The following is a 144,179-nucleotide window of genomic DNA, read 5'->3' as shown; positions in this document are numbered from 1 at the left end:
AGGCATTCATGTGTCTTCTTGGCCACTACTGTGTGCATCTTTTGACTTCCCTTTATTGCTCGGCCAAGGAGTCGAGGGTTGAATCTCATTCCTTTTGTAGAGTGCCTATGGCTTTATCTTTCTTTGTAAGAATTGATTGTTATGAGAAGAGAGTCTGTCTAAGTCAACCACATGCTAGAGGTTTACTTTTGATTAGGCTATTTCCATCTCCCTAAATGTTGCAAATAATCTTGCGAGCGCCTCCAGCTCCTTGACTTTCTCTTGCATTATTGGTACTTGTTGGTAGGAATTCTCTGTAGCCATTTGGAATTATATGACTTGTATTTGAGATAAGTATGTCGCATAATGTTGGATCAACTCAATACATGTTGCTTGGATCTGGGCATTCTATCGATGGATCTCATAAGTTTCCTTGCTGGCACATGCATTTTTTGCTATGTCCATTCAGCTATTTGGCATGTGGTAAGAATGGTCTCAACATATGGGTAATGAGAGGCGTAGGGTGAACTAGGCCAGACCTTGTAAGGAGGACTATGCCTTTAGGCATTTCTTTCTTAGCATCAACTACCTCTTGCTGATGCTGGTTGTTTTCTACCTTTCTCTATTTGTGTTTTCTCCTTGCCCTTTCCCTTCAGTGTGGCGAATCTTGAGAGAAGGTTCTCTTCGAGTTAGTATCTGATTCTTAGACCCCATGACAATGTGTACATCCCTCAACACCAACTTTTTCCTTGGATATTGGCTCCAACAAACCTTTTTATGGGGGTTTGGGGTCTCTTCCACTCTTGGTTTCTTTGAGGGTGGTTGGGCAATTAGAGTGTAGCCCTCAATTGCATGTATGCATTCACTACTACAAGTCAATGCAATTGGCAACACAAATCTAAAATTGTAAGCCTAATGCGAGCCTTCTAGATAAATTTTGACAGAGTTCCTTCTATGGGGCTGACCCCGTGTCAAATTAGTGTGCTACTTTCAAGCATACATGTCCTAAAACCAAATAGGCATTCAAGGAACACTCTTCCACCACGATATCCGTGAGAGTTATGCTAAATTTTATGTTGCAATTGGAGGGGGAAGAGCATTTTGTCAGCAAAATGGTCGAGCATCTTCTCACGCGAGCAATGGTGAAATTATCCATTATTAAGAATTGTCTTCCTTATTTATTTAGTTCTCAAAGAAATATACGCAATGCATGTTCAAATACAAAATAAAGACTCAAAAATACAAGTTTCCTAAAAACATTCTCAAAAGCTCTTTACCTCTTTTCAAAACCTTTTTTTGGTGAAAAAATTAGGTTTTGTGAATTCTCTAGAACTATTCGTCTCATTTTTTGCTTTACTAAAAACATGTACATATATGCATGTTTTTAATACAAAAAACTATCCCAAAATTATAACTTTCCCCCAAAAAATTTGAGAGGCCCTTAACTTCTTCTTAAACCTTATTTTATTCCAAATCATTGAGCTGTAGATCGTGTGTTGCTCAAAGTAGAGTGCACTTAAATAAGCTAGGAACGACCTGAATATTATGTGGGAATTTTGGCAGCATCTTTACACACCTTTGATTTTAATCATCGACAAATCAAAGACATGCACGTCAACTTTGATTCTAATCATCAATAAATGAACCACAATGTCTGGTTTATTTGGTTTTTTATAAAAATCCCAGTCGGATCGTGTCATGGTAAATGGATCGGATCGGCGATCCGACTGTGCAATGATCCACACCTGAACGATCTAAAATCTAACGATCTAGACTTGATTACTTTGGAATCAATGATTCAGACATAGATGATCTAGAATTTAGGATCGCCGACATAGTGGACGATCTGAACCTTGAACGATCTAAAAAGGAGATCGGTCATCCAAAAATGGTGGACTTAATAATCACGATCTTAAAATTCTAGAAATGTTGAGATCGACAATCTAGAAATTTGAAATATTGAGATCAACGATCCAGAAATGTTGATGATTAAAAAATGGGATCGTTCAAATGGATTTTGATCTTGGCTGGTGTTGATTTTCTTTTTTTGGGGTTTTTTTTTTGTTGCTTTGACCAGGGTGTATATGCATGGACTCCAACAATTTTAAGGTGCCTAATGTATGTGTTTGTGTAGCAGCATAGGCACATTAGAATACATGAATTATGCTGCGAAAGTACACTGGGGAGGGGGGGTCAATGGGCTATCGGTGATGAGGTTTTTACCCTGGGTGTAGTGTAAATATGTGATATGATGTTATGCAAGTGCACGGATAAAAATAGTTCAAGTGTGCCTAATGCAAGTTCCATGCATCATGCTAGGATGCTTTATTAATTCCATGGAGATAATTATATGGTGCACGAAAGAATCATGTCCTAAGATGCCTTGGCCTATGAACAGGAATAGTAGATCCATCATATTTTCCCATGAGCTTGGAAATTTCTATGATCATGATTCTCGATGAGTCACTCGGGCCATGTGTAGCTCCTCTTGAGTTTGCATTGTTCATTCCTTGTGTAAACCCCTTCCTAGACTGTCCAATATTGTTAAAGTTTGGGCATCTAGGGGCTACAAAGGGTTATTGAGTGTTGAGTCCTAGAATCTTGAGGAGATTGTGACTTGTTCTGATTGTTGGCAAAGAATTAGTGGTGGCTCGAGGAAATGGGAGTTACACCAAGGGTGTGAGCCTTGGCACACTCAAAGATATATGACGAAACGATCTAAAAGTATTTCTTGAGGCATGGACCTCAAGCGTTGGTAGATTTTAGCAGTTGGATTCAACTCCATCATCAAGGGCACATTTAGTGGATTGGCCATGGCTTCCATTATGTTGAATGTTCCTTAATGAGCCAGTTCACAACTCTCAAGTAGACACTATTTTGGGTTTAATGTTTTTTAATATAAATTTTATAATTTGTTTGGATGTTTTTTTGGGTTTTGTAATATGTTTGGATTTTTGGGGGTTATAAGTGTTTTTGGTGTTTTTTTATGTTGGCTTGACAAGATAAGATAGACTAATATGTGTGTAAATAACCTTTAAATGAAGTGCAAACATTTAGCCAATCAATTTAGGTCTCCAAGATGCCCAAAGTAAGCCTCTTAAATGAAGTGTAAATGATATATGCATGTAAACAGAGATCATAGGTGTACCTACATGCATTATGAGTCCCTAAGTTAGGCCTAAGTGTGGCCAATTAGCATTCTAACCAAGAGGAAGAAGAAAGATGCAAGATTCATGTCATCGTTGAGCATCATGGTCTGAATCAACAATTCTTAGTAATTTAGAGCCTAGCCAATTACCAAGGTAAATTTGACTCAAGACGCACTCATTCATTTTGCTTGGATTAGTAATCGATGGTATGTAAGTCGAATTCGCTACTAGGAAGATTCTTTTCACACACCATGAGACACGAACATGATTTAATTCAAGGAGTCAAGGGCTAAATCTCATTCCTTTTATAGAGTGCTTATGGATTTATCTTTCTTTGTGATTGATTGTTGGCAAGGAGCTAGGAAGAGAGTTTGTCTAAGTCAGCCACATGCTAGAGGTTTACTTTTGATTGGGCTATTTCCATCTCCCTGATTGTTATAGACAAAGCATGCTGCGAGACCATAAGCTTGTATTTTAAAGCCTCCAGCTACCTGACTTTCTCGTGCACTATTGGCACTTTGGGCTTTCTCTATAGCCGTTTGGGCCTATATGTTAAGATAACTATGTCACATAATGTTGGATCAACTAAATGCATCCTGCCTAAGTGTGGGCATTCTATCGATGGCATAAGCTGCCTTGCTAGCACATGCATTTTTTGTAGTCCATTCAGCCGTTTGCTTGGCATTTGGTGAGAATGGTCTCAACATTTGGGTAATGAGAGGCATAGGGTGAACTAGGCTAGACCTTGTAGGGATAGGCATTATGCCTTTAGGCATCTCTTTCTTTGCATCAACTACCTCTTTCTCATGCTAGGTGGTTGTTGTTGCCTTTCTCCATTTGTGTTTTCTCCTTGTCCTTTCCCTTTGGTGGTGGATCTTGAGAGAGGGTTCTCTTCGATTTAGTATCTAATTTTGAGACCATGACAATGTCTACACCCCTTAACACCAGCTTTTTATTTTGGATCTGGGTTTGAGCGGGCCTTTTTGTGGTGGTTTTGGGGTCACTTCCACTCTTTGTTTCTTTAGGGGGTGGTGGAGTGGGTCCACCACAGTTTCCATATTTCTTATTTGGTTTCTTAGGAATTTATGTGGATGTTTGATCGGTTGGCCTCTCCATGGGCTCTCGTGCAGCTCTAGCATAGCTTCAAGTCTGGCATAAATAATCCTTGTGAGAAGTAATCTTGCACCGAGATATTGCCCTCCCAATGTCATCATAAGAGCTTTTCAATTTCTCGGTAGACATGTTCTACAAAGTTTTGGATTGTTGCCTTTGTTTTTGGCTCTCTGTATGCTTTGTAGAAGAGATTTTGCAGTACTCCCAAGTCCACTTCTGTGAATTTATTGGACTTATAAAAGGAGAAGTATGTGCATATGGCCTTTCCTACCTTGATCAAGTACTACTACTGTGAATTTATTAGGCTTATAAAAGGAGAAGCATGTGCATATGACCCTTTCCTAACTTAATCAAGTACTACTTTTGTTGGGGCCGTATAGACGGACTAGTCAGAACGCCAGAGTCATGGCCAGTCGGGCACTTGTAAACGGATTAGTCAGTTGGATAGCTACTAGGTCTTAGCCATCATGCATGTAACATAGCCATTGCTTAGAGCACGGGAACTTCTCTTTTTGTAACTGCACCTTGAGCAGCATAAACATGTAATGGAAATTAGAATAATGGTTGTTGGCTATTTTGATCAGTCAAGTGTCATCTTCGTATATCATTCTTTTTGGTAATATATCAATGTTGATTCATCTCTTGTAATCGTACTTGTCTCTTGTGATTGTATGTATGTTTTGTCTTCTACACTTGTCTGTGTATTTGTTCAGTGCTACACTGGTGTATGCTACATGCATAACCAAAGAAAACTCAGTATAGGTTATTGGTGGGCAGTGGTCACACCTGATAACACTTTGACGACCACGATGCGTCTTGCTTTTTCTATATGTTTTGCTTTCTATATGATTTTCTTTGATTTTGAGTCTGTCATTCTTAGCATGGCTAAGAGAGCCTATGTTAGCACGTGAGTAGCACTATTTAACGTGTCTACATGCTCGAGCACTTTTGTTTACCGAATCCAGCTCGGAATCATCACACGATGATGATTATGAGGATGCATCAATGGTCTAGGAGGCGGGTTGGAATTGTCAGGAGCCCTCCCACTTCGTCCAGTAGAGTAGAACTCCACTTAGCACTCAAGGAGGCAGAGAGAGTGTTGGTGACATCTATTAAAGGAAAAAGCAAAAGCAAATTGAAAAAATACACTTCCAACTCTTTGGATGAGGAGGAGGAGGAAGATTTTGATGTCTCAGATTCAAGTGAAGAATCAAAGGATGAGGAGGAAAACCGCAAGGCACAATCAAAGAGTAAGAAGGTAGGGAAAGCGACCAAGGAATTGGCTACAACCATGGCTTAGTTGTCTAGTGAGAAGGAGCGAAGTCCCCTCAAAAAGTCTGATCGGGCACTTGGTGCACGAGATGTCAGAATCACAATCATGTGGCCAAGGAATGCAGCTTGAATGCACTCTAATGTGCCATTTGCAAGACTGCCACACACAACACTGATGCTTGCAGATACAATGGAAGGCGATCACCTCAGCAACAACTGCGGTACAACCGGGCCCCAGTTGTGTGGCAGTTCAACCTGCCCCACAGATGGCTCCGCACACAAACCATACAAGAGGCCTCCATTCCACCCAAAAGTAAATTTTCTCCCAGAGATGTCCCAGGTGTACATCACCCCGCTCTAAATTTCACTTGTTTCTATTGCCATGCACCGGGTCATCGAATGTCTAATTGTGAAATCTAGAAGAAACATAGAGCCGAGGTGAAAGGCTCTCAAGCGTTAACTTTCGGCCCGCCTGCGTGAATGCCGTGGAAATTATAGCTTTGGAGGAGCAAGAAGTAGACATGCTGACCATAGAAGAGGTAGAAACGTCAGCCATGGTGGTGACAAGGTCGATGCAGCCTGAGACTCCGGGCGGAGGCGGAGAAAGAACCGACCTCGGATAAGAAAGGGAAGCACAAGGTGGTCAAATGGCAGGATCAGCACAAGGTTTGGACACAAGTGTCCGATTGGATACAGAAGAACCAAGCTCGAGAAGCGCTTCAGAAGAAGAAGGAGCCGAAAAGGCCACAGCTGATAATTCAAAAGAAGCTGAGTTCACAATACAATCTGGTGATCCGATCCAACAAGTCACGGATAAGGGAAGAGAAGCGTCAAAGACACGGGACAAAGTAAACGCTCAAGAAAGTGCGGAGGCACCAAAGAAGGAAGAAGGAATGATCAGGGTAGTGGAGGGAGAAACTATGCAATATGATCTATGGGAAGATCTAAAGAAATAGCAGATCCACATGTCAGTGGAGCAACTGCTAACCCTAGTGCCAAACTTTAGAGTGTAATTGGTCTGCCAACTGATGCCCTAGGAGGAGAGGACAGGTCCATCCTAGGTTCTGGAAACCATGCACATTAACAAAATGGAGTTTGAAAATCTGACTCCTCTAAAGGAAGTTCCAATCTATGATGAGGCCATCCCAATGATTCAGGTCAAGCTGTCTCTCACATGGACATAGTAGAGGTACTGTTAGATGGCAGATCATGAGTCAATATTGTGTCGAATAAGACATGCTAGAAATTGGGATTGAATAACTCAGATCCAGTCCCATTCGCTATGAAAATGGTAGATCAGCGCGCAGAGTACAGCCGCTCGGATTGATCCGTGGGCTGATAATGAAAGTCTTTGGATTAACCTTCCAAATGGTAGTGGTGGTACTCCAAATGGAGGACATCAAGGTGCCTTCTCGATGTTATTGGGCAGACCATGGCTCCGACAGGCATGAATAAAGCAAGATTGGATGCAGATAAGATCACCATCAGGAGAGGTAGAAGAAGGTAGACTGCTAGTGGGGCCAGCCACACCAAGAAAGTGGAAAACCCATCTCGATCGAAAGTAGTCGAGGGAGTTAACATGCTAGAAAGAGGATGAAGAAGAAGAATACCTCTAGCAGAATGCCAATTTGATCGGCTTGTTTGAGGTTGGTGTAGTCAGCATCATGGAGAATAGCACCTAACCTGGAATCAGCAGAATCCACTAGAGCAGGTGGAGTCTCCAGATGAGGCCCATGATTTTTTCGAAGGATAGGCTGAAGATGACAGTGTACCAGAACTCTAACAAATCATTGCGGCATGAAGAAGACTTTTAAAAAGGACCTGAAGAAGTCTAAACGGGTCAAAGAAGATGATCTGATGGAAATGAATTTGGGTACAAAGGCAAACCTAAAGATAGTCCGAGTTAGTGCAAAATTGGACGATGCATTCCGAGAGGAGATTCAAGGATTATTCACTTCCTTTAAGGATGTCTTTGCATAGAGTTACATTGACATGAAAGGGATTGACCCCCGATTTTACCAACATCGGATCAATCTTAAGGAGGACGTAGTTCCAATATGACAACAAAGATATCAGATGAACCCGAACTACGCAAACAGCGTGAAGGAGGACCTAGATAATCTAGTGCATGTCGGATTCATATATATGATCGATCAAGCAAATTGGCTGTCTCTGATCGTGATTGTCCCCAAGAAAAACCAAAAGCTTAGGGTCTGTGTGGACTATAAGAAGCTCAATGCCGCAAACCATTACCAAACCCTTCCCTCTGTCCTTCTCACAGATTCCCTATTGGATGCAATAGGCAACCACAAAATGTATTCCTTCTTGGATGGATTCAGTGGCTACAATTAGGCCCATATGGCACTAGAGGATCAAGAGAAGACAAAATTTGTTCACCGAATGGGGTGCGCCTTCGCATCCAACATGATGACTTTCGGGCTGAAGAATGCTCTGGCCACGTTTCACGATGGTTCTCGGGAAATTTTCGAAGAGCATTTGACAAGCTTCATGTGGGTGTTTATCGCGATGAATTTAGTGTCTTCAGGAAGTCATGTCAACAGCTGACGCATCTGATGTTATGCTTGTCAAAATGCAGAGGTTCCAGACTGAGGCTGAACCCAATAAAATGTGGATTTGTAGTCTAGAGTGGTATGCTCCTTGGCCACATAGTGTCTTAGGAAGGCATTGTAGTAGACCTGGCCAAGGTAGAGATGATTTGGAAAGCTCCGGCTTCCACAAATGTGAAGGAGCTGAGAAGATTTTTGGGGCAAGTCTGATGGCACAGCCGGATGCTCTGATACCTAGCACATGTAGCAATGCCACTGAAGCAGCCAGCTAAAGCATGCCAACCTGGAGTGGTCGGAGGAATGCGATATTGCATTCAGACGCCTCAAGCTGATGCTGACCAAAGCCCCCCATTATGCAGGCATCCAATTGGAAATTGCCATTCCATGTGTTTGTGGATGCATCTGATATGGCAATTGGGAGTGTCTTGATGCAGGAAATTGACAAAAAGTGGTTCTACCTAGTCTACTATATCAGTCACAGATTATCAGATGCAGAGCAGAACTCCACCACTCATAGGGAGGCGCTCGAGATGATTTACTCAGTCAGCAAGTTCCACCACTATCTGCTAGCAACGAATTTACATTTCATGTGGATTACTCTGCATTGCTCTATCTAGTAGATAAGAAGAGTTTGGCAAGGAAAATGGTTCGATGGATGCTAATCCTATAGGAGTTTTAGTTCAGCATTGTGCACACCTCGTGAACTAGCCATACAGTGAGCTACCTGTCTTGACTAGAGACTAGTGCAGCTTTGATCGGCGTGGTTGAGACCTATCAGATGCGAAGGTATCTGCTTTGATTGGCATGGTTGAGACCTATCAGATGCGAAGGTATCTGCTTTGATTGGCGTGGTTGAGACCTGCACAGAGGCAGTAGCTTTATCGGTAACCAGTACATTTTAAAGGCCACGGACTAATGTACCAAGTGGGTGGAATCAAGAGCTCTTAAGGAAAATACAACCAAGTCCATTGCCAAGTTCCTATATGAAATGATCATCAGCAAGTTTGGATGTCCGATTGAGCTAGTCAGTGATTAGGGCAAACATTTTATGAATGATGTCATCTACCAATTGGTCACCCAGCACTTGATCATTCATAAGAAGTCCACCGTCTATTAACTGTAGGCCAATGGTCAAGCAGAGTCTATAAACAAAACCCGGTCCTCTTGTTCCAATCAACGAATGGATCTACATACGAGGAAATTGAAGCTTAGGTGGAGTGGACCATTATGGATAGTAGAAAAGTTCTGTGATGGAACCTTCCTACTCGGAACACTCATAGGGGAGCGGTTCCAGAAGCCGATGAGAGTGGCTATCGCCTCTTCGACCGTACAATGGGCCGATGCCACCAAATTTCTTTCATTAATGAGGTGGCGCCAACTATCCACTACCTGAAGGTCGAGAAAATTAATGAGGGCACACTTCAAGAGATCATCATGGCACATTTATCTGAAAATTTTATTTTTTTAATACTCCTTAATCATGCTAACTTTAGAGCAGCGTGGCAATCATGCACAACACACGACACCGGTGAATCCACCTAACAAGCGGATCCTCAAGAAGCTGGTGAATGAAAATCACACGGATTGGGATGAAAAGCTGTATTCGACATTATGGGCATTCTGAATGGCCTATATGGTCTCTATAGGGATGACTCCATTCAAACTAGTATATGGCACTGAAGCAGTGGTGCCAATGGAGTTCTTGGTGCCCAGTCTTCGGATTGCCACAATAGAAAAATAGAGTTTGGCGGAATCCCCAACAACGCCTGGATCACCTCATGCAGTTGGATGAGGATAGATTTACCAATTTTTTCGTTACCACAGTGATCCAAAAGAGGAGGAGGAAGTGGGTGGACCGACATTCTAGGTTTTGGCTGTTTGAAGAGGAAGACCCGGTCCTCTTGTTCCAATCAACGAATGGATCTGCATACGAGGAAATTGAAGCTTAGGTGGAGTGGACCATTATGGATAGTAGAAAAGTTCTGTGATGGAACCTTCCTACTCGGAACACTCATAGGGGAGCGGTTCCAGAAGCCGATGAGAGTGGCTATCGCCTCTTCGACCGTACAATGGGCCGATGCCACCAAATTTCTTTCATTAATGAGGTGGCGCCAACTATCCACTACCTGAAGGTCGAGAAAATTAATGAGGGCACGCTTCAAGAGATCATCATGGCACATTTATCTAAAAATTTTATTTTTTTAATACTCAATCATGCTAACTTTAGAGCAGCGTGGCAATCATGCACAACACACAAGACACCGGTGAATCCACCTAACAAAGCAGAGGTGCAACCTGCCCACAAGAGCAAGACCAATAAACAACACCAAACCCTGCACAGGTAGTCAGCGGACGGTCAGCCAGGCCTCTGACAAGGGGAAAACCGGCTCCACGGCCACATAACCTCACAATTCAAGCGAAAGTTTGTATTAGCCTCCCTCTCCTCTAAGGAAAAGAAGCAGTGGGTGCTAACGGAGCTTCCGGCCACCACGAAAAAGGCTACAATCGGGTCAAATAGCTCCAACCCAATCAGTGGTGGTCCGGCGGGTCCCTCCAAGCCACCCCAACCAATTGACCTCCCAACAGCCAAACGTTATGCGTAGTACCTGGTGTAACCATGCATTAGAATGCATGAATCATGTTGTACAAGTCCATGGGCTATCCGTGATGAGGTTATTACCTTGGGCGTAGTGTACATGTGTGATATGATGTTATGCAGTTCCATGCATCACCCTAGGATACTTTGTTAATTCCATGGAGATAATTATGTGGTGCAAGAAAGAATAAAACATGGAGTTCTCAAGCGAAGGGTCATACACTAGGCCAAGTAGAGAAATGTTTCCCTTTCATCCTTGCTAGGGCCCCCTTCTCCAGTGATGTACCTAAAAGGTGCTCAGAGTCAAGAGTTTGCTAAAAAGCTTTACTATGAACAGTGCATAAGTGGGGCACATCTCCGTCACTCCATCGACTCAGACCTACCGCATCTCACATAAGCGACTTGAGTTGACAATTATGCTTGTCGCTCAACACAAGCGACTTGAATTTGAAAATCTTGTGAAGGACACGATGTTGTGTGCTTAGGATTTACACCCGACTCTATACTCTTATGCACTTGGCATGTTTCGGCCCTCTGATGACTTGACACTGTGGTGGGGGTAGCACAGATGCCTTTCCCCTCTTATTTGTATTGCTCTTGAGTGAGCACAACAACTTCTTTTGTCCCTCGATTCAACGTGTAGTTAATGGCCTCTTTATGAATAAGGCTTCAGCCCATGAAAGAATTGAAGACCTAAGGGCCTTGAAGCTTCACAAGGATTTAGGTTAGCTTGCCAATAGGCTCTTTTGTGGAAGTAGGGATTTTTGGGGTATGTTTCAAAGGCATATCCCTTAAGCTAGAGGTCAAGGGAATTTTCTTCTAGATTTGTTTCCTTTATCCCTCATCCTCTACCTTGGACTTTTGTTGACCTTTTTAAGCACCCATACCTACTTTGGTATGGCCTCCTTGGTGTATCTTCTTTGAGCACGATGATGATTTTTGATACCGTTTTATTATTGTGCTCTATTGATTGTACCCTTAGGATGGCTTCATCTTTGCTACCCAAATTTATCTATGACCTATAGTATTCTTGGGCTTTTGGTGGTCACACCCATCCTTGTATGGATAGATCACTCATCAATTTGGGGGCTTTCTTTGGGATCCATATCAGTTTGTCACTTACCGTCATATCGTAGGCATGGAATTTTTACTTTTCAAATCCATACCTAGTTTGGCCTTTTGACCATGGTTATTGGAGAAGGAGAGGGTACAAGTGTTAGGGTCAGTGAAGCTTTTGGTATCCACACTTATCATATGTTACACTTGGGGATTCTTTGTAAAGTGAAGGTAGCAGGGATTGGGCTATCCTTGGGAGATTTTTTGTTTTCTTTTGTAGTTCCTCCTTGCTTTTTGAGCTTGGGTTCCATATCCTAAGATTTCGTTTTTGGTTTGTGGGCCTCGGCTCCTGTTAAAATTAGGAAGGGTTGTTCAATGATAAGGGTTGTTCAATGATACTTGGAGCTTGTGGACAATTATGCTCACCACCTTGATTGAACTTGTTTGTAATAAAGTGAACAATTTTTGGATCTCAGAGGAGATCTATCCTGGTTCCAATTCAGCAACGAAGAAGAACATTTATGGTCCTTTGCTCAAATTTTATGGTCAAGGTCCTTGTCCTTTAGTGTGGGATCTGTCGGTGGCTTGCCCCCCTCAAGGGCTTTGTCATTGGGGTGTCAGTGGTGTTGTAGTTATGGGGTGGTCGATGGCTTTGATTTGTCGATGGATGGCGCCAGTGATGGAGGCTTTGGTTTGGATGTTGGTTGTTTGGTTTGAAGTGCTAGGTTATTGTTAGAGAAGCCATGGCATTGGCTTAGGTTAGTGTGTTGGCAGTGTGACTTGAGAGGCCATTCTTGCTCTCTTAACACCTCCTTCTCCCATTGTCAACCACCCCACACTCTTTTACCTCTCCACGATTTTCTCTAAGGGAGCACCTTCTTCTCCCACTCTCAACAACTCCACACTCTCTTACCTCTCCATGCTTTTATCTAAGAGAGGCCGTTCTTGCTCTCTCAACACCTTCTTCTCCCACTTCCACTCCACACTCTCTTACCTCTCCATGCTTTTCTCTCAAAGAGGTAGTCCTTGCTCTCTCAACGCCTTCTTCTCCCACTCTTAACAATTCTACACTCTCAAGCTCTCTAGCCCTAAAGCTCTCCTTCTCTCCCTTTCAAGCTCTCTTACCCTCAACCTCTCACCTGTTGTTTTGCTGAAAGTTCTTGCTCCTCTGTCTGCCTCCCGGTGAAAATGGGTGAGCTACCATTCTTCTCTACCATGGACGCGTTTTCATTCTCTCTCCCCCTTCCTTTTATCCCACCTACAAAACACAACACTTTCCACAAATCCTATGTTTTCTCTAATATGGGATAGCCTTTGGTTGATGTATTTATTGGGGAGACTTATGTATGTGGGGTATGACTCCATAGCGTGCCTTTAATCAGGATGTCCAGCTCCTCATCAACTCAGATAGCAAGTTGAAGCTGACGAGCTTTACTTTCTTAAGTCTTTGCTTGCATTTTCAACCAATTTCAACACCGCTGTGGTTAGGTACTCTAGAATAGCAGGCAGCCATCTACACTCACTGCAGCAGAGTTGCTAGAAGGTGCGTGAGGGGGGCAGCACAACATGGCGGAAGGTGGTGTGGGGGGGTTATGCAGCTGGCAGAAGGCGAGAGTTGAGGGGCGACACAGCTAGCAGAAGTTGGTGTGGGGGGGTTATGCAGCTGGCAGAAGGCGAGAGTTGAGGGGCGACACAGCTAGCAGAAGTTGGTGTGGGGGGGTTATACAGCCGGAGAGTTGAGGGGCGATAGAGCTGACAGAAGGCAGGAGTTGAGGGGAGATGCAGCGAGTGGAAGGCAATCTGGGGGGTTTACTAGCCACGTTGGCTGCATAGATGGAGGAGGGCAGGCCTACACGACTAGTCACGCACCTGGCAAACATTGATTTTTGCACCACCACTTCTACCAACTTCCTCATGTTGAAGGGTCCACACCACTTCCACAATGACCCAATGACTCAGGAGGCCTATCACTTTTCATGCCACCTCAATGTGCTTCCATCATGGCTACCCAAAGCTTCCCACCATTTTGCCTTGTATCTCGCAAATCGGTCATAAATCACACCACTTAACTCTGGCTAAATTTATGAGTGTATCCTAGACCATCCATGCCTTTCCACCCCCACAACAATTTCACCATCAACTTGGGTCACTGACTTTGGTGTGACGTGAGGACATAGTCAAGATTAGGAAGGGGGTAAGTTAAAACCACTATGCAGGTTAACATGGTTTCACCTATCGACCTACCATAAGGTGCTTTGCCATCTTCCTCATGGCACTTATCTTTTGTGAAACAATGCTAGAATATATAAAGCAGCACTTATCTTTTGTAAAACAATGCTGGAATATATAAAACAACACTTATTTTTTATAAAACAATGCTGGAATATATAAAGCACCCTTACCTTCTACTTAATATCAAATAGGAAAAGCCTAAGGACTTCATGATGTAAATACTTGCTTAAGTCTAGAAATAGAGGTCAATTCATTTTTAAGTTTGATTGACCTAGTGTGAAAACTAGTGACTTGTATAGAAGTCATTCTTGATAATAAGTAATAGACAATCATTCCCTTCTTGTAATAGTTTACGTGGCAGCTATCTTCTTCCCTCTCCTTGCTTGCTTATGTGACATTGAATCTTGCTTGCTTTATGGATATAGATAGGTGTGATTGCAACTTGTCTCCTTACATTAGCTTCCCCACCTATTCTGAGAGATAACAATCGCGAAGGACTATCTCTTTTTGCCTCCATCTAGGCGTAGAGAGGTCTCCCTTCACCCCTTCAGCAAAGGAGCATTTCAGTGTAACAATAGAGTGAGGATGCGACGAATGAGCTAGCGCACCCATAAAGGGAAGTTGTAGTTTGTGACTCTAAGACAAGACCGACTGACACATGCTTTGGCAAGGCTAAGGTAAGCTCTTGATTTGGACACTTGTGTTACCTTGACTTTCGACAAGGCTTAGATAAGCTCTTGACTTGAACACTCGTATTACCTTGACTTTCTCTATATTTTTTTAAGTTGTGCCAAGGTGAGTTCTTGTAAATCTCCCTTATTTTCCATTAAGTATCAAAGGCAACATACAATATTAAAAATTGTGTAGTATTATAGGTCAAAAATTCCAAACAATGCTATGTCCTTTCTTTCTCAAAGACATGCCAAAAATCAAGCGGAAGCATAGGCTTACCATATGAGTAACTCATACTAGTTTTAAAAGAGAAAATGTATGTTATATTTGAATGTTTATGTTGAATATTGCATGATAGTTACAAGTACGATGTATATATATATACATGCATGCGAATATATTTCTTTTCTTTAATGAATGAACATTTATATCAAATTTTTTTCATACTATCTCTACTACGAATCATAAATTTTAAATGATAATATTGTGTGTGTGCATGTACATATTTTAACATTATATTATTAATATTATATAATAATAACTAAATATATTTAAGGATAAATACATTAATAATATACAGGTAGTTTCCTCACATAAAAGGAAAGTTTGGGTCCAACGCTGGCTTACATTCTAAACAAAGCTCCTGTTGGATGAGGAGCCATTTGAAGATTTTAGTTTGTGGAATTAGGATGCACTTTCAGAGGAGCTGCTAGGAGACTTGGGACTAGTGAGAACCCTTGTGGGAGAAGGCCCATTTTTTATTCAGTATGTGTACCACGACCGATTGTTTTGGTGCACTTGGAATGTTCAAGAACCAAGCACACCCCCATCTCCACTCTTTGCACCAATCAGTCTTATGGTGAAATTTAGTTTATATTTGTTATTCAAGAATTTTCAACAACAAAGATCAAAGTTCCACAATATCTCCCCGTATGTACCCCCTTGTTATAAAGAGTAAAGGCCCATTTCCAATTCAGGTTTTTGTAGGGTTGCATGCTGAGACCCAAATCCCGAGCTGCTCCTCCCCATCTCCCTTTTTGGCCTTTCCATTATAAGAGACTTTTTATGTTTTCTTGAGGCTCTCCAAAGACTCTTCCAACATTTTGACCCTTTAGAGAATGAGTCAAATTTTGCAAAGAGTGTTAACAAGATAGGTAAGTTATTCCATTTTGGCACTACTAAGGGCTTACATTGTTGGTATCATGATGGATCAAGTTTGGCCATGCCTTGATTGGTTGTGTATGGCTTTAACAATCCATTTAGCTCTCGATTTGTTAGCTAGCTTCCTTATATATAATAGCCCTAATCCTCTTGCTTATTTGGGCAGGCAACATATCTCCCATTTGACTTTGGATAGCTTCCTTTTTCCCTCTTATCTACCCCAAAGAACATCTCTTAGAAGTCTTTTTAGTTTCACTATAGAGTCCCCTGGGGTTCTCCAACGGCTAAGGAAACAGGAGACACTTGAAATTAAAATTTTATTAAGAATTATGACCTTCCATGCCATTCTTAAGAGGAATATTTACCATTTGTGACATTTTTTGAAATTTTTTATAGTACCCAATCCCATTTTTATTCAAGGGACACTTCTATTCCTAGAGATTTGCCCAAAAAATGCCATTATTAATTTCTCCTTCTTTTAAGGTTGAATCCCACCTCCCTACATAAAGTATGTGTTTATAGTCCATATGATGGTCTTGATTTCTTTAACTATAGATCTTGAGATGGCATAAAAATGTGTGATTGACCTCCAAGCCTCCTAAAATTCATGGATGTCTCCCCCCAGGGATAGTGTGGTACCATCAATAAATTGTTATAGGAGTTGTTGCTCTCCAATAAATCCTCTTATGGTGCCATTATTGTCTTTTTAGTGTAGGTTCCATCCCAAAGCATTCATGGCAAAATCAAATAGAAGTGAGGAAAGAGGGTAACCTTGTCTCACACTCCTTTGAAGAGGAATGGGGTGTGACCATTTCCCATTAATATCAATGTGTGATTGAGATCCATTCATCAAGCATTTCACTAATTGGATAAACTTAGTCACTTTACATGCAAGCTAGAGTATGTCAAGGATGAAATCCCAATTCATCCTATCATATGCCTTGCTGAGATCCCCTTTGATGAAGATGCTCATTTGCTTGGATTGCTTAACCCACTCTTACCATTCCCATAATGTGATTATGGAATCTAAGACATACCTTCCTTTGATGGATCCTTTTTGTTCCTTTGTGAATAAAATCCTTCATCTAGTCCTTAATTCTAAAAGCAAGAGCTTTTGCAAATTTTTCATATAATACACATTCAGTGTTGCTTAAGGAGTTTTTATCCCCTCCTTTTTTTCTAATAACTTAATGACTCCTTTGTTACATCCAAGGGGTCCCAGCTACTAATTCTGAATGCTGAATTGGATTAAGGACCGATAATACTTCAATAACATCCTAGGCCCATTTGTACCATTCTATCATTTGGTCTTGGAGTTTTTTCATCTTCTAATGTTTAGAGAAGTCTTAAGCTTAAGCTCTTCCTATGTGTGAGAGGGACCTCTAGCAAATTCAGACATGATCTTAGGCATAATATTCAAATATCTCTCCCATATTCTTATCTTAGCCTCTTCTCCTATGGACATGGCTATGTAGAAAAAAGATCCTTGTAAAAGTCAAAAAACTCATACTAATTTCCTCCTAGCCATGAAGAACTTCTAGATTGAGAATCTCAGCTATGGATTCCTTCTATCTTTTCCCTCTTAGGCATTTAAAAAAAGATTTCCCTTCCATGTTTCCTCCACCAGTACCTAAGCTGGAATTTCTTTTCTTTTGCCTCTTCCTCTTCACATTTTTTGAGGTTTACCATATCTCCTTTTCTATGATGAATTCTATAATGTTTCCTCTTGCTTTTTGACCACCTTTGTTCCCCATTCCAAGAAGAACCTTTCAGTCCTCTCAATTTTTTCGTTCCACTTGTCACATCTAGTCTTTGGCTACATACTTCTTGATTCCTCTTGAAATTATCTTTTAAGGTTAAGCTTCTAAAAAAGTTAGAATTTATCTTAAAATGAAACTCCCTAAGACAACCTATTGTTTGGATATTATTGACCTTAAGTTGAATAGGTAAGTGGTCACATTAAGGCAAGAATCATTTTAATGGTACACAACCCATTCCAACTCCAGATCACAATCAATTAAAATCTATCAAGACTTACTTGGATGGGCATTAATTGTCTTTCTTTTGCGGTTTTGCTAGATTACCCAAGAGAAGGAGGGAATTCCATGAAAGTGCCTCTTCCCCTGCAAGCATAGTTTCCTCCCCTCCTTGTCGATTTGCTGCCTTTGTACACATGGAGGAGGGGATTCGAGAAAGTAGTGCATTGATTGTCTTTATCTTGCGGTTTGCTAGATTACCCAAGAGGAGGGAATTCCATGAAAGTGGTGCCTCTTCCCTTGCAAGCATAGTTCCCCTCCCTCCTTGTCGATTGCCTTTGTGTAAAAATTCTCACACATGACGTTGATGGAGAAATATCTATTTGGTAGTATTTCACAAAAATTATTTTTTGGCCTCTTAAATATTGAGGACGATACAATGATCATTTTCGTTTGGTACTCTGAACCATACCCACCTTTTGTCCACATCTTGTTCCTAGCTATGTACACTTAAGAGCAATCCCTAACTATAGATCCACCTTTTCCTTTCTCTCCTCCAACTTCAACCCACTGAAATTGATATTATCCTAAGCTTTTGAATCCACTTTTCTTCTCCAATTTTGACCACTTGTAAACATATAAAATCTAATGGATCTTGTTGATCCTTTAGCCAATTACGCAACAACCAAGTGGTTAGTTTCATGCAAGGGTAAACAGTTGATACAACTTGTTTATGCCAAGCAAATAGTTTTGTGCATAGATAAAATGATATGAACCTTTTTGGAGATGAAAGATGTAATCAAAGTTTGCCATTGGGAAATGAAAAAGCAAGGTTCTTTTTGAATTGATTGGTGTATAGAATGAAAAAGCAAGATGCTTTTTGAATTGATTTGTGTCTAGGTTTTTGTTGAAAGGGGTATAGGGTGTTATAATTTGCATTTCATTCCGCTACACTTTATAGTTTTGAGCCTTAAAGTTTATGCCAAGGATAGAGGTGGAACTGTGGTTCAAGGGGGAAGTGGTTTAGAGAACCCAATTCGCAATTCAAGGGAGAAGTGGTCCAAGGAAGTAAGGAAGTTCATTTGTTTGGTCAAATGCCCGTATAATTAATTTCATGTTCATTTGGTGAAATTGCTCTTTCCTTATAGTGCTTTGAACAAATCAACATCCTCATGCAAATTTATAGATGTGAGAGCCAATGTCCATGAAAAGTGTCCCTCAACTATTTAGAGAGTCGATTAAAATTTCAAAATTGGTGGCTAATGTAAGCTCAAAAAAAGCCAGCCGATAGTAATAATGGTACAAATAGCGTAAATTTGACTAATTAAGCTAGTTCCTTCTGAGTTTTGCATTTGACTAATTATGCTAGTTCCTTCTAAGTTTTGCATTTGACTAATTTGACTAATTATGCTAGTTCCTTCTAAGTTTTGCATTGAGTAAAACCTCAAGAGGAAATGCGTGGGAATCTCCTATCCTCATAGGTGCACATACATTGTATTATGCAACGAAAACTCTAAAATAATAACACAAAACATTTAAAAAATTAAGTTTAAATATAAACCTATGTAATATATTACTATTTACTATAAGTTCTATGGTTGAAAATATTATTAAATTAATGTTTACACAAAAATGCATGTATATATTTTGAACTAAACTTAATCCAACAAAAAGTCACACACATATGTGTGTGTGTGTGTGTGTGTGTGTGTGTGTGTGTGTGTATTTAGAGATATATATATACATAAATTAAAGTCTGGAGAAGGACTTAATGATTTAGAGAAAAGGAAACACACATGAAAAGCATCCTACTAATGAATTAATAAAGTACAATCACGTAGTATTGGTTTTTTTCTTGGGTACTTGTGCGGGTTATACAATCGACTATCAGTAAGTTTAAATATAAACCTATGTATTATATTACTATTTACCATAAGTTCTATGGTTTAAAATATTATCAAAATAATGTTTACACAAAAATGCATGTATATATTTTGAACTAAATTTAATCCAACAAAAAGTCACACACACACACACACACACACACACACACACACACACATATATATATATATATATATATATATATAGAGAGAGAGAGAGAGAGAGAGAGAGAGAGAGATTTAGAGATATATATATTAAAGTCTGGAGAAGGCCTAAACGATTTATGAGAAAATAAAACATACATGAAAGGTATCCTACTTAATAAATTAATGAAGTACAATCACATGGGCTAAATCATCTAGTTTTGGTTTTTTTATTGGGTACTTGCGCGGGTTATACAATCGACTATAATGACTTTTTGTTTGGTGTGTATATTCAGTTTTTGTCTGGTGTGTATTAACTTTTGTTTGGTGAGGTAGGAATATTTTGGAGCTTGATATGTGAACCCAAGGAAACTCTATTAGAAATATGACTTGGTTTACAGTACTGTCATGGATCAAAATTTATGCGACCATATCTTTTTACAGTGAACCGACATTTGGGAAAAAAATATAGATGATATAGACACGAGAATATACACAAACAATGTTCAGGAAGAAAGGAGGACAGAGAGTGTGCAGAAAACACAGAGATGCTGAAGATTTTTACATCCAAAAGGTGCACGAGAGAATTTGACTTCGTTGCACTATCTACAAGGACTCAACTAGATAAAGCAGGCATTGTCTTTAGGCAAGACTGCATATTTTCTTGTAGTAGGGGAGAGGGGGACATAGTCTTCCCCAGTTATTATTACCTCTTTGATTTTTGCGATTTTTCTCGAACGGACCAGTAATTGTCATTGTAGTCTTCTTCTTTAACACGCTCCTCAGCATCAACGACAATCGGATTTGGACAGCTGCCTTCTTGATCATGTTCTTTGTTTGCGGGATCATTTGCATGATTCTCATCTTCTCCGTTTGTTCCATAGAAATACCTTCTTGCATGTAAAAAAATGTTTCTATGTCGTTGCACTATGTCATGTGGGATTTTCATCACCTTCCAAATCGAAAAAGCTCTTTTTCTATCCATGCCATTTCCTGTTTTCAGTATTATCCATGATGCAGCAGGGTTATACTTCTCGGTTGGTAACATTCAAAGCAGAGTGTTTTCAAGCATTGCACCAAGCTTATTTGGGATGTAATTCTCCATGAAGACATATGCATGCTCAAAGAGATTGACTAGTGATAGGCATACCTTGTTTTCGAGATCTCCTTGACCATAGAGAGCGTATAGCTGACGCCCACGAGTTATTTCTTCACAAGAAATATTGTGGCAAAAAAATCTAAAATGGCTTTTGTTAAGATCCTTTTAACAATATCCAACCATACCTTCAAAAGTATGCATACATATTTCACGTAATCCTGTACACATAACTAATCCTCCTTGAGGTTTGAAGAAATCCCATTGCATGTATCTTTTATCAGTTTGCCAATACTTATTAGAGAGGGTCCATTAGAGAAACCACCATTTGGAAATGAAGATGATTTAGTGTTCCACCTTTCTCCGATGCAAACATTCCTTTGAGGCATTCCATAATATGAACAAATTCCTCAAGAGATTCCCAGCTAGATACATTGATATCTCGATTTCCAATGCCTACTGTATTTGACACCTCAATAAGTTTTGTTTTTTCAAAGAGTAGGGAATTTCGGGCAATTACTGATAGAAGGATCCGACTGCTGCTTCTTGCCTTTTCTATCCATAATTCCGAAAGACCTTGAAAAAAGCGCAAGTATATATATGAGAACAATGTCCATCAATGGTGCAAAGTATGGTTGTGGAATGCTCTACACACGTAACAATAAATGAACCTTGGGATCTTGCTCTCCTTTTCACTGCGAGAACATTGCGAACATAACTGGGACCTTCCGATGGCGTAAGAATCCTTCTTGGTAGGGAATTTGGAGCTGCATTTCTGGGAACAGTGGTTAGACTTGGTCTTGGTTCAGGATAGAAAATCATAGTTGATAAGGGAATAGCCACTGAGTTTATGACATCACATAGAGGGATTCTTTAGGTGACATTCTTACAAGCATACATATAACGATAAGAAGGTGATATTTATAAACAATCTGACGGAATTGCAAGTTGGAATAAGAAACAAGAAAACGTGCAAGTATGGGAGGAGCACCTACCACGTGATATCCATCCCGTGTAATCATGGCGCTCCATGCACAGTAACACGAGGACGCTTGTAGTAGAAGGTGGATGTGTGTACGAAGGCACATAGCGCCACCAAAGAGTACGCAACAAAAAACATACAATCTCTACGAATCATCAATAGGCCATGCCCTCGAAAGTCATTGCAAAGAAATCCAAGACAAGGATAGGATGTACAAAGACTGCGCCATAGGAATCAGAGAGCGAGCAATATCCATGTGGTAGGCCATACCCTGGAAACTAGTTGTAGACAAATCCAAGACAAGAATTCGTTTGCAGACAAGAATTTGATGCTGCACAGAAACTCGTCCTTAGCAATCGGAGAGAAAGGCCGGAACACATGAGATGGAGCTGTGGACTGGAATAAGAAACAAGAAACATACAAATATAGGAGCTGTACCTAGCACATGATATCCATCCCGTGCAATCATGGCGCTCCATGCACGTTAACACGAGAATTCTTGTAGAAGGTTGATGTGTGCGAGAAGGGACGAAGCGCCGCCAAAATGTATGGAACAAGAAAATAGACAATCTCCTATGAATCATCAATAAGCCATGAGCTGGAAACTCGTTGTAGAGAAATCCAAGACAAGGATTGCATGCACAAAGACTCTGCCATAGGAATTGGAGAGCAAGCAGCATCATCTAAGACAACAATTCCATCCACAGACTCCGCCATAGGAATCGGATAGTGATGAGCAGCATGTGGGACATCGTTCGATGTGGAAGAGCACCATCATTCATGCAAGCCACGTGTAGTGTTTCCAAATATGAATGAAGATTTGTGCCTTAATAAAAGTGGACTGAAACTGACCGTTACAATATATTTGTAAGATTAAAATAAGATTTTATCAATAGCAAAGCATTACTAAATAAATGCAAGCAAGAAAAAGATTTTGGTGCCTTATTTATTGGATCAAACCCACCGAGCCTTAGAGGCACAAAAAAAAAATAAAAAAAATTGTCCATTTAAAAGCCAAAAATGCCAAATGCAAAACCAACATCACGGTAAAAGCGTCTGAACATCTTGCTCCCTTTCCCTTGCAAACATGGACGGATCACTGGAAGAAACTAGCATCAAGGATGCAGCCGAGGCCCAGGTAATCTTTCAGTTTTCTATGTCTTTGCCGTACATTGTAGCTTCTCTTCTTTCCATAGCTCGATTCCTGTTTTGTGAGATGCAACGCAGATTAGGATTAAATTAGAGTTTGAGCTGATTAGCTATCCTTTCTGTTTAAGTTTGCTTTTTAGCAGAGAGAGATGCTTTTGTTGAGACAGTGATGTCAGAAATTTAGGGGCTAAAAAAGTTTTCTGGTCTTAAATTAATCCAAGTTGTGAAAGTAAGTGCTGGAGAAGCATAGAAATTGTTGCTATCTCATGGCCAGATGACTCTGTAGAGGTGATTGTCCACATTAACTCCCCTTATGGCTATGATATGGACAGTTTTGTAGTCCTTGCTGCATGATCTAGAGGCTACCCTCATAGTGCACCCCATTACACCATCATACATGTGTTCATCCTTGCATTAACGAAAAGAAGATTCACAATTATTAGTTTAAATCTGCCAGTCCATCGCAGAATGACTTCCATATCCGATCGACAAGAGAATATACAGGTGATGCACCTTACACAGCTCTCTATGCGTTTTCTTGCAGCCCTACTTGAATGAATTTGAGTAATATGTGATCCAAAGCATATACCAATGCTGTGTCCAAGTCTTAGCTTTTGTATGGGATCAAAGACATCCTAAGATATATGTATGGGATCAAATCAACAATGCACCTTACACAGCTCTGATATTTAAGTGGTATGTTGTATGCCAAGGGTCTTTCTTTTAATGCAATTTCCAAATCTTAGGAGAAGCTTTTGTCAGGCCTCACATTCACCGGTTTCACTTAGATATCTACCCTTTTAACTTGTGAAAGGCTCAAGATTTTTTGTAGATGAGGTTCAAGACTTGGGTTTCAAAGGAGATGCTAGACAGGGCAAGGCCACTGGTTGCAAGGCCTCTTAAGGGATTCTTCTTCTCTAGCCATGGCTAACCTCTTTGAAAGCGCAAGCATGTTTTGAGCAAGTGGACATTACTTTATGCAATCTTACTTTTGTTTAAGCTCAAGGAGAGGAAATGATTATGCTGCTTTTTAGTTGTAGCCCCTTTTTGTCTTTAAATTTTAGCACTTACGAAGATTTATCCATTATAGGGAGACATCTGTTTTTTTTTTTCTGAGAAAAAGATCCTTCAATTAGTTAAAGAAAAATAGCCACAAAGGGCTAAGTACAACCATGACGGGCTAAATACAGCCTCACTTCATAAAAGGGCGGGAGACAAATGATCAAAGGGGAAGAGATGCTTCTCCTCCGGCTGGCTGCTCTGTGAGGAGAAGGCTATCTCATTCAGGGGAGTGTTAGAATCGTGCATCTCAGTGTTTTTATTTATCAGGGATTTTACTGGATTTTTCTCCTATTTATTTGTCCAGGGCCAGTTGGCCAGCCCTAGAGGCAGTCAGCCAGTTTCCTCATGCACTATATAAGGAGTTCCCCATTATTCACTCTTTCATCCACTTCCTTGACAGACAATCCACTATCATGTGCAAACTCATGTAAAGCATCCAAATGACGCTGCATACCCTCAGGGGAGTCAGAGATCAACACAATATCAATAGTGGGATCCATGTACTTGCTAGCTGGGCTCCTCTGTCGCCCAATCTCTCAATGTAGTTAGAAGCCTAATCCACATACATACCAAACAATGAAGGAGATAACGGGCAACCTTGCTTCACTCCTATAGTGGAGTGAACCAAAGTAGAGACCCCCTTTGGGGTGCGTACCTGTCCTGCAAAACTGATCTATATAAAGCCATAATCCCCCATATGAGCTCTGTGGGTACCCCATCTCTTGTAATCGCCTCATCAATCTGGCTCTGGGCACTGTATCAAATGCTTTGCGGAAGTCCACAAAGCTACAATAAATCCGTCGCCCATGTGACCTGCCCTCCTCAATAATGGCCCGTAGAGTCAAGATGTGGTCAAGAGTAGAGAAACCTCTCCTGAACCCTGCCTGTCCCTCTGCTCGAATGCCCTCTCTCTCTGCCCATCTACTCAACTGCTGCTCAAGAATGGATGCATACAATCGTGTTAGTGTGTGACCAATCATAATAGTGCGATAATTCCGTGGCTCCATAGGGTCCCATGACTTGAAGATAGGCACGATGGTGGACATACTCCAAGTCTCGGGTAAGCCTTCACACATGCACGATTGAACATCATTGCTAGAAGCTCTGCCAGCATGTCTCTCGCATGAATAAAGTGCTCAGCGACCAATCCATCATGATCATATGCTCTCCCAGTCTTCATCCTATCAATGGCCTTCCTTACCATCTCTGCGGTAAAGAAAGTACATGTCTGTGGGCATGGTGCTGGCGGGTCAGGAAAAGGTGTTTGTCCAGGAACTGTATATAGAGATGCTGCATAACTACCCCAGACCTCTGTAGAAGTGATGGCCAAAGCAAGGGAGGACTCATGAAACAAACGCCAAGCCTCCCTCGAATCCTGGCTCAAGAACAGCTGGTATAATTCCTGCTCTAGCTGAGCAAGGAAGGCCCGCTTCTTCCTTTGCACAAGGCGCCGGAAGGCAATACGTGACCGTCGGTGAGTAGTGACTCCCAAAGCAACCTCCCGCTGCAGTCGGGCTCTTGTCTCTCTGCACTTCTCATCATACCAGCTGTTCTGGGGCATACACCCAGAACGCTGTCTCTGTCCAGGCTGAGTATGTGGATATGCCTCTCTCGCTGCATCCTGTAAAGTCTCTGTCAGTATATGGGTCAGCTCCTCCAAAGGTCTCCCTGGCTCCTCTGTGTACAGACGTCTATAAATCCCATCTCTGTAGACAGCATCAGTCTCTGAAGTAAAAGTATATCGAGTGTGATCTGCCCCTCGTGTCCTCTGAGCTGTGGTTAAGTGAAAAGAGATGGTCAATGTCAACAATGCATGATCCACTACTACCCCAATGGGCCGAGATCCAACTGCGAAGTCCTCAATGCATGAAACAAAGCTCGGCATAGCCATAACATAATCCTCAAGAGAGAGAGAGAGAGCCAAAAGTGTGGTATCCACAAAATGCAAGTCAACCCTTGCATGTGTGCCACATCAATATAATATAGAAGTACAGAATATTATATGTTAAGAGTGTCCTTTCACACTTGATGTCCAAGGGGAAAAACCACATGGGAAAAAGTGCCCTTGGTTAAGCCCTGTTCACACATAGCACTACCATAAGTGAGCATATGCCTACACAACTCTCCTCTAAGGACGCCTCGTCCCTGAAAGCATTGAGGTCCCCCTAAGCCCTGAATGTTCCATGAGACAATCCTCATATCAATCTCTATGAGAGGTGGAAGTGCCCTCCACTCGAAGAGTCTTGGGCGCGGGCTTAGACGGGGAATAGTCACAATCTGGTGCGAAGTTGCGCCAAGTGGGCGTGGATCCTGCCCTCCATGTACTGCCACTCTGCTCGGGCGTGAGAGTATGCTTACTCCGTGCTCCATCGATCATAATGGAGATATCTGTAAGGGGGGGGGGGGAAGGTACTGCGATAGAGGTATGCATGAACACAAAAAGCAGCACCTCCAGGATGGAGGTCACAATCTCCCCTCCCTGGTCTTTGTGGGCTAAGCTCCATCATGGCTAGAGGCCATAGATGAGTAAGAACGTTGGTGATGCGGAGATCCTGCAGATGATGCGATAGCTCAGGTGCCCGTCCTGAATGGTAGCGGCCACCGATCTTGGATCCCACTCTGTCTTGGGGGTTGTGCTCAAGGGGAAAGAGAAGATCATCGCGCCTTTCTCTGGCATAGAGGGTCTGGAGTGGTGGAAGACCACAACACATACCCGAATAGGGGCTACAATCTCCTCAAACCTGTCTGTCCCTTTCATCAGAAGACACCGGAAGAAACTATAATCCACAGGCTGCCCCAAGATCCTGGGGGGGGGGGGGGGGGGGGGGGGGGGCGCACTTAGAGATTGAGGTGGGAGAGCCCTCACTGGTGAGGCTGCAATGGTCATCTCCACCGGCTTTGAGAAACGATGAATCAGACGACGATCGGAACTTGCTGGCTGTCTCCTCTTCGGATCAGGGGCTGCATGGGCCGACAGGGAATGCTTTGGAGAGCCGGAGGGAGGGGGGGGATGGTAGGCACGGAGGAAGAGGAAGGGGCAAATGGAGTGACTGCGGGTAGAGTCGGAGGCGAGGGTGGGGGAGGCGGGGCGGAGTTGGAAGGCGAAGAGGCTGGAGACGGACGCTAATGAGAGGTATCCATCGAAGAGGAAGGCTGCTGGGGAAGGCTTGACGAAGAGAGGGTGGGGTCAACCTGCCCCTTTGGGCATTGAGGGCGAGGAGGAGAAGTGATGAGGAATCGGCCGCCACATCGCGCGGGGGGCGGGGGGGGGGGGGGGGGGGGGGGGGATGTTCTCCATGACTGGAGGGGGCCCGCCGTTTGCGGGCGGGTGCTGTGATAAGTGCTCGAAATGGTTCTTTGACAGAACCGAATCCTCCTGCATGCTGCCATCCTTGGGCGTACAACGGCGACGCTCGGCCAGCGACCCGGGTGGGGGCCAATCGTCTGCCACTCTCCGGTTGATGGGTCATCCATGGTCGGAACCTGGTGCTTTGTGGTCTGGGAACATGCTCCTCCCTCAGCCCCCTGGTGAGGATCCGAGCAGGAAGTGTTGGGTTTTATGCTGTGTATGCACCCAGAGGAGTGCTAGTGATCATCAGTAGATTACTGGGGCACTTTTTACTTCAGTTAGTGGAGGTTTTTTCCCCCAGTTTAGCCTAGTTTCACTTATATTCAGTTTATAGGTGTTTTGGTCCACCCGGCACATTTTATGGCCGGACATGTGAACACATCTCTTTAGGTCACTATTATGTGGCTTCACTTTTTCATTAAGCTGAATACAAAGAAGTCCTGTTCTCTCTCTGTTGCACTCCACGCTTGTTTGCAGCATCTCCAAACCCTAACCCTAACACCCCTTTTGCCTTCATTTGGTATCAGAGCATTGAAGGCTTGCCATTGCCCTGCTTGTACACATTCGTCATCATTTGGTACAGCTGCCCGTACATCTGTCCGTACACAGTGCGCCATCTGCAATAACCGTACAGCTGCAGCTTCCGTACCTGTTCGCCGCCGCCAGCAGGAGTCGTGCATTCCGTACAGCCCGTACAGTCAGCGCCGACTGCATCTTGTCAACGCCGACTGCACAAGTCAGCGCACGAAGCTGCTCCGTACACCTGTACCTGCTCCGTACAGTCAGCGCCGACTGTACCTGTCAGCGCTGGTCGACTGTATTCAGTCGACTGCTGCAGCACCGTACTATACCTGCTAGCCCGTATACTGTACCTGGTCGCCTTGCTCTACACTGTGCAGCTTCCGTACCTGTCAGAGCCGACTTTAGTACGTGCACAGTACCTGCACAGAATCTGCCTGCAGTCGCCATCAGTCTTGTGTAGTACAAGTCGACTGTACCTGCACAGTACAGTCAAGTGTACTTGCTCTTTGGTGGACTGTACCTGCATAAGTACCACAAGCTACTCAGTCAATCTGTGGTAAGCATTAAAAATTCTGTTTTTGGGCAATACTATTTTCTCTGTGAAAATATACAGGCACAACAGGCAGACTTTCTAGCAAGGAAGTCTACAGGTTTTTTGCACAGTTTTGCGTGCAGTAAATTTGGGCATTTTTGGGGCATTTTGGCATTGTGTACGCCATTTGTTGCTCTACTCAGTCATTGGTGCATTGAGCTGCACATTCAGAGGATTGAGAGTGCAGGCATATTTGGGTGAACTGGATTCAGTGGAGTACGGTTGTTTTCAGGGTTCTTGCTATTGGGTTTTTTGATACACAGGTACAACATTGTGCGTAGGCATAATGGCAAATCAACAGCAGAGTGATGTATTCACGTATTTGTCTAAGGAAGACAAATTGGACGGCACAAACTACTCCTTGTGGAGTTTTATGCTGAAAAATGTGCTTGTGGCAAAAGGTCTTTGGGATTTTGTTAGTGGTGATGAACCACGTCCAGGTCCATTGGCTCCAGAGACTCCTCCCCAAGGGGGTGCTCGTGGACGAGGACAACAGGTACAGGCTCCAGGACAGCCATTGCCTGTTCAAAGAACAAATGCTCAAAAGACATGGGATGCCAGGGATGCACAAGCTTTGTCACTCATTGCATTGTCAGTACAGAGGTCTATTATACCTCATATTCGTTCAGCTGGCTCTTCACAGAATGCATGGGTGACTTTGGAGCAGATGTATGCTGCTCGTAATGAGACTAGGATCTCATTTTTGAAAAGAGAGCTGGAAAATCAGAAAATGAATGAAGGAGATGATATGTCTAACCACTTAAACAAGTTGCAGGATTTGAGAGAGCAACTCATCAATGTGGATGAGATTATTCCTGAGACACAGCTTGTGTCCACCATCTTGCACTCTTTGCCAAGATCTTACTTGGCTTTTCATACCTCTTTGAACCTCAGCATGAGGAATGCTGTTGAATCCCTCAAGTATCAGGAACTTGTTGCTCTCTTGCTACAAGAAGAGCAAATGAGGAAGAATATGAATATGAACACGAATGCTGAACAAGCATTTACTACAGGTCAAAAGGGGAAAGGAAAAACTCAGCCAAAGAGTTCAAATCTGAATTCAGGTGATGGTGGTTCTTCACAGGATACCAAGAAAGGTGATGGACAGCCCAAGAAGAAGGGCAAATGTCATTACTGTAAGAAGCCAGGTCACTACATCACTGAATGTAGGAAGAGGATTGCCAAAGAGAAGGCAAAGGAAGCTGGGATGTTTGTTAATGATGCTTCTAAAGCTCCTCCAGAGACTGCTTCTTTTGTTGAGGACAGGGATTACTGTTTTTATACATGCAGCTATGATGCCTCTTGGTCTTCAGAGGCACTCAGTATGACAGAGCATGCATGTACTTGGTATTTTGATAGTGGTGCCTCAAAGCATATCACATCTCGCAGGGATTTGTTTAGTCATGTTGGCCTTGCCCCTGTTGGCAAAACTGTTCAGTGTGCCAACAATGCTTCATATCCAGTTCGTGGCATTGGGGAGATTCAGCTCACAGCCATTGATGGCTCCATTCTCCGCCTTACAGATGCCTTATATGTACCAGGGATAAAGAAGAATTTGTTGTCCATTTCTTCTTTAGTACATTGTGGTATGCAAGTCCACTTTGATGATGATAAATGCATGGTCAGAGACAAAGCTAATGCCTTGACCTTGATGCTTACTGGTACATTATGTCATGGACTTTATCAGTTGGATGCATTTCAGCCAGTGGATCAGTCTGCTTATAATGCATTCACTCTTACTCCAGCTATGGTTGATGCGGAGTTATGGCATGCTCGCATGGGGCATGTAAATTTTGGTAGTCTTATGCTTATGCAGCGACATAACATGTTTACAGATCTACCTCTCATGGAGAAGCCTCCAGATCACATTTGTGAAGGATGTATTTTGGGAAAAATGTATAGGTTTTCCTTCCCACGTGATCAGGCTCTAAGAGCAACTGCAAAGTTGCAGCTTATACACAGTGATCTATGTGGTCCCATGCAGACGAAGTCATTAGGTGGTTGCTTCTATTTTGCAACATTTATTGATGACTTCTCTCGTATATGCTGGGTCTATCCTTTGACACAGAAATCACAGGTATATGATGCATTTTTGGCCTTTGTAGCACTTGCTGAGATAGAGTCAGGATGCAAGGTCAAGACTCTCCGTTCTGACCGAGGGGGGGAATATATGTCACATATGTTGAATTCCTTTCTTGGGAGTAGAGGTATAAAACATCAGTATACTACTCCTTACACTCCACAGCAGAATGGGGTTGCAGAAAGGAAGAATCGGTCACTCATGGAGATGGCCAGATGTATGCTAAAGGCAAAAAGGCTACCACATATCTTTTGGGTGGAAGCTGTCATGTGTGCTTGTCATATTTTGAATCGATGTCCCACAAAGGCATTGGTTTCCATTACTCCTTTTGAGGCTTGGCATGGCCGCAAGCCTTCTGTATCGCATTTTCGTATCTTTGGGTGTCTTGCATATGCACACATACCCAAAGAGTTGAGGAGGAAGCTGGATGATAAAGCCACAAAATGCATTTTTGTTGGGTATAGCCGTGAGAGCAAGGGCTACCGGTTATATGACCCACAATCCAGGAAGATATTCACTAGTCGGGATGTGATTTTTGATGAAAAATCAGAAATATCCATGGCTGGTTATGAGGCAAATCAGGCTGAAAATGATGTGTTTGAAGGTCTACTACCTATGGAGTTTCATTCCACAGTTGGTGATCCAACTCATGAGGGTACAGGACAGCCAGCAAATGATGTAGGTGGTGCAGAAATTCAGCAGGAGTTTCATTCCACAGTTGGTGATCCAACTCATGAGGGTACAGGACAGCCAGCAAATGATGTAGGTGGTGCAGAAATTCAGCAGCAAATTGAGCCAGAAGCTGAACCAAATATGGGGCAGCAGGCACCACAGGTCAGACACATACCTAGATGGTATTTGAGGACATTACAGGATAGCCATTTAGAGGGTCCTCTTGCTGGTCGTACTCGTAGGGAGACACGGACCAATGAGCATGCACACATCATGGATTTGAATCTGGTTATGGCAGCCAGTTTACAGGATGATGATGAGCGTGATTCATTTGTGGATGCACGAGATAATGTGCATTGGAACAAAGCCATGCAGGATGAGCTTGATTCTATTAAAAGGAATCAAACATGGGATTTGGTTGATCTGCCCAAAGGCAAGAAAGCAATTGGTACTAAGTGGGTCTATAAGTTGAAAAGACATGCAGATGGATCCATTGACAGGTACAAAGCCCGTCTAGTTGCAAAGGGCTATGCACAGAAGAAGGGCATTGATTATGAGGAGACATTTGCTCCTACATCCCGTATGTCGACACTTAGGCGTGTCATTGCATTGGCTGCACATCGTGGTTGGGTTGTTCACCAGTTGGACATAAAGACTGCATTCCTACATGGGGACCTCGCGGAGGAAGTTTATGTATTTCAGCCCATGGGTTTTGCAGAACATGGTCATGAGGGGAAAGTATGCAGGCTGAAAAAGGCCTTGTATGGTTTGAAACAAGCTCCACGAGCTTGGTATGCAAAAATAGATGCTTTCCTACTCACTCAGGGATTTGTGAACAGTCCATCAGAAGCCACTCTGTATGTAAAGAAAGAAGAGACAGATTTGCTGGTCATCAGTCTTTATGTGGATGATCTCTTGCTCATGGGATCAAATGATGACAAAATTGCAGCTTTCAAAGAGATACTGCAACAGACATTTGACATGTCTGACTTGGGGCATGTACATTACTATTTGGGCATACAGTTTGTGCAGGATAACAAAGGCATTGGGTTATTGCAATCACGGTATGTTGCTAAACTTCTGGAGAAGTTTAAATTTCAGGATTGCAAGCCTATTAGTACTCCTATGGAGCCTGGGATGAAACTGTCACTACAAGATGACAGTATTTCCTTTGATGCCACTACATATGCTCAGGCTGTTGGGTGCCTTATTTACTTGTGTAATACAAGGCCAGATATTCAGTATGCAGTCTCTCAGTTGAGCAGATTCATGCACAGCCCGCGGTTGTCACATTGGCAAGCTGTGAAGCGTGTATTCCGTTATTTGCAGGATACCTTGTCTCTTGGATTGCTTTATCCTGAGGGGGGTGACATGTAGTTATACGCTTACAGTGATTCAGATTGGGCTGGTGATTTTGATACCAGACATTCCACTAGTGGAAATTGTTTCTTTCTTGGCTCTTCATGCATTTCTTGGCTAAGCAAGAAACAGACCACAGTGGCCACTTCGTCTTGTGAGGCAGAATACAGAGCAGCCTACACTACTACTGTTGAGTGTGTTTGGCTGCGTCGTCTCATGACTGATATGGATATTTCAGTGGAGGAGCCTACACCTATCTATACTGATAGTCAAAGTGCCATTGCTGTGGCCAGGAATCCTGTGTTTCATGCTCGCACGAAACACATTGAGATTCACTATCATTTTGTTCGGGAGAGACTCCAGGCAGGAGATATCAGTCTGATCTACTGTCCTACAGATCAGAATGTGGCAGACATCTTCACCAAGGCATTACCACGTCCGAAATTCGAAGCATTCCGCAGTGCTTTGAATTTGTTTCCTTTTGGTGGATGATGTACAGTGATCACATATCACTCTAGGGGGGTTTGTTGGGTTTTATGCTGTGTATGCACCCAGAGGAGTGCTAGTGATCATCAGTAGATTACTGGGGCACTTTTTACTTCAGTTAGTGGAGGTTTTTTCCCCTAGTTTAGCTTAGTTTCACTTATATTCAGTTTATAGGTGTTTTGGTCCACCCGGCACATTTTATGGTCGGACATGTGAACACATCTCTTTAGGTCACTATTATGTGGCTATTGTACTTCACTTTTTCATTAAGCTGAATACAAAGAAGTCGTGTTCTCTCTCTGTTGCACTCCACGCCTGTTTGCAGCATCTCCAAACCCTAACCCTAACACCCCTTTTGCCTTCAGGAAGTAGGAGGGGGAACCACCGGGGGCGGTCTCCTAGTCTGACGCCGAGGGCAAGCTCTGGCCAGACGACCCATCTGCCTGCAAATGAAACATTGGCCTGGAAGGCCGGAATAGTCCATTATCTGTAATATGGAGTGGCCCCGAAGACTGGGAATCGAAATCGTGTGAGGCACTGAATCCGGCGAGGCAACATAGATGCGGAGAGATGGAATCCCGGTTGCTTGTGCGAGGGCCGAGGCAGCGGTGGGGGGGGGGGGGTTCCATCACTCTCCCGATGGTACCACCTATCACTGGGAGAAGAGGAAGGTATTCCTTCTTGAGGCTTGGAAAACAGACAGTCACGGGAAAGCATGAAACTCTAGTGAGAGGGTCGGATGCCGAGTCGAAGCCGTGCTGCCACTGTGCAAAGAAGACCTGGGCCGTATGCAATGCAACGGGGCTCAGCTGCATGACAAGATCACACGCCGTTGGCGAGTTGAACTCAACCTAGTGGTAGCCACACCCCAAAGGATGAATGTTTGTGATCTTTACAGGCGCGCCTAGGAGGCTAGTCTGAAGAAGATCCCTGAGTTGGCCACGCGCGGGGCGGCTACCGACAATCTTGCAAACCAGAGTGGAGGCCTCTAGTGCTGCAATAGTCGTGGGCGAGGATCTGAAGGTCCGCATCGGAAAAAGATAAGCAAGCAACGGCGGCCTCAGTCGGGGATGACGGAGCAGCTGCCATGGAGGCCTCCTACAGGTAACATACATGTTCATAGTCCTACATCATTATGTATAATGGCATTGTGGCTAACCTCAAAAACATTGAGGAACCATGATGATAATTGAAAATATGTTTGCCTGAATTTTTGACTAAACTTTCCAAAATCGATGGTTATTCTAGCAACACAGAACTGTTTGACCATGATGATTAATTTTTTATTTTTTGGGAAAAAGATACTTCAATTAGTTAAAGAAAAATCAGCCACAAGTGGCTAAGTACAACCACGACAGGCTAGATACAAACTCGCCTCATATAAGGGTGGGAAACAAGTGATCAAAGGGGAAGAGATGCTTCTCCTCCGGCTGGCCGCTCTATGAGGAGAAGGCTATCTCATATAGGGGGAGGGGGGAGGAACAACCACACAGGTGGTCCGTAATGCCAAATGGGGTCACCGCCTCTATCTGTGAGAAAAGGGCTAGGCCTCCAAACTTTAAAGTCTCAAGAAGGCTTCCCGCCGCTTCTGCATGCGATTCTCCTTGAAGCTTCCCCCATTGACCACGGAGGGTGTAAATGATATCGAGCCATATGCTCCTGTTGGTCTCAACCGGCGGAGTATGGGTACCCTCGATGGCCTTGTTGCATCTAGCACGCCAAATGTGCCCGGTGGCTATGCTGCTGCAAATCTCCCATCTCTGGCAAGAGCCTTGTCGCTAGTCACCTGTTGGCAGGGTTGTGATTGGTACTGCTGCAATACGATGGTGGGAGACCTGAAGGGCTAGTCCTCCCCCATCCTCCTCATAAGTCTTGACCACTCTAGCCTCGGTGGCCCAAGCGACAGTACCCCAAGTGATGATCCGGGTCGATGCCCTGTCCATAGCGAAGATGCGGAGAATCCATTGCCAAATCTGCTGAGCCTTCGGGCAATCCCAAAGGCAATGTCGCTGAGACTCCTAGGGGTGGCCGCACCTCGGGCAAGTTGTTGACCGACCTCCAACTGCTAGTCAAGTACCGACTGCCAAACTCTTGTGTGCCATTAGCCAAAGAAAGAGAGTGATCTTCCTCGGCTGGAAGCTGTCCCAAAGCCTCTTCTAGAAATCTGAAAGGAAGCGTTGTGATAGGCCCTGAGACCTGAGACTGCCAGTGTGCTACTACTGCCGGAGTGCCATCTATCTCACGCATTTGGATCCTGCTGCCAAGCCGCACTGTATATGCAAAGAAGGGAGCATCCAGAGTCTCCTCCCGATCTGCGGGATCATGCCAAGTCCACTCTCCCGAGTCCCACTGTAGCCGCGTGAGAGGTCGGCACTCCCAAATCCATAGCCGCCATAGTCTCTCCATGGCCACTTTGGCCGGTGCTGGATCTATGTGCCATTCCCGTGCTCGAAAACCAATCACCCTCACCCTCTGCAAGGTGTAGCCTCTGAGATCCTACAAGGGGTGCTCTGATCTCTCTAGTCTACCATGGGATCCAATAGAGAAAGTGAGCAGACCACTGTCCATCTGCTCCATGGACCGGTACAAGAATATCGTGTCTGGTAAACACGCATAACCACACCGGGGGGGTCGGGTCTGGAATAGGAGTCAACCACTCTTGAGGAATAGCTAAGTCTATGTTGATGCTGAGCATGTCTCTACCCCGGATCCTTGTCAGGCCTCTCTCTTGCTCCTCGAGGCAACTGCTTGTGTGCAATCCAAACTCCGAGAGACCTGGCTGGTCCCATGCTCAAGGCGCCCCAGGATATATGCGGTCGGGCCCCTAGCATGTGGCCACTAGGTAAACGGCTCAGGGGGTTCCAAACCAAGGGTTGCCGAAGCTACTCCTCTAAGGCAATTGGAACACTGTCTGAGGGCTGGCCTGAGATGATCCCAAGCACGAAGTAGACTAGCTGTGAATCTATCCTCAAAGGCTAGGCTAAAATCACGGGCTCGCATCTCTGTGAAGATCCATCTAGTACTCTGCAGCCACAGGCCCCCTAGGCTCGGAGTGCGGGCTGAAATCCGGGCCAAGAGGAAGTCCTTCCAGGGCTCACCACTGGGTAGGAGTCCTATGTTGCCCAGTAGGGCATGGCTCTGTATAGTGGGATCAATGAGGCCAAGCCCCCCCTCTGCTACATGGCTGAATGATCACTCTCCATGCCACCTTTCTTAGCCTTGGCTGGCCGCCCATCACTTCCAGCCCACAAGAAGTTCCAGATCAAACGCTGTGTCAGGCCAATACATGCCCGAGAAATGGCCCAACACGAAGTGATGTACCACATGGTTCGCCACCACCACCTTGCCTGCTAAGGATAGCCTCGTCGAGCTCCAGTATAAAAGCTTCTTCTGGATATTCAGAAGAAGTGGAGCGAGTTGCTACACGGGAGAGATATCAATGCCAACCTGGCAACTGAGGTAGCAAACTGGAGTGCCCCTAGAGATCCACTGGAAAGCCTCAACTGGTCGCCAAGTTGGGGCGGGCGCTAACCCTACCCAAAAACCCCACGACTTTTGCCAGTTCATTTGCGCTCTTGATGCACGGCATAAAATCGTGATCACCTTCGCGAATCTCTGGAGATTCTCAACATCTCCTGCAAGGTAGGTTGCTGTGTTGTCTACAAACTCTGAGTCCAGCAGCTCTTGCATAGGCGCAATCCCTGAAGTCCGGTGTCTTGGGCGGAGAGAGAACTACTCATTGCCTCGGCGACAAATAGAAAGAGGTATGGCGCCCGAGGACAGCCCTGTCGAACCTAGTGGGAAAGGGGAAATCTGTCGCCTCCTCGGGCTCCCTGAACGAGAACCTAGCTGTGTGATGCTGAATAAAGTCGTGAGACTCCACGAATCCACTCTATGGGGAATCCCATCTGGCTCATAGTGCCCTCCAGAAAGCTCCAATCCACCTTGTCATAAGCTTTTTCAAAGTTTAGGAGTAGCACAACGAGGTCCTGCTGTCGCATTGTTGCCAAAGCTATCGCCTCCCAAAAGGTAAAGATGTTGTCCAGAATGCTCCGATCCTGAACAAAACTGTTGGGGTAAAGGCGTTATGCCCACCCTTATAGTGTGTACAAGCCCATAAGTTATAGTACATAGTACACTTAGTACTTTTAATGTACTAAGTGCACTATGTGTACTAGTGCAATATACATGTGTGATAGGGGAGTCACACACTCATGCTATTGATGAGTTGACTTATCCCCACAACTCTCTCTCTCTCTCTCTCCCTTGCTTCTCTGTGTATGTCTCCTACATTAACCTAACCCTAATTCTCTCTCACACACAACTGGTATCAGAGCTTAGTGATCCCTCCCTCTTCCCTCTTCCCTCTTCTCCTTGATAGCAGGCACCGGCTTAGAAGAGGCATCGCAGCAAAGTGTTGGTGGCCACAAGGCGTAACCCCACACTGGCAGTGATGGCGAAGCTGCTTGTGAATAGGCGAAGGGGGCAGCAATACGTGAGCTGTAGCTCTACACGGCAAAGGCAGCAAAGTCGCAGCAGGTAAGCGGGAGACTAGGCAGTCGGTAGAGTCAAGCGTTGAGCAAAGGCCTAGCGCTGGGCGTCGGCTGGCGCTAGGCGAAACATAAGCGGAGGCGTCGAGCGTGAGCAGCGAGCCGAAACGCTGGGCGTGTCAGGCGCCACCCGAGTCGTCGACTGCAAGTGTAGGCGCTAGGCGAATACGTCAACAAGCAGGCGGGCGTGAAGCGAAGGCTACCACATCATCTGAAGTTCAGCACCACTAGGCGAAGGCAGGCGTTGGCGAACAGCGTGGAGCGAACCAGGCGAAGCAGGTCCATCCGACTCGCCGCCCCCTCTCTGCCGCCTTCCTTCTCCCATTCCCAGCAGTCACGCTGGTCTTCTGTCGTTGTGCGTGCTGCCTCCGACAAGCCTGTGAAAGCCGACAGGCAGCTATGGGTCAGGGAGCTTCATAGCAGCCAGCCATCTGAGCATCACCAACAGCTTGTGTCTCCATCAAATCTGCAGCAAGAATTGCCCCCCTCTCCTGCAACAGCCTCTGCTATCAAAATTCAGCCTGCAAATTGAAGAAAAATCAGAAATTACAAGGTATTTTCCTCAATTTTTTTTTTTGGCATTTGCAATTGAGCAAGTACAATGAACAATTGAGCAGATATAGGTGCCGAATTGCTCAATTTTGAGCAAAATTGGCAAAATTGGGTGACATTGGTCACAATCAGGATCAATTTGCAGGACATTGGTTACAATCAGGATCAATTTGCAGGAAATTGGATGTCGAAATTTGGGGCTTTTGATGTAATTGTGCAATTAAGCACTCATACATGCTGTATGATGTGAGAAATCGCACATTTGGGCAAAATTGCAGCAAATTGTAGTGCAAATCAAGGGGCTTTTGTGCCGATTTGGTTGATTTGCATGCAGGCAATCGCATTTGATGCTGTGGATAATGTGTTGATGCCTTACAAGCACTCAATGTGCCTGTAAATCAAGGGGCTTTCATGTATTTGATGTGTATGTGGCCAGGGGGAAGCATCGTGAACACTCTGGATGCCTTCATGTGCGTCAATGTACCATGTATGATCAGAAATTGATCTCAAATCAAGGGGCTTTTCAAGTTTGTATGCTTGTTGAGCTTGGCAAAGCAGCAGGCAAGACATTTATGCCTTGAATCCTCAAAAATCAGCTTGCAGTCAAGGGGCTTTTGCCCAATTTCTGTTCGAGACTGTTGTATGCAGTGTACAGGACTGTAAAAGTCTGATTTTCACTCATTTGGACAGCCAAGAGAGCATTTATTGCTATTGTACCTGCTGGTACAGATTTGGCACAGCTTTGTGCAAGTTTTGGCATGGCTGTACACTGTTTTGAGTGACCAAAAGGTTCAATTTCAGCTGCTGTACTTGCCGGTACAGGTTTGGTACATCACAGGTGAGCACTTGGTACATCACAGGTGAGCACTTGGTACTGCTGTATAGTACTTTGGAAGGGCAACAGAGCACATTTAAGGTGCTGTCCAAAATCTGCAGCAACCAGATTTTGGTGATTTCATCACATAAAGTGGGAGAAAAGTTGCATTTGTGCTTCCGCAGTGGGAGATAAAGCTTGGGAGAAAAACTGTGAGCACTTTGTGTGCTTTTGGTGCAGTGTTTGCACATTTTGCAGGGAGTCAGGCATTGACAGGTTGCATATTGCTATGGCAACCACAGGTGAGAGCTCTTCATTGCTTCACATCAAGAAGCTTGAAGGCTCGCATAACTATGATATTTGGCAAACCCAGTGCTACAATGTGTTGCTCCAGAAAAAGCAGCACAAGCCTATCAAAGAAAGGGGTGTAATGCCCGCTTCTCTTACTGCTGAAGAGTGGGAAGATATGGATGAGCTGGCAAGATCTACTATCATGTTGTCTGTGTCAGACTCATTACTTTTCAGCATTCGTGAAGAGAAGACAGCTTGGGGAATGTGGCAGAGATTGCAGGACTTGTATGCCCAACAAAGTGCCTCAAGCAAAGTGTATTGGTTGAAGAAACTCATAGGTCTTCAGATGAAGGAAGGGGCGTCTATGACAGCCCATCTAAATGAGTTTAATGGTATTGTCAGCCAGGTCATTAATGAAAAGTTGGCAATGGACGATGAGTTCAAAGCCACTTTTTTGTTATGCACTTTGCCAGAGAGTTGGGACACATTCAGGACAGCCACTAGCAATTCGAATGCTATGCTGTCATATGCAGATGTTGAGGGTGCTCTTCTTCAAGAAGAGATGAACAGGAAAAACAACTCTGTTGGAAAGTCCAATGCAATGAATGCACGTGGGAGATCCCAGCAAAGGGAAAAAAGCCAAGAAAGGGGAAGGAGCAAGTCTCGCTCCAAAAAGGATTTGGAATGCCATTATTGTGGCAAGAAGGGACACATTAAAAAGCAATGCTACAAATGGAAAAATAATCAAAAGGAAAAGGGAAAAGGCAAAGACAAAGAGAAAGATGAAGCCAAAGATGTAAAGCCAAAGGGCAAAAGTGGAGTCAAGATTGAAGAAATCAATGTGTCACATGCAGGTGACAGTGAGGATGAGGTCCTATTTACGTCTTCACTTGATGCCCATTCACTTCTTACAGGTGGTCATGGTATGCACTCATGGATCATTGATTCAGGTGCCTCCTTTCGTGTCACAGGTTGCAGAGACTTGTTTGTCAGGTATACTGCTGGCAATGAAGGAGTGGTTTATTTGGGTGATAACCATGCATGCAAGATTCTTGGCAGAGGTGATGTGAGGCTTGTATTTTCAGATGGCTCACAGCTTATGCTCCATGATGTCAGGCATGTGCCTGAGATCAAGAAGAATCTGCTTTCTACTGGACAGCTTGATGATGTTGATTATGTTACCACATTTGGTCGTGGAAAGTGGAAAATTAGTAAGGGCTCACTGGTTGTTGCCAGAGGCTCTAAGGTGGACACTCTTTACTTTATGCATGCAGGTGTTTGTCACCATGCTAATGTAAATGCAACCGAGCTGTCGGAAATTTCTATGTGGCATAGCCGGTTGGGACACATGAGTGTCAAAGGAATGGAGCAATTGTCTCGTTTGGGTTACTTGCCTTCTCTAAAGTTTTCAAGTTTTCAGTTTTGTGAGCATTGTATATATGGCAGGCAACTCCAGTGCCCCCACAAGAAAGCTCTTGGACAGAAAGATGCTCAGTTAGAGCTTGTGCATACAGATGTATGTGAGATGCCTCAGCTTTCTTTGGGAGGGGCAAAATATTTTGTCTCTTTTATTGATGATGCCACACGCAAGGTGTGGGTCTATCCTCTTCGTTTGAAGAGTGATACATTCTCAGTGTTTCAGAAGTTTGTTGCTCATGTTGAGAATCAAACTGGCAAAACACTGAAGGCTTTGCGTTCCGACAATGGTGGAGAGTATACGTCCAAACAGTTTCAGGACTTTTGTGATGCTAAAGGCATCAAGAGGGAGCTCTCTACTCCTTATGATCCTCCACAAAACGGGACAGCAGAGAGGATGAACAGGACCATTCAGGAGAAGGTCCGTTCTATGTTGTCACATGCTGCATTACCTCATGGTTTTTGGGCTGAAGCTGTTATGACAGCCGTTCACCTTATAAACAGGTCACCTAACACGAGGCTTGGTGGGAAAGTGCCAGAAGAAGTATGGACAGGGAAGCCTCCGTCATACAAGCACTTGAGAGTGTTTGGTTGCGTTGCGTACGTGCACATACGCAGGGAAATGCGCACCAAACTTGATCCTAAGTCTCACAAATGCATATTCCTAGGATACGGTGACAGAGGTGAAATGGGGTATAGACTTTGGGATCCCGTGAATAGAAAGATCATACGCAGCAATGATGTCATTTTTGATGAAACATGCATGTATAAGGAGCCTGCAAGGCAACAGGAGCCTGGCAGAGTCATCTTTGATGATGATGGACATCATGGACAACAACAAAGGGCTGTAAATCAGCCATTACAGCAGGAAAACCAGCCCTTAAATGGTGCTGAAAATGGTCCAAATGGACAGCCAGACATGGCAGAAAATATCCCTTTGGATATACCACAGTTAGAGGAGATACCGGGCATGATTTTTCAGCCTTATGGCATGGAACAGGAGCCACCAATGGGTGATATGCAGGCTGGACAGCAACCTGCAAATGATGGTCATTGGGTACGGACGTCCACTAGACCCTCCAGAGCCCCTGACAGGTTTGTTCCAGGGGTTGACTACTTGATGCTCACTGACTGTGGGGAGCCCTCATGTTATAAGGAGGCTTTACAGAGGGCAGACAAGGCTCTATGGGAGCGTGCCATGAAGTCAGAGATGGATTCTCTGCATAAAAATGGAACTTGGAAGTTGGTGCATTTGCTTGCAGGCAAGAAGGTTTTGCCATGCAAGTGGGTTTACAGGCTCAAAGTTGCACCAGATGCAAAGCCAAGATACAAAGCCAGGTTAGTGGCTAAGGGCTTCAAGCAGGAATATGGTGTGGACTTTGATGAGATCTTCTCTCCAGTGGTCAAAATGACCACACTTAGAGCTGTGTTAGCTTTGGTTGCACATGATGATCTGGACTTGATTCAGATGGATGTGAAGACTGCTTTTCTTCACGGTGATCTCCATGAGGAGATATATATGCAGCAGCCAGAGGGTTATGCAGTGAGTGGAAAGGAGAAGCTTGTATGCAAGCTGAAAAAGAGTCTTTATGGGCTCAAACAGGCACCAAGGGAATGGTATCATAAATTTGATACATTCATGAAATCTCAGAAATTCAGGAGAAGTGACATAGATCACTGCTTGTACACCAAGAAAGCTTTGGATGGCAGTCTATTGATCCTCATCTTGTATGTTGATGATATGTTGATTGCCGGGAAATCTCATAAAGAGATGGATGCCTTGAAGAAGAGGCTGCATGAAACCTTTGATATGAAGGATTTGGGTGATGCAAATCACATCTTGGGTATGCGGATACTTCGGGACAGAAATCAGCATGTGTTGTATTTGTCTCAGAAGGAATACATTGGCAAAGTCTTGCAGAGGTTCAATATGGACGGGGGGAAGAAGACTAGTACTCCTTTGCCTCCATATGTGAAACTCAGTGCTATGGACAGCCCACAGTCAGATAGAGGCAGGGCTGATATGGCCAAGATTCCGTATGCTTCAGCTTGTGGCAGTCTCATGTATGCCATGGTTGCTACTAGGCCGGACATTGCATTTGCAGTGGGAGTGGTTTCTAGATACATGGCCAACCCTGGCAAGAAGCATTGGGAAGCAGTGAAAGGTGTCATGAGATACCTGAAGGGCACACAGGATATGTGCATTTGTTTTGGCAAACAGGATGCATTAGTGCATGGTTACACGGATTCGGATTATGCCGGTCATCCAGATAACCGGAAGTCTACTACCGGTTATGTGTTTACATTCACAGGAGGTGCTGTGTCATGGATATCCAGGATGCAGAAGTGCACAGCCTTATCTACTACAGAGGCCGAGTATATTGCAGCCACAGAGGCTTACAAGGAGGCATTATGGCTATCTCGGTTAGTGGTTGATTTGGGCTATACAGGGGATATTCCATTGTTGCATTGTGACAGTCAGAGTGCCATCCAGTTGGCAAAGAACCCTGTCTTTCATGCAAAGACGAAGCATGTGGATGTGAAGTATCACTTCATCAGAGAGGTGATAGAGAACAAGCAAATTCAGCTTGTTAAGATTCATACGGATGACAACCCGGCTGATCTGTTGACAAAGAGTTTGCCTCCGGAGCGGTTTGCTCATTGCAGACACTTGATGGGCATTGGATGAGGCCATTTTCAGCCTTGATATGGCCTTGTATATTATCATGTACATGCTGATTTTTCTTTTCCTTTACTTAAGGGCACTTTGCCTTTAAGTGGGAGGTTGTTGGGGTAAAGGCGTTATGCCCACCCTTATAGTGTGTACAAGCCCATAAGTTATAGTACATAGTACACTTGGTACTTTTAATGTACTAAGTGCACTATGTGTACTAGTGCAATATACATGTGTGATAGGGGAGTCACACACTCATGCTATTGATGAGTTGACTTATCCCTACAACTCTCTCTCTCTCTCTCTCCCTTGCTTCTCTGTGTATGTCTCCTACTTTAACCTAACCCTAATTCTCTCTCACACACAAAAACCAGTCTGAGTGTCGTGGATCAAGTCTGGGAGAGAAAGCTGAAGTCGCCTGCTCATGGCCTTGGTCAAAATCTTATAGGCCGTCCCTAGAAGGGTGATGGGTCTCCACTATCGGATCTCCAATCTATCACCACCCTCCTTGGGAATCAAATGTATCAAGCCCTCTGTGAGCCTCTCTAGCATGGCACCTGTGAGCATAATCTCATTGAAGGCAGCGCGAAGGCCACGTTCCATGAGGTCCCAATGGCCAAGAAAGAAAGAAACAGGAAGTCCATCCGCCCTCGGGCATTTGCCCCTGGGTAATGCCGTCACTGCCTCTGCCAGCTCCTCTGAAGTTAAAGGGGTCAATAAGAAAGACTGAAGGGAGGGAGGAACCACCTCTCTCGTGTGCCTCTAGACTTTCTCTTGCGCGTCCATAACCTGGGGGGATAAAGGGGCACTAGTGAGAAGAGATTGGAAGAAATCCGTGGTAATGGCTCTCACATGTGGGGGGTCAGAAACAGTAGCTCCATCCTGGCCGTGCAACCTACGAATATCATCTCTCCTCCTGTGGGGGCCAGCTATCTCAAAGAAATCTCCAGTAACTCTGTCACCGGCTTGAGTCCAGAATGAAGCCTTGGCATGATATCTGTACTCCACCCTCCTCTCCTCAATGGACCGAATCTCTGTGTGGGCAGCGGCAATTTGACTCTCAATCCACGGGCTGTCTGGGGAACTCTCCTGAAGACGCTGTAAAGAGGCTAGGCCCCTCCTCAGGCTCCTCTCTTGCTCTTGAAATCCCTCCAATCTACTCTGGGTTGCATCCTGTAAGAAAACACAGATCTCCCCCAGGCCATCATCCAAAGTGGACGCTGCAGAGCCGGAGGAAAAGTCCAGTCCTACCCATATCTGCTCGATCTGGCTGCAGATCTCGGGGTCCTGAATGAGGTTGTCTGGAATCTTGCAGCTCGAATGCCTGCCATGCCTCCATGGGTACTCTAGGGACAAAATAAGTGGGACATGATCTGAGAAAGTAGTGCCTTCCAGAATACCAACCATGCCTCCACGGTTGCAAGCCCACTCATCAATGCAAAACCTGTCCAGCCGCGAGAGGTTGGGGCCAGTGCTCTGCCTATCCGATCGAGAGAAACTAAGACTCCTAGGGCTACCCCCAAACTTTGGGAGATGCCAAGGGTCCTGTCCCCTAAGAATCAGTATCATCTCATCCCAGGCAGAGTACTCCGCTCCTGAGACTGTGGCCGTGCCACATCCAAGTCTGTCCTCTGCTGCCTCTTATCATATTGAAGTCACCGCCCATGCTCCAAAAATCAGCCTGGGGCAGGGCCTGTCGGATAGTGTTCCAAAAGATAGCTCTACCTGCAGCAGCATTTGGGGCATAAATGTTGAGGAAGCCAATGCTATCCTCACCAATCAGAATGGTAACCCACTGAGCACGTCCTGGAACTAAGACTCTTGGTCCAGTCACAGATGGTAGAAGCTGCTCACTGATAGAGAGATACACTCCTCTCTGTGTCCTTGAAGGGCTGAAGGATGGGGATCAAAAAGTATGATTCCTGCCTGGTAAAATCTTCCCGCAGTGGCAGGTGCACCCCTTAGTAAGATGATACTCCTTGAAGAAAAGAATGTCGATAGGTCCCCCCACCATAGCTTGCTGAAGCTCTCCTCTAAGGACGCCTCGTCTATGAAATCACTGAGGCCCCCCTAAACCCTGAATGTTCCACGACACAATCCTCATATCAATCTCTGTGTAAGGCGGAACTATCAGAACTGCCCTCCACTTGAAGGGTCTTGGGCGCAGGTTTAGACGGGGAATAGTTACAATGTCCTGGTGCGAAGTCGCGCCAAGCGGGCGTGGATTCTACCCTCCATGTACTACCACTCTGTCCGTGTCATGTGCACAGTGTGTATCTACGGTGTGCTACATGCACGCAAGACTAGCTTCGAGGTTTGGGAAAGCTTGGAGCTAGGCAGGTTGATTGGCGAGCTGAGTTAGGGATAGACTAACGGGCGGGCGCCCAAGTGTGGACGCCCGATGACCGACCAAGAGCCTATAAAAGGGTGGCCAAGGTTAGTCATTAGTCATATAGAGTCTCGCGAGATTTGTGAGAGCTCTATGGTCTGGAGCTTGAATCTAGTGCAGACGTGCACTTGCTTTACGCAGCCGAGGCCGGGAGTAGTCTCGAGGCCCGCGAGGGTAGCTTCGTGGCGGTATGGGACGTCGCAAGGAGGAGATTGGTCGGTTCGTCAACCTAGTTAGCTCAGCTCGTGGATCGGTGGGGACAGCCAAGACTGTGGGCTTGCCCACAATCCACGGCTGTCATGGTTGGGAGGTGAGTCAAGCCTGCACCCCCTTATTGTTGTTTGTTTGTTTGCAGGTTTCGAGTCTCGTACCAGGAGCGTTCCACGAGGAGATCCTATGGGGTTTTGACTGTGGCATTAGAGCATGCCTCGTGAACGAGCAAGTCGGTAGGTAGAGAAGATGAGGTCGAAGAAAGGTATGTGTTCAAGAAGCTTGTTGTTTTGTTTATGCATGCTGCTATTTTTTTAGATAGTATGTGCTTTTTCATCAAAGAAACCCGTGATGAGGGTGTAGGTAGATGGTAGGGTTGTTTGCTTTGCAAGAAGAAGGCTGAAGATGCTTGTGCAGTCGCATGAACGAGTCGTGTGAGAAAACAGAAAAAAAAGCACGTTTGCTTTTGGTTGAACGTGAGAGAGAGAGCGAAGAGAGATGTGAATGATTTGAATCGTGGCAGTGCTGGTCGTGGGCTACCGGGCGTTGCAGGCGGCCAGGCTGGCGTTGGGCAGGCGTTTAGGCAGCCGTGCCTATGCAGGTGGCCAGGCTGGCATCCGGCCAGGCATACATAGGCGGCCCTGCTGGCGGGCGCCTAGGTCTACGTAGGCAGGCGCCTAAGCCTACGCAGCCAGGCGGCCAGGCCTGGCGTAGGCCACCTGTGCGAACACAGGCGCCGGCAGAAACGCATCCGGTAGCAACGCAGGCATACCGGCGGCGGCGGCTCTAATTCGAGGGAAAAAAAAATCCAGAAAAACATTCGGCGCTTTTGTTTTTTTTTAAGATTAAACTTTTTGTTTAAAAAGAGTTACAAGGTTCAAAGGTGTTTTTTTTAAGAAAGCAGAATATATATATCCATATGTATATGTATATATATATATGTATATGTATATATATATATGTATATATATATATATATATAATAAAACACAAAAGCAAAAGCTCAAGTTGCTTTTGGGGAAGGTTATATAAACCCCTTAAGTGGGCTTCTTGCCACACATCTCTCAAGTTTTCAAGCTCTCAAGCTCTCAAGTTCACTTGCACTTTTATTCTGCAAAGATCAAATTTTCTCTCCACTTGCCCTCTTCACGATGTTGACCCAAGAATCGGAGTTGGAGCCTGTCGAACGCGAAGGCTTGCTGGCTACGAAAGATACCGATGCCGATCTTTTTGACGATTATGTGTCAAAATCAGATTTCCAAGAGTTCAAAGTTGCTCTCGAAGCTTCTTCTTCTGAACGTTGTGTGAAGTTTTGTGAGAACCTCAAACTCAACTTGTACATGTGTGCATGAGTGATGTTTCGTGTTGTGGTAAAGTCATGGGAGCACCCATTGACTCAAGGTGGGCGTCGTGGATATGGTGATCAAGCTTTGGGCCTTGATGGAAGTGTATACGTAGGGAAAATGATCAGATCTTGGAAGCACAGATTTGTCCGGAGCGTGGTCTGCTGGAGGTGGTGTCAGCCATTCGGTCGCTCTGTATGTGTACGCGTCAAAATAAAGTGGGCACTCGTGGGTGTATTTGAAGGTGTGGAAGCATAAGGGCAATTTATTATTGAGGAGGCCAATTTAATGTGTGCATAAACTTAATCTGGAAGGTCCTGGAAAAAAAGGTGGCTACGTGTGCTAGTGACAACTGGCAGACGGCTGGCAGGGGGGTAGCTGGCGATGACAGGCTGGGTACGTCAACAAAGGATGGCGCCGACGTACTAAAAAAGGGGGCGCAAAGGAGTGCGAGGAGAGAAAGAGGGAGTAGGGTCCCTGGTTTTGATGGCTAGCGTGGCTAGCAGCATGCAGGCGCAAGGGAGAAGCCTGGCGTTGGGTTTTGAAGTGTTGGCTGCAGCTGCAGGCGGCCTCTCGTGTGCGCAACAGAGGATAGAGGAATGGTTTTGGGCTTGCTTGGGTTGGCGCAATTGCTGACGATAGCTGGGAGGCGTTGACAGCAGGCCGGGGGATACAGAGTGAGCAAGGCGGGCTGCTACGAAGACTAGCGACTGGCGCAGCCGATAGGTGAGAGAGTTGGTTTTTGGTGTTGGCGCAGTAGAGGTGCCGATTTGTGGGCTGGAGACAGGTGGAGGTCGCCTACGACACCTGACTGTGCAGAGCTGGCGAGTGCAGGCGAAGGAGTTGCTTTTCTTTGTTGTCAACGGTGGCTGGTAGCACGCCGGTATGAAGGAGTTGGTGGTGTATGTGATGGTGGTTGCCGCCTCTGAAAAAAGGAGTTTTGGGTAAGTGTGTTGCTCTGATTGTTGCTGTGGTGACTGGTGGTTCTGACTGGTAGGAGAGCCGCTGGGGGATGCAGAGGAAGCCGCCTTGGTGCTGTGGCTTGGGCTGGTTGTTGGGTTTGCTACAAAGTTAGAGGGGTGACTGGGTTTTTGCTTTGAGTGTGCTGGTGGCATAGGAGAGAGTGGCCTTCAGCTGAGATGCAGTGCAGAGAACGAAGGGGTCGGCTGCAGAGAAGCAAAAGAGTGAAGGGATTGGGAGCGACCAGGAGCTAGAGCGGGCTGATTGTGAGTGGGTACTAGAAGAGGACGGTTCTGAGGATATCTTGGATATCCAACTCTGTAGAGATGAGGATCTGTTATGAAATATAAGTCTTGTTTATGCTCTTGGGTCTGGTGTTCGGGTGTGTTTGTATGCGTGTGTGGAAGTGTGGCACTCTATAAAGGCGTAAACAGCTTTACCGCTTCCGTGTCATCACTTTTTGGTGCCTCCACAGAGGAAGATAATTTCCTTCGATTTGTGAAAGAAGAGAGGGGTTTGTGTGAAGAAAGATTGGGGAGATGGCTCAAGATTTTCCAGAGTATTGGGGATTGCCACAGGAAAATGCAATCAGGTTTCTGGAGAAGATGGAGTTTACATCTTTGATGAAAGACAGGGCAACCCCGGAGATCCTTTCTCAGATTTTGACTTATTGCTTACAGGGTGATGCAAAAGCATGGCTACGGATGTTTGTGACTACACACAGGAATGTTCATCAACAGGATCCTGAGTACCGTGTAGCCAGAGCTGCATTTTTGGCACAGTTTGTCCATGTGAAGAGTCCGAATGAAGTGTGGAAGGAGTTGTGTAACATTCAGCAGAAGGATGGTCAGGATGTGGATCAGTATTTGATTAAGTTTGGTAGACTGTGGAGTCTATGGTGTGAGGCTTTGATTCCTAAAGTACCCCCGCGGATGATAAAGAGAGACGGGTTTGTGGCTGGTCTGGAGCCAACCCTCCGTCTGAAGGTGGAGCTGAAGAACCTGGATAGCTTTGAGGAGGCTGTCAGAGTTGCTCGAGAGAAGGAGTGGAAGGTGAAGCGTCTGAGGCAGATGGGAATGCAGGAAGAGCCGAAGAGGTTTGTGAAGATGCCAGAGATTGAAAGTATGCATCCTGGAAGAAAAGCTGCTGTTGTTCCTAAACAGGAGGATTCATTGAAGAAAGAGGTTCATGAAGCAGTGGAGCTCATGAAGTCTTTAAGCTTGAATTGGATAGAGTCTGGAGAAAGAGGAGGTGATATGGGAAGGAAGACTGATGCATCATCTGGTTCTGAAAGAAATTCAGCAGATATTGGAAGAGGGAGACGGTATTTGAGTGATGTGCAATGTCGGAATTGTGGTGAGTGGGGTCATATCAGTCCGCAATGTGAGAAGCCAGCCAAAGCTAGAGGTGGTGTGTATCAATCGTCTATGAGAATGAATGATAGGGTGATGGACCCTAGTATGCAGATGAAGGATGCAATTCAGCCCAATGTTCATGAAGTCTGTAAGGTCACATTTGCAGAGCAAGATATGGGACAGATTAATCTGTTGGAAATGGAGAAGGATAAGGTTTTTGGAATCAGCCCTGAAGAGTTTTCAGAAGATGAGGAGGAGGAGGATGGAAGTATTGATGATGCTGTGGATTATGAAAGTGATGCTAATGCTGAGGAACCTGATGTGTTTGAGTATGGATATGACCTGGATGATCTTTTTGATTCAGAAAAGAGTTATGACTTGCATGTGCCTGTATTTCACCCAGTCAAGGTAGAGTGTGATGATCAAAATGTTACTAATGAAGATACTGTGGATGAAGAACATATGGATGATCCGGGTTATGAGTTGGATATTGCAGCTTGTGAGAATGAGGATGATGAGCTGAACTGTGTTCTTGATAATGCATTGGATGATCTGTTGGAATTGGTTTCCTTGGAGAAGATAACGGATACTTGCATACCAGTTGTGTAGGAAGGGAGTGATGATGTGATTGATGATGAATTGGATGCTATTTTGGATGATGATGTGATAGATTTCGCAGCTGCGGTTGATCATCATAAGGTGTGTATTCCTTGTCATGCCCAAGAGAATGAGTCGTTGGTTGTCAGTAGTGAAAATGCATGTGAGGCTATTGTTGTTGGTCAGGGGGACCAAGATGCTTTGCCTGGGAGTTTAGGGAGCTTCGACTTGGTAGAGATGCCTGTGCAAGATGTGGAGAATCTTGAAGGATCACCAATGGTCTTGAAGCTGGAGAAACTATAGGGAAGTGACAATGATGAGTCTACAGTGCATGAAGTTGCTATGTGTGATGTTAATGGGTTGAAGGGAAATGGGTTTATGAAGGATACGCCTCATGATGATGCTCAACATAAGGATGAGTGGTTTGGCTATAGTCCAGAGGAAGGGTTGGAAACCAATGATGTGGGTTGCAAATTGGATGACCATGAGGTGGGAGTTGAAGACCAGATGTTTGTTATTTCAGTATATGATTATGAGTGGGACTCAGATGTGTCAGAGGGGAGTAGAGGTGAGGAATGGTTGTTTCCATCACAAGACCATGTGAGCTGGTATGGAGAAGGAAATGTAGTAGAATATATTGATGAAGCCATATATAAAGAACCCAAGGGGTTGCTGAAAGTGGAAGATTATGACAGGGTATATCAATGGTTATTTGACAGAGGAAGATGCTTGAAGGATTGGAAGGTATGTGCACCGAGGTTTCTGTTTGATCCAGGGGGATAAATGGTTTCTATTTGTGCAGCTGCTGGACATAAATGTCTCAGCAGAAAAAAGGGGGTTGCTAAATATGTGTGAAGTTTTGTGAGAATCTCAAACTCAACTTGTACATGTGTGCATGAGTGATGTTTCGTGTTGTGGTAAAGTCATGGGAGCACCCATTGACTCAGGGTGGGCATCGTGGATATGGCGATCAAGCTTTGGGCCTTGATGGAAGTGTATACGCAGGAAAATGATCAGATCTTGGAAGCATAGATTTGTCCGGAGCGTGGTCTGCTGGAGGTGGTGTCAGCCATTCGGTCGCTCTGTATGTGTACGCGTCAAAATAAAGTGGGCACTCGTGGGTGTATTTGAAGGTGTGGAAGCATAAGGGCAATTTATTATTGAGGAGGCCAATTTAATGTGTGCATAAACTTAATTTGGAAGGTCCTGGAAAAAAAGGTGGCTACGTGTGCTGGCGACGGCTGGCAGACGGCTGGCAGGGGGGATAGCTGGCGATGAACAGGCTGGGTACGTCAACAAAGGATGGCGCCGACGTACTGAAAAAGGGGGCGCAAAGGAGTGCGAGGAGAGAAAGAGGGAGTAGGGTCCCTGGTTTTGATGGCTAGCGTGGCTAGCAGCACGCAGGCGCAAGGGAGAAGCTTGGCGTTGGGTTTTGAAGTGTTGGCTGCAGCTGCAGGCGGCCTCTCGTGTGCGCAACAGAGGATAGAGGAATGGTTTTGGGCTTGCTTGGGTTGGCGCAGCTACTGACGACAGCTGGGAGACGTTGACAGTAGGCCGGGGGATACAGAGCGAGCAAGGCGGGCTGCTACGAAGGCTAGTGACTGGCGCAGCCGACAGGTGAGAGAGTTGGTTTTTGGTGTTGGCGCAGTAGAGGTGCCGATTTGTGGGCTGGAGACAGGTGGAGGTCGCCTACGACACCTGACTGTGCAGAGCTGGCGAGTGCAGGAGAAGGAGTTGCTTTTCTTTGTTGTCGACGGTGGCTGGTAGCACGCCGGTATGAAGGAGTTGGTGGTGTATGTGATGGTGGTTGCCGCCTCTGAAAAAAAGGAGTTTTGGGTAAGTGTGTTGCTCTGATTGTTGCTGTGGTGACTGGTGGTTCTGACTGGTAGGAGAGCCGCCTGGGGGATGCAGAGGAAGCCGCCTTGGTGCTGTGGCTTGGGCTGGTTGTTGGGTTTGCTACAAAGTTAGAGGGGTGATTGGGTTTTTGCTTTGAGTGTGCTGGTGGCATAGGAGAGAGTGGCCTTCAGTTGAGATGCAGTGCAGAGAACGAAGGGGTCGGCTGCAGAGAAGCAAAAGAGTGAAGGGATTGGGAGCGACCAGGAGCTGGAGCGGGCTGATTGTGAGTGGGTACTAGAAGAGGACGGTTCTGAGGATATCTTGGATATCCAACTCTGTAGAGATGAGGATCTGTTATGAAATATAAGTCTTGTTTATGCTCTTGGGTCTGGTGTTCGGGTGTGTTTGTATGCGTGTGTGGAAGTGTGGCACTCTATAAAGGCGTAAACAGCTTTACCGCTTCCGTGTCATCAACGTCAGGCACAAATTGCAGCCAGATGCAAGCCTTGCAAAACTCCATCTCTCTCTTGACCACTACCCTCTCTACTCTTTCGGGTATGGATACCTTGGCCTCTGCTTTAGGCCCCAACATTACTTCGGAACAGTTCGGGAGCGAGCAAAAGCAGCGTATCAAGGAGATCGTGGACACTTGGCTACATAAGTGGCAGGTCCATTTTCAGTTTCATCCATATGATGATGGAAAAAAGATCGAGTTAGCAGCAGGTTTCCTCTCAGGCAAAGCTTTGCTTTAGTGGAAGGAACTCAACCCTAAGCCAACGACTTGGGCACAATTCGAAGACGTCTTCAAGAAAGAATTCCTCAAGAAAGAGGATGATTATGATGTTGTTGCCCGGTTTATAGCTTTGACCATGACCTCGCAGCACCTCACTTATGAGGTCTACCTCCAGAAGTTTAGGGACTTGCAGATGAAAGCTACAAAGATGGATCCCACTACTCTTTTGGGGTTCTTCGTAGCCGGTTTACCAGACTCATACCGTTTACGGGTTAAACATAACAAATGCAAAACTTTGGACGAGGCCATTTATTGAGCTCGTATCTATGATGATACAATGGTCTCTTCCAAGTCTAAACGCGTTACCGAGCAGGGGAACAAGCACAAAAGAAAGTTCTCCGCACCAATGGCTAACACGACTGAAGGAAAGTCTTCGGACCAACCTTCGAAGAATTCCAGTTCGACACCAGCGAAGAAGAAAGGACTCCTTAAAGCTTTGAAGCTCAAGGAGGAGGGACGTTGTTTCATCTGCGAAGAAAAAGGACACATGCGTAACGAGTGCCCGAAGCAAAAGGGTGCAAAGACCAATGCAGGACCCAAGCCAAAGGCAGCTAACCAGTTGTCTTTGAGAGGTACGTCAGCTACTGTACTCTCGCCCTAGTACATGTTCTGATTGTCTGTTCAACTCTCAAGTATTTGGCTTGCATGATCTTCTCCGAGTTTATGGAGAAGTGAGTGGCCATAGAATTCACATTCTTCTAGACCCTGGCAGCTCACACAATTTTGTTAACTACAAACTTGTGCAGAAATTGAGTCTTGATACGACAACCAGCGATCATACCTATGAGGTACGCTTACCTGCGGGAAGGCAAGTATGGGATCGAAAGGTGGAGATGCTACCAATCCGGATTCAGGACTACAAAGATACTCTGGAATGCTATGTTATACACCTAGAACATGTAGACTTGTTATTAGGGATTGAGTGGTTTAAGACTCTTCAAGTCCAAATAGATTGGTCTAGTCATATTTTTTCTTTTCAGCATAGGAACACCCAGTATAGTATTTTAGGTGATTGTGTACATCCCTCTCAGGGACCTCTTGTAAATACAGTTGATTTTGGAAATATAATGGATTCTTCTTTGTATACTGCTTTCCATTGTGTATTGATTCCACTTTCTTCATTTCTCATACCTTCTATGGATGTTAATGAATTAAGTGTATTTGAAAGCAAAGAATTACAGAAGATACTTGATTCGTTTCAAGATGTATTTCCTAAGGAACTGCCATCGGGTTTACCACCTGAAAGGGCAGTAGATCATCGTATTGACTTGATCCCTGGTGCTCATCCTGTTAGCATTCCACCTTTCAGGATGAGCCAAGCTGAGGAAGATGAGTTGGCTAACCAACTCGAAGATTATTTGAGGATGGGCCAGATCCATCCAAGTAAATCACCTTGGGGTGCACGTGTGTTGCTTAGAAGAAAGAAGGATAACACTTGAAGAATGTGTATAGATTACAAGAGATTGAACAAGCTGACAATTAAGAACCTTTATCCTCTCCCTAGATCAGATGACTTGATTGATCGGTTAGCAAGAGCGAAATATTTCATGAAGATAGATTTACGTACTGGCTATTACCAGATACGTATTCATGAAAGGCATGTCGAAAGAACCGCCTTTCGGACTAGGTATGGCCATTACGAGTTTCTCGTATTACTTTTTGGGTTAACCAATGCTCCAACCACTTCCCAACAAATGATGAACGATCTTTTTCGTGAACATTTGGGGAAATTTGTGGTTGTGTTCCTGGATGATATTTTGATATACAGTCGTACTCTTGAGGATCATGTTAGGCACCTCATGATTGTCTTATCTATTTTAAGACAGACTCAACTATATGCTAAATTAAGTAAATGTGAGTTTTTTATGACAGACATCATTTGCTTGGGACACAAGATCACTAGAGATGGATTGAGCATTGACTATGACCGAGTTCAGAAAGTTCTGGACTGGTCTATACCAAGAACAATGAAACAACTTCGTTCTTTTCTAGGTTTTGTTGTTTTTCTTCGGAAATCTGTGCAGGAGTACTCTTAGCTCACACTACCAATCACCAACTTGTTGAAAGGTCGTGGACGTAAGTCAAATCAGCCTATCACTTGGAATAACGATTTGGATATGGCCTTCAGACTTTTGAAAGATAAAGTCAAGGAAGTACCTATCTTAGCATTACCCGATCCTAGTTGGCCTTATGTTCTTGAAACTGATGCCAGTGACCATCGGGGCTGCTTTATTTCAAGATGGTAGACCTATTGCTTTTGAAAGTAAAAAGCTAGACGACACTCAATCTCGTTGGCCAACCCTTGAGAAGGAGCTTTATGCTGTGATCCACGCTCTCAAGGTTTGGAGACATTATTTATATGGCTCCAAGTTTGTGGTATGGTATTGACTGATGATCAGTCAATCAAGTATGTGTGTGATGCGGATGATTCGAGAGGAAGGAAAGCTCGTTGGGTTGAGTTAATGCAAGATTTTGATTTTGAGATTTTTTTTTTTTTTTTTGGAGAAACGATCCTTCTATTAGTTAATGAGAAAACGCCATATGGCTACAAAGCTCACCTCGCAAGGAGGGATAGAAAACACAATGAACACCTGAGCTCCCCCCCGTGGCTGGCCGCTCTCTGGGGGGGGGCTACCTAGTAGTACATGAGGGAGGTGAGAAAAGCCAAACTGGCGGCCTATAGTGCCAAGTGACATCCTCGTCCCTCGCGGTGAGGAAAGGGCCAGGCTGCCAAGTGCGGAGGAAAGCCTTGCGGCGCCCTCTCATGCGATCCGAGTCGCCCTGGAGTTTCCCCCAGTGTCCTCTCAAGGTGTGAATGATGTCCACCCAGAGGGCCTGTATGACCTCCGCCTGTGGAGTCGCCTGGTGGTCAATGGCCTCCCTGCATCGGGCTCTCCATATGTGCCAAGCCGTCATGCTGCTGATCATCTCCCATCTCTGCCCGACCCCCTCCTGAGAGGCTGCCGAAGAGAAGTCTGGCGTCGGAACCACCGCCATCGCCCTGTCAGAGACCTGGATGGTCACACTGCCAGGGACGTCCTCATATCCAAGTGCAGGGCCGCTGTCCGTGGCCCAAGCCACCGCACCCCACGTCACCAACATCTCACCTGGTGAGCCTGCAAAAACCATCCTGAGAGCGCGCTGCCAGACCTGCTGTGCCTGTGGGCAATCCCATAAGCAGTGCCGCTGTGTCTCCTGTGCATGGCCGCACCGAGGGCAAGACGCTGGGTGTCTGCCAAAAGCTAGCCAAGCCCCCACAGCCAATCCTCTATGCGCTGTGAGCCAGAGAAATAGCGTCACCTTCCGGGGCCGGAAACTGGCCCAAAGGCGCTGCCAGAAGTCCCTAAGAAAGGCGGGGGAGAGCCCCTGTCGCCGCCAATGCTCGGCCGCTGCCGGGGTGCTCGCTATCCTGTGTCTCTGAATCCGCCGCCCCAGCCTCGCTGTGTACTGAAAAAAGGGGATGGCAGGGCTGGTAGGGGCCGAGTAGGGATCTCGCCAAAACCACTCACCTGGGTCCCACTGAAGGCGAATAAGAGGCCTGCTGTCCCAAGCCCATAATCTCCAAGAACAGTCCTCCCCTATCGAGGCCGGTGAGGGGTCTACATGCCACTGCCTCTGATGGAAGCCGACCACCCGTACCCTCTGAAGAATGCAACCCTGGAGCCCATCCAAATCTAGTCGTGTCCTCCGAAGCTGGCCACCCTCTCCCACCTCGAAAGTGAGTGGGGTGACTCTCTCCGCTGTGCCGCAGACCGCTAGAAGGATCTCATGCCGAGTAAAGACACCCATCCACTGTGGAGGTGGAGGGTCCTGTACTGGGGTCCGCCACTCCCGGGGGATGGCCGCCTCAATGTCCTGTCTCATCAACTCTCTGCCCCTCATCCCACTGAGCCTCCTCTCCTGAGCCTCTGGAGGCAGCTCAACGGGCCCCACGACACGTGAGACCGCGAGCCAACCATATGGCCACTGGGAAGTCGAATCAAGGGGTTCCAGATCAATGGCTGCCTCAGGCGCTCCTCATCGGTGCCCGAGGGAGTCTGGAAGAGGGACGGCCTCAGATGCGCCCAGGCCCTCAGAAGGCTTGATTTTGAGATTTCTTATCGTAAAGGGTCCATGAATAGTGTTGCAGATGCGCTTAGTCGAATTAGAGAGGTGAATACTTTGTCGTTCACCGAGATTTCTACTGACTTATTTCAGTCATTGAGAGGGCTTTGTAAGATTGATAGTTATTTTGGTCCATTTTGGCAGAAGATCCAGGGACATTCGGTCCAAGATTCTTAAGGAGTGTCACGACGCCCTTCTGTTGGACACCCTGGGGTACACAGGACACTATCGTTAGTGAAACACACTTTTTATTGGCCAAAAATGAAAGGGTATGTAGAAGATTATGTTCTCAAGTGTCAAATTTGTCAAGTAAATAAAGCTGAACGCTTTAGACAGGCTGGGTTGTTGCATCCTTTGTAGATCCCAGGTAATAAATAGGAAAGTATTTCCATGGATTTTATTACTGGATTGCCAAGAACGCATCAAGGCCACAATTCTATTTGGGTTGTGGTAGATCGTTTGACAAAAATGGCTAGATTTTTACCGACCTGGAAGACTATTACAGCTACGCAATTAGCACGACAGTTTATTGAGCAATTGTTTAGACTGTACGGGTTACCGCAGGACATAGTCAGTGATAAGTTTACGAGTGATTTTTGGAAACTTATTTTTGAGAAGTTGGAAACAACTTTGAATTTGAGTTCCTTAGATCATCCTCAATCTAATGGCCAGACTGAAAGAGTGCATCAGATTTTGGAGGATATGCTTCGAGCATATGTATCCAAAAGACAGAGTTCATGGGAGGATTATCTTTCTATGTTAGAATTTGCATATAACAGTACTAAGCATACGAGTACAGGTTTTAGTCCTTTCATGCTTATGTATGGTTTTCAACCTAGATCACCTGTTACAGTGGGATTCTCAGGACTTCAACATGATGCAGCACGTAATTTTTTGCAAGATATGCAAGAAATGTTACAAGTTGCGAAGGAATCTATTAGAAGTGCTCAAGACCAAGACAGATTTTATTCTAATAGACATCGTTCACCCAGAGAGTTCTCTGAAGGAACGATGGTGTATTTGCGAGTTCCGAAAGATTCCGAGACTTTACGGACAGGTCGATCTCCGAAATTATTCCCTGGATACTGTGGACCATTTCGTATTACACGAAGGATTGGTTCAGTTGCATATGAATTGGATTTGCCTTCTCATGTGAAAGTTCATCCTGTATTTCATGTCAGTAGACTTAAGGAAGTACTGGGTGGAACATACCAGTTAGTTACTTTTCAAGAAATCATAGATGTCGAGGACATGACATTTGTTCCGCACGAACCTGAAAATCTTCTTAGATTTCGTGAAAGAAGATTGCGTAATACGCTTATCACGGAATACAAGATCAAGTGGAAGGATCGTGTTGAGGAGGACGCTACATGGGAGACATTGACTACTCTTCAGAGAGATTACCCTGGCTTTTTAGTGAGCTCAGGAGTGAGCTCTTAGAGGAAGGGGAGTATGTCATGTGCACAATGTGTATCTACCGTGTGCTACATGCACGCAAGACTAGCTTCGAGGTTTGGGGAAGCTTGGAGCTAGGCAGGCTGATTGGCGAGCTGAGATAGGGATAGACTAATGGGCGGGCGCCCAAGTGTGGACGCCGGATGACCAACCAAGAGCCTATAAAAGGGTGGCCAAGGTTAAGTCATTAGTCATATAGAGTCTCGCGAGATTTGTGAGAGCTCTATGGTCTGGAGCCTGGATCTAGTGCAGAGGTGCACCTGCTTTACGCAGCCGAGGCCGGGAATAGTCTCGAGGCCCGCGAGGGTAGCTTCGTGGCGGTATGGGACGTCGCGAGGAGGAGATTGGTCGGTACATCAACCTAGTTAGCTCAGCTTGTGGCTCGGTGGGACAGCCAAGACTGTGGGCTTGCCCACGGCTGTCATGGTTGGGAGGTGAGTCAGGCTTGCACTCCCTTCTTGTTGTTTGTTTGTTTGCAGGTTTCGAGTCTCATACCAGGAGCGTTCCACGAGGAGATCCGGCGGGGTTTTGACAGTCCTAGTGCGAGAGTATGCATACTCCGTGCTCCATCGATCACAATGAAGATACCTGTAAGAAGGGGGGAGAGGTACTGCGATAGAGGTATGCATGAACACAAAGAGCAGCACATCCAAGCTAGAGGTCACCATCTCCCCTTCCTGGTCTCTGTGGGCTGATCCACGAAGCTCCATTCCTGGCCAGAGGCCTAGATGAGTAAGAACGTCGGTGATGCGGAAATCTTGAAGATGATGCAATAGCTCAACTGCTTGGCCCTAAATGGTAGCGGTCACCGAATCTGGATCCCACTTTGCCCGGGGCTGCGCTCAAGGGGAAAGAGAAAATCATCGCTCCATTCTCTGGCGCAGAGGGTCTGGAGTGGTGGAAGACCACGTATATCCGAATAGGGGCGCCTGCCTGGAGACTCAAGTGGGAGAGCCCTCACCGGTAAGGCCGCAATCATCAATGGTCATCTCCACCGGCTTAGAGAAGCAATGAATGAGGCGACGAACAGAGATCGCCGGCTTTCTCCTCTCCAGATCAGGGGCTGCATGGGGCTGACGGGAATGCTTTGGAGAGGCGGGTGGGGGGGGGGGGATGGTGGGCACGGAAGAAGAGGAAGGGGCAGATGGAGCGATTGCGGGTAGAGTCGGAGGCGAGGGTGGGGGAGAGGGAGGGGGAGGCGGAGGGGGAGGGGGAGAGGGGGGAGGGGGGAGGAGGAGGCGGAGAGGCTAGAGAGGGACGCTGCTGAGAGGCATCCATCGGAGAGGAAGGCTGTTGAGGAAGGCTCGACGGAGAGAGGGTGGGGTCAACCGGTCCCACTTGGCACTGAGGGCCGGAAGAGGAGTCGTGACGAGGAATCGGCCGCCAAATCGGGGGAGGGGGGGGGGGTGCCCTCTCCGTGACTTGAGGGGCCCCGCCGTCTGCGGGCGGATGCTGTGATAAGTGCTCGTAACGGTTCTATGACAGAACCGAATCCTCTTGCATGCTGCTAGCCTGGCGCGCATGGCAAACGACGCTCAGCTTTGGTGCTCGGCTGGCGACCCAAGCGGGGGCCAACCGTCCGCCACTCTCTGGCTGATGGGTCATCCATGGTCGGTACCTGGTGCTCCGCGGCCTGGGAACTTGCTCCTCCCTCAGCCCCCTGTCTTGAATTGCTATCCATTTTGCTGCAAGAAAGCAGTGGTATTGTGCATTGGCCTCTGCATATGTGATTTGTAGTAATCTAATATCCGTGTGCATACCAAAGTAGCCTTGGGGCTGTCTGGGTGGGGAAGCATCTTGCAAGATGCAACTTGTGTTGAAAAATCTTGGGAGCTTGTGCTTCTACCTGTGGGGAGAAGTTCTCGTTCTCATTGGTGACAAGAAAGTTCGGTAAACTTATAGAGTGAATAGCATCTAGTCAAATGCTTTTCCATGAAACCCGAATATGTGTACAGAAATTGAGAGGCAGGGTGAAAGTGTGGCTGGAGAAGGGTCAATCAAAGACATGGGGGCTGTAAATAAACATGAACTGGAGAAGGGGGATGTTGTAAGACAGCAGGTAGGATTTGGACAAAGCAGCGAAGCTTGGGCTACAGTGGACTAGGGAGGCAAGCTAAGTGGAGAAGGGAAAGGCTCTTTCCTGGCACAGGTTAGCAGAGTGGGGATGTTGATCAGGAGAGGTTTCCTTCCCCTTCATGCTGATTCAACTCTTTTTGATTGTTTTCAAAGCCTTGTGTTGAATATTGCCTTTAAAACGTGTTGACAGATCCTACAGTGGAGTGATAAAGCCTTGCAGTGTTTAATTTTACGGAATTTGCTCAGAAGTGGTGCTTTAAATTTGTTTAATGCCATATACCATTCCTATTTGTGTGTGATAGATAAAGAGTTTGATAGGATAGATACTGACTAGATAGAGAGGTGCAGGGCTAGATATTTTAAATGATTTCCTGATTCATACATTTACAAATAGGAGCATGTACCAGGTTCTAAGTGATTTTTTTGTTCCGCTTTCCACAGGCCTTGTTAAGGGCAATGGCTGAAAATCTTGGACGAGAAGTAAACGTGTCTGTTAGCAGGGCGGCACTCATAACAAAGGAGGTGAACATATCAGAGTCTGCACAAAAACAAGGTAACTTTACTGTCAATTAATTATTTGTTTTATACTCTTCACCTTTTATATGTGTATTGATACATTTGTTTTTGGTAATGTGCGTACACACATAAGATTATGTCTACTTTTCAATAAGTTTTTATACCAGAGGTATGGTTACTTTTTCGTATCGATACTTAATTGCTTGGAGGCTAAAGCACAGGCATGGGCTGTTGTATAAGACAGTGATATCGGTTACACTTGCTTCTTGTGCTGCAGAAGAGGAGTCTGATGATTTTTATGAGTTCACAGAAGATGATTATGCTCGAATGATGGCTAATAAGAAACCAGGTTGGTTTCTTTCTTCTCCTCAACCTGCAAATTTTTTTGACACTGAAAATAATTGAAGGTACGGTGGAGGATTGAGAACTTGCCCTTAAAATAAAGTCTAGTCTTGAGATTAAAAAAGGAAGGGCTTAGCATTCAAGACTGGGATTTACTTGCCATGCAGCTTGTGTCTAGTTTATGCTTATCCTGGGAAAGCATAACATTGGGTATTTCTGGGATCATGGGAGCTAGCTCCCATGCCTTATTTTACAAGCTGTCCTGCCGATTGTGACCTGCAAAGCACGTGAAAACACTCTGCATGAAACTCCCTAGGTTCTTCTTTCCTCATTTTTTATCAGTGTTTGTAACAATGATGTTTGGATACAGGTGTAAATTCTTTAAATTTACCATGCTTGTCATACTGCTTTGATTGAGGATCAGATTTGACAGAGGTATTCATGTGTTCTTTGACAACACATAAGCCACTTGTCCTAGACATGACTTTGATTGTGTTGGGGTTCACTTGGCTTGATAAGCTACCCAGACCTTTGTACAAAGAGTAATTCAATGGCTTGTGACTGTGAGTGGGACAACACACAAAATTGACATTCAGTCTAAGACCAATAACTTCCAAACTTCTCATCTCTCTCATGTACAATTCCGAGGTTGCCTCATGCATCAATATCATTTAGCCATCACAAGAGAGTGTGTGATGAATTATAAAACTTGTTACCCTAGGAGTGACATGCCAATGCTTAGACAACCAAGAAAGTCCCTTATCTTGTTGTCACTCACATATCAGCACTTGCTCCTCACAGTTTAGTTACCAGAGTTTAACTATGAGAAAGCATAGAGTGTCCTAGACAAGAAACCCATGAAGCCTCAAGAGATTCTACATGGGAATACACTTTGGCGTCCCATACCATCTGAGCACACCCCATATAAAGCCCCCATTAAGCATGATCGTACGTGGAATCACCAATTTTCTCTCCTACAACCAAGCCTTGAAGCAACCGAATTCCTCTCTGAACATCAAGGTCGAACCTTAGATAATGTAATCCATTCAAAGTCAAAGATGAAAGATACCACCATGTTCACACCCCAATCCTCCTCCCTAGCATCCGTAGTCAACTCTACTACTTATTGTCTATAAGCCATCCAGAAACCTCAGCCTAGGCATCTTGGATTATGACCAACACCACAAGATTGCTTGACTCGGCACCCTGTCTTGGGCTATGTCAATTTCCGACAAGACTGCCTTGCCACCTAGTGGCTTTCCAAATAACATGAAGTTTTCATGCTAAAACTTGGTACGATCTCTTCACCATTTCAAAAAGAACTATCCACTTATGTGGAAGAGTAAGAGCATGCAACAAATTAGATTCCATCATAGTTCGGCAAAGATCTCAAATTTTTTCATTAATTAGGGGTTAGTACCAAAAAGTACTTGAAATCAAGTGTCACGACTTAGGGTTTGCACACACGCACACGCCCGCGCGCGCACACGCACCCACACATACACACACACACACACCCACCTTATCGAGGATCATGGATTACCCAGGTCCACGGTGCCTAGGCCTCTTCCTACTAGAGCTTCATCGCCATAGAGAGTCACTAATTAGGGAGTCTAGACCTTGTGGGAGGAATCCACCCCGGCCCAGGTGACCATCACTCAATTCTTCCAACCACGAGAGGACCCCACACCAGCCATGGATGGCATATCCACACCCTCATCGAGCCACACATTCTGGAGTGCTTGACCCCTCGCCAGACCACAGTAACATGAAACGTTTTGTCCGTTTTGTCGTTTCGTCATTTCGAAGGTTTCGTTTTGTTTCGTTTTGTCTGTCTTGGACAAAACGCAAAGGTTTCGAAATGACTCTTCTTATATACAAATGTGCTGATTGGAGAATTTCTGGGCTGTTCGGGACTTGGAGAAAGAGGTAGAAGGCGGCCATCATTGCTGGACAGCCACCTTGCATAGTGTTGGCAACCTCTTCTTCATTTTTTTCCCACCCACCCTTAGTTTCCAGGCCAATGAAGGGGACTCTTCACGACCATTTGTAGTCTTGAGAGAGGTGTCTAATGTCATTGTTGCATTGAAGTCGGACATGATGAGGGATATGTCTTCAACTCAGAGAGCATGTTAGTGGTTGTGTCTTCACCGGAGGACGTACGAGTTGGTATGTCTTCACATGAGATAGATTTCTTGGATGTTCTGCGGAATATGGTCAGAGTTTTTGCGTGTGTATCACAGGATGTATTTCTGGGAATATGTTCCACAAGGTGTTTGCAAGGAGGGCCAAACATCGGAGTCCATCATGGAGTTGGTGGATGTTGGTGTGAGCATACATGGCTGAGGAGATACAGGTGCATGTAGGTTTGATGCAATAGTTTTGAGGATTGTTTTCTTTCGCAGGAGTGCATGGGATTTGGTGACTTGTTTGAGCTGATGGTTTAATGGTGGATGGAGTCTTTCGAGTAACCTTTGGCATGGAAATTCACAGGAGTATTCTCGGCGCCAATAAGCGACTCTTCTTGTATAGGAGATTGCTTTGTAGGGATCAGGGAGTGCTAGACATGTGGCAAACGTTTATGGTTGAGCAAAGAGTGTCGAGAGTTTGCTCTGCATGTTTTGCTGTTAATGAGGCGTGGCTGGAATGTAAGCCTCAGAGGTTGCAAAGTGGTTTCACAGTGCAAGGACAGCCAACATCTTGGATGAGACTTAAGTGGAGAGGACAATTCACACGGACACCTTACAACTGAGGAGAGCTGTAGTTTAGAGGGGAGAGAATGCGACCCACCTGTGCGGGGCAGCAGGGTGGGGAGTCTGTGTGGCCAGGAGGAGTTGCAAGTTAGTAGGGCTGCATACGTGCAAAACAGGCAGCTTTTGGGCAGTTTGGGGCTCCAATTGGATGGACGGACAGCATCATTGGTTTGGCCTAGTCTGGGTGCTCAACATGTGGAAAATCGGGCAGTGTTATAAAGATTAATTATAAGGTTTGCTAATAATCAACCAGCTAATCAGCCCATGACTCAGTTGGAACTGCCAACCAACATCATGGAACCTTATGAACAGGTGTTCTAGCTCCCAAATTGAATCGTCAAGTGCATTTCTGCACTTGAAACATCTCAACGCACACGTTGCTCCAGATCTATTCTCCGGCCCTCCAAATTGCATTTGTACTTGCACTTGTGGTGGCAGGACTCTTGGGTACTTCAACAAATGCTCAAACACCCTATTTATAGGAGCTGGTTAATGGCTGAGTATTTTCTTCGGTGTGTTATGGAGTGTACCATTTTGAGTATGTTCCATTGAAAGGTATCCATTAGTGAGGACCAAGCATTGAAGCCCAGCAGGCAGGGAAATGTTGGCTTGAGGATATAGGTTACAAGAGAACGTGGTGGATGTATTGGTCCATATGCAGAGATTCACGGGCGGCAGAGGTTTTTTCGGGTGTGTTCTTAATAGGAGGCAATTTCCCCAGAGCTTGTATAGAAGGATGCTTTTCAGGAATCAGCACTTCATCATGAGGTGTTGGTTCGTAACAAAGAGTATAGCTATTGTTCATGCCACAATGTCCACCAGTGATGGCATCATGCATGACGTGGAGGAGAGAGAACTGGTTAGCCATAGGGTGACCTAGACTCCACTGAGCACATCATGAAGGATTTGTCCAGGACCAACAAAGGAGCTGTCCAAGGAAGCGGCTTTTTCAGGATGAGAGGATGGGTGTGGAGGAGATATTGATAGGATTTCATGTTTCTAGAATTTTTGCTTCACTTACCTTAGGTGGGATATCATACCATCATCTAGGTCATTGTATAGCTTGTGTAGAAAAGAACTTTTGAAGTGGCGGCCCATGATGTGGAAGGGAAGGGCCTAGTTTTTGTTTGTAAGTCGTAATTTATAGAGTGTAGGGCATTATTAGCATGTATGTGCTTTCCAAATGCATAATTGAAGTTGAAGGCTTATAAAAGTCTAAGGGCTTCTTTTGTAAATGTTCTTTCTGAATGAAATTGCTATCACAATCGCTAGATGGCTCTCCTGGCATAATTCTGCACACATAATATGGAATCACTATATTTATAATGAAGCTTTTTTGAGGTTCTACGTGCAGCAAGTTTTGCTTATTTCTCTCTTTTGGCTTTGGGTAATCAAAGCGATTATGGGTCAAGGAGGTATGATAGAAGGTGCACTTTACCTCCTAGAGGTTAGGGGCACCACCATGTTCTATTATATATTGGACATGTATAACCCTATAAAAAGGTATGCTACTTGTTTATTGTATTAATCTTGGTTATCAGAATCTAGTGGATCATTGTGAATGTTTCCATCATTTAGTCCAAGTGTGTTCATCATGTTTACTCTGCCATGTTCTCTTCTTGCTAGTTATTAATGCTTAATTAAAGTTGCACATGTCATCTTCTTACCACGCTGCATGACATAACTGAAGACATAGTTGAGTGGCAAATAGTGCTGCACAACAACTAACTTTACCAGCATCCAGTGTGAAGCTGTGCCGACCATTCACAGTAAGTGACGTCCACGTCAAGCGGCAAAGTGGTGAACTGTCATTGCAAATTGTGACTTGTGTCAACCAAAAGAGGTGGTCTGAAGTGATGCCAACGTCAAGAGGCAAGCAGGGCAACTCCTGTAAGAAGGCGACAGTCATCCATGTCAGCAAGTGTTGCCTTCTTCTGTAGAAACCCATGCATCCCCAAGGCTCACCAGTAGTATCATGAGCAATCTTAAGGTTAGTGTCATGAGCAATCTCAAAGTATTTAAGGTTTACAAGTGGCTTCACACGTCTTCTACAACAGTGTGTTCCCTAGGCAAATGGAAAGGCCAATGTATTTGTAAGATCAAAGCATCCATGCACAGAACTCAGCGACTCTACATGTAAAGAAAGTCATTGATATTGTTCCTAATTCCACAACTTACTGGTTCGCAATCCTGATAACTTCATCCTGTTCTCAGCCTGCCTTTTAAGCCTGATAACTTCTTGTTCTCAGCCTGCCTTTAAAGCATCATGATATATGGCATAACATGTCATTCAGTGTATATGCCATTGGATCCACAACCATCTTGCTGAAATTTGATATCATAGTTTACAGCTTGTATTCGAGTTTTATGAGTTAATGTTTTCGGCTTGTTTGTGGACTTTTAGCCATGTTAGCAAAAAAGTGATTCCATTTTGAAACTTAGTTATCGTTGATGTATCTTTAAATGGTGCATCACATCTCTCATGCAAAGCATACCCATAATAACCTAACAACAAATCAACACCCCGAAGGAGATAGCACAGGCGGAAGCATAAACAATAAACATATGAGAGAGTGCAAAGGAGATTGAGAGAGTTGGACAAGATCACCTTTTATAACAGCAGTAAAGCTTTACAATGGCAATGGCCAGCAATTGAATGTTGAACTATGTGAAAGGGAAGTGGATGAATGAGTGAATAATGGGAAACTCCTTATATAGTTGTGTAGAGACCTGGCTGACTGCCTCTGGGGCTGGCCGACTGGCCCTAGACAAATAATCAGGAGAAAATCCAGTAAAATCCCAGATAAATAGTAAAGCCCCAAAACACTGAGATGCACAATTCTAACACACCCACCCATGCCCCTCTAGTCAAATCATTTAGTGGTTAAAGAAAAGAAATAGTGATCAAAGAATTTTTCGATTTTGATTATTAAATTGCAATTGCCATGCTTTGCTTCGAGAGTTTTTTTAACTGAACTCTATTTTTATATGATAGTAACCCTCCTAGTCAAGAGCAAATCTTTTGTTTTTGAACTGTGCAAATGCTCATTTTTGTGCTATGAAGAGATTTTCCTGAAGACTAAAAAAATTAGAGACTCTGAAGCAGCATCGCGACGTGCACGTATCACCAAGGTATTTGCATTTGAAACATGACTCGTATTTTGTCCTCATTTTTTTGGTTAAACAATCACCGATTGACACACTTTTTTTTTTTCTTGTAGGCCATCATTCGTGTGCAGTTTCCAGACAATTTTATCCTGGAAGCAAAGTTTCAACCTTCTGATTCCCTTTCAGCTTTGGTTGATTTGCTGAAAAAAGTGGTCTCAAGGACGGACATACCCTTTTATCTTTGTAAGGTTCTCCTCCTCCTCCTTTATTAGTGAGAATACATTTGAATGCCATGCACACAGCCAAGGTTTTTTTTAGTGGAAATTTTACAACAGATTTTATGCTCAAAGGGCCAAAAATCCACTCCAAAGTTGTACTTGGTAACTTACCTTGAAAATCTATTTTATGCCTTAGCTGCTCAGCAATTTAGTCTTTCAGCTGCTTTTTCTTTGACCCAGCTTTGGTCTGCAGTTCAGTGCCTCTTGTCAACCTTGATGTTTGACCATAGCATCAAGCCTAACTCAAACACTGGGTTAACATAAGTCCCCCCCCCCCCCCCCTCCCCCCCCCCCCCCCCCCCCCCCCCTTCTTTTTGAGTAGATCCTTCTGTATTAGCAACTTGAGTGCCCACCCGAAGGTGGATTGGTCTCCCGTCCGGAAGGTGTACACTTATGGCTGCAAATGGCCTGGATGCCATCGGGGAGCCTGTGGAGATTTGAACTCGTCGGGACCTCCCCCTTCCCTGTCATGAACCCACACGGCTAGGCTACACACCCGTTGACGGGTTCACATAAGTTGTTACTTGGTCACCTGCCCTTCAGAAAGTCCTTTCAGGTTGTTTCTTTCCCTTTGCCAGCCTCAGAAAAATGAAAGAGTTAATGGAAGCTTTAAGCAATTGGGCTTTGGGTCTGGGCACGGCAGGGGTATTGAGCATATTTAATATTAGCCAGGGTTATGCACATCATCATTCGCATTAGCCAGGGTTATGTACATCATCATTCGCATTAGTGTGTTGAATGGGGAAATATTGGAGGGTTTTTCACAAAAAGGAAGTCAGTTGTAGCGCTCAATTTGACAGGATGAAACGATCAGCATGTTTGCTAGTATATGATGACAAAATTCTGTACTTACAGCTTGTATTGCTACAATTTAAGGGGAAGATATGCCAAATCTGAACTTGTGCATTAATTCTTGTACATGCCAGATACAACTCCCCCCAAGCAGCGATTGCAAGATCTAGGAAAAGACTTTTACACTGCTGGACTCACTCCGGGTTCCCTAATTTACTTCAGTTACGACATAGCAAAAGGTATGATCTCAATTCTTTCAACATCTTCACTGTTCACTTTTGTAGCTTTTGGGCTCCCTTAAAAAAAAAGTGTTAAAGAACATCAATTTTTAGATCAAACGGAAGTTTTTGTTTTGTAACTGGTGTGTCAATTGAAACTCTGACTTGCACATATCATGTAAAAACATATATCTTTAGATTATTCAACTAATATTTTTAAGGCATGTTTATTTCTCTTGTTCACTCTTGTTAATTACTTTGTTGGGTTGGTCTGCCATGCAACGCTGTAGCCATATATGCTATATCTTTGGTCAAGCACTGTTTTAGCTCTATCAAGGGTAATTCCAAATAACATGAAGAAAGATTTATTTTTGCAAGGGAATTCTGTTGTCAATCTAGTGATTGTGTATTTTAAAATTAACTGCTGGCAATTTGTCAAGTTCATTATTTAACGTAGTCAAAGCCTGGATTTATCTGATGGGCGGCCCACAAGTGTGCCTCTCCTCTCAGGAGTCACTACTACTAAAATTGTTTGGGGATTTTTTTAGGTGCACTCGAAAATCATAATATTGCAATTTGCTAGCATTGTTTTAAAGCCTTTTCTTTTACTTGTTTTTGTTTTGCTTGGTGTAACTTAAGGACTCAATGTAACATCACAACTTTACAGTCATTTGATTGAAAGAGCCCGCTTTTTGCACACGGTGTGGGATGAACTAGTTGTAAGCATAGCTGCACGTCAAGACCATGAATTGGCTTTGCTATGCACCTGTCCTCCATAGCTTGTGGTTCTCAACCCTTTGTTTTTATTTCTCGCTGCTGGCCCTTGCTCTTTTGCCACTACTGCTAAGCTCATGCATGCTGTTGCTCAAGCCACTATCGTTGCAAATACTGCAAGTGACAGCCCACAAAAACCTTTCAATGCAAACACCTCTTGGCCTGTGTAAATACCTTCTTTGATGTTACCAACTCCTTGCTAGATGCTTGCCAAAGTGGAACTTTCATCAATGAATTACAATAAGGCTTCCAAAACCTTTCCTTGGGTCATAATTCTGGACGAAAAGCGTCTACACACTGGATGTGAAAAGGTGCTAATGAGCAAATCAAGATGAAGAGGAAAGACTTTTCCCTCCTATCCTTAAAGGACAGAGGAGAGGTGTGTAATGGATGCAACACCAAGAGAAGAATATAACAGATGAAGGTTGAAAGATGGACCAACTACGTGGTTCCGCCAATGCATGGATGTCATAACTAAGTGGAGATCAATTGCAGAACAGAAGGGGTGGTGCTTACTGATGCTGAGTGCTGACATTAATAAGAGGGAGAAGCACAGAAGCACAAGGCCATGCATTCAAAGGTGGTAGGAGGGAGGTAGCACAAGTGGCTGGGTGGAGGTCCGAGGGCTTTTAGAACAGTCCTGAAGTGGTTCCTTAGCGCGGGGTCACTGCTCAAAGATCCAGTGAAACAAGATGGGAAGGTGACATCAAGAGCTGGCATATAGGTTGGAGCCTTCTCGTCCCAGTACTTGAACTAGACTTTTGCTTCAGTGAGGTTTGTGAGACATTTATACAGCTTTTTACATGCAAAAACTTGTCACTTTAAAATGAAAGTTAAAGCCGTTAGTCCCAATTTTCTCAAAAAAGGTGCTCCTTATGATGATTTTAGGCAACTAACCTTTGTTTCAATTATCCAAGATAATTATTCTATGATTTTCAAAAAATCATTTGTCATTTTCAAAAATAGTGTTAAATGACTTCGAAAAATGAAGGGCTGAATAATAATAAAATGATTGGTTTTCTTTGAGAATATGGAAGGTGTTAAATTTGCAGCAATGTGATGAGCTATGGTGGATCAAATGCTAGAATCAACATCATTAGAAAAGAGATTAGACGATAATTAAGACGTGATTAATGAGCAATTAACTGATAGCTTAATGTAGGCATGGATAATCAAAAACCAGCAAATTCTCATTAGGCCAATGGCTTTTGTTTGATTCTCTCCACCTCTTCCCAGAATATCTCCACACCTCCTAAATCTTCTCATGCTACCCTTTATTCTCTCCCAGTAGATACTTCTCACCTTTTCATAGCTTCTCACTCATTTATAGATTCTCTTTTACAGCCTCTTGCTAAGGGCTTGTTCCCGCACATACCCTATTCACTTGTATATTTCAACACCTCCCCTCAAGTGAATAATCGTAGCACACTTGGATCCTATACTAAGTTTCCCTCTTACTTGGTAGTCCGCGACCAGTGCCTCCCTAAACTCATAGTCCTTGACACTCTCTCTCTCTATGTGTCCAAGGCTACTGCAAGTGCCCGTGACCTTGACTAAAGTGCTCACACATACATCTACCACATGGCCTACATCATCGGTGGCTCAGAGGTGGTTTTACTCTGTTAGGACAGGTTACATTGGGTTGTGGGATTTCTCTCTCTCTCTCTCTCTCTCTCTCTCTCTCTCTCTCAGAAAAGATGATCTGACTCCACTTCCTTAGGAGCCTCCATGAAGTTTGCCGATGTTCTTTCTCCACTGGATTTGCTGTAGCAGTCTCTTGCCATGTGTCGTGGCTTCCCACAGTTGTGGCAAGTGAAGGTCCTTCCTCCTACTCTGTCTCTTCCTCGTCCTCGTCCTCGTCCTCGAGAGAATCCTTCTCGAGTAAAGAAGCTTTTTCCTCTCCAGCTGTTGAGTCCATCCATTTCTTCTCTTTGACCCTGGTCTCTTGCTTTACTAGAGCTCCTTCTATCTCGTGCAGCTTCAATTCAGGTACATTCTTTAATGTTACTACAATGTTTTCATATTCATTCACCTTTGTCCACACTCTTCAGAAGCACTGCTAGTGCCTCATCATCTTCTACCTTTTTGCCAATGGTTGCCAGTTGTTGCTTAATGCTTTTATATTTGTTCAAGTGTGTGATTAAAGGTTCACTTTCCTTCATATCCTGTTTGTAGAATTGCATTAACAGATTTATCTTTGAATTTTTTGCTTGAGTGCCAAATAATTTATTGAGTTCATCCCATGCATCTTTTGCCCATTGTATCCCTGTGATGTGATGAATGATTTCATCATTTAAACTGAGTGCGATAAGTCCTAATGCTTTCTCATTCCTGCTCTTCCACTCATTTTTCTCACTCACCTCTGGGTATTCATCTCTTCCCTCAACTAGCCCCCACAGATTTTTCCTCATGAGCAAATACATGGTTTTTGTTTGCCATGTATAAAACTGCTCCCCATTAAATTTGGCTATCTCTTGTGCTGTGCTCATGATGATGTGAAGGGGGATCTTACCTCTTGATCCAATTTCAAGATTCAAGGGCAGTGTCTATCCTTTTACAACTCAATATGATATTTAGGTGATGATTACAACAGATTTATCAGCATAAATTCACCAGAAATTACATTAAACCAAGAGTAACAAATCTGTAATGAATGGTTGGAGTATCATACCATCTCCGAATTGAAATCTGAAGTTATAGAGATCTGCATCAGATACCCAATGGTTAATTTGAACCCTCAATTGCACCAAAATACAGTGATTAGTATTGATTAGCAAAATAATCCTCTGTTTTGTGTGCAGAAAACAGAGTATGCGGGGAGTCCAGATCTGGGGCCTTAGAGTTCAAATGAGCTCAACCTCTTTCAAGGCCATCAATAGCAATTAGTCTAGTAGAGGATTAAGCCAAGAAACACAAGATTTGACCAAACATTGAATGCTTAATCTTTGTTTTACCAAAGTCACCTGCAGATTTGATGGAGAGCTTGGATCTCACTGTAGACTTGATGAAATCAAAAACTGTCTTCACTAGCTTGTAGACCACTCTTGAAAACCCTTGGGGCCAAGAGGAATTAGACCCATTGTATCTGGTGCAGACAAGATCTCCATTTTCCTTTTAAAAAAAAGCGCTTGAAAAAACGCGGAAATCTGCAGCTCTGCGCGGCGGTTTGATGATTTGTCTTGATGGGCTGAAGCTTGGGGCTTGTGGCTATGTGTGGCTAAAGACTTGAAGCCTGTTAAGCCTGGAGGGAGATCAAGCCCCTCCACCAGCTGGGGGTACAGAAGCTCCTGAAAAAAAGGAGATAAAAACTTGATTATCTACTAATCTTGATTAACTAGGTGATTAGCAAGATAATGGGCTCATAAATTTGATAGATTCTAAGCTAGGCTCTGATACTATATTAAATTTGCAGCAATGTGATAAGCTATGGTGGATCAAATGCTAGAATCAACATCATTAGAAAAGAGATTAGACGATAATTAAGATGTGATTAGTGAGCAATTAACTGATAGCTTAATGTAAGCATGGATAATCAAAAACCAACAAATTCTCATTAGGCCAATGCCTCAATTTATAGAGCTTACATCCAAGCATCTAATCCCACTGATCTCTCCTTGATTCACTCCACCTCTTTTGCTTGATTCTCTCCACCTCTTCCCAGAATATCTCCACACCTCCTAAATCTTCTCATGCTACGCTTTATTCTCTCCCAGTAGATACTTCTCACCTTTTCATCTCATTTACAGATTCTCTTTTACAGCCTCTTGCTAAGGGCTTCTTCCCGCACACACCCTATTCACTTGTATATTTCAACAAAAGGCAAGCCTATGGTATATACTTGTTTCTTATTTTACATCCTTTTGGCACGCGATGCAAATGGCATCAATCATGGACCACTTCTTGCATATGGTCACCCATTTCACCGTTTAAGAATTAGCTAAGCCATACATTGAGATTGGCAGTACACTTCTTGAAGTATGAGAACTTCAAACTTGTGATTGTTAAGTCTGTAGAAGGGGAGATTGAACACATTGGCTGTACCAAATGATAGATCAATGTATTAAGGCAGAAGACAAGCCTGGGAGAATCTGTTAAGAGACAAACATCAGATGACAGAAATAGGCCTGGGAGTTTGGTATAAATAGGCAGGGTTTTTGCACGGTTGTTTCCGGTTTTGGTGGCAAAAGGAAGGTTTTATTGCTACATCCTGGCAGCCCCTTCAGCCTGTGCTTAAGCCCGATGTGCAAACAGTTTCACAACTGCCACATGAATCTTGCCTTATGCCAAAATGCCATCACACATTCTCTCAATGATTCTCCCCTCTAATCCTGAGCAATTCAAAATATTAAGGTCTAGAGAGGCTCAGATACCACTCTAAAGGTTCCTTCTAGATCATTGATCTTAACCTTCATTTTTTATCTACTCCAGGAGTAGCACATATACAGTAGGACAGCTTCGTATGCCAACCAGAGAGTAAAGATTCAGAGTTCACCCTGAAGCATGCTTTTGAATCTACTTCTCCAAGATACCTGGCTATCCATGTCCAGTACCTATCCTAGGGTAAGTCACCTGCATGCAATTACTTCATAGAAGTCTGGATTTTCTGGTTTGTTTAGTAAACCCCTTTGTTCGCCTATATTACCTTCAGCTTAGGCTGTACTCCATTATTTCTTGACCAAGCCATTTGTGAAGGCAAACCAAAAGCCTCAAAAGAGCACTACTGAATACTGTGAGTCAACAAAATTGTCACACTGTTCATTCTCTCAAGAAGCTGAGATCGAGGCAGCTCATTTAGGCTCCAACTCATCTTGATCAACAAATAGAGTATATCGACTTTCATAATAGCTTGTAGTGGAGACCAAAACTTCCCTAAGCAGTAGTCATGGAAGTTGTTTTGCCAAACAGGGGAAGTGATATGCACAAAAGAGAGGTAGCTGCTGGAAAATATTTACAGATTCACTTCACACGTTGACTATTTACAGTTATTGATGTTTTTGCCTTCTGGCCAGCTCAGGTGAATAGCCTTTGGAACACCACCCATCATAATCAAGTAATTTTGATGTCGCAAGTAATTTATTACTGTGGACTTGCAGGGTTTACTGAAGATGAGTTGAAAGGGATTATTGATGCACCATATCTTAGACATGATGTGATGGCCTTACGAGACTTGCATTTGCTGATACCACGAGCTTCTGATGTGGAAAGATCAGTGGATACAACAACTAGAACAGATTTTCCTCGAGACAGAGCTGAACAACATGTGGATCCAAGACCAAGGAAGACGGGGGTGAAGCCCAAGTGGATGAAGTTGTGATGGGTGGTCATCCTTACTTTAGCCCACAGTGTCATTTGATGTATATTGTATCACTGAACAGCTGCAAGCCTCATAGTAAATTGATCAATATAGAGTAATTTGCATCTCTCTCTCTCTCTCTCTCTCTCTCTCTCTCTGTGCGCACGTGCGCCCACAAGATTCCTGAAAGAAGCTATATAAATATTGAATATCAAAACTTCATGGGTTTCTCAAAATAGGGTTAGCTTGGTTGTTAACTGCATTGATGTGGATGTAGGGCAGACACTTCCATGGTTCACCGTAACTTATACATAACATTAAAAAAAAGACTATATTTGTCAAATGGTTTCTATATTTGGAAGGGAGGTCAGTGGTTTGGCTCATGGCTAAGGATTTTGCTCTCAATTAGCATTCAACTTGCGTTTGTAAGTATACTAGCATTTATGATTTAACAAGAATTCTATTTCGAGAACCTTGAAAGTGTCTACCACCTCGACTAAGTCACCTTGGTAAAATATAGTGGGAAAAGGTATGTTTTATATTCTTGATGCATGATTTACTTAACGGCTCTAAAAATACATAAGACTTCGAAAGATATGGACTACAAAAAGGACCCTGTAAGGATTAGCTTAAGTTGTTATTTTTTTGTGGGTTTAGAATGCTCAAATTGGCTCCATAGTGAGGGGATAAGTACTCTACTTTTATCCACGCTATGGGCCTACCCCGCAGGGTATACAAGGTGGAGGTTGTTTCAGCTTACATTCGATCTTGACACGCACTCTTTTCAGGCTGGTAAATACTCCTCTCGCTTAGATCCCTTCCTATTTTTACTGGAGTCCACTTGTCTTTTTACAAAAAGTTATCACTGTTTTTAGAGCTTGTGTTTTTAAGCTTTTTTTCTTGGGCCACTCGCCTTTTTAGTAATTGTCTTTCTCTTTCACATATCTGCTCCCACAATGCTCTCTCCGCTCCGCAAATTTGGAAAACTTGGGTAAAAGAGATTCTAAAATTAAGTTTTAAAATTTTTTTGACACTTTATATTCAAAAAAGGTCTCCCAATTTTATGTAACCTTAAAAAGTAGCTTTTTAATGTCATTTTCAGTCAATAACTACCTTATTGAAGCCCACATCTTTTTTTCATCATATCTTATACATATCTTCACTTGAATACCTTACTTTTTAATTTTCTATGCATAAAATTCTTTGGGGCATCAACATCCCACTTGTCCATACTCTTTCCTTTTAACACAACTCTCTTTTCCAAATTTGAAAAATAAGAGTATAAGAAACTCTAAAATTAAGTTTTTTAATTTAAAATATTTTTTTTATATTTAGAAAAGGTCTTCGAATTATATGTAATTATTAAAAATAGATTTTCAAGGATCTTTTCAGCTCATAACTATCTCATTGAAGCTTCATATATTTTTTCATCATATCTCACAACTCATAAATAGCATAATCCTTTTAATATAATGTCATAAAAAAATTTCATATGATTAAAGGATCCTAAAATTAGGGTTTAAGATAAATGTATAATTTTGATATTTTTTATTAAAAAATGATTCCTTAAATATAGCTAACCTCAAAAAGTAAAATTTTATTACCAGTTTTAGGTCACAACTACTTCTTGTAGTCTATATGAAAAATATATGTTTATGATTTTTATTTTTGTCATCTATATCTTTACTTTAATCTTACTCTCGTCCTTCTTTCATTCTTGACCTTAGTTTAAACTATGTCTTCCTTGGAGGATATTTCTAATATGAAAAAACATAAGATAAATCGTCATATTCAAGTAGAAGAGGAATATGCATCAATCAAACGTCCTTATGTAAGAAAACCATTTGATAATGCATCCAGTTCTTCATTTAGGGCCGAGGGAAAGAAACATGTAGAAGATGGATTGATGATGCACTCTAATCACATGATCCATTGATCTTAGATAATCCACCATTTAGTGATTTAACTAGTTTAGTACACTACATTGGTGATGGGAAAAAAGGCTTCTAGGATATTGTAAACATGCAATATATACACATCAAATTTGCATATTCAATTAGATTTAACGAATCAAGTGCAAGACGTAGAGAATAAGAACGAAGAGAAGAAGATATAAATCAAGAATAAAGAGAATGAATAAATAAATAAGCTTAGAGCCAAGTTGTGTCATTTGAAAAAAAACCGATTTGCTATAAGGGAACACCAAAGAAGGGAGCTATCACAGAAATTGATAGCCCTGCAATAGGTGATAGTGCTAGGAAAAGAAGAATCATAGCTATAAGGTAAATAATCGAGTGTCGAATAATTTACATTATAGTTCTATAACTAACACTTCTCTTCAATGGCTGTGTTTCATGAACTATTTGATTGATGCATCGAGGAATGGTTAAACTTGTATCTAGAGTCTTTTGAAAGCTTACATTAGGAAGAAAGACATGTTGGCCATTGTTCATGATTCTAATTACAAGGAAATTCGTGAAGTTTTCATACAAGAAATCATGAAGGACATTAAGGGGCTTTTGAGTGTAAATGATATTCAAAATGCTTGTGATGAAAGACATTTAGGAAATTTTGAGTGTAAATGATATTCAAAATGCTTGTGATAAAGCAAATAATACCAATCGCCACCTACGAGGGCCATGAGTTGATTTATGCCATCGTGAAAGCCACTTTCTTTCACCTCCATTTAAAGTTTCATTAGCAAAGAAGATGAACAATGTAGACGTAAGATCCCTTATCTTTGAGTATTTTCATGTAGAGAGAATAAAAGTTTTGAAGGACAAATCAAAGTAGTATACGATGCCTTCAATAACATTTTGGTGGATTTCAAGAGACTTCAACAAGCAATGATCAAACTCTACAAAGTCTCTCATGAATGTTAGTATGATTTTAACTTTCTTATTGATCTCGTGATGAAAAATTAAATAACATGTATGTCTAATAATGTGTTACTTCCTAATCATACAATCTATGGGAGCTGTCTCTTTCGTATTGAAGCTAGACGAGTGCCAAATTATCAAAGGACATAGATTGGAAAGAATGGCCTACACACTCATGAACAAGGCAATGGTACATGCAAAGGACACAACGACAAGGTGCTTTCTTTCAATGTTCAAGCTCAAAAAGACAGGTAGTGGTTAAGAGCTTTTGAGGTGCCAAAGGAGTAATGAAATTTTGGATTGGTTGCGTCAAAGATACCTTGGGATTGTTCTAATCATCAATAAGTAACAAATAGTGATGCCTTTGGATTGTTCCACTCATCAATTCAAAGATACTCTTGGATTGTTCCAGTCATCAATCGTGAACAACTTGAAGTTCTAAGTGTGGGTATCTTTGTAGTGGATTGGCATTTAGGAAGAGATTTGAAAAATAATCAAAGAGGAGGATCTATTCGACTCTCTATGTTATGGAAATGTGAATTGTGGAATTATTTGATATTCTATGTGGTATTTATAGTATGCTCATTTGCCGCACGGTCATGACTGGCTATGCGCGAGAGCATAGAGCAGTGGTCGCATCGTGATGGGCAGATAAGCGGGATTTAATATGTCTTGTGTTTTTGGTGAGCAGATCAGTGCACGGAGTAGCGTGGGTGCGATGGATTTTGGCTAGTGCGCGACTGTCAGGTTTTGGTGTGCGACGATGGGGTCGCCCACCCATAGTTTCATTTAATTAAATTGCTACAATTTGAATGTAAATAGCCAAGCTTGGAGACCTAGTTACTTTTTGATATTAATAGGCCAAAGTGGAATGTATCAAGCTATTTTTGAGCACTTGCTTTTTAGCTAATAAAAAAAATACATGCATGAGGAAGCTTGCTCACTCATGCATGGGAGGAGATTGTACACATTCTCTTTGTCATGCATATCTTGCTTTTAGATTCTTCTTGTTTATTTTGGCAAGTATATACTATGGTGAGAGAGGATGAGTAACAGTATTGGTATGAGAGTCTGCAAGATCTTGTGAAGTCCAAAGCAAGGGTGCATACAGTCTAGCCAGCCATTTGTGCATCAACGGCCAGGCCAGCGTACAATAGTATCAACTGGTTGTGAGGAGAGCACCACAATGAAGCCACCTTACAAACCCACTTTCTGCACAAAGTGGTTTTGCCCATTTCTCTACCTCTTCTCAATCGGTTGTCATGGATGCAATCTCCCTTGGCTATTTTTTCTCAAACCACCCTTCATACCTGCTATAGCTCCAGATTTTCCTCCCTTTCAATCGAAGAGCTATGGGCGGCTCACCACTATTTGTTTTCTCTACTCTGCAGAGGTCATCATTTTGAAGTGGGCTTAACCAAGGCTTATAATCGAAGTTTTTCAAGCCTTTGAATACTCAAACCTTTACATTTATCTCCAAGTTTACCTTGCCGACACTTCTTTATCCTCCTCATTGTGATCTCAGCCACACCAATCAAGTTATTGATTTTGAAGAGGATAATTCACAATCTTAATTTATCTCTGCTTGGGTAACTTCTGCTCATAGCTTTCAATTTTCTTCACTTCATCATGCCGTCATCCAGCGACAACTCGTTTGCAACACAACTTACAACACAACTCCGAGATATGGATACCCCTTTGCCTGATGCTAATCTGGAACAACAAATTTATTTGTTGCAACAACAACTTCATGACGTTGAACACCAATTACAAGACCACGACAAGTGACTGCGGGACACGGACACTGAGACGACTGAATTGCTAAATTTTTACAAACCGCGTTCGACGCTCAACAACCCCGCAAAGAACAAAAGATATGTCATCGCTCCTTCACGTTTTCTCGCTTTGATGGTCGCAAAGATTGAAAAACTGTTTTGTCATGGTTGAGTCAATTTGATGACTACTTTGTCGAAGAATTTTTTTTCGAGCGTGACAAAATCAAGTGCGCCACCAACCACATGAATAATAAAGCTGCTTTATGGTGGAACGTGCTCCGCAAGCACTGATCGCCCTACCACTTGGGTCTCGTTCCAAGAGAAGGTCAAATCATCATTCTTACCACCTCAGTTTCATCTTCACATGGGCGTCGCACATGGTCAAATTTCTCCTGGATTGAAGGTGAAAACGTGAGTCAATACGCTGAGCGTTTTTGGCAATGCCTCTTACTCCTTTACATGCTAAAAGACGTGCCTGAAGATTCACTTCAATGCAAATACGAAGATGGTCTTCAACATGGTATACAAGCAAAAATCAACACTTTGAAGCCCTCTTCGCTCTACGAAGAAATTTCTTTCGCTTACGACGCGGAGAAAGAGTTTCAATCTATTGCCCAGATGGTTCGCCCTTCTCAAAAGGCTACTCAATTTTGCCAGCCACAAGCGAAAATTTAAATCGACAATCGTCTTGGTTAACAAACACTCGTAACTTTCATAAACCTTTTGTTATTCCATGCATTGGCACTTTTAACAACACTCGTGCATCCATTTTTCTAGATAAAAATGTATCTAATGTGGCTAATTCCAAGCCAAATGATGTAAATTCAAATCCCTAGCTTAGCCACAATAGCATGCACACACCATGTGTCGATTCGCAGCACAAATATCCCATCTTTTGTTATAAATGCTAGCACCAACAAGAAGTGCAACGCCAAGTAGTTGAATTTCTTCCTTGACAAAGGTCTCATTCGCCCTAGTAGCTCCTTGTTTGGTGCGCCTGTCTTGCTTGTGTGCAGAAAAAGAATAAAACCTTTAGGATGTGCATAGACTATAGAGCGCTATAAATAAAGTGCCTGTTAAGAACCGCTACCCAATCCCTAGAATTGATGACCTATTACATAAATTGAAAGGTGCAAGTGTATTTAGTAAAATTAACTTAATGTCTAGGTATCATCAAATCCGTATGGATCCTGCTGATATCTTCAAGATTGCTTTCCGTACACAATTAGGACATTATGAGTTTGTTGTCATGTCCTTTGGTCTCACTAATGCTCCTGCCACATTTACACGCATGATGAACAATTTTTTTATAGATTATCAAAACTTTGTGATTGTTTTCTTTGATGATATTCTAGTTTACAGTCACTTTGAAGAAGAACACAAGGATCACTCACGTATTGTCTTTGATTTGTTATGGGAAAATCAATTATATGCTAACCCTAACAAATGTTCTTTCTTTCAAACTGGGATGGAATATCTAGGCCATATTGTATCGGCTGTGCCGATGGTATTCGAGTAGACCCTAAGAAAGTCCAGACCATTCAAGACTGGCCTACTCCTAAAAACGCCCATGAAGTTAGATCTTTTCTAGGTCTAGCAGGTTTTTATCGCAAGTTCATAAAGAATTTCTCGCTCATTACTCTCCCACTGACTATTTTGCTTCGCAAGAAGACAACTTTTTGATGGGGTGACAATTAGCAAAAGTCCTTCAAAACTTTGAAGTAGTTATTGACACATGCACCTATCCTACAACTCCCATAATTTCATTATCCTTTCTTTTTAGTTGTCACAGATGCTAGTGGATTTGGCACATGTGCAACCCTCATGCAAGATGACCATCCCATAGCTTATGAGAGCCGGAAGCTCAAACCCAATGAGGCCAAGTATAGTACGAACTTTTGGCTGTTGTCCATGCTCTCAACATTTGGAAGCATTATCTCATGGTATCTAAGGTACTAATAAAGACGGATCAACAAGCTATCAAGCACTTGTTGAACCAATCTTTAATATCGGATCGCCACAGCCAATGGCTTCTTTTATCCAAAATTTTCACCCTATGATCCAATATCACCCAGGCTACGTTAATGTTGTAGATGCTCTAAGTTGATGACCTCTTGATGATAACCAAAGTTCTGTTTGCAATTCTAATTCATTTGATGAGCTTAAACATGCTTATTTGAATAATTTTTATGCTATTCAAGTGCAATCTTTCGATGCCATGATTGACTCATATGCTGATGATCCTGATTTTTCACCTGCATGGAATGCCATACATGCTAACAATTCTTTATAACTAAATGATTACTGTTATGAAAATGGATTTTTATTCTTTCAAAAGAGACTTTGCATCACTGCACCATTTAGAGAAGTAGCCATAAATGAGATGCATGCTCCTACATATATGGAACATAGAGGAATTCAATCCACATTAGTTGCATGTAAAGAATATTTCTTTTGGCCTAACATGAAACATGACATTGCAAAATTTGAGTCTAAATGTATTGTTTGTCAAAGAATTAAATGCCATCATGGTAAATATTTTGGTTTTTTAATGCCCCTACCTATTTAGTTATTCCACATGTTTTGGTGCCGATTCGCCGATTGAGGCAGCATGTTAGTTTAGTGCTGATTCGCCGATTGAGGCAGCATGTTAATTTACTACCGATTCACCGACTAAGACAACACATTGATTTAGTGCTAATTCGCTGATTGAGACAACACTATAGCGTGAGGTTGGCCACTCTTGCTTTTTTTTTTTTCGTACAACTGAGGACAATTGCTTTTTAACCCTGCGATATGTTATAGAAATGTGAATTGTGAAATTATTTGATATTTTATGTGGTATTTATAGTACGCTCATTTGCCGCATGATCGTGTGACTGGCTACGCGCCAAAGGGTGGAGCAGTGGTCGTATTGTGATGGGCAGATAAGCGGGATTTGATGTGTTGTGTTTTTGGTGAGTAGATCAGTGCACGGAGTAGCGTGTGTGTGATGGATTTTGGCCAATGCACGCGACCATCGGGTTTTGGTGTGCGCCGATGGTCGCTCACCTAGTTTCATTTAATCATATTGCTACAATTTAAATGTAAATAGCCAAGCTTGGAGACCAAGTTACTTTTTGATATTAATAGCCCAAAGTGGAATGTATCAAGCTATTTTTGAGCACGTGTTTTTTGGCTAATAAAAAAAATACATGCATGAGGAAGCTTGCTCACTCATGCATGGGGGGAGATTGTACACATTCTCTTTGTCCCGCATCTCTTGCTTTTAGAGTCTTCTTTTTTATTTTGGCAAGTATAGACTATGGTGATGGAGGATAATTAACAGTACTCTAGGGATGTACGGAGGCAACACCAAAATAGTATATGTTGGGAAGAATCTCTAAAGCATGGTGGGTGTTGTGGTGGAAAGAGCTATGCAAGTGCACTAGTAATTGTGACAAGAAAACAAGTCTTATTAACATGCGTATAAAGATTTGGACTTATTTTGATAGGATCGTGTAAATCATGCTATTAAGTATTACTAGTACAACGAAGCATATTCATGAGAACGGTCATCGAGTTCACTCAACTTGTCATTGATAGTTGGGGAGAAACATCCATCACCCATTACATGGTGGGTTTTTGTTGTTATTAAGTTATTTACAATTATATATAGTTATAATATCTCACATAATGACTTGTTTTTAGCATATTGTTTATGCTCATGGGCTATATTACTTGGAAAAATATGGTTTTCTCGACATGTGGAGCACCCAAGGCATGGATAAGCCATATTACAGGCCAAAAAGAATCTACTCTTCGAGTACACTCATCATGGCAGAGGGGTGACACAACCTAATCGAATTGACTGCGTGGTTCTTTCGGTACACATTAGGTAGAAGGTTGTCAAAGGAGAAAGCTAGGATATCTAAGATTGCAAAAGAAGTGCAACTCCACACTAAGGAGATCAATAAAAGGATAAATGGAAACCAAGTAGTGGGCCAACACGCCATATTGTATATTTTTCCACAATGATTAGAGAGGAAATATTTGGGTGAAAGAAAATTAATTTATAATGGACATCGTACATTTTTGGTTTCACACTATAAAAATTGACCTTTTAAAAATTTATCCTAAAGTTAAGTGCCTATAAAAAGGCTCTATGGCCTCATTTTTGTCATTTCATTCTCTCTCGTCACTCTCTCATCCATGGATCAAACTAAGAATACTGCACATAAACTATTCTCCATCTTATCAATGCTAGCACTAGTAGTGGGAATTGTCATTGTGATCTTGATATAGCACACAACCGAGAACGAGCAAGAGCGCAAACAAGACTGTGAGCAAGAGTGCACAATGGAGCTTATACATACTCCATCATGGATGGAGCTTATATATACTCCACCATGGATGGGACATAATATTCCACCTCTACTAGAATGAATAACCTCACTCATGATGTGGGTCCCCTTCCAACTTTAGAGGAATGCCAATAGGGGGATAAGAGGATGTAGGGGCTCTGCAGTTGAGGAGAATGTGCCTCCACCTACACCTCCACTTGTACAACCTCCATTCGTGGCTCAACTTGCATGTCCACTTGTACAACCTCTACCAAACCTCACCATGAAGAAGGAACTTGATTAGAGGTAGACACCTCGTCCCCTAGGCCAAGGGGGAGGAGCATAAATGGGGTAAAGGCACTCCGTGATATATGTTGATTTTAGAAGATGGTTGATCTCATTATTCCCAAGGCCCCTTTCTCATGCCTCGTTAGGGAGACCTTGCAAAGTTATTCTTAGGAGTTGCATTTGTAAAGTCTCATGTTGGGAGCTCTATAAGAAGCTGTTGCGGAGACATTTTTGGTATCCTTATTTGAGGATGAAAACCTCTATGCTATCCATGCAAAGATGGTTACAATAACGCTTAAGGATTTCAAATTGGCACGACTTCTAAGTCGTGATAATTTGTAATGATCAAAGTTAGAGTTTTTGGAATGTAAAGTTTGCTCTTAATTAATAGAATGTTCATATCTTTTTGTTCTTTGGTTTGTTTGCACTCATGATGTGAGCAATTTTGAAATTAATAGCTTTGAAATATATTTTTAAAAAAAACGAGAGAAAATAATACGATTTGTATCATTTTTTCTTGGGTCTTGTCATGCACCCCTTGCCCTAAATGGCCTTGGTTGGGCTTAAAAAAGGCAAGCTAGCACAGGGCGACCACGATGTTGTTTGGGCTTAGGTTGCCCCCCATGCTGGCCTCGCTTTCTTTTGATCTAACCAGGGCCATTTAGGGAAATGAGGGGGTTTTACGGGTGTATGTTGAGGTCTCAAAGGGCTGAATAAACTTGTGTGGCACTTAATCAATGTAGCTATTGTTAAATTTCTAACAACTTAATCAATGTAGCTATTTTCATCAAGATTTTCAACAGATTAATTAGTGTAGCTATCCTGATTAATATTTTTCAACAACGTAATTAATGGAGCTGCCCCACACCTAAGATTTTTAACAACTTTCTCAATCTAGTTGTCACTTAATTTATTCTTATTATTAGATCTTGGTTCTTTTATTTTTATATTAAATCTAATTGGGAACTCAAATATCAAAGAAAGAGAGAAATTGGACACTGAAATGTCTAATTAAGTGAAAAATTAGGAAAAAATCATTGTGAACCAATTTAATGCTTAAAACATTTTTTAATACACATTGTTGGGTCTGAGTGGGGTTCGATGGGCGCAAAAGAGCCCAAGCCACAACACAAGGCAACCTAGGCCCACATGGATCCCTATCTGGACTTTTAGGTCATCCCATATGCTAGCCTAGGTCCTTCTGAGCTCATCTAGCCTCCTAAGACCTTGGAGGCCCAATAATGTGAGTACTAAAAAATATTTTTAAGGCATGAAAAATGGTTCTTTTTTTTGAAACATTGAATTTAGTTCATCATTGTAATAAAATTAAAAACGGGTTAAATTTTTCATAAAAAATTTCTTAAAACACTTCATTAATTTCACTATTGCAAGATTAAGATACTGGAAGATGAATTTAAACAATTATATTTCTAAAATTTAGTCATTACAACATCGGTTTGAATAAAAAATTATAGCTATACTCTGCTCAATTTTAGGCTTTTTTAATGATTTCTTTTGTAGCCTTGTGCCTTCTCTTATTAAGGGGCAATGTAATGATATAAGAAGCGTGGACACATATATTATGCACATATGAAGGATAAATAATGGGCCATGGACTATGGGCCAAATAATGTGAAAAGGACCATGAATATTGGTATGCGCTAAGGCCAAGTGTAGGGACCAAGGGCTTAAATGAATGTGAACATGGGCCTTGGTATATGGGACATTTGTAAATTTGTTAATCATAATTAATGATTAACTAACTACTATTCACATTTACAAGCTTTCATGGCTTGGCTTCCCTTCTCTTTAGGATGGTGACATACACCCATGTCTACTCCTTGTCATGATGAGTAGCCCATCTCATGAGTATCCCATCTCTTGCCGTGGTATCAGAGCTTCACTTTGCTCCAACTTTTTCCAAATTTCACCAAATGGAGTTATTGATTTTTTCCTCTTATTACTTCAAGCTATGAGAAAAAATGTGGTAGGAAATTGGTGCCCCTCCTTGGTAATTCATGAAGCTCTACTTTATCATTAGTGCAAGCATCAAGCCTTCTACTTGTCAATGGTGGTGAGTTGCTACATTAAATCAATGCAAATCTTGGTTGATTTTCTTACTTTTCACAAGATTTTGGGGTTTTTCTCATAAACCCTAAATCCTTGCCCACCATTAGTCACTTCCTACATGCTCGTGTTGATTCCATGCCATTGAAATGCATTGATGCTAGCCACATAGCATTCACATCGTGATTTAAGATTTTTTTCTCATGAAAGCCTGATTTCCATGAAAGCATTGATGATATTTCCATACCATTGGTGATTCATTTCATTATTCCTGTCATATTGATGGCCATTGGAATCATTCATAGCCATTTTGGAGTATTGGTTATCATTTGGATGCATATATGTCAATGTCGTGATGTGAAATCTTACCATCCACTTACATGATGGTAGAGATTGATGCTATTAGACCATTTTGGGATTCTTATGACATGCACATGAAGTCATATGCTCATACTTAAAGCTTATTTGAAGACTTTTGATGTGGTCATGCTCATGTATACCATGGTTTGGGCATAATTTTGGTGTTGTGTTGTTAATGTTATTGGATTGAAGAAGCTAAACATTACATGGGATCATGCTATGGATATGATGATGAGGCATGATTATATGCCATATGTTGTAAAAGCATGAGTTATGCTTGACTTGTAAGTGGCTTCATTCCATCTATTTGAAGCTTTTCATACATCACCTCACCTTGTAACTTACATTTCCAATTCATAGAGTCTATAAATGTATGTGAGGGCACCCTTGGCATTGGAGAAGAGGCCAAGGGAGAGAATGTTTTGAACTTTCTGTGCCGTGATTGATTTGGGAAAGCGGTACGGAGAGGGATTAGGTACCCGGATGTGAAGACTTGGCTTCAACCCTTGCCTTGGGCATAAACTTGGTAAGGAGGTGAGAAGGCTTGGCTGGGAGATTAGCAAGCATCAAAGCACTTCATCGACTTCTATTGATTACATTTGGACAATGGGGCCCAAGTGATTCGATTTACTGGCAAAGTGCAAGAGCATTGTTGTTCATGGTATTTGTACAAGCCATGAGGATGCATGCCATTGATGTGGTTTGGTACACAATAGATGTGGCAAAGTTTGGCTATTGATGGGATGTATTGTGTTATGCATTAGATAGTTAAGATTTGGCACTAATGCAAAGGAGATGCTACTGAATTTTTGTCAATATCCATGCATGGCTACAAGAAAAACCCTAAATTCAGTCTCACAAAGAATTTAGTGATCAACCAAGGGCAATATGTCATTGGGAAGTGCTCTCTATAAGCTTCTAATAGAGCTAAAATGTTCATTGATCTGACACTAGAAGAGCGATCAAATTAGGATTTTGTAAAAATCACATAACCTTAATTTAGTCTGGACTTGTTTAAGATCTCATCAAGGTGAATTCATGGATTCAAAGTACTCATTGAGACCTTTCATTTGAACCAAAAAGCACCCAATTTCGACATCATTTTCTAGGTCAACCCTAGGCAATTGACTTTGATCAAAAAGTCAAAACAAAATATACTTAGCCTTTGATTGAAACAAAATGGTTTGAAGGGTAGTTAGTACTAAGCAATAGAAACAAGCCAAAAAAAAGGACCAATATTCTAGGTTTAGGGCCAAAACGTGATTTTCAAGCAGTGTCACATAAACCCTAAAACAAAGAATATTAGGTCACCTCCAATTTTTATTGTCTTTGCTTGATTGGATAGTACACACTTAGAGCTTTTCATAGAACCAAGAATCTCCAAATTTGGATAAGTTTTGGCCTTCTACACTCCATTTCCATTTTCAGTCTATCATGCCTAAAGGGAAGCCACCCAAGGACGGAGGTACTAATCCCAAGGTTGGGAACTCTAATGTAAATGCAGATCAATGAGCATGTTATGTACAAGGAGGTACAACTTATGCCAATGTTGCAAAGTCATGGGGGTGAGGTTAGTCAAATGCAAATGTAATGCCGCTTTGACAAGTGATATGGCCAAATGATCATGGTAATGATGAGAGGAATGATGGAGACCATCATGAGGCTAATGTTGGATGCGATCAAAGGTCTCATATGACATGAAGAGTGAGTTGTCTCAAGATAATAGTCAATGCTGGATGCGATGAAAGGTCTCATAATGACATGAAGAGTGAGTTGTCTCAAGACAATAGTCATGAACATGTGTGGCAACCTATTCATGGAACTACTCTAACACACATAGCCTCAAAAGGTGACATTCCAATGCTCACATGATATGTGCTATTCTTCTAAGTACAACCATTCATCCCATGCATGATGCATCTCATAGAAGCAATAGTGCCTCAAGTATGTCTCAAGCCACTTTTTGACCCTTTTAGTTTGACCATTAGTTTTCGGATGATAGACCATTCTTGGAGTCAATTTAGTGTCATGCTCTCAAACAATGTACGCCAAAATGTGCCCATGAAATTCACATCTTGATCACTCACTATCTATTTATGACATACCATGCATCTTGAACACATATTCTATGAATTGGTTAGCCATGGATGCCAAGTATCTCACTTTTGTTGGCACAAAATGGACAGCTTTTTTCAACTGATTAGCCACAACATAGATGCTATCCCATCCTCTCTTGCTAGGAGGCAAATCGGTAATGAAAGCCATTGTAATGTGTGTTCACTTAAATAGGTAAGGTCTGAAGTAAACCACTAGGATTTTGTGTGGGATCCTCGTTGAGTTAACATGGCATACATTTGGAGATATCTTCCATCACATCTCTCCATGAAATCTCTTCCTTATGGCATTATTGGTTTTGAACAAGCCCAAACATTCCACCATGGGAGAATAATGTATGTCATCCATAACTTTTTGCTTGAAAGCTGAACGAGGCACAAGATACACCCTCTCCTTATGGTATAGGAGTCCATTATGCAACCAAAAATGAGGTAAGTTCTCACAAGTACCATGCATTCTCACATGTGGAAGGTACCACTTTTTTTTTCATCAAAAGCACGGGTGGTGCAAATAGTGACTTGGCTCCACCCAACCCATATTCATCAATTCTTTGACTTGCTTTGCCACCTTGTCTTTCTCAACCTTTTTGACAATCTATACGGAGGTTTGTCATCTATGGGCCTAGCATTAGGCTCAAGCTCTATCCCTTGATCCAAATCACACTCGGGTGGCAAGCATTTGGGCATTTGGAATACATCTTCATACTTCTTCAGTAGCTTTGTCATCCCTTCATGTGTGTTCTTGCTTGCTTCCGCATGGTCTTCATCTTTGCAAAGCTATAACACATACATTTGTCCCATATTTTTGATCTCTCTCTTGAGTTGAGTGCCATTAATCAATGTCAACCACCATGAGCTGCAAAATCTATGCAAAGTGACACTCCTTTCTCCATGTAAAAATCTCATGAAACCTTGCTGTAAATTCATGGAGAAATTCCCAAGAGTGGACCTCTAATCACATCCTAAAACAATGTCAATTGACCCCATGTCCACCAATACTAGCACGTTTTCTTTGCAGGTGTAATCCCCGGAGAGCAACACATCCATATCATTATAAACCATTCTATAATTTATAGCATCCCCATTTTCCACGAGCTTACACATTGTTGACAATGCATCCGGGAACAATTTAAGATTTTACAATGATGTTGCTTATTCACAAAGCTATATATACTACCACTATCCACCAACATGAATGCCACTCTTCCATTGACCATAGCCTTGAGCCTCAAGGTATTTGCTCCCTTGTATCTGGCATAGATGTCATAGGAGATTGAGCATAGAGTAGCATCATGTGTACATGCATCCGTAGCACCATCACCATAATCACAAGGCCTACATAGAGCACCACCGAGATCAAATGGAAACTCACCATCTGGCTCTATGTCATTATCGGCATCCACATCATACTCATAGAGTAATCATCAAAATGATTCCACATCTTTGTCATTCTCCTCATCCACCACTTCCAAGAATACTGTGTTAATAGTAACATTGCATGCTTTGCATGATTTGGCATGCTCCTTATGCCACTTCTCACCACACTTATAGCATATACATTTTCTCCTTAATTCATTAATGTGGTCCTCCTTCACAAAATTACTCTTGTTAGCCACATTATAAGGCTTTCCATCCCCTTGTGAAGGCTTATGATGATAAGTGTTTCCAAATCAGAAATTTTATTTTCCCACCACTACCATACACGGCAAGAAACTTGGGCATATTCAAAGTAGTGTGAGTATTCTTTGCTTGCCTTGTGGAAACATTTGAGCATGCATTTGCATATTTCTCTTCATAGATCTCGACTAAAATCATAGCCTCCTTGAGAGTGGTCCGCCATTGATTTTTGACATCTTCTCCAATAGTGTTCTTTAAGCCTTTTGTTTACTTCACAATTTTGAACTCTTCACTAAACCCTTTCAGAAGAAGAATAGGCTTGAGGAACTTGTGAGTGTACTACTTCACACTAGAATACCTTTGTTGAAGATCATTCCACTTACAACCCAACTTGTCTTTATGCTAATTAGAAGTGAATGCATCCTTCATGTTGTCCTTGAAAGCATCAAGTTGTAATCTCATAATCCTATAAATTGAAGATGCCTCCACCATCTTTGAGCATATCCTTCCAAGTGCAGTGTAGCATAATAGACCTTGGTCCTTTCATTCCAAGCATTCATCTCTCAAAAGTAAAGGTCCATCTTGTTAATCCATTCCTCAAAGTCTTCATTAGTGGTGACTTCACTGTTGAATTTGGTAAGCATAATTTTGTCCTTAACTCATTTGAATTCTTCCCGATCCACATGAGAATTGTCATCCTCAAATCTACCATAAGAGTCTTCATACCCATGGAATCTTGAAGAAAAACCTTGATGACTATAATCTTTGTTGGGTACATAAGCATCGTTTCGAGAAGATTGATATGCATAACCTTTCCCTTTGCATCACTTGGTGTGGAAGCATACATTGAATTGCACATGACTCCAAGAGAAGAGTGTAAGTTTGGGTTGTTCTCCTTATTGCCAAATGCAACTTGACTCATGTCACCAAACACAATGCCTTTAGCTTGCCTTGAACCATCATCAACATTGTGTGATCTAATAGGACGTCCACCCACAAGTCATGTGAAGCTTTTGCTACAAGGTGCATGCACCAATTGTAGCATTCAAGCATGACAATGTGAATCCCCATGCAAAGGATAAAGTGGAAATGATGCAAGCTCTCTTGCAACATGCAAGAAAAACATTAATAAGTCTTAAGAGAAGATGAAGCATTATGAAGATGCACACCGAAGACCATTGGGATTCAAAGAGGGAAATTTTGTGTTCTTCAGGATACCCAAAATTTGCTATAGTTCTCTCAAGGAGAACACCAACACAAAGAAGAACACCAAAACTCAGTATGGTTATCTCAAGGAGAACAACAAAACAAAACTTGCACACCAATTTTATGGTCCATGCAAGGTGTTGAGAAGACTTGGTGAAGTTGCCTATTAATTGCTACTTCTATCCACACTACCAAGATACATAATGTCTTCCATGTGCCACATTTACGTGGGGCCGGAAGTGGAAGTCTTGGATGAGCTTCCACCTACGAGAGAAGATGGCATGGTGGAGTACATTCCCAAAAAAGTGTTGGGAGAGAGAGAGAGAGAGAGAGAGAGAGAGAGAGAGAGAGAAGGTACTTCACAACCATTCTTTGTGCAAATACCTTGTCAAGTGGAGGGGACTACCTCAAAATGAAGCAACATGGTAGCATGCCTCTGTGTTGGAGGGGTTTGAGAACCTTTTGAATGGATTTGAAGAGGTTTTTTGAGCCAAAAAAAAAAGAAAAAACAATTGGCTGTAATTTCCTAAAATTCATTATTATAAGGCCTAAATGAAGCTCAAATGGATGCAAATGGTGAGTGCACTTCACGGAAAGAGCTTCCTAGCCATATAATCAATTTTAGAAACCAATACCCAAGTGATGAGTAATTACCGGTTGAAATTTGGGTATTAGACCACAAAAATTGCACTTCCCTCTCTTTGCATGAAACCTCAATTTTCACATAGCCTCTTGCCTTTCATCTCCTTCATGATTCAAGCTAGAGGGTAAGGGTTAACATTGCTCAGCGGCGGGGACAATCGTAAAGATCTACCTATGGTCCCCAAAGTCTTTCCACATGCTCTCATTACCGCTAAAACCATTGGTACCTCCAAAGGAGGGCGGCAATAAGGCAAGGGCTACCTTGAGAAGTCACAGACCCACCAAGAAAATAACTCCTTATCCCACTTATCATGTACATGTTCTCAATGGCTTGCCCGAATCCTATCAAGAATTTGGTACCACTCTTCACCTCTTGACAAAGAGAAATATAGATTTATACACATTTGATGAGTTAGTAGCTCTCTTATTTGCAGGAAGAGAAGTCTTGTTCCAATCGAAACAACATGCACTTCTGATTAGGCTTTTACTACCTCCCATTATGGCAAAGGAAAATCTAGGGCTCCTTCTTGTCCTAAACCTAAGGGCAAAGCACAATCCCATTTAGATCCTCCTAAGTAAGCGGAGAAAACTGAGAAGACGAAGAGATGCAACTTTTGTCAGAAACCTGGTCATGTAATTGAGGAATTCAAGTGGACAAAGAATAAGAAAAAGAAGAAGCAGTAAGGTCTTGCTGCCATTACCACACTGACAATGCCGAGGAAGAAAATTTTGCACATGATGGCTATGCCTTAATAGTTACATGCAGTGCTTTACCTGCTTCTTGTTTGTCATTGTTGGATGTTGATTGGTACTTTGATGATTTAGGATTTTCAACTGGTGTTGGTTCATCTGATGCAAAGGAAGAGGCTACTTTGGCTCATGATGATTGCGCCTTAGTTATTACATCTTCATTGCATGATGTTACTTTGCTAGTAATCAATCCTAGTGATGATCCATACTTTGACGATTATGCTTTATAGCAATTGTCAACTAAGTTGTGTCTATGGCTGTTGCATTTGAGGGGAGACATATGTTGTGCTATTGGTGATTTCCTTGGTCACTTCTGCATTTGACCCCTCAATTGTGCTATGTCTTGGAGACATACCTTTATGCAATGATGCTTACTTGCTGAGATGTATTACTTTCTTTCCTAACTTCTTGTTCGAGTTGCTTCCCCCCTTTGCAGCCTTTTTACATGGATGCTCATGGTGTCAGAATGTTACATACATCAATCTGTGTGGGATTACACTTCTCTTTTATTTTTCCATACACACCATAGTGCATGGTGTTACTGAGAGGTTGCCTTATACTCTCATAGTAATGGCTAAATGTATGCCTTGTAGCCCCTACTTGATAGATTTGTTATATCAACCCATTTCCATTGTTGATTATCACCTTGTCGGCTTGACCATTGACTAAGGTTCCTTTAGTGATGTATTGGCATTCATTAGACCTTGACAACTTATGCATGTTGTTGTACATAGTGTTTACATCTTCATGCCATTATTTGGTATAGGTGCTAAATCAATTGAGCTTGCTTTAGCTCTGAATCAGCCTTTTGCTGCTACTAAGAATCTATCAACAGCAGCCAAACTTTCCCATATTGCTCGAGATAAGCCACACTTTGATCAGGATGCCATGGGTGATGCATTAATTGAAGAAGATGCAGCCATTTGTGACTCATAAAGTTCCCCGCTGACGTAAGCTGACTACACTTATTTCAGGTCGGGGACACATACTACCTCTCAACATGTCATTTTGTTGATTCAGCCCTTGTTGCTTCCACATTAAATGAGGAGCCACTTTCTCCTTTTGATACATTGGAGGATGATAATTAGGGTAATTTGCTCATGACTATTTAGCTTTCATCATTGAGTTACAACATGCATTTGATGTTACAGACATGGGGGATTTTAGAATATTATTTGGGTATCCAATTTATTCAGCAAGTTGTTGGATGCATTATATATCTATGCACACTAACCATCTTGATATTCAGTATGTAATGTCACAATTGAGCAAATTTATGCATTACCCTAGCACTTGGAATTGGCAAGCAATGAAACGTGTCTCCTTACCTTCAAGGTACTTAGGACTTTGCATTTAGTACTTCTAGCTATCGCTTTTGGTCTCTCTCTTGCATTATGTGCTTGATACGACTGTGTGTGTGTGTGTGTATGTGTGTAGAGCATCTACTCCCTCATCCAACAAGATCTAGATGTTAGTTTATCATTTTTATTGCCACTTACAATAGTACTCCAACCCCTTACACTATCATAGAACCCTGCAATCTAGTCATTTTAGTTAGTAGACATCACATTTAGGCATATTTGGGCATCGACTTCAAGGCAGAAAAACTCATGGATCTCCTGTGCAAGTGGGAACCCTTATCCATCTACTCTATAGCACCTCTACATATTAATTGCAAGTCTTTATACATGCTACCTTGATTTAAATTTGAAATTTTAAAGTACAAATTGTATGAATTCAAATGTTCATTAATTAGTGAAAGAAATAAAATTTTCTCTATTATTTAACTCTTTGTAAATAACTAGATAGGAGAAAATGGTTATTTTATAATGACCTAAGCACATTTGACCACTAGCCCTTGAGAAAGCTCAATTAAATGGTCCAAAAGGACAAACCTTAACCTAATTATTAAATTACCTTGAATTCAAGAATTTCCTTACGCTATAAAAATTCAAGTTAGAATTTACGTCTCTCTCTAAAAATGAGGCTATGTTTAGAAGATTAATCTTTGATGTTTTCTCTTGCCTTAGGAATCAATTTAGAGCATTCTTTAAGTTAAAAACAAAGGTAAAAGATGATGAAATGGATCTCAGTTTAAACTTAGAGAGAAAGTCTTAAATTAAGTCCATGAGGTAGGATTTCTTGAGTGATATGGGATCTTAAATTTTTAAGCCAAGTAACAAGACACTTAAGCTTAATTCATAAGTGGAATTTCTTTCCTAAGACTAGAGATTAGATCGAAGTAAACCTTGAAGATGAAGGCTTCATCTAGACAAGTTTAGGAAAGAGAATGTGATGCACTTAGATCCAAGCATTTAGTTAAATTAGTTGGGTATTAAGGACCAAAAGATTTTGCTAATAGAATGAACTAATGATATAGTTGAGACTTTTGTAAGTCCTTAAAAGACCCCTAGGCACATTGAATTATGTATGTAGCAAGGTTCATAGAAATATAAAGTTTGTTGTCCTCTAAATAAGACTCTTTGATAAAAGGTCTTAAAGGCCTAAAGTCCTAAGACATTGAATATGTTGGAAGACTAGAGTCCCCTATGGAGATCTAACAAAAGATATGACTTGTATGGAGGCCTTGAGTGAGATTTCTCTACCCTTTGTTTAGTCTTCCACTATGGTTTCTCTTTTAGAAAGGGGGTAGGGGGTCTCACACACATTAGTATATTCACTAAGCCATTCTAGTATGTATCCCTCTGAGTGAGTTTTAGGTTTGTTGATTTTGACTCTAGCAAATGCAAAGCCCTTTCTCAGACCCTTTTAGAAGGGGGTAGGGGTCTCACACACATTGGTATGTTCACTAAGACATGCTAGTATGTATCCCTCTGAGTGAGTTTTGTTGAGATTCAAGCTCGATGTCAGTGTGAGCCAGCTATGCTATGTGCTGGCAGATTAGGTAGGAACATGTGTGAGACATAAATGACCGCGTGTCCAGCTGGTCATAGTGTGTGGACATTAGCTAGGGTTAGTAGAGTGTGGACACAACTCATTGTGTGTTGTGTGGATTATGGATTAGTGCATTATGCTTTGTGTGAGAGTGGACATGGCTTCCCTCTATGGTTAGGGTTTGCAATATACATTAGGGTTTGCTCCTGTGTGTGTGTCTCCTCCCCCTCTACCGTTCTTTCAACATGGTATCAGAGCCTTGTGCTGTTTATTAGGGTTTATGAGTGAGTGAAGAGAAGAGGGAGAAGAAGCTATGAAAAGAAGCTGTGAAGCTTGCCATTGGAGCTGTGAAGCTTGGAGCACACCAAATACTATCAGATCTGAGAGCTTGGCCTACCGGGTAAGGTCCTCTAAACATCCTTGAGCGGATTGCAGGTGAAACAGGCAAAAGCAAAGCAAAATAGAGCAAATCAAAGCAAAGCAAAATTCTGGTTTTTGAAGCTTTCCATTAAAGCTTGAAAGCATTGATGTATGGTGGAAATACAAGTGATTCTGGCAAAAGACATATGTATTTGACAAAGAGGGATGTATTGGCAACCCATATGCAAGCCTTGAACAAATTTTGGAGCATTTTGGAAGCATTTGAATGTGTGAAAATTCTGGTTTTTTGAGCTCTTACAAAACAGAGAGAAGGAAGCCCAAAATTGATGCATTTGGAGTGAGTTTTTTGCAAAAATCCAAGCATTGGTGGATTGCACAGGTACCTAGGTGTGTTGGGCACTCAAATACATCATCAAATAGCAAGTTAATCACTCCCAAAGCCCTCATTTGCAGGCGGCGCAGCCAAACAGGAGAAAACAGAGCAGTTTTTGGTCATTTTGACTACGAGGAGGCCAATTACTCATTGGATGCTTGACATATTTCAAGTTTGTTTTAGCAATTGGATGCTTTACACTTTGGAGAAGAGGGCTATGTGATTTGTTTGGTCAATGATGCTTAATTGAGCTGGGAATGAGCTGATTAAAACAGGCTGTCCACTGGTTGCAGAGAAACAGAGCATTTTAATTGAGCAATTAATCTTTGGTGTTTTACAATTGGACAAATTCCTCTTACATGGAGTTGATGGACACTATTGCTAAGCTAATGAATTCCTGGTTGCTCAATTTGGTGAAATATTGAAGAAATTAGAGCCAAATCATTACTGGTTTTTCTGGTTTTTCTGGTTTTTCCAAAAACAGAAAAAGGGGTTTTCAAAAATTGATATGTACACATGTCAGATGGTGTTGATACTCAACATTGAGGTTCATTAGGTGTCAATGCAAGTTTCCCATACTTGATTGCACCATTACATTGTGATTTGGAGCCTTGGAAGGCGTGTCAATTCAGGGTATCCCGCACTACGTGAGTCAGTTTATCTTGGATGCATACAGGTTGATTTCCTATATCAAAATTGGAGTTTGTTGGCTATCTTGGAGTATCTGGAACATTAATTGGAGTGTGGTTGAGCTGAGGAAGACTCGTTTACAGATTTGAAGTGTGCGGAAGGTGTACATTGTGAGCAGATATGTCGGACAATCCAGTTCAGATTGTTGGTGAGAAGCTGGATAGGAAGAACTTCCAGGCATGGAAGTATAGGATAAAGAGTTTCTTGAAAGGGAAAGGTTTTTGGAATCTCATTACAGGTGCTGAGCCTGAGCCTGAGCTACCTCGACAACCTACACAGCAGCAACTTATTGCTCATAAGCAATGGTCAGAGAGAGCATTCAAAGTGCTGCATTATTTGTCTATATGCATTTCTGATGCTATGCTCATACACATTCAGGATGCTGAGAATCCCAAAGATGCATGGGATACTTTGGTCAAGATGTTTGATATAGATACAAGTGCTCGCAAGTCTCAGTTGCGACAGCAGATACATAATGTGAAAAGGACTAAAAGGAGCATACATGATTATGTGCAAGAAATCAAGAAGTTTGCAGATGCATTGGCCACAATAAATGCCCCCATGCCTGATGATGATTTGGTGGATATTACCTTGCGTGGTCTTGGCAAGGAATACAAATCTTTTGATACATCTATCTCAGTGAGGAGTACAGGTCTACCCGACTTCGATGAGTTGGTTTCACTCTTATTGGTTGAGGAAATCAAGCTCAGTGATTCATTTCTGGATGCATCTTCTAGCCATGATGATGGCAGAAATCAGGCTTTCTACTCGCAGAGAGGCTTTAGAGGCAGGGGGAGATTTGCATCACGTGGACGTGGTGGTAATGATCGAGGATGGCAGGATAGGCCTCCACAACAGAGTTTTCAGCCTTCATATGGTGCTCGAGGTGGTCGTGGATATGCACCTCAGCGTGGCAGAGGTACCCCCCGTGGTCGAGGACGTTGGCAAGGCCAACAAAATTCTATGCAAGATGTGGAATGCCATTATTGTGGCAAATATGGTCATATGGCGAGAGATTGCTTTCGCAAACAGAATGATTTGAGAGGGGGAAGAGCACAACGTGGTGGTCATTATGGTGGAAACTATGCACAACATGGTGGTAACTATGCATCAAGTAGCAATGATGGAACTGCAAATCATTTGTTTGCCATGAAGCATGTTGTGGGTTCTATGACAACAAATGCTGAGAATGATGATACATGGTATATGGACTCAGGAGCATCAAATCATATGACATGCCATGGTGAATGGTTTGAGCATATGAAGCCAATGGATGTCAAAGGCTATGTGGAAACAGGTGATGATACCCAGCATGTCATTACACATGTTGGAAGTGTACCATTGGTCATGCACAATGGTCAGACAAAGTCTATGTCAGATGTGCTGTATGTGCCTTCGATCACTAAAAGCTTGGCCTCAGTTGGTCAAATGGTGGAACAGGGATTACAGGTTCGCTTTAATGAGCATGGATGCTTCGTTGAAGATTTCAAACATGGATGTAGAGTGATTGCTAAAGGCAAGAAAGAAGGAAGATTGTTTAAGCTGGGATGCTGGAATTCCTGAGCTAAAATCAGCCATGTTCTCAAAGAGCAGGAATGTGGTACAGGACATTGATATGTGGCATAAGAGAATTGGACATGTCAATATACAGAGATTAAAGAACATGCAAACAAGAGGCATTGTCAATGGATTGCCTAGGTTCAAATATGATGGACATATGCATGTTTGTGAAGCCTGTCAGTTTGGAAAGCAGGCAAGATTGAGGTTTCCTAGAGAAGGAAATATGAGTAACAGGCCACTTGAGATAGTACACAGTGATGTATGGGGTCCTGCACAAAACCCATCTATCAAAGCAGTTTATACTATGTTACATTCATAGATGATTTTAGCAGGATGACATGGATATACTTTCTCAAAGAGAAGAGTGAAGTGTTGGAAAAGTTCATGGATTTCAAAGCCTTTGCAGAAAAGCAATATGGCTGTTAGATTAAATGTCTGAGGACAGATGGAGGTGGTGAATACACCTCAAAAGCTTTTGAGCATTTCTTGAGGAAGCATGGAATAAGAAGACAATTGACTTGCAGGTATACACCTCAGCAGAATGGTGTGGCTGAGAGAAAGAATAGAGTCATATGTGAAGTGGCAAGGGCAATGCTTAATGAAAAGAGCATGCCAGATTACTATTGGGCAGAAGCATGTGCTACTGCAGTGTATATATTGAACAAAACACCTACAGTAGCCATTCACGGAAGCACGCCAGAGATGCGGCTCACAGGTTACAGGCCAGACATTGGACATCTTAAAGTTTTTGGATGCATAGCTTATGTACATGTGCCTAATGAAAGAAGAAGGAAGTTGGATCCTAAGGCAGAGAAATGTGTATTTGTGGGATATGCACAGGATAGAAAGGCATACAAATGTTATAATCCACAAACTAGACAAGTGATCATCTCACGTGATGTGGTGTTTGATGAGCTTGCTAGTTGGTACAAAGCAAAAGATGAGGGTGTTATTGAGTCACTTGAGGCTGATGTTCATGTGAACTTGCCATCACAAGCAAGTTCTAGTTCTACTACTATGTCTGGGCCAGCAGCAGAAGCTGAGAGTAGCAGTGTACGTCCATGGTCAGGACGTTTGAGGCATGAGAGCGTGAGCACTGGGAGTAGTGCTATGGATAAAGGCAAGAAGAAAGTCGAAGGAATTGGAATCACAGGTTATGAGTCATCTAGTTCTGAGAGTTTGGATGAGGAGCTAGGCATACCTGTTTTACGCACACCTGGTGCTAGACAGGACAGATATGTGCCACCACATGCTAGAGTTACAGGTGTACAGAGTGACCCGCATGCATTGCGGAGATCCCAGAGAGTCAGATATCCTGTTGACAGATTGACATACAGAGATTTTGCTATGCACTATGCATATATGACATCTATGGTGAAGCATGTGGAACCTACATGCTATACAGAGGCTATTGGAGAGCATGTATGGGAAAAAGCAATGGATGTGGAGATGGACGCATTAGTCCATAATGATACATGGGACTTGGTTGCACTACCAAAGGACAAGAATGTTATTGGATGTAAATGGGTTTACAAAGTGAAGTGCAAATCTGATGGTTCTATTGAAAGACATAAAACAAAATTGGTAGCAAAGGGTTATGCACAGACCCAAGGTTTGGATTATGATGAGACGTTTAGTCCAGTGGCTAAGATGGGCACAGTGAGAGCAGTCATTGCTATGGCTGCAGCTAATGGCTGGGAAATGCATCAAATGGATGTCAAGAATGCATTTCTAAATGGAGATCTACAAGAGGAAGTGTACATGGCACAGCCAAAAGGGTATGTACACCCTAGATATCCCACTCACGTATGCAGATTGAAAAAGGCATTGTATGGTCTAAAGCAAGCACCACGTGCTTGGAGTAATAAGATGAGCAGATATCTTATCTCACTTGGTTTTCAGATTTCTACAGCAGATTCTTCACTCTATGTGAAGAAGACAGAGCATGGGATTGTTTTATTAGTCATCTATGTGGATGATTTGATTATCACAGGTGATCATGGTGCAGATGTGACGCATGTCAAGAAAGCTTTGAGTGGGCAATTTGACATGAAAGATCTTGGTGGGTTGAGATACTTCTTTGGAATTGAAGTGGTGAAAGATCATGCAGGTACTTGGTTAGTACAGCGCCAATATGCATTGGATATGTTGGCAAAGTATGGCATGACAGGGTGTAAGCCTATGAGTACACCATTGGAGCAAAATGTGAAGTTGCGGGCTGATTATGGCGAGGAATTGGATGATCCTTCTATGTACAGGAAGATGGTTGGTAGTCTCATATACATGACTATCACACGCCCAGATTTGAGTTATGCAGTGGGGCTAGTGAGCCAGTTTATGCAGAGCCCCAGGAAACCACATTTGGATGCAGTGAGACGCATCATGAGATATGTGAAAACCACAGCACATTATGGTTTATTTTATGAGAGTGGTAAAAGCTTGGACATACATGGCTACACAGATGCTGATTGGGCAGGTAGCGCATATGACAGGAGGTCTACTAGTGGATATGCTTTTACACTTGGAAGTGCTGTGGTGAGTTGGAGTAGCAAAAAGCAACCTACAGTTGCTTTGTCCAGTACAGAGGCTGAGTACAGAGGAGCAGCCCATTGCTACTTGTGAGGCTATATGGTTAAAGAGTCTCTTGACAGATTTATGTGAGCCCATTGGTGGCAAAGTTGTCATTCATTGCAATGAGCAGTATACAGTTGGCAAAGAATCCAGTGTTTCATGCGAGGACCAAACACATAGAGGTCCATTATCACTTTGTCAGAGAGAAGGTGCTGGATGGTACAGTTGATCTTCACTATGTGAAGACTGCTGATGAGCAGGTGGCAGACATCTTTACGAAGCCACTTAGCAGGGAGAAGTTTGAGTACTTCCGGACTATGTTGGGAGTACATGGGATGAGCTTGAGGGGGAGTGTTGAGAGTCTTGATATCCCAAGCTCATCTACATCTTCATCGGCAGTACATCATGAGCTTGAGAGGGGCTGTTGAGATTCAAGCTCGATGTCAGTGTGAGCCAGCTATGCTATGTGCTGGCAGATTAGGTAGGAACATGTGTGAGACATAAATGACCGCGTGTCCAGCTGGTCATAGTGTGTGGACATTAGCTAGGGTTAGTAGAGTGTGGACACAACTCATTGTGTGTTGTGTGGATTATGGATTAGTGCATTATGCTTTGTGTGAGAGTGGACATGGCTTCCCTCTATGGTTAGGGTTTGCAATATACATTAGGGTTTGCTCCTGTGTGTGTGTCTCCTCCCCCTCTACCGTTCTTTCAACAAGTTTTAGGTTTGTTGAGTTTAACTCAAGTAAATGCATAGCCCTTTCTCATACCCTTGATTAGCTATACTACTTACAAGGTGAGTGACCCTGTCTTCCTTGGAGTAGAACCTTGCTAGATGAATCACTCATAAAAGTTATAATTATTTGACTGCATAAGATATCAACTTGCTTTTTTAGCCAATCTATTCCCGAGATCCTGTCATAAATTCCCAGAGGCAAACTCTAAATTCTTGAGAGGTTTCACTTTTGGAAAGGCTAAATTTAAGATTAAATATCTTCAGATAGGTTTTGTCTTCTTTTCCCACTAGAGCTGATTTTCATTTTAAGCTCACGAGTAGATTCTTCTGTCTTAAGATCTAACTTTTTTGTAAATGATGGACATAGAAATGAATGGGTACTTTTGGAATCAATGAGAAGGGTAAATGGGGTACCTTGATAAGATCACTCAGCTTCAATCATAGAACTTTGCTTGTTTTTCCCTCCTTTGGCTTCAACATCAGCATGAGTCTAGCCTTTCTCATCTTCTTCCTCATCCATGAGGGTAACTGTATGGGTCGCATTGGTAGTTGGTCTGTGTCTTTTTGTTGACTTTGAATTTCTAGAAGGATTGGGTGTAGTACTCGCATTGGTGGATACGACTGGTACATTTACTCCACATTTAGAAGCCATGTGCCCTTTATCGAAACATTTAAAACATCTCCCTTTAGCTTGAGCTCTTTCTCTAAGCTCAAGAGATAAGTAAGATCCCTCAATCATCCTAGACTTTTTTGCTTAGTTCTTGGTGGATCAAAAATTCTTTCTCTAAAGGGAAAATTGTTGCAACCTTGTTGGATGAAAGGGTCTCTTCTTTCCTTTAAAAGGGGGTCATCTTGGTTAAACATTCTCGAGTTTGGTCTTATCCCTGATGACATTATCCATTAATTGATGTCGGCCTTAGGGATTCTAGATCATTTGACAAAGGAGGTTCTAAACCAATTACAACCTACTCAAAAGTTGTTCTTCTAACATGTCAAGAGCGTACTTGGATAAATGGATAAATTATTCATGCTAGACTATGTACAATGAAAGAACTCATTCATATTTATATGTCTATGGATGGGGAGGACTATTCAGTATGTCTTTAATTTGATTCCAAGAGAGGTCAATTCCATTCAGATCCTGGGTTCGATAAGTCATGGGCTAGTGTTAACCCATTCCTAGGGTAAACAAGAGTTACCGCCATTATCTTATATCAAGCAGTCATGATAGATACACCAAAGGGTCACACATTCAAGATATGAAGTAATAGTGTCCAAAGCTACAACTTGTACGGGCACCCGTAATGGTGTGACGGAGTTTTTACAGCGATTCCTGCTTCAAGAGTGCGGTAGCAAGTTAGGATGAAGTCCTAAGTGATGTACTTCATGGATATATTATGAGAGTAGTCACTGTAATAACATTAGTTCTCTTATGAGCCTAAAGTGCCCGGTCGGCCACAGTTTAAGTGAGTGTGAACACTTATGGCCATGTATATAAGTGAATTTCTCTCATAATACAACATACTCTCCCATTATGCAATTGAGTCTTGCTCTTGCTAATCCTCTTGCTAATCTCTCTCCCTAATGCATGCTAGTGAGTGTGTGTGAGTGAAGTGAGGTGAGAGGAGGGACAAGTACACGTAGTGCAACAACACGGCGGTGTGACAATGCTCATGGGAGGCACGGTGCATGTGCTTCTCAAGGAGTTGTAGAGCTTGGAAACGTCAAGGGTTACAAACGTGGCCATTGGGAAAGATCCTCAACGACAATTGCGGTTCACCAGGTAATCTCTTGTTGAATGTGTTTCAAGAGGGGTGGTTAGGGTGAGCCATAACAGTTTTAGCGCCTCGCTGCTGTCAAGGAGCCATCCCTTGGCTTTCCTCTAATCTACGCATTACCCATTGCCTATTATCTTGATTAATGGTTTTCCATGAAAAAGATGTGGATTTGATGGTGATTTGTGTGTGATTTGGTGTAGAATAGCTCCCTTTTTTGTTTTTGTAAAGATGTGGATTTGATGGTGATTTGTGTGTGATTTGGTGTAGAATAGTCCCCTTTTTTGTTTTTGTAAAGAATGCTTTTTGCTTAATTTTTAGCTTAATTTATTGTTTTTGTTGTTGCTATTGTGGTTTTTCATGTTCTTAGGGCTTGCACATAGTTTGTATTAGGCTTAGTTTGTAATTTTTAGTACAAAAGAGGAAAAGATTAATGAAAGAATTAATTCTTGATTAGTTCTTAATCACCTTTTTACATAACTCATTAAGGCTAATGAGCATTTAATGAGTAAATGCTCATGAGTTGTCAAATTGTCCATTTTGGGAGTCATTTATGAAAGGTGTAAGAGGTGTCATAAAAAGGTTGACTTTTTTTATTCCCATTTACCTTTTTGGAAAAATGCCAATATCTCCTTAAATTTAAATTCAAAAAATATCCCCTCCCCTCCAAACAAGGAAATTCGTATTTTCCACTAGACTCCATTTTTTTTTTGGAAAAAAAAACGCAAGACAAGCCTTTCACGGCCAAACATTTCACGGCCAAACCTTTTACGGCCAAGCCTTTCACGGCCAAACCTTTTACGGCCAAGCCTTTCACGGATTAAGGGTCTCACCTCACGCCATTAAATTTAAAAAAAAAACTATGAAAAACACCCCTGTCTGGAGGCTCGTATCTCCTAAACCATATATCCGATGAAGGCGTTCTAGGACTCATCAAACAAGCTGACATCAAGCTCTTCAACTTTGGTCTCGGCCTTCCAAAGTCAAAATTGATTGTTTTGGCCTCTGACTATAGCAGCCTCAAAACTCAACCTGAAAATCGAGGCAAAAAGCAGCTTGAAAAGCATGAAAAAACGCAAAAAACAGTGTGAAAATGATGTCAAACCATATTCGGACTACTTTTTGAGGGTCTAAACGACAAAATCACGAACGACTCAAGGAGACAAAGTTATAGTACTCCAAAAATACTACAACTCTCGCATACAGAGTTTTTCAAAATTCCTTTGAAACACCCTAAAAAACCTGCTACAAAACAAGGAAAAATTTCTTAAAAAATACTTCATCTTGAGAGTGACGGAAAATAGGTTTTAGAACTTCCTCTTCCATCTGGGAAGTCACTAGGATGCACTTTTTCTAGAAAAATATCTTAGGTCATTCACGTGCGTATAGCGCCTAAGCTAATTAGGACTAATGGACACTCGTTTAACCCAACGAAGAGAATGCCAAGCCTCTTAAGGTTGTAACAGGCTGTGAAAATATAAAAAGCAAAAAAAAAATGTGTGCTTGCTCATTAAGGATCATTCACGCAATCAAACATGGCAACCATACAGGGATTGCCAAGGATCACACAAGGATTGAACCCAATGGCTGACATCTTCGAGCCATTGAGATCTATGCCCCAAATGCACCTCCCAATACCATTGGACATGCCTATAACAAGTGTGCCGGTTTTACACCCCTATCACTTCAATCCCATCGGGCTTTGGTCCTTTACCTAATATCTCCACAAATCCTATCAATATCAACCCTTTCCTAGATGCCCACACCTTGGACATACTAATGACTAGTCTAGAAAGGGGGATAGCCCAAGGACTGAGTGAGTCCCTCCCAACAAGAGCACTCACATACAACCTCAATGACTCATACAAGAATACGACTATTCAGATCTCCAAAATCATGGGCAAATATGGCAAAACAACAGATCCTGTTCAATTCATACAAATGTTTGAACAGAGATGTGAAGCTTTTGGAAATCCCAACTGTCCCACCAAGGTACATGTGTTGAATCTATGCTTAGAGGGAAAGGCTAGTCGATGGTTCATCACATTGATGCCGGCAATCAAAAGCAACTTCAAAACCTTAAAGTCAGCCTTTATCCATAGCTTTTCAAGACAAGGTGATTCCTCGGTGGAGTGCATTAAAAGAACTCTATTCAATTGAGCGTAAACCAAATGAATCCAACCAAATGAATGCATTAAATACTTTATCCTAAGGATAAAACTCTTGGACTCACGATGTGATTCATGGGAGAAATTAAATGATTCTCAGTTGAAGAGATGTTTCATGATGGGCTTAAAGAAAAATAGCTTACACAACTTGATCATTATATCCAATCTAGAAACATTTGATCAATGTTATAAAGAAACAATACGTTTAGATAACATGTTGGAAGATGATCATGCTACGAGGTGTTCCTCATCTAAACCAAGTGAAGCAATGGCGAAAGAAAGATTGATCCCGAAATTGTCATTCCGCGAATTCTATGTAGCCTTACTTAAAAGCTTTCAATCGACATCTCTAAGAGAAGATGAGCTCCTTCAAAACCAACCATCCTTAATGCCTCTACAAGTGAGGAGCGAAATGCCTTGTGTTCAGTGCAATCACTACAATCATCCCAATCCCCATTGTGCATACAAGGTACCTGTTTTTCTGTACTACATATATTGTAAATCCTTTGATCATGACACTAAAAAGTGTCCCAATTAATCAACAATTGACTCAAAACCCCCATCTCCCGTGCACTAAACAGAAACAATCCAAAGGGTAAAAACTTCCCAAGAATCATTTAATTGAACACTTCAGTGTTTCTATTGTCGTGGACCTCACAAAGTGGCAAACTGCATAGTTTGGAATACTTCCATGCTCATAGTCACTGACACTTTGTAACCCATGTGTGAACAATGTGGCATTGATTACATGTTCCAAGATTGCCCAAGATGAGTTGCTTCAATACAGCTTGTCTCACAAAATACAACTCTTAACATCTTAAGTGTGTAGTACAAAGTGGGAAATTATCCACGGTATCCTTGAATGTGCTTACATGCTTATAAGCCAAGGCACGAGAAATGGTCAAAAAGAATGCAAAAGACAATACATCAACATGGGTAGAAGAACATGCTTTAGAGCAAAATCCAAAAGAAAAAGCAAAACCTTCTAAACCCAAGAAAACCAAGGGACAACAAACTATTGAAACCAAGGTTGAAAAAGAGGACAGGGAAAAGGAGCCTCTGGAGGACATAAACCCAAAAGGGGACATAGACTCAAAAGAGCCAAAAGCTATACATGATGCAGAAGCATCCACCTCAAAGGCCACCACACAAACCACAAAACCCATATGTGTGACACAGGATACAAAAGCCCAAAAGAAAATTTGATCTCATCGCATGGGCAAACATAAAGAAAACCTGACGATCCAAAGAAAGTCAAAAGATGAAACAAGTTCTAGTACGTCACTAAGTGAGGATGAAACCGAGACTGTGAGGATTCGTAAGTTTCCAAATAGACCTCATTTAGAATTGTCAGAGGACCAAGTGTACCAGTGTACACATTGGGTACTCTTGAAAAAGCTGAGAGCCAAAAAGAGGATGAAAGTGAATGGGGATATGAAACCGAGATGAGATCTAAAGTTGAAACAAAAACTAAAACATCCATGGTTCCTTTTGAAGATTCTATCATAGTATGGTTAGATTTCCCTATAGGCAATGATGCTAAGCACAATGCACGTTGATTTGCTCTCGAGCTAGTAATAACATCATGACAATAGACACTTGGGTGTCATTGGGACAACCTAGACTTATCCTTACAGACAATGGTCTTGCAAGAGGAGCCAATGGAAAAAGCATTGAACTTCCAGGTTACTTTAGCTACTCAACCAATCGTCGGTGGAGATGTGGAATTTACATTCCATGTTACCCTAGATTCCCTTGAGTACGATGTCGTCCTTGGTGGAACTTGGATACGTGACTTGTTGTATTCAATTGATGAATCCATGCAAACAGTCACCTTGAGGACTCTTGCAAGAATTGTACAATTGGTATTACAGGAACAGGAAGAGACCTTGGAGGAGCTGGAACTTCCAACATATCTTACTGAAAAGATCCCTAGGATTCTGGTTGGATTGGAAATTTCAAATAAAATCACCACATCTCAAGCATAGCTTTATCCAACATGCGAAAACATTCTCATGACCCTTGAGTTATGGGATTTGTTAGGACAACCAACACTCACGATTCATCCTCAAAGAATTCCCTTTACACAAGACTTGAACATGCCATGTTTGGGGTACTTTGAATATACAATGTATATTGAAACTAACCCCCTTGCAAGTTTTTTGTGGTTTAGTATGTGTTGGAAGCAATTTGACCTTGGGGCATAAATGGACTATTGCTGCCCAAGCACCACTAGGCTTTGCTAGTGATAGAGTCATCATGATGCTGAACGCAAAGAGTTACAAGTCTCTTCCATAGAAGCCCCTCTACACAATGACCTACCATCTACATCAACGACGACGACTGATTCTGATAAAGCATATATCCCTTCAACTCCATCCTCACCAACAAAGTTCGATGCCAATACCTTGCAATCAACAGCTATTCCTGAAGAAGTTCCCCCCACGCAACCATCTATCTCTAACAAGGAACTCAAAGGAAAAGCCCCAGAGCCTCTTCATCGACAAACCCCACCAAAGGAGACAATTGCATGCTTGAAAGCCTCATCATCGATAGCCACTCCAGAAGAGACTCTAGCCTCATCATCGTCAAAAATAGCCATGAGTCTCAAACCTACAACCTCAGCACCAACCAATGTCAAGGAGGGCCCCAAACCTTCCGCACATCAACCAAAAAGAAAAATCCACCAAGACAACACAAATCAAGGTATCTTAATGGTATCAAAACGTGGGTGGAAAAGTAGCTACTTGTAGCCCAAGGCTACTACAAAGGTGCCAATCAAGGTTCCTCGACCAATCAAAGCCTCTTCTTCAACGCAACACTCAGAGGCCAAGGAAAAAGAGAAGTACTCCACAACACCATCCACAAAAGCCTATGCAAGTTCCTTAAAGAACTCCACCAAGTCATCAAGTGTGGGTACCAAAAAGATTACTGCAAGCACAATGGTACTACTAAGGAAATACCAACACTTGGATTTCCAAGTGCATCACAAAGCTCCCTATGCTTACACAAAGAAGGAAACCTCAGCATCAAACACATCAGCCACCACCAATTTATAATGTTCATCAAAGATGGGTGCCTATGCACATGCTTCATCAACAAGGATACTACGATGGTAATCCCATCATATGGTTACAAAAATCAAACAAAGTGAAGATTGCATCGCTATCAACTTTAACCCCAACACTTCACCAAAAGTTCGACAAGAATGGAGGACCAAGCAACACCAATCAAGTTACTCAACCACTCTCATGCATTCAGCACCTACACAAGAGCTTGTGTGTTCAAGCAACCCTAATGTAACCAACCAGCAATCTTACCTACCGCCTTGACAACATTTGAGCAACAAATGCAAGAATCAATACCCATGTCTGCAACGAAGACTTATGAGCGCATCAAAGAGAAAATAACAATGCTCTTGTCACCCCTCTGGATGTGAAGCATAAGTGCACAAGAACCTGTTGCTCGCATGCCATGCCCTAGCCGACCCATAGAATCATTTCACATCAAAAGCCATCAGGGTCCAAACCTTGCAATTTCATGAGATCAAACCCTGCAGCTTCACGGAGTCAAAACCTATAACTTCACAGGGTCAAACCCACTGTATCCCTGTGATGTGATGAATGATTTCATCATTTAAACTGAGTGCAATAAGTCCCAATGCTTTTTCATTCCTACTCTTCCACTCATTTTCTCCTCTCTCTGGGCATTCATCTCTCCCTTCAACTAATCCCCACAGATTTTTCCTCATCAGCAAATACATGGTTTTTGTCTGCCATGTATAAAACTGTTCCCCATTAAATTTGGCTATTTCCTGTGCTGAACTCATGGTTATGTGAAGGGGGTCTTACCTCTTGATCCAATTTCAAGATTCAAGGGTAGTGTCTACCCTTTTACAACTCAATCTGGTGTTTAATAGATGATTACAACAATTTTATCAGCATAAAATCACCACCAGAAATTATATTAAATTAAGGGTAACCAATTTGTACGGGATGGTTGGAGTATCAAACCAACTCCGATTTGCAATCTGAAGCTTTAGGGATTTGTATCAGATACCTAATGGTTAATTTGAACCCTCAATTGCACCAAAATATAGTGATTAGCACTGATTAATCACTGATTAGCAAATTAATGCTCTGTTTTGTGTGCAGAAAACAGAGTATGCAGGGAGTCTAGATCTGGTGCCTTCGACTTCAAATGAGCTCAAATGCTTTCAAAGGCATCAATAGCAATGAGTCTAGTAGAGGATTAAGCCAAGAAACACAAGATTTGACCAAATAATGAAAGCTTAATCTCTGTTTTACCAAAGTTACCTGTAGATTTGATGAAGAGCTTGGATCTCAATGTAGACTTAATGAAACTCAATTCTGTCTTCACCAGCTTGTAGAGCATGCTTGATTACCCCTTGGGCTAGGAGAAATTAGAAGGATTTGACCTGATGAAATAGCAATGGCAAAAATTGTAGAGAAAAAAGGCGCCGATGAAAAACGCGAAATCTCCTTCGTTACTTGGCGGTTTGCTGCGCCGTCTTGCTGAGCTTGTAGCCAAGGATGTTGGCTAGCTTGTGTAAAAAGCTTGTGCCCTAATTTTATGTGTGCAAGGTGCTAGAGATCCTCCACTGGCTGGGGGTGTAGGGGAGAAGTGAAAACTCACTAAAAATTTGATTTTTTTGCTAATTATCTACTAATCCTAATTAATTAACTAATGGGCTCATAAACCTAATTGATTCTAGGCATGGCTCTGATACCATGTTGAAATTTGAGCAAAACGATGAGCTATGGTGGATCAAACACTAGAATCAACATCATTAACAAAGTGATTAGCAAATAATTAAGACGTAATTAGTGAATAATTAGCACATAGATTAATGTAGGCATGGATACTCAAAAACCAGCAAATTCTCATTAGGGCTATGCCTCAATTTATAGAGTTTACATCAAGCATCAAATCCCATTGATTTCTCCATGATTCACTCCCAGAATATCTCCACCTCTTGCCTGATTCTCTCCACCTCTTCTCTTTTCCCTGAATATCTCCCAGAATATCTCCACACTCCTAAATTCTCTCATGCTACCCTTTATTCTCTCCTAGTAGATTCTTCTCACCTTTTCACAGGTTCTTTCACAATTACTCAATCTCTTTTACAGCCTCTATCCAAGAGCTTGTTCCCACACACACCCTATTCACTTGTATTTTCAACACCTCCCCTCAAGTGAATAATCTTAGCACACCTGGACCCTATATCAAGTTTCTCTCTTACTTGATAGCCTGCGACCAGTGCCTCGAGTCCCTAAACTCATAGTCCTTGACACACTCTCTCTCTATGTGTCCAAGGCTTACTATAGTTGCCTGCTGCGACCTTGACTAAAGTGCTCACACATGCATCTACCACGTGGCCTACATCATCGGTGGCTCAGAGGTGGTTTTACTTTGTTGGGGCAGGTTACATTGGGTTGTGGGGTCTCTCTCTCTCTCTCTCTCTCTCAGAAAAGATGATCTGACTCCACTTCCTTTGGAGCCTCCATGAAGTTTGCCGATGTCGTTCCTTCTCCACTGGGTTTGCTGTAGCAGTCTCTTGCCATGTGTCCTGGCTTTCCACAGTTGTTGCAAGTGAAGGTCCTCCCTCCTACTCTGCCTCTTCCTCGTCCTCGTCCTCGAGAGAATCCTCCTCGGGTGAAGAATGCTTTTTCCTCTCCTGCTGTTGAGTCGAGCTTCTTTAGTGTTGCTACAATGTTTTCATAATCTCCTTTGTCCACACTCTTCAGAAGTACAGCTAATGCTTCATCATCTTCTACCTTTTTGCCAATAGCTGTTGCTTAATGCTTTTATATTTGTTCAAGTGTGTGATTAAAGGTTCACTTTCCTTCATGTCCAATTTGTAGAATTGCATTAACAGATTTATCTTAGAATTTTTTGCTTGTGTACCAAATAATTTATTGAGTTCATCCCATGCATCTTTTGCCCACTGTATCCCTGTGATGTGATGAATGATTTCATCATTTAAACTGAGTGCAATAAGTCCCAATGCTTTTTCATTCCTACTCTTCCACTCATTTTCTCCTCTCTCTGGGCATTCATCTCTCCCTTCAACTAATCCCCACAGATTTTTCCTCATCAGCAAATACATGGTTTTTGTCTGCCATGTATAAAACTGTTCCCCATTAAATTTGGCTATTTCCTGTGCTGAACTCATGGTTATGTGAAGGGGGTCTTACCTCTTGATCCAATTTCAAGATTCAAGGGCAGTGTCTACCCTTTTACAACTCAATCTGGTGTTTAATAGATGATTACAACAATTTTATCAGCATAAAATCACCAGAAATTACATTAAATTAAGGGTAACCAATTTGTACGGGATGGTTGGAGTATCAAACCAACTCCAATTTGCAATCTGAAGCTTTAGGGATCTGTATCAGATACCTAATGGTTAATTTGAACCCTCAATTGCACCAAAATATAGTGATTAGCATTGATTAATCACTGATTAGCAAATTAATGCTCTATTTTGTGTGCAGAAAACAGAGTATGCAGGGAGTTTAGATCTGGTGCTTTCGACTTCAAATGAGCTCAAATGCTTTCAAAGGCATCAATAGCAATGAGTCTAGTAGAGGATTAAGCCAAGAAACACAAGATTTGACCAAATAATGAAAGCTTAATCTCTGTTTTACCAAAGTCACCTGTAGATTTGATGAAGAGCTTGGATCTCAATGTAGACTTAATGAAACTCAATTCTGTCTTCACCAGCTTGTAGAGCATGCTTGACTACCCCTTGGGCTAGGAGAAATTAGAAGGATTTGACCTGATGAAGTAGCAATGGCAAAAATTGTAGAGAAAAAAGGCGCCGGTGAAAAACGCAAAATCTCCTTCGTTACTTGGCGGTTTGCTGCGCCGTCTTGCTGAGCTTGTAGCCAAGGATGTTGGCTAGCTTGTGTAAAAAGCTTGTGCCCTAATTTTATGTGTGCAAGGTGCTAGAGATCCTCCACTGGCTGGGGGTGTAGGGGAGAAGTGAAAACTCACTAAAAATTTGATTTTTTTGCTAATTATCTACTAATCCTAATTAATTAACTAATAGGCTCATAAACCTAATTGATTCTAGGCATGGCTCTGATACCATGTTGAAATTTGAGCAAAATGATGAGCTATGGTAGATCAAACACTAGAATCAACATCATTAACAAAGTGATTAACAAATGATTAAGACGTAATTAGTGAATAATTAGCACATAGATTAATGTAGGCATGGATACTCAAAAACCAGCAAATTCTCATTAGGGCTATGCCTCAATTTATAGAGTTTACATCAAGCATCAAATCCCATTGATTTCTCCATGATTCACTCCCAGAATATCTCCACCTCTTGCCTGATTCTCTCCACCTCTTCTCTTTTCCCTGAATATCTCCCAGAATATCTCCACACTCCTAAATTCTCTCATGCTACCCTTTATTCTCTCCTAGTAGATTCTTCTCACCTTTTCACAGGTTCTTTCACAATTACTCAATCTCTTTTACAGCCTCTATCCAAGAGCTTGTTCCCACACACACCCTATTCACTTGTATTTTCAACACCTCCCCTCAAGTGAATAATCTTAGCACACCTGGACCCTATATCAAGTTTCTCTCTTACTTGATAGCCTGCGACCAGTGCCTCGAGTCCCTAAACTCATAGTCCTTGAGACACTCTCTCTCTATGTGTCCAAGGCTTACTATAGTTGCCTGCGACCTTGACTAAAGTACTCACACATGCATCTACCACGTGGCCTACATCATCGGTGGCTCAGAGGTGGTTTTACTTTGTTGGGGCAGGTTACATTGGGTTGTGGGGTCTCTCTCTCTCTCTCTCTCTCAGAAAAGATGATCTGACTCCACTTCCTTTGGAGCCTCCATGAAGTTTGCCGATGTCGTTCCTTCTCCACTGGGTTTGCTGTAGCAGTCTCTTGCCATGTGTCCTGGCTTTCCACAGTTGTTGCAAGTGAAGGTCCTCCCTCCTACTCTGCCTCTTCCTCGTCCTCGTCCTCGAGAGAATCCTCCTCGGGTGAAGAATGCTTTTTCCTCTCCTGCTGTTGAGTCGAGCTTCTTTAGTGTTGCTACAATGTTTTCATAATCTCCTTTGTACACACTCTTCAGAAGTACAGCTAATGCTTCATCATCTTCTACCTTTTTGCCAATAGCTGTTGCTTAATGCTTCTATATTTGTTCAAGTGTGTGATTAAAGGTTCACTTTCCTTCATGTCCAATTTGTAGAATTGCATTAACAGATTTATCTTAGAATTTTTTGCTTGTGTACCAAATAATTTATTGAGTTCATCCCATGCATCTTTTGCCCATTGTATCCCTGTGATGTGATGAATGATTTCATCATTTAAACTGAGTGCAATAAGTCCCAATGCTTTTTCATTCCTACTCTTCCACTCATTTTCTCCTCTCTCTGGGCATTCATCTCTCCCTTCAACTAATCCCCACAGATTTTTCCTCATCAGCAAATACATGGTTTTTGTCTGCCATGTATAAAACTGTTCCCCATTAAATTTGGCTATTTCCTGTGCTGAACTCATGGTTATGTGAAGGGGGTCTTACCTCTTGATCCAATTTCAAGATTCAAGGGCAGTGTCTACCCTTTTACAACTCAATCTGGTGTTTAATAGATGATTACAACAATTTTATCAGCATAAAATCACCAGAAATTACATTAAATTAAGGGTAACCAATTTTGTACGGGATGGTTGGAGTATCAAACCAACTCCGATTTGCAATCTGAAGCTTTAGGGATCTGTATCAGATACCTAATGGTTAATTTGAACCCTCAATTGCACCAAAATATAGTGATTAGCATTGATTAGCAAATTAATGCTCTGTTTTGTGTGCAAAAAATAGAGTATGCGGGGAGTCCAGATCTGGTACCATCCACTTCAAATGAGCTCAAATGCTTTCAAAGGCATCAATAGCAATGAGTCTAGTAGAGGATTAAGCCAAGAAACACAAGATTTGACCAAATAATGAAAGCTTAATCTCTGTTTTACCAAAGTCACCTGTAGATTTGATGAAGAGCTTGGATCTCAATGTAGACTTAATGAAACTCAATTCTGTCTTCACCAGCTTGTAGAGCATGCTTGATTACCCCTTGGGCTAGGAGGAATTAGAAGGATTTGACCTGATGAAGTAGCAATGGCAAAAATTGTAGAGAAAAAAGGCGCCGGTGAAAAATGCGAAATCTCCTTCGTTACTTGGCGGTTTGCTGCGCCGTCTTGCTGAGCTTGTAGCCAAGGATGTTGGCTAGCTTGTGTAAAAAGCTTGTGCCCTAATTTTATGTGTGCAAGGTGCTAGAGATCCTCCACTGGCTGGGGGTGAAGGGGAGAAGTGAAAACTCACTAAAAATTTGATTTTTTTGCTAATTATCTACTAATCCTAATTAATTAACTAATGGGCTCATAAACCTAATTGATTCTAGGCATGGCTCTGATACCATGTTGAAATTTGAGCAAAATGATGAGCTATGGTGGATCAAACACTAGAATCAACATCATTAACAAAGTGATTAGCAAATAATTAAGACGTAATTAGTGAATAATTAGCACATAGATTAATGTAGGCATGGATACTCAAAAACCAGCAAATTCTCATTAGGGCTATGCCTCAATTTATAGAGTTTACATCAAGCATCAAATCCCATTGATTTCTCCATGATTCACTCCCAGAATATCTCCACCTCTTGCCTGATTCTCTCCACCTCTTCTCTATTCCCTGAATATCTCCCAGAATAACTCCACACTCCTAAATTCTCTCATGCTACCCTTTATTCTCTCCCAGTAGATTCTTCACACATTTTCACAGGTTCTTTCACAATTACTCAATCTCTTTTACAGCCTCTATCCAAGAGCTTGTTCCCACACACACCCTATTCACTTGTATTTTCAACACCTCCCCTCAAGTGAATAATCTTAGCACACCTGGACCCTATATCAAGTTTCTCTCTTACTTGATAGCCTGCGACCAGTGCCTCGAGTCCCTAAACTCATAGTCCTTGACACACTCTCTCTCTATGTGTTCAAGGCTTACTATAGTTGCCTGCGACCTTGACTAAAGTACTCACACATACATCTACCACGTGGCCTACATCATCGGTGGCTCAGAGGTGGTTTTACTTTGTTGGGGCAGGTTACATTGGGTTGTGGGGTCTCTCTCTCTCTCTCTCTCTCTCTCAGAAAAGATGATCTGACTCCATTTCCTTTGGAGCCTCCATGAAGTTTGCCGATGTCGTTCCTTCTCCACTGGGTTTGCTGTAGCAGTCTCTTGCCATGTGTCCTGGCTTTCCACAGTTGTTGCAATCCTCCCTCCTACTCTGCCTCTTCCTCGTCCTCGTCCTCGAGAGAATCCTCCTCGGGTGAAGAATGCTTTTTCCTCTCCTGCTGTTGAGTCGAGCTTCTTTAGTGTTGCTACAATGTTTTCATAATCTCCTTTGTCCACACTCTTCAGAAGTACAGCTAATGCTTCATCATCTTCTACCTTTTTGCCAATAGCTGTTGCTTAATGCTTTTATATTTGTTCAAGTGTGTGATTAAAGGTTCACTTTCCTTCATGTCCAATTTGTAGAATTGCATTAACAGATTTATCTTAGAATTTTTTGCTTGTGTACCAAATAATTTATTGAGTTCATCCCATGCATCTTTTGCCCACTGTATCCCTGTGATGTGATGAATGATTTCATCATTTAAACTGAGTGCAATAAGTTCCAATGCTTTTTCATTCCTACTCTTCCACTCATTTTCTCCTCTCTCTGGGCATTCATCTCTCCCTTCAACTAATCCCCACAGATTTTTCCTCATCAGCAAATACATGGTTTTTGTCTGCCATGTATAAAACTGTTCCCCATTAAATTTGGCTATTTCCTCTGCTGAACTCATGGTTATGTGAAGGGGGTCTTACCTCTTGATCCAATTTCAAGATTCATGGACAGTGTCTACCCTTTTACAACTCAATCTGGTGTTTAATAGATGATTACAACAATTTTATCAGCATAAAATCACCAGAAATTACATTAAATTAAGGGTAACCAATTTTGTACGGGATGGTTGGAGTATCAAACCAACTCCGATTTGCGATTTGAAGCTTTAGGGATCTGTATCAGATACCTAATGGTTAATTTGAACCCTCAATTGCACCAAAATATAGTGATTAGCACTGATTAGCAAATTAATGCTCTGTTTTGTGTGCAGAAAACAGAGTATGCGGGGAGTCCAGATCTGGTGCCTTCCACTTCAAATGAGCTCAAATGCTTTCAAAGGCATCAATAACAATGAGTCTAGTAGAGGATTAAGCCAAGAAACACAAGATTTGACCAAATAATGAAAGCTTAATCTCTGTTTTACCAAAGTCACCTGTAGATTTGATGAAGAGCTTGGATCTCAATGTAGACTTAATGAAACTCAATTCTGTCTTCACCAGCTTGTAGAGCATGCTTGATTACCCCTTGGGCTAGGAGGAATTAGAAGGATTTGACCTGATGAAGTAGCAATGGCAAAAATTGTAGAGAAAAAAGGCGCCAGTGAAAAACGTGAAATCTCCTTCGTTACTTGGCGGTTTGCTGCGCCGTCTTGCTGAGCTTGTAGCCAAGGATGTTGGCTAGCTTGTGTAAAAAGCTTGTGCCCTAATTTTATGTGTGCAAGGTGCTAGAGATCCTCCACTGGCTGGGGGTGTAGGGGAGAAGTGAAAACTCACTAAAAAATTGATTTTTTTGCTAATTATCTACTAATCCTAATTAATTAACTAATAGGCTCATAAACCTAATTGATTCTAGGCATGGCTCTGATACCATGTTGAAATTTGAGCAAAATGATGAGCTATGGTAGATCAAACACTAGAATCAACATCATTAACAAAGTGATTAGCAAATGATTAAGACGTAATAATTAGCACATAGATTAATGTAGGCATGGATACTCAAAAACCAGCAAATTCTCATTAGGGCTATGCCTCAATTTATAGAGTTTACATCAAGCATCAAATCCCATTGATTTCTCCATGATTCACTCCCAGAATATCTCCACCTCTTGCCTGATTCTCTCCACCTCTTCTCTTTTCCCTGAATATCTCCCAGAATAACTCCACACTCCTAAATTCTCTCATGCTACCCTTTATTCTCTCCTAGTAGATTCTTCTCACCTTTTCACAGGTTCTTTCACAATTACTCAATCTCTTTTACAGCCTCTATCCAAGAGCTTGTTCCCACACACACCCTATTCACTTGTATTTTCAACACCTCCCCTCAAGTGAATAATCTTAGCACACCTGGACCCTATATCAAGTTTCTCTCTTACTTGATAGCCTGCGACCAGTGCCTCGAGTCCCTAAACTCATAGTCCTTGAGACACTCTCTCTCTATGTGTCCAAGGCTTACTATAGTTGCCTGCGACCTTGACTAAAGTACTCACACATGCATCTACCACGTGGCCTACATCATCGGTGGCTCAGAGGTGGTTTTACTTTGTTGGGGCAGGTTACATTGGGTTGTGGGGTCTCTCTCTCTCTCTCTCTCTCAGAAAAGATGATCTGACTCCACTTCCTTTGGAGCCTCCATGAAGTTTGCCGATGTCGTTCCTTCTCCACTGGGTTTGCTGTAGCAGTCTCTTGCCATGTGTCCTGGCTTTCCACAGTTGTTGCAAGTGAAGGTCCTCCCTCCTACTCTGCCTCTTCCTCGTCCTCGTCCTCGAGAGAATCCTCCTCGGGTGAAGAATGCTTTTTCCTCTCCTGCTGTTGAGTCGAGCTTCTTTAGTGTTGCTACAATGTTTTCATAATCTCCTTTGTCCACACTCTTCAGAAGTACAGCTAATGCTTCATCATCTTCTACCTTTTTGCCAGTAGCTGTTGCTTAATGCTTTTATATTTGTTCAAGTGTGTGATTAAAGGTTCACTTTCCTTCATGTCCAATTTGTAGAATTGCATTAACAGATTTATCTTAGAATTTTTTGCTTGTGTACCAAATAATTTATTGAGTTCATCCCATGCATCTTTTGCCCATTGTATCCCTGTGATGTGATGAATGATTTCATCTTTTTCATTCCTACTCTTCCACTCATTTTCTCCTCTCTCTGGGCATTCATCTCTCCCTTCAACTAATCCCCACAGATTTTTCCTCATCAGCAAATACATGGTTTTTGTCTGCCATGTATAAAACTGTTCCCCATTAAATTTGGCTATTTCCTGTGCTGAACTCATGGTTATGTGAAGGGGGTCTTACCTCTTGATCCAATTTCAAGATTCAAGGGCAGTGTCTACCCTTTTACAACTCAATCTGGTGTTTAATAGATGATTACAACAATTTTATCAGCATAAAATCACCAGAAATTACATTAAATTAAGGGTAACCAATTTTGTACGGGATGGTTGGAGTATCAAACCAACTCCGATTTGCAATCTGAAGCTTTAGGGATCTGTATCAGATACCTAATGGTTAATTTGAACCCTCAATTGCACCAAAATATAGTGATTAGCATTGATTAGCAAATTAATGCTCTGTTTTGTGTGCAAAAAACAGAGTATGCGGGGAGTCCAGATCTGGTGCCATCCACTTCAAATGAGCTCAAATGCTTTCAAAGGCATCAATAGCAATGAGTCTAGTAGAGGATTAAGCCAAGAAACACAAGATTTGACCAAATAATGAAAGCTTAATCTCTGTTTTACCAAAGTCACCTGTAGATTTGATGAAGAGCTTGGATCTCAATGTAGACTTAATGAAACTCAATTCTGTCTTCACCAGCTTGTAGAGCATGCTTGATTACCCCTTGGGCTAGGAGGAATTAGAAGGATTTGACCTGATGAAGTAGCAATGGCAAAAATTGTAGAGAAAAAAGGCGCCGGTGAAAAATGCGAAATCTCCTTCGTTACTTGGCGGTTTGCTGCGCCGTCTTGCTGAGCTTGTAGCCAAGGATGTTGGCTAGCTTGTGTAAAAAGCTTGTGCCCTAATTTTATGTGTGCAAGGTGCTAGAGATCCTCCACTGGCTGGGGGTGAAGGGGAGAAGTGAAAACTCACTAAAAATTTGATTTTTTTGCTAATTATCTACTAATCCTAATTAATTAACTAATGGGCTCATAAACCTAATTGATTCTAGGCATGGCTCTGATACCATGTTAAAATTTGAGCAAAATGATGAGCTATGGTGGATCAAACACTAGAATCAACATCATTAACAAAGTGATTAGCAAATGATTAAGACGTAATTAGTGAATAATTAGCACATAGATTAATGTAGGCATGGATACTCAAAAACCAGCAAATTCTCATTAGGGCTATGCCTCAATTTATAGAGTTTACATCAAGCATCAAATCCCATTGATTTCTCCATGATTCACTCCCAGAATATCTCCACCTCTTGCCTGATTCTCTCCACCTCTTCTCTATTCCTTGAATATCTCCCAGAATAACTCCACACTCCTAAATTCTCTCATGCTACCCTTTATTCTCTCCCAGTAGATTCTTCACACATTTTCACAGGTTCTTTCACAATTACTCAATCTCTTTTACAGCCTCTATCCAAGAGCTTGTTCCCACACACACCCTATTCACTTGTATTTTCAACACCTCCCCTCAAGTGAATAATCTTAGCACACCTGGACCCTATATGTGCGCTTTTGCCGCACAGGTCGTAGCTGGGGACTTGCCGGACACCGTATGCGAGCCACGAATGGCTGCAAGCATACAACCAGGAAGGCAAGCTCAAACAGAATGCCAAAGGGTGTGTCACTCACCGCTCAACCGCCGCCTTGAAGGATTCCCGCGTCGCAGCCGTGAAGAAGGAGCCGCCGTCGCCGCTCTACCGCCTCTCCGCCGCCGTGCCGCTACACAGTGCTCGATCGCTCTCTCACTCTCTCTCTCTCTCTCACACGCAGGAGAAGGAAACCAAAGAGATAAGGCAAGAGCACTCTTGTATTCACAACACATGAGAATGAGGATTTTAGGGTTACATTTGACTCATATAGGTGACTTGGCCGTTCACACTTGGGCGCCCATACATGGCCGGCCGACCCTAACCCTTATCCTACTGATATCCAAGGTGCGCCTCTCATCGGCGATCACCCAATCCCTTCATCCTTAACATATGGTGCCGACAAGCCCGGCCCATGACTCAAAATATTTAAATTAATGACGTAAAATATAGTATGTCGCAATGTCCGCCATGGGTTAACATGCCCCCCTTCCTGATGTAGATTCCGTCCTCGGAAGCTATGGTATGGTAAGCTCGAGAGGGTTGTTGTGGTAGACCGTCTGCAAAACAGGGAAGTAGAGTGAAGGTATGCTGGAATTCAAAAGATATAAAGTGTATAAATTCAAGCGTGTGAGACCACAATGGATGTTGCTATTAGAACTTAGTTTAAGGGTACATGAGTGAGCTAGTGTAGCAAATTAATAGGAGTTTAAAATTATTGAAAGGAATTCAAGAGTTAGCAAGGTGTCAAAGGTTAATCAAGGTTTATAACTGGCCTAAGTCAAGGAAAATAACCAAGCTTAATAAATAAACAGATGACCATACTGTGTCTACTCTAAGAACAAGTAGTTACCACGAGCCTAGGGACACAAGAAACATCAGAGTTACAGGAGCCTTTTGCCTTTTTTTTTTTTTTTTTTGCACATGACAATTTTTATACACAATGGCGACCTTCCTAAGGCAAAACTAACATCGATCCTGGTACCATGTTTAACACAAGGCATTATCCAGGAATCTATTAGCTCACTTTAGGCAAGGCTACCCCCTACCAACCAAGGCATCGGTATGGAGTAGAATACTCCTCGCCTACCAAGTATCAATAAGGCGATAGGCCAACATTAAAGCACATCATAGACTTGTATTGCCATTTATTGTAGGCTTTCTTTTTTTTTTAAAAGTTTGTTTTGATCTTCGCTCCTGAACTAAAATGTGTTCTTACATCTTTTCGACAAGGGGTAAAATCTATGTCCTAGAGGTCAACACACACACAGCCAGGTGTTCAAACATTAAGATGGTTTGACCCTAGACCTAAGACAATCGTATTCCAAGGTTAACTAAAGACGTCATGCTGCCTAGGAATATTTCCAATAAAGTTAAGCTCATTAATGATTTACACTAGCATGCAAGCAACTTCAAAAACTAAGAAGTACATTGATAATTTCCATGTGGTCATGCATTATAGTTTATGCAATTGATTGAACAGTAAAAACGAAAGAGAGTGGGTATGGAAGAATTACACCTGTAATTGGAGATCTCCTTGATTTGACGAGACAGCTTGCAATTTGATGTAGATATATTTTGATGAACGTTGCGGCAGTCTCTGGACTTGGAAGCGAACCCACCTCAAACTTTTTAACCTGTACAATCAACTAACAAGCACTATACCTCGAGAGGCACATCAGTGTGAAAATTCAAGACTCGTTTAAAGAATCTAAACTAGAAAAAACTTGAAAACACTAACCTACCTACCAGTCACCACACTACTACTGAGGATACGGTAAGAGGATGTTGTAGAGTCCTGGCTCTAGCCCTAAGGCTAAGCCTCTATCCGCATCATCCAAATAAATAAAATCAACCTCAGTAGTGCCATGAGTTTCATCCGTCCATTCATCATTGTCAGATATTTCCTTTTCATTTTCCCATCCACATAGACTCATCAAGAATGTAACGATGCGAGGATAGTCATCTTGTGGAAAAGGAAAGCATTGGGCTATCGGGGATATGTCCTCTACGGAGTAGGGGTCAGTCATGGTTAATAGGCGAATTAGCCATTCTAATTCCTCAACATTTTCCTCTCTGGCTAATACATCTATATGATCCCATTCAGTTTCAATTACAGGATAGCACATGTGAAATATCTGAGAAAGGTACAGATGATACCTCTCATCAAAGGCGGGAGTGGATGAAGTGTATGATGATCGTGCATCTGCCATATCTGCAAACACAGATATAGCATCAGTAGGTTTGTGAGACAGGTCAATCTAGTTCTTGATTGTATACGGATATTTATCCTCTTTTTGTGCTCTTGCTCTTTTTACTATTTTTTGTTTTTCTTTTCTTTGTTTTGTTTTTTTTTGTTTTTTATAATGTATGAAGCTATATATATACATCCCCTTGAATTTGGCAATTACATGGTCAGGGGAGAAGGTTAAGGAGGAAGCATTAGAATGTCGAGCGTGAGTACATGCTCCCCCTTTCCTTGGGTAGATCATATTATTTGCAATGATGTTGCAGCCTCTTGGAACCAATTTGTCCAGCGGGTCATAGGTTGTGATGTGGGCAGATAGCTTTTTATGACCCTTGTGGCCACATCCAATTGCAGAGATGGTAGTGTACGCTCCCATTGACGAATGGAGGAAATGGTTTCCATCGATACTATTACAAGGGGAGATGTAAGCTCATCGGTTTTTTGTTGGGTGTTGACAAGAGTAGGTGTAGAGCATGTAGAAACTTCTATATGAGTTTGTGCCTGGCATGAGGAGCTAGAAGCTTCATGTGGCTCCCCCCTTCCTGAGCTAGGTGGTAATGATCGATATCGTTTGGGAATCCAAACTAACTCTGGAAGTGGTGCGGAGCACTCTGTTACCTTTCCCTTACCACGGTCTTGAATTGTCATTGGGGTGGCAACAATTGGTTTGCAAGGTTTTACAGGTGATGTAGAGGGATTCACCTTATGTTTAGGGACCCAAATCTGGTCATTCCCCTCGTAGTACCCTTGGGCTACTAATAATTTTTTAGGGATCCATCGCGATGTTACATTGCCCTTTCTCGGGTGGGTAGCTGCTTTCCTTTTACGAGGCTTCTTGGTGGCTGAACGAGATTGAGCAGGGGAAGTAGCTGTTAACGAAGCTTTGGGGACCCATTTGTATGTACTCTTTGGCATAGTAAGTGAAGCTTTAGGGACCACCTTGCCTGTTTCCACTCTTGGCATTGAAGCGTTAGAGGGGTGGCCAACAATCAAAGATGGTTTTGCCACTGGACTTTGTGATTTTTCGTTATCTAATATTTGAGTGGATGACTTAGGTGCGGGATTTTGAGCGGTCAGACCTAGTGTTGGTTCTTGCGTTGTGACTTGTCTGGTTGCCCAATCGATATTGCACTTGGTGGCCATCATCCATTTGCGCCCTAAGATTACAGTCCCTCCCATGGTACCAGTAGGCATAACCAAAAAGCTTTGAATTATGGTTCCCTTGTCATAGGCAACCGGAGTGTGCAGAATTCCTGATACAGGGGTTTTCTTCTTGTTGATTCCTTGAACTTGGATAGAACTCTTGGTTAAAGGTGGTTTTCCCAGTTGACACCACACGCCATATGATAGCAAATTATGTTGAGCTCCTGTATCCAATAATGCATTATACAGCACCTCCCCGTAAGGACTCTGTAACTCAATTGGGTATCTTAGAGGTGGGTCAGATTCTAGTGCATCCTCCTCTGCTTCCTTGAAAAATACTTGCGTGATTCCCAAGTTGGCTTCTCGTTGTCGCCTAGCACGCTGTTGACGTTCTTTGGCTTCGACTCTCGCTTGTATCTTTTTAAGCTCAGCTTGTTCTTTAGCTGCCTTCTTTTGATGGATTGCATGTAACTCCTCCTGGCTTAGGGGGTCATAGTATCTTTTGAATTTACTCCCATTAAGGAATTTAATGGTTTCAACTCCGTCGAGAGTCTCCACTCTGATGGTACCTTGCGGGGTAATTTCACATACTCTATATGGTCCCTTACCAGCATATTTGAGCTTCTTCTTTTCGTTTCGCACTCCATACATCAGGACTTTATCCCCAACCTTGATGTCCTTGTCCTTTAGATGGCGATCAAACCATTTTTTTCTCCTATCCTTCTCCACAAGGGCATTGTATACAGCCAATTGTCTTTCTTCATTTAGCCGCTCAAGGATACACAGACGTTCTGCTAAGGGATTACCATCCCAACCCTCTTGAGTAGCAACACGAAGACTTGGAATGACAAATTCCCACGGCATGACTGCTTCTTGGCCATATACCATTTTGAATGGTGTACAATTAATAGCCACTTTGTACGCAGTACGATAGGCCCATAAAGCTATCGTAAGCTTTAGATCCCAATCCGTGCGATGAGCTTCAACTGTCTTTGTCAAAACAGAGATTAAAGTCTTGTTGGTACTCTCGGCTTGGCCATTCGCTTGCGGATAGTAAGGAGTAGATTTATGATGGGATATCATGAAATTTGTTGTGAGCTCCTTAATCACTTCATTTATAAAATGCGTACCATTGTCGCTCACAAGTTCAAAAGGACAAACGAATCGTGTGATTATATTTTCAAAGAGGAACTTGGCTGTTGTCCTTGCATCTGCCTTACGTGTCGCTTTCGCTTCAGCCCATTTGGTCATATAGTCAGTGGCCACAATAATATAGCGAGATTGTGTGTTTCGGGCCGCTGGACTAATTGGACCTACAAAGTCTAAACCCCACTTTTCAAATGGTTGGTTTACTTTGATCGGATGTAGGGGCATCTGATCTTTCCTCTGCGGTTTCTTGTATCATTGGCATTCATCGCAACCCTTCACAAAGAGTGATGCATCTTGGAACATAGTGGGCCACCAATACCCTAATTGTAAGATCTTTCGCGCAGTTAAGTCTCCTGAGAAGTGACCACCGGCTACGCCCATATGTGCCTCTTGTAAAATGTATAGATACTCATCCTCTCGGGCACAACGCCTAAGAACGTCATCCTTTCCTCTTTTATAAAGAGTCCCAGCTATCAGGCAATAGGGTTCGCATTCTTTGATCAGCTTTCGAGCTAGATCTTTACGAAGCTCCTTGGGTGGAAAGCCATTAACCAAAAAGTTAACAATCTTCTCACTCCATTCAGGCATTGTCTCCACCATGAACAGGGAAGTGTCAGGTAAGTCATCATCAACCCCTGTAGGAGCCTCACCATTGGGTATGCGAGACAAATGATCAGCCATAACATGTTTCTTGCCAGGTCTCACAACAACCGTGAAATCAAACTCAAGAAGAATCAATAGCCATCGTGTGATTCTTCCTGTGGAGCATGGTTTGTTTACCAGATACAACAATGCTTGATGATCCACATAGAAAACAAACTTGGTGGCAAGGAGGTAATAACGAAATTTCCTTACTGCATATATCATTGCCAACCCTTCTCGCTCCGTAGTGGTGTAGTTCATCTCAGCATCGTTCAACTGGCGACTAGCAAAGCTAATGGGGTAGTCTAGCTTGTGTTCTCCAGGTTGAGTTAACACACACCCAATAGCAAAGTTTGATGCATCAATATGCACATGGAAGAGTAAATCCCAGTTAGGCATTCTCAAGATTGGAGCACTCGCCAAGGCCTTCTTTAATAGCTCATAGGCACGGTCACATTCTTCGGTCCAAATAAACTCGATGAGAAGCTTATACAATGGTCGAGCTATCTCGGCGAAGAAGAGAATAAACCTTCGATAATAACCAACGTGGCCCATAAAGCGTTGGACTCCCTTGTAGTTGGTGGGTGGGGGTAATTCCAGAATGACCTTGATTTTACTCTCATCAGTGGAAATCCCATTTTTGGACACTATATGCCCTAAGATAACTCCGTGTTTAACCCAGAATTGGCATTTGAAAGGATTCAAGGAGATGCGATATAATCTACACCTTTCAAATATTTTTCGTAAACACATCAAGTGCTTGTCCCAAGAGGAATGAACACAAAGATCATCTAAGAAAGCTTCACAGAAGTCCCTTAGATATTCCTTAAAGGCCGTGTTTATCAATCGTTGGAATGTTGCAGGTGCATTGGTCAGGCCAAAAGCCATGACGCGAAAGGCAAACACTCCAAACTCCGTGATAAATGCTGTTTTAGCTTGGTCCTCGTCTGCAATTGTGATCTGATTGTAACCCGAGTACCCATCTAAAAAGCTATATGCCTCCTTGCCTGCCACTCTTTCAAGCACATGTTCAGAATATGGCAAGGGGTAATGATCCCTTCTGGTGGCTGCATTAACCTTTTTGAGATCAACGCACACTCTGAGTTTCCCATTCTTCTTTGGCACGATGACTATCGGAGAAACCCATTCTGAGTGCTCAATTGGGTATATGAATCCACATTTTACCAGCTTTTCAATTTCCTCTTGTACAATCTTTGCGTACTTAGGATTCATTGGGTAGGGACGTTGCTGGACTGGTTTAGCAGTGCTAATCATTGGAATCGTGTGTTGCACCACCGAGGGTGGAACACCCTTCATATCATGATATGTCCAAGCAAATATGTCCTTGAATTCTTTAAGAAGCTTCGTAAGTGCAGCTTCTTCCGCCTTGGTGAGGTCTTGAGCAATATAAACTGGTTTAGACTCCTCACCCGGATCTGCTAAGTCTATCTCCTTAACTACCGCAGGGCCATCGTAGACACCGCTACTCCCATTGGTAGGCGTTCGTTGGGCTTTTGTGTAGACTACTTTACGTTCCCTTGTGGTGAATGATTTGAAATGCCCGGGTGCGGGGTGTAAGTCTACTGGTTCTTGTTGTGCCAGACTTTTTTCTTTCAATTCCGCTTCCTTTTGTTGTTGAGCCAACTCTTGGTTTTGCCGCCTTCTTGCAGTACGACTTAGTTTCAGCTTCTCTTCGATTTCTAATTGGGCGACGTCATGAGGTTGCGGAATACACCACATGACACTTTGGAGGTATTGTCCCCAATTATCCGCTATCTTCCGATGAGCATCAATGGCTCCTACATAACTAAGCCATTCTGCAGTGGATCTTTCCTTGTTTATTGCAGTTCGTACATTAGCTCGATAGCGTTGGCGCTTATGTCTCGTTTTCTTCTTACCAAGTTTTTGATTTTTGTTTCTATCCGATTCGGACTCACTTGGTCGATCTTCACTTTCGGATGAACTGCAGGAGGCCACTGTCCTAGGCCTTGAGCACCTTGCTTCCACATTTGGGGTGAATATTTGATTCATTTTCTCCATCAGGCTCAGGGTCAGTTTCTTCTTGAGATTCATACTCAGAGTTGCATTGGTCAGAGTCTTCGCTACTTTCAGTGTCGGTGGAGTTTGCCACGTTCTCGCCATCAGGAGTCATGTGCATAACACCTATCATGTTTATTGGCACTAACGGTGGCATATCTTGCCCCTCAGGTGTTACCCAACTTGTGCCTCTATTTCCCCATGTGTCTATGGTTGCCACTAGGTGTACCCAATCCACGTTATCCGACTCAGTCATACCCGGTAGGACATCCATGTAAGGAGAATCTTTTCCATCATCAGTCTCTTTTTTGCATGTATAGCAATACCTTAATGGGGCGGAATGAACAGTGGTATCCGATCGATTATCGATGATAACCTTGCTTCCTAAAGGATGTGCACGACCATTCTCAAGATCAACTCGAATGACAGAGTCCTGGAATTGTAGGTAGACATGGTTTTTCGACCAGTCATGTACCATTTGTGCTTCCCTCATGAAAGGACGTCCTAAGATCATTTGATATGACATAGGATGCTTGGAGAAATCCATTACAATGAAGGTATGTTTTACCTTGTATCCCAGGACCTTGATCTTGAGGTCCCTTAACATTCCAATAGGTTTGGCTATGGTTCCGTTTGCCATCTTAACCACTATGTTTGTGACTTCGAGGTGAGGCCTTCCCATAGATTCCCAACAGTTTTTAGTCACAATGCTCACTCCAGCACCACCATCAAGGATTCCCTTTAGAGTTAATCCCTTGGTAGTAATGGGGAGGGTGGCATTAGATTCGTCACCTTCAAAGTACTGTCCCAACTTGTTCACAGGTATTTCAACGACCGAATCTTCATCAAGGTTGGGTTGTAGATCCCAATGCTCCCCTTCATCTTGAAGCGTGTCGGGTCTATCCATATTTGCAAATTGTGGTAGCCCCGCCTTTAGTTCTCCATTGAGAAATGCCCGAAGAGCTAAGAATAGCTCAGGATCTCCGTATAATTTGGATATGATCGTGGTTCTGATCTCAGAGGACATGAAATCCATTAGCTTAGACACATTCAACGGTACTTTTCGAGACATCGCCCCTTGACTAGGGACTGGTGAAGATGGAATCACTTCCTCTTCGATGGGGTCAGGCATTCCCTCACTAAACATTCTTTCCAGCAAGAAGGGTGTTTGCCCACTTCCGGATGTCCTATCCTCACTTTCTTCCCGAATGATACTAGGTATAGCTAACGGTTTATGGTTCCTGTGAGGCTGAACTTGCGTAGGAAACACTGTGTCTGGAATTTTGATTTTTCTCGGGTTTGGCTCCAGTTCTCTTTGTGTTTCTTCCACCAAACCCCTTAAGTGTTGCACTTGTTCAATCTCCTCAACTGGGTTTGGGTAAGTTCCAATCTTTTTCTTGAGGGTTTTTGGCCCACGTGGCTTGTCTTGGGGAGTCTCAGTCAGTTTGGGTGGTCGAGAGGGCATTAACTGACTTGGTTGTGGGGCCGAGGAAGTTTCCTTCTGTTTCCCCTTATTTTTGTACTCGCTTGATTCTCCTTCATTGAGCTCCCGAGTGGGTTCCTCCCTTAAGGTAGTGGCTTTGGTCCCCATGGTTTCTATTGAATCGGAATCATCTTCAGGATCATTCATATACACGGGGTCGTCTCCTGTCCCTATGTTAGTCTTTGAACTAGGCTTGGAGCTCGTGGCATTAAGCGATCTCTTCCGCCGTGTTTTCTTTTTCTTTGCCTGAGCGATTGATGCAGTATCCCTTTCTTCAAGAATGTAGTTTTGATTTTGAAGCATTGACCGTGTAACTACATTCGCGGGTACAACGGGTGTCGTTCTTCGTGCTTGGTTGGTGACCTCAACCAAATTCAATGGCGTAATCTTGGGTGCATTAGGATTATGTGGACATTGAGCGATCAAATGATCTATGCCACAACGATTACATGTAAGTACCGGCATTCCCGATGTGCTCCCTTGATTTGGTTGCATCTGAGTAGCGATCTTTTGTAACCTATTAGGGCACTCCGCTACACGATGCAGTCCACCACACTCGTAACATTGAAGAGGTGGTCTCCTCGCCATGGTATTAAGGTTTTGCCCTCTTGTGGCAAGAGCAGCCGCTTGATATACAGGCTTGACTTGCCCGAAATGATCCTCCATGTAGTACTGGGGAATCATTTCAAACGTATCAATCCCGTATGGAGCAGTGGGGTCTATCTCCTCTTCATAATCTCCACATGCACTATGTGACTCACAACCCATCTGGTTTACAGGGGTAATCCTTGGATGTGGAGGTTGTGGTCCTAGCACTGGCGGTGGTAACGGCACAGACTGGACTACATTCGGATTCCTTGAAACTATGTGCTGTGACGGTTGCTCGATAGGTTGTGCAGGCATTAGCGCGGGTACTTGAGGTGTGTTTGACCAAGCTAGTGGTGCCTGGTTTGCCAACATTCGCTTAAGTGTTAGGCAATCTTTAGATTGATGGCCATACTTACCACATGCATTGCAATTCCCATTGAATTTGACTCTGAATGTGGGACATTCACTCGTGCTATGTGGTCCTAAGCACACCGAACACCATTGTTGCTCTCTCCTTGGGTACATATGGCTATTCTGAGGAGCTCGATTACCCCTAAAGTATTCTTGGAGAGCCTTAGTAAGGTCGGTCACAGACATTTCAGATATCTTGGGCTCCTTGGCAATTGGTTTTACCGTCATTGGCTCGTGCCCAGATACTTGCGAACTAACGGATTTTGTTTCTGAAGACACCTTTTTACCTGCAATCATCAAGTTGTCTTCTAACTGGATTGCATTGGCAGTGACTGCTTCCCACGTTGTAAGACCTCTAATGACTAGGCCATTGTAAATGTCCTCGTGGCGCAATCCTCGGATGAATCTATCGAGGAGTTGGTTGTTATTGAAGCGTTCATCGGGAGTGCAGCGAGAATTTAGATGCTTCAATCGACTTATAAAGTCTCTCACTGACTCCCCTTCCTCGCGTTCAGCTTTTTGGAGTTGAGATGCTACCCCCCAAAGCACACCCTCACGTATGTATTCTTTCAAGAACAATCTCTTGAGAGTGGGGTAGTGAGTGCGCTCTTCAACCCTTAAGGTTCGATACCAATCTCCGGCCTTCCCACTCAAGGTTAAGCCTAAAGCTTTACACTTATGCAGCTCATTGTGCTCTTCCAAGGAATCACACACGTGTTCAAAGACTTCAATGTGCTTCCTAACATCCTCGTTACCACTGAAGTTTTGAGTGAGCTTAGCCACTTGTACTGCCTTGCTTCTAGGTTCTCTCTCAGGCATACCCCGCATGTTTTCTGCAATGGATCGTCCGATCGTCTGAGCAAATGCTGCGAGATCACCTAAGTGAGCAGGCATAGTTGGTGGAGGCACTTCTGGGATAGCCTGGCTGATAGGAGTTGGCGTTGGTCTGAGTAAGTTGGCAAATGACGTAGGATATGATATGTGACTAGGCCTAGCTCCCCTTGGATAATGGTTATGATAAGGCGATCGTGGAGCATACGCCATTGGCATACTAAGAGGCGTAGGAGCTACCTGAGCATGAGTAGCGATAGGTACATAGGGTCGATAGGCACTGGCACGCACTGTTGTAGGTACTGTTCCACTAGGTAGCGGTGTCGTACTAACTACAGCGGTAACAGGTGCACTTTCAGCTATGCTCATCATTGGGGTAGGCATTGCGGATTCCTTAATGGAAAGTTGAGCCAAGGTTGGAAAACTAAAGTTACTGCTCGTGGGCTCAACCTGCATTGAGACTCCAGGCGAAACAACATACGAAGGGTCTATGGGACTCACCGAGGGAGTCTCCAATTGTGATAGGGTTGGTTGTTTGGCCTTGCCCGTATCCAAAAACCTCATAGGGCCAGTGGAAACTAGGTCCACTCCCCTATTTTGCCTCTCAATTTGGATAATTCTATGAATCACCTCACATATCATGTGTTGTTGCTCCTCTAGATTAGTGGCGCTAGATGTAGATCGTAGGACTTCTAACCAACCTACATGGTATGTGTAACCCGTGTATAGGTCCGTTAGAGTCTCTGTGTGTAGATCATATTCCCAATTTTCATTGAGAAATATCCCATCTAGACTTGGTGTGCCAAACGGTTCTCTTGAAGTGGACGCAATGTCACTTCTTATGGATTGGCTTCTAGGGACCTCTACTTTAGGAAGAGCATCGGAATGTGGTAGCTCAGTAGGGCCCTCATTAAACGAAGTGGGTAGAATATCCACATGGACACTCTTTGGGAGGGTAGGGTCCACATAAGATGTGAATGGCGAATCTACTACCCCTCCTTCCTCATTTACTTCGCTTGTCGCATGCTCAGAGCGTGTAGCTCTACTAAAGGTCTCTATTAAACGACTAAACATGCTAGATCTGGGCTGTGGGGCCCACACTGGCATGTTTTGGCTTGTCTCCTCAGGGTTCTTGGTAGGGTGCCCTTCCATGGCTTCTGAGTCGGAGGATGAGTCACTATCCACTATTCGTGGATCTTGGGTTGCACTCCCTTGGGTTCCAGCCGAAGGCCAAGATGCCAACGTGGAGGGATGGTGTGAGCCTGCGTAGACTGAAACGCTTTCTAGTGGCTCAGACTCCAGCACCCGACCAGAGCGTAGATGCATGTGACGTGGGTACCCTACGTGCGTTGGTAACTATCCTTGAAACTCACACAAGTGGTTTCTTAGGTGTTTCGCACCCCGTTTTTACTTGTTTTTGTGTTGTTTTTAACCCGTTTTTGACCCCCTTACCTACGGTCGAACTTGGACTAGGGCGTGTGATAGCTCGAAACGAGCGTATCGTTTAAAGGGTCCTAGTGTGCTTTACAGCACCGTGTTCGCCTATCTAGAGCTCCTGTAGTCCTCAAAACAGTCCGTTTCCTTTGGGGGAAAAGGGCAAAAGCCTATTTGCTTGTGGAGGAAAGGGTGAGGGCTTTATCCCACATGCTCACTTTACTCCTTGGGGAGTGGGCTACATATAGGGCACAACTTCCCATAAGCTCTCACTTGAGAGAAAGCTATGGAGGCTCACTCTCCTATATATATATATCAAAAGACCGAGCCCCGAGGCCGGGGCCGGGGCCGGGGCCGGGGCCGTGGGTCGTGGGTCGTGGGTCAATTGGGGTTCTTTCTTTTCAAAAATTTTTTCTCCAATTAGAAAATCTTTCCTCTCCACATGTTCGGTTCTTTCTGGGCATTCATCTCTCCCTTCAACTAATCCCCACAGATTTTTCCTCATCAGCAAATACATGGTTTTTGTCTGCCATGTATAAAACTGTTCCCCATTAAATTTGGCTACTTCCTGTGCTGAACTCATGGTTATGTGAAGGGGGTCTTACCTCTTGATCCAATTTCAAGATTCAAGGGCAGTGTCTACCCTTTTACAACTCAATCTGGTGTTTAATAGATGATTACAACAATTTTATCAGCATAAAATCACCAGAAATTACATTAAATTAAGGGTAACCAATTTTGTACGGGATGGTTGGAGTATCAAACCAACTCCGATTTGCAATCTGAAGCTTTAGGGATCTGTATCAGATACCTAATGGTTAATTTGAACCCTCAATTGCACCAAAATATAGTGATTAGCATTGATTAGCAAATTAATGCTCTGTTTTGTGTGCAAAAAACAGAGTATGCGGGGAGTCCAGATCTGGTGCCATCCACTTCAAATGAGCTCAAATGCTTTCAAAGGCATCAATAGCAATGAGTCTAGTAGAGGATTAAGCCAAGAAACACAAGATTTGACCAAATAATGAAAGCTTAATCTCTGTTTTACCAAAGTCACCTGTAGATTTGATGAAGAGCTTGGATCTCAATGTAGACTTAATGAAACTCAATTCTGTCTTCACCAGCTTGTAGAGCATGCTTGATTACCCCTTGGGCTAGGAGGAATTAGAAGGATTTGACCTGATGAAGTAGCAATGGCAAAAATTGTAGAGAAAAAAGGCGCCGGTGAAAAATGCGAAATCTCCTTCGTTACTTGGCGGTTTGCTGCGCCGTCTTGCTGAGCTTGTAGCCAAGGATGTTGGCTAGCTTGTGTAAAAAGCTTGTGCCCTAATTTTATGTGTGCAAGGTGCTAGAGATCCTCCACTGGCTGGGGGTGAAGGGGAGAAGTGAAAACTCACTAAAAATTTGATTTTTTTGCTAATTATCTACTAATCCTAATTAATTAACTAATGGGCTCATAAACCTAATTGATTCTAGGCATGGCTCTGATACCATGTTAAAATTTGAGCAAAATGATGAGCTATGGTGGATCAAACACTAGAATCAACATCATTAACAAAGTGATTAGTAAATGATTAAGACGTAATTAGTGAATAATTAGCACATAGATAATGTAGGCATGGATACTCAAAAACCAGCAAATTCTCATTAGGGCTATGCCTCAATTTATAGAGTTTACATCAAGCATCAAATCTCATTGATTTCTCCATGATTCACTCCCAGAATATCTCCACCTCTTGCCTGATTCTCTCCACCTCTTCTCTATTCTCTGAATATCTCCCAGAATAACTCCACACTCCTAAATTCTCTCATGCTACCCTTTATTCTCTCCCAGTAGATTCTTCACACATTTTCACAGGTTCTTTCACAATTACTCAATCTCTTTTACAGCCTCTATCCAAGAGCTTGTTCCCACACACACCCTATTCACTTGTATTTTCAACACCTCCCCTCAAGTGAATAATCTTAGCACACCTGGACCCTATATCAAGTTTCTCTCTTACTTGATAGCCTGCGACCAGTGCCTCGAGTCCCTAAACTCATAGTCCTTGACACACTCTCTCTCTATGTGTTCAAGGCTTACTATAGTTGCCTGCGACCTTGACTAAAGTACTCACACATACATCTACCACGTGGCCTACATCATCGGTGGCTCAGAGGTGGTTTTACTTTGTTGGGGCAGGTTACATTGGGTTGTGGGGTCTCTCTCTCTCTCTCTCTCTCTCAGAAAAGATGATCTGACTCCATTTCCTTTGGAGCCTCCATGAAGTTTGCCGATGTCGTTCCTTCTCCACTGGGTTTGCTGTAGCAGTCTCTTGCCATGTGTCCTGGCTTTCCACAGTTGTTGCAATCCTCCCTCCTACTCTGCCTCTTCCTCGTCCTCGTCCTCGAGAGAATCCTCCTCGGGTGAAGAATGCTTTTTCCTCTCCTGCTGTTGAGTCGAGCTTCTTTAGTGTTGCTACAATGTTTTCATAATCTCCTTTGTCCACACTCTTCAGAAGTACAGCTAATGCTTCATCATCTTCTACCTTTTTGCCAATAGCTGTTGCTTAATGCTTTTATATTTGTTCAAGTGTGTGATTAAAGGTTCACTTTCCTTCATGTCCAATTTGTAGAATTGCATTAACAGATTTATCTTAGAATTTTTTGCTTGTGTACCAAATAATTTATTGAGTTCATCCCATGCATCTTTTGCCCACTGTATCCCTGTGATGTGATGAATGATTTCATCATTTAAACTGAGTGCAATAAGTCCCAATGCTTTTTCATTCCTACTCTTCCACTCATTTTCTCCTCTCTCTGGGCATTCATCTCTCCCTTCAACTAATCCCCACAGATTTTTCCTCATCAGCAAATACATGGTTTTTGTCTGCCATGTATAAAACTGTTCTCCATTAAATTTGGCTATTTCCTGTGCTGAACTCATGGTTATGTGAAGGGGGTCTTACCTCTTGATCCAATTTCAAGATTCATGGACAGTGTCTACCCTTTTACAACTCAATCTGGTGTTTAATAGATGATTACAACAATTTTATCAGCATAAAATCACCAGAAATTACATTAAATTAAGGGTAACCAATTTTGTACGGGATGGTTGGAGTATCAAACCAACTCCGATTTGCGATTTGAAGCTTTAGGGATCTGTATCAGATACCTAATGGTTAATTTGAACCCTCAATTGCACCAAAATATAGTGATTAGCACTGATTAGCAAATTAATGCTCTGTTTTGTGTGCAGAAAACAGAGTATGCGGGGAGTCCAGATCTGGTGCCTTCCACTTCAAATGAGCTCAAATGCTTTCAAAGGCATCAATAACAATGAGTCTAGTAGAGGATTAAGCCAAGAAACACAAGATTTGACCAAATAATGAAAGCTTAATCTCTGTTTTACCAAAGTCACCTGTAGATTTGATGAAGAGCTTGGATCTCAATGTAGACTTAATGAAACTCAATTCTGTCTTCACCAGCTTGTAGAGCATGCTTGATTACCCCTTGGGCTAGGAGGAATTAGAAGGATTTGACCTGATGAAGTAGCAATGGCAAAAATTGTAGAGAAAAAAGGCGCCAGTGAAAAACGTGAAATCTCCTTCGTTACTTGGCGGTTTGCTGCGCCGTCTTGCTGAGCTTGTAGCCAAGGATGTTGGCTAGCTTGTGTAAAAAGCTTGTGCCCTAATTTTATGTGTGCAAGGTGCTAGAGATCCTCCACTGGCTGGGGGTGTAGGGGAGAAGTGAAAACTCACTAAAAAATTGATTTTTTTGCTAATTATCTACTAATCCTAATTAATTAACTAATAGGCTCATAAACCTAATTGATTCTAGGCATGGCTCTGATACCATGTTGAAATTTGAGCAAAATGATGAGCTATGGTAGATCAAACACTAGAATCAACATCATTAACAAAGTGATTAGCAAATGATTAAGACGTAATAATTAGCACATAGATTAATGTAGGCATGGATACTCAAAAACCAGCAAATTCTCATTAGGGCTATGCCTCAATTTATAGAGTTTACATCAAGCATCAAATCCCATTGATTTCTCCATGATTCACTCCCAGAATATCTCCACCTCTTGCCTGATTCTCTCCACCTCTTCTCTTTTCCCTGAATATCTCCCAGAATAACTCCACACTCCTAAATTCTCTCATGCTACCCTTTATTCTCTCCTAGTAGATTCTTCTCACCTTTTCACAGGTTCTTTCACAATTACTCAATCTCTTTTACAGCCTCTATCCAAGAGCTTGTTCCCACACACACCCTATTCACTTGTATTTTCAACACCTCCCCTCAAGTGAATAATCTTAGCACACCTGGACCCTATATCAAGTTTCTCTCTTACTTGATAGCCTGCGACCAGTGCCTCGAGTCCCTAAACTCATAGTCCTTGAGACACTCTCTCTCTATGTGTCCAAGGCTTACTATAGTTGCCTGCGACCTTGACTAAAGTACTCACACATGCATCTACCACGTGGCCTACATCATCGGTGGCTCAGAGGTGGTTTTACTTTGTTGGGGCAGGTTACATTGGGTTGTGGGGTCTCTCTCTCTCTCTCTCTCTCAGAAAAGATGATCTGACTCCACTTCCTTTGGAGCCTCCATGAAGTTTGCCGATGTCGTTCCTTCTCCACTGGGTTTGCTGTAGCAGTCTCTTGCCATGTGTCCTGGCTTTCCACAGTTGTTGCAAGTGAAGGTCCTCCCTCCTACTCTGCCTCTTCCTCGTCCTCGTCCTCAAGAGAATCCTCCTCGGGTGAAGAATGCTTTTTCCTCTCCTGCTGTTGAGTCGAGCTTCTTTAGTGTTGCTACAATGTTTTCATAATCTCCTTTGTCCACACTCTTCAGAAGTACAGCTAATGCTTCATCATCTTCTACCTTTTTGCCAGTAGCTGTTGCTTAATGCTTTTATATTTGTTCAAGTGTGTGATTAAAGGTTCACTTTCCTTCATGTCCAATTTGTAGAATTGCATTAACAGATTTATCTTAGAATTTTTTGCTTGTGTACCAAATAATTTATTGAGTTCATCCCATGCATCTTTTGCCCATTGTATCCCTGTGATGTGATGAATGATTTCATCTTTTTCATTCCTACTCTTCCACTCATTTTCTCCTCTCTCTGGGCATTCATCTCTCCCTTCAACTAATCCCCACAGATTTTTCCTCATCAGCAAATACATGGTTTTTGTCTGCCATGTATAAAACTGTTCCCCATTAAATTTGGCTATTTCCTGTGCTGAACTCATGGTTATGTGAAGGGGGTCTTACCTCTTGATCCAATTTCAAGATTCAAGGGCAGTGTCTACCCTTTTACAACTCAATCTGGTGTTTAATAGATGATTACAACAATTTTATCAGCATAAAATCACCAGAAATTACATTAAATTAAGGGTAACCAATTTTGTACGGGATGGTTGGAGTATCAAACCAACTCCGATTTGCAATCTGAAGCTTTAGGGATCTGTATCAGATACCTAATGGTTAATTTGAACCCTCAATTGCACCAAAATATAGTGATTAGCATTGATTAGCAAATTAATGCTCTGTTTTGTGTGCAAAAAACAGAGTATGCGGGGAGTCCAGATCTGGTGCCATCCACTTCAAATGAGCTCAAATGCTTTCAAAAGCATCAATAGCAATGAGTCTAGTAGAGGATTAAGCCAAGAAACACAAGATTTGACCAAATAATGAAAGCTTAATCTCTGTTTTACCAAAGTCACCTGTAGATTTGATGAAGAGCTTGGATCTCAATGTAGAATTAATGAAACTCAATTCTGTCTTCACCAGCTTGTAGAGCATGCTTGATTACCCCTTGGGCTAGGAGGAATTAGAAGGATTTGACCTGATGAAGTAGCAATGGCAAAAATTGTAGAGAAAAAAGGCGCCAGTGAAAAATGCGAAATCTCCTTCGTTACTTGGCGGTTTGCTGCGCCGTCTTGCTGAGCTTGTAGCCAAGGATGTTGGCTAGCTTGTGTAAAAAGCTTGTGCCCTAATTTTATGTGTGCAAGGTGCTAGAGATCCTCCACTGGCTGGGGGTGAAGGGGAGAAGTGAAAACTCACTAAAAATTTGATTTTTTTGCTAATTATCTACTAATCCTAATTAATTAACTAATGGGCTCATAAACCTAATTGATTCTAGGCATGGCTCTGATACCATGTTAAAATTTGAGCAAAATGATGAGCTATGGTGGATCAAACACTAGAATCAACATCATTAACAAAGTGATTAGCAAATGATTAAGACGTAATTAGTGAATAATTAGCACATAGATTAATGTAGGCATGGATACTCAAAAACCAGCAAATTCTCATTAGGGCTATGCCTCAATTTATAGAGTTTACATCAAGCATCAAATCCCATTGATTTCTCCATGATTCACTCCCAGAATATCTCCACCTCTTGCCTGATTCTCTCCACCTCTTCTCTATTCCCTGAATATCTCCCAGAATAACTCCACACTCCTAAATTCTCTCATGCTACCCTTTATTCTCTCCCAGTAGATTCTTCACACATTTTCACAGGTTCTTTCACAATTACTCAATCTCTTTTACAGCCTCTATCCAAGAGCTTGTTCCCACACACACCCTATTCACTTGTATTTTCAACACCTCCCCTCAAGTGAATAATCTTAGCACACCTGGACCCTATATGTGCGCTTTTGCCGCACAGGTCGTAGCTGGGGACTTGCCGGACACCGTATGCGAGCCACGAATGGCTGCAAGCATACAACCAGGAAGGCAAGCTCAAACAGAATGCCAAAGGGTGTGTCACTCACAGCTCAACCGCCGCCTTGAAGGATTCCCGCTTCGCAGCCGTGAAGAAGGAGCCGCCGTCGCCGCTCTACCGCCTCTCCGCCGCCGTGCCACTACACAGTGCTCGATCGCTCTCTCACTCTCTCTCTCTCTCTCACACGCAGGAGAAGGAAACCAAAGAGATAAGGCAAGAGCACTCTTGTATTCACAACACATGAGAATGAGGATTTTAGGGTTACATTTGACTCATATAGGTGACTTGGCCGTTCACACTTGGGCGCCCATACATGGCCGGCCGACCCTAACCCTTATCCTACTGATATCCAAGGTGCGCCTCTCATCGGCGATCACCCAATCCCTTCATCCTTAACATATGGTGCCGACAAGCCCGGCCCATGACTCAAAATATTTAAATTAATGACGTAAAATATAGTATGTCGCAATGTCCGCCATGGGTTAACATGCCCCCCTTCCTGATGTAGATTCCGTCCTCGGAAGCTATGGTATGGTAAGCTCGAGAGGGTTGTTGTGGTAGACCGTCTGCAAAACAGGGAAGTAGAGTGAAGGTATGCTGGAATTCAAAAGATATAAAGTGTATAAATTCAAGCGTGTGAGACCACAATGGATGTTGCTATTAGAACTTAGTTTAAGGGTACATGAGTGAGCTAGTGTAGCAAATTAATAGGAGTTTAAAATTATTGAAAGGAATTCAAGAGTTAGCAAGGTGTCAAAGGTTAATCAAGGTTTATAACTGGCCTAAGTCAAGGAAAATAACCAAGCTTAATAAATAAACAGATGACCATACTGTGTCTACTCTAAGAACAAGTAGTTACCACGAGCCTAGGGACACAAGAAACATCAGAGTTACAGGAGCCTTTTGCCTTTTTTTTTTTTTTTTTTGCACATGACAATTTTTATACACAATGGCGACCTTCCTAAGGCAAAACTAACATCGATCCTGGTACCATGTTTAACACAAGGCATTATCCAGGAATCTATTAGCTCACTTTAGGCAAGGCTACCCCCTACCAACCAAGGCATCGGTCTGGAGTAGAATACTCCTCGCCTACCAAGTATCAATAAGGCGATAGGCCAACATTAAAGCACATCATAGACTTGTATTTCCATTTATTGTAGGCTTTCTTTTTTTTTTAAAAGTTTGTTTTGATCTTCGCTCCTGAACTAAAATGTGTTCTTACATCTTTTCGACAAGGGGTAAAATCTATGTCCTAGAGGTCAACACACACACAGCCAGGTGTTCAAACATTAAGATGGTTTGACCCTAGACCTAAGACAATCGTATTCCAAGGTTAACTAAAGACGTCATGCTGCCTAGGAATATTTCCAATAAAGTTAAGCTCATTAATGATTTACACTAGCATGCAAGCAACTTCAAAAACTAAGAAGTACATTGATAATTTCCATGTGGTCATGCATTATAGTTTATGCAATTGATTGAACAGTAAAAACGAAAGAGAGTGGGTATGGAAGAATTACACCTGTAATTGGAGATCTCCTTGATTTGACGAGACAGCTTGCAATTTGATGTAGATATATTTTGATGAACGTTGCGGCAGTCTCTGGACTTGGAAGCGAACCCACCTCAAACTTTTTAACCTGTACAATCAACTAACAAGCACTATACCTCGAGAGGCACATCAGTGTGAAAATTCAAGACTCGTTTAAAGAATCTAAACTAGAAAAAACTTGAAAACACTAACCTACCTACCAGTCACCACACTACTACTGAGGATACGGTAAGAGGATGTTGTAGAGTCCTGGCTCTAGCCCTAAGGCTAAGCCTCTATCCGCATCATCCAAATAAATAAAATCAACCTCAGTAGTGCCATGAGTTTCATCCGTCCATTCATCATTGTCAGATATTTCCTTTTCATTTTCCCATCCACATAGACTCATCAAGAATGTAACGATGCGAGGATAGTCATCTTGTGGAAAAGGAAAGCATTGGGCTATCGGGGATATGTCCTCTACGGAGTAGGGGTCAGTCATGGTTAATAGGCGAATTAGCCATTCTAATTCCTCAACATTTTCCTCTCTGGCTAATACATCTATATGATCCCATTCAGTTTCAATTACAGGATAGCACATGTGAAATATCTGAGAAAGGTACAGATGATACCTCTCATCAAAGGCGGGAGTGGATGAAGTGTATGATGATCGTGCATCTGCCATATCTGCAAACACAGATATAGCATCAGTAGGTTTGTGAGACAGGTCAATCTAGTTCTTGATTGTATACGGATATTTATCCTCTTTTTGTGCTCTTGCTCTTTTTACTATTTTTTGTTTTTCTTTTCTTTGTTTTGTTTTTTTTTGTTTTTTATAATGTATGAAGCTATATATATACATCCCCTTGAATTTGGCAATTACATGGTCAGGGGAGAAGGTTAAGGAGGAAGCATTAGAATGTCGAGCGTGAGTACATGCTCCCCCTTTCCTTGGGTAGATCATATTATTTGCAATGATGTTGCAGCCTCTTGGAACCAATTTGTCCAGCGGGTCATAGGTTGTGATGTGGGCAGATAGCTTTTTATGACCCTTGTGGCCACATCCAATTGCAGAGATGGTAGTGTACGCTCCCATTGACGAATGGAGGAAATGGTTTCCATCGATACTATTACAAGGGGAGATGTAAGCTCATCGGTTTTTTGTTGGGTGTTGACAAGAGTAGGTGTAGAGCATGTAGAAACTTCTATATGAGTTTGTGCCTGGCATGAGGAGCTAGAAGCTTCATGTGGCTCCCCCCTTCCTGAGCTAGGTGGTAATGATCGATATCGTTTGGGAATCCAAACTAACTCTGGAAGTGGTGCGGAGCACTCTGTTACCTTTCCCTTACCACGGTCTTGAATTGTCATTGGGGTGGCAACAATTGGTTTGCAAGGTTTTACAGGTGATGTAGAGGGATTCACCTTATGTTTAGGGACCCAAATCTGGTCATTCCCCTCGTAGTACCCTTGGGCTACTAATAATTTTTTAGGGATCCATCGCGATGTTACATTGCCCTTTCTCGGGTGGGTAGCTGCTTTCCTTTTACGAGGCTTCTTGGTGGCTGAACGAGATTGAGCAGGGGAAGTAGCTATTAACGAAGCTTTGGGGACCCATTTGTATGTACTCTTTGGCATAGTAAGTGAAGCTTTAGGGACCACCTTGCCTGTTTCCACTCTTGGCATTGAAGCGTTAGAGGGGTGGCCAACAATCAAAGATGGTTTTGCCACTGGACTTTGTGATTTTTCGTTATCTAATATTTGAGTGGATGACTTAGGTGCGGGATTTTGAGCGGTCAGACCTAGTGTTGGTTCTTGCGTTGTGACTTGTCTGGTTGCCCAATCGATATTGCACTTGGTGGCCATCGTCCATTTGCGCCCTAAGATTACAGTCCCTCCCATGGTACCAGTAGGCATAACCAAAAAGCTTTGAATTATGGTTCCCTTGTCATAGGCAACCGGAGTGTGCAGAATTCCTGATACAGGGGTTTTCTTCTTGTTGATTCCTTGAACTTGGATAGAACTCTTGGTTAAAGGTGGTTTTCCCAGTTGACACCACACGCCATATGATAGCAAATTATGTTGAGCTCCTGTATCCAATAATGCATTATACAGCACCTCCCCGTAAGGACTCTGTAACTCAATTGGGTATCTTAGAGGTGGGTCAGATTCTAGTGCATCCTCCTCTGCTTCCTCGAAAAATACTTGCGTGATTCCCAAGTTGGCTTCTCGTTGTCGCCTAGCACGCTGTTGACGTTCTTTGGCTTCGACTCTCGCTTGTATCTTTTTAAGCTCAGCTTGTTCTTTAGCTGCCTTCTTTTGATGGATTGCATGTAACTCCTCCTGGCTTAGGGGGTCATAGTATCTTTTGAATTTACTCCCATTAAGGAATTTAATGGTTTCAACTCCGTCGAGAGTCTCCACTCTGATGGTACCTTGCGGGGTAATTTCACATACTCTATATGGTCCCTTACCAGCATATTTGAGCTTCTTCTTTTCGTTTCGCACTCCATACATCAGGACTTTATCCCCAACCTTGATGTCCTTGTCCTTTAGATGGCGATCAAACCATTTTTTTCTCCTATCCTTCTCCACAAGGGCATTGTATACAGCCAATTGTCTTTCTTCATTTAGCCGCTCAAGGATACACAGACGTTCTGCTAAGGGATTACCATCCCAACCCTCTTGAGTAGCAACACGAAGACTTGGAATGACAAATTCCCACGGCATGACTGCTTCTTGGCCATATACCATTTTGAATGGTGTACAATTAATAGCCACTTTGTACGCAGTACGATAGGCCCATAAAGCTGTCGTAAGCTTTAGATCCCAATCCGTGCGATGAGCTTCAACTGTCTTTGTCAAAACAGAGATTAAAGTCTTGTTGGTACTCTCGGCTTGGCCATTTGCTTGCGGATAGTAAGGAGTAGATTTATGATGGGATATCATGAAATTTGTTGTGAGCTCCTTAATCACTTCATTTATAAAATGCGTACCATTGTCGCTCACAAGTTCAAAAGGACAACCGAATCGTGTGATTATATTTTCAAAGAGGAACTTGGCTGTTGTCCTTGCATCTGCCTTACGTGTCGCTTTCGCTTCAGCCCATTTGGTCATATAGTCAGTGGCCACAATAATATAGCGAGATTGTGTGTTTCGGGCCGCTGGACTAATTGGACCTACAAAGTCTAAACCCCACTTTTCAAATGGTTGGTTTACTTTGATCGGATGTAGGGGCATCTGATCTTTCCTCTGCGGTTTCTTGTATCGTTAGCATTCATCGCAACCCTTCACAAAGAGTGATGCATCTTGGAACATAGTGGGCCACCAATACCCTGATTGTAAGATCTTTCGCGCAGTTAAGTCTCCTGAGAAGTGACCACCGGCTACGCCCATATGTGCCTCTTGTAAAATGTATAGATACTCATCCTCTCGGGCACAACGCCTAAGAACGTCAT

The 144,179-nt window shown here is 42.7% G+C and overlaps 1 protein-coding gene across 1 annotated transcript; it reads left to right on the top strand.

Annotated features, from left to right (window-relative positions):
* The first annotated feature begins 22,856 nt into the window (after positions 1 to 22,856).
* On the top strand, positions 22,857 to 74,765 carry LOC147619614 (plant UBX domain-containing protein 1-like). The gene is made up of 7 exons (XM_086773284.1): positions 22,857 to 23,016; positions 61,006 to 61,117; positions 61,358 to 61,429; positions 67,240 to 67,307; positions 67,397 to 67,526; positions 68,488 to 68,592; positions 74,439 to 74,765. The coding sequence occupies exons 1-7, from the start codon at positions 22,966 to 22,968 to the stop codon at positions 74,657 to 74,659; spliced, it is 759 nt and encodes a 252-aa protein (XP_086629410.1). The 5' UTR covers positions 22,857 to 22,965; the 3' UTR covers positions 74,660 to 74,765.
* Positions 74,766 to 144,179: the final 69,414 nt, after the last annotated feature.

Source organism: Cibotium barometz, chromosome 33, assembly GCF_041138505.1.
Source record: "Cibotium barometz isolate CiBa-2024 chromosome 33, ASM4113850v1, whole genome shotgun sequence".
In the NCBI taxonomy this organism is placed as follows: domain Eukaryota; kingdom Viridiplantae; phylum Streptophyta; class Polypodiopsida; order Cyatheales; family Cibotiaceae; genus Cibotium; species Cibotium barometz.
This window is presented reverse-complemented; position numbering and strand designations above follow the sequence as displayed.

Bases quoted from the DNA above. Each gene is read 5' to 3' on its own strand.
- LOC147619614 (XM_086773284.1), top strand. From the start codon at position 22,966: ATGGACGGATCACTGGAAGAAACTAGCATCAAGGATGCAGCCGAGGCC. The intron at 61,118-61,357 runs GTAACTTTACTG...CTTGTGCTGCAG, and splicing joins AGAGTCTGCACAAAAACAAG to AAGAGGAGTCTGATGATTTT. The intron at 67,308-67,396 runs GTATTTGCATTT...TTTTTCTTGTAG, and splicing joins GACGTGCACGTATCACCAAG to GCCATCATTCGTGTGCAGTT.